The sequence below is a fragment of the Salvelinus fontinalis genome, chromosome 8 (assembly GCF_029448725.1).
Source record: "Salvelinus fontinalis isolate EN_2023a chromosome 8, ASM2944872v1, whole genome shotgun sequence".
Classification (NCBI taxonomy): domain Eukaryota; kingdom Metazoa; phylum Chordata; class Actinopteri; order Salmoniformes; family Salmonidae; genus Salvelinus; species Salvelinus fontinalis.
In genome coordinates this window covers 10379691-10516583 of record NC_074672.1, presented here as the reverse complement: position 1 = coordinate 10516583, position 136893 = coordinate 10379691, and the positions used below count along the sequence as shown (strand labels likewise).

At 42.5% G+C, this 136893-nt stretch overlaps 2 protein-coding genes across 4 annotated transcripts; both read right to left on the bottom strand.

The window, feature by feature from the left end:
• Nucleotides 1-21747: 21747 nt before the first annotated feature.
• galnt6 (UDP-N-acetyl-alpha-D-galactosamine:polypeptide N-acetylgalactosaminyltransferase 6 (GalNAc-T6)) lies at nucleotides 21748-48359 on the bottom strand. Its single transcript, XM_055930968.1, has 12 exons — nucleotides 43250-48359; nucleotides 39187-39421; nucleotides 37455-37738; nucleotides 36673-36845; nucleotides 31697-31846; nucleotides 30248-30482; nucleotides 29825-29942; nucleotides 28977-29177; nucleotides 26276-26407; nucleotides 25706-25807; nucleotides 25136-25294; nucleotides 21748-22601 (listed from the first exon to the last, which is right to left on the bottom strand). The coding sequence occupies exons 2-12, from the start codon at nucleotides 39391-39393 to the stop codon at nucleotides 22488-22490; spliced, it is 1875 nt and encodes a 624-aa protein (XP_055786943.1). The 5' UTR covers nucleotides 39394-39421; nucleotides 43250-48359; the 3' UTR covers nucleotides 21748-22487.
• Nucleotides 48360-48440: 81 nt separating this feature from the next.
• On the bottom strand, nucleotides 48441-132391 carry LOC129860518 (adenylate cyclase type 6-like). 3 transcript variants are annotated; one of them, XM_055930965.1, is made up of 23 exons: nucleotides 132158-132391; nucleotides 124364-124503; nucleotides 123056-124001; nucleotides 70075-70224; nucleotides 69646-69767; nucleotides 68535-68646; nucleotides 68156-68283; nucleotides 67834-67992; nucleotides 67332-67473; nucleotides 66887-67024; nucleotides 64827-64855; nucleotides 64054-64201; nucleotides 63702-63799; nucleotides 63323-63410; nucleotides 62954-63070; nucleotides 62528-62686; nucleotides 62243-62418; nucleotides 61843-61911; nucleotides 60220-60352; nucleotides 58611-58874; nucleotides 55217-55421; nucleotides 54720-54844; nucleotides 48441-51761 (listed from the first exon to the last, which is right to left on the bottom strand). In XM_055930965.1, the coding sequence occupies exons 3-23, from the start codon at nucleotides 123995-123997 to the stop codon at nucleotides 51624-51626; spliced, it is 3642 nt and encodes a 1213-aa protein (XP_055786940.1). In that variant the 5' UTR covers nucleotides 123998-124001; nucleotides 124364-124503; nucleotides 132158-132391; the 3' UTR covers nucleotides 48441-51623. The 3 variants fall into 3 exon arrangements, with proteins under 3 accessions (XP_055786940.1, XP_055786942.1, XP_055786941.1); XM_055930967.1 differs by having other exon boundaries at nucleotides 123056-123998; XM_055930966.1 differs by having other exon boundaries at nucleotides 124364-124500.
• Nucleotides 132392-136893: the final 4502 nt, after the last annotated feature.

Below are 136893 nucleotides of genomic sequence, written 5' to 3'. Positions count from 1 at the left end.
CCAGCCCGCTAGCAACCAGCTCATCAGCAGCCTGCAGGAGGAGAAATATGGATGAACATTTTTGGAGGGAAGACGTGTTTTTGGAGAGAGATGGAAGGAGATGGACCAAACTCATTTACATGCATACTTTGGGGTTCTTATCCTTGCTGGTGTTTTTAGATTCAATGGGGAATCCACAGAATCCCTGTGGGATTCGCCAGCGAACTTTTTGCATCCCACAGGGGTTCCCCATTGGATCTAAAAATTGGCAGAGAAATTTTCTGTGCTACAATGTCTCTGGAAAACGTACACATTCTTTCCAGGATTATCCGCTTCGATAACCGAGACACCAGACCAGCTCGGCGGCAGAGAGACAAGCTAGCTGCAATCAGGTCAGTGTGGGACAAGTGGTTGGACCGCCTGCCCCTGTTTTACAACCCAGGGCCCAACGTTGATGAGCAGCTTATGCCATTTGGGGGCCGCTGCTCCTTCAGGCAGTACATACCGTCTAAACCTGCAAAATATAGAATCAAGATCTGGGCTGCCTGTGGTGCTGCTTCATCATATGCGTGGAACTTGCAAGTGGGGAACTGGGGAAGCCAGATGAAGGAGCCCCTGAGAAGAACCAAGGGAGGCGGGTTGTCCTGGACGTGACACAGGGACTTCGTAGCCACAACATCACATGCAATAACTTTTTTACTTCGCACAAGCTGGGACAGGAGCTCCTCAAGAGAAGCTGACAATGGTAGGAACAGTACAAAAAAACAAGCCAGAGCTACCACTTCAGCTGTTTAATACACAGAACAAGCCTACCAATTCCTTTAAGTTTGTGTTCATGGCCGACATGTCTCTAGTGTCCTAAGTGCCAAAGAAAGGCAAAAATGTGGTACTCATGAGTATGCTGCATTGGGAAGGGAGAATCTGTGGCCAGGAACATCAAAAACCAGAAATCATAACGGATTAAAATGCCACAAAAAGAGTGGTGGACAATTTAGACAAGCTGGTGACTGGCTACAGCTGCAAAATAACCACCCTACGCTGGCCACTTGTGATATTCTTCAACATCTTGGACATCTCGGCGTACAAAGCGTTTGTCATCTGGATGGTGTTGAACCCAAATTGGAACAGAGGGTATCTCCAGAGGAGACGGCTATTTCTCGAGGAGCTGGGCAAGGCATTGGTAAGACCTCAAATCCAGAGGCAACAAATCCCAAGGAGCCCAGCTTCTGCAGCCATTGTGAGGAGGATTCAGAAGGAGGATGCTGGTGCCCCAACCGCCTGACCCACCGAACTAACTCCAATTCCGGAAGTGTGAGTGATGTTGTTGCATCTGTGTGTGTGTGACTCTCCTACCTTGGCCTGCTGTAACTATATATGTGAGTGAGTGAGATGTAAGTAAAATTGTAAGTGTTTTCGTCATTCTAGATTGCAGCCGGTAGCAACAAGAAGAAGCGCTGCGATGTGTGTGGACCCAAGAAGGACAGGAAGACACAGTACACATGCATGAAGTCCAAGAAATACATTTGCAACACACACACACACACAGTACAACTATGTCCCTCATGTGATGTGTAGACAAGCCTTAATATGTGTTCAATGGAGCACATTTATAATTTCAATAAAATACTGTATGTAAAATCTGTCCTTCCAATTTGTTCACTTCAAAGCAATAAACATCAATAGTGATAAAAACCTAGTTTCATTTATATTTGTTCAAGATTAAAATGATTTATTCCACCTATGTCTTGATTATTATTGATTTTTGTTTACACAAACAAATACCGCTTTTATTGATAAATGTGATCTAGCAGAGATAAATGGCAAATATTAACCATGTATGCTGTTTATATTGCTTGTAATTGATATAAGTCAAAATCTAAGTATGAAGTATTTTTACGTAAATTGTTATGGCTGTATTGTTTTAAAACCCCAATAATGTTGTGGGTCCATCAGACCAGCGAACATTGGGTGAATAACAGAAACATGACCATCACACAAGGGTTAACATTGTCCATCAAACAATTTGTACTTCAGATCTGTACTTTAACTCCTCTCTGTGTTCAATCACTGTCATGGCAAGCATGTATGATAATGATAGAATAGTTGGCTACAGCACAGCATGATATAATGCTTATGTGGTAGAGATGAGGGAATCAGTCAGGAGTGTGAGAAATGCATACTCCTGACTGTATAAATAACAGAAGGTACACAAAAGTAACACACATTTCAGATGATCACAGGTGTCTGTAATAATCTCTGGCCCTCTGTGTGGCCTTATCACATGTAAAATATATGAAATTATTGAATAAGATTATTTAAAAATAATAAAAAGAATGACAAAGTTGTAAAACATTGTCCTAAATATAAACAATCAACTTACTGAATACCATTGGTGTTTCATAGGAAGGTTTCATCATGAAATACAAACTTTTATTTATTTTACTATGTAGAGGGGCAGTTTACTATATCTAGGGGCAGTTGTGAAAAACGTCAATAGTTTGAAGAATGGCAGAGTTAATTGAAATTTATTAAAAAATTAAATGCTTTTTCATTGATTAGGCTGTTTTCTCTTGAAGTATATGGTCTATCTACTAGAAACTCATGGACAATATTGACACAGATATAATAAATTAATACTACAGTATATATAATTTTTAAGTTATTCAAGTATATATTACCAACGTTACCATAGATTATGTTACTGAAGATTCCGGTAACTTTGGTAAATTACCGGTAGCTTTGCAACCCTAGTAAGTATTACTTACCTTCCAAAGGTGTATGGTATAGGAGGTGTCTTCTCTCCCTCTATGTGATGGAGGAGGGGAGTGAGGATCCTCCAGGCTTCCCTCAGCGGGAAAGGAAGAGGACACAAAAATACAGTTCCCAAAGCTGATGGACCGAGAGACAGACAAATCAAATAAATGTTATTGGTCGCGTTATCGCAGGTGCAGTGAAATCCTTGTGTGTCTAGCTCCAACAATGAGTAGTACCCAGCAATACAAAACAATACACACAAATAAAAAAATAAAAAAATAAAGTAATATCAGAACGAGCAATGTCAGAGTCCGTAATATATGTGTCACGACTCCGACCGAAGGTGGCTCCCCTTCCCGTTCGGGTGGCGCTCGGCGGTCATCGTCGCCGGCCTACTAGCTGCCACGGTTTCTTTCTCCCCCTCCTTGTATGTTGATTGATTACACCTGTTATGAGTTGTGGTGATTGGTAGGGCTTTATTAGTCAGCCGGCCCGCCTGTTTCTTTGTGCGGGATTGTTTGGTGTAACATTTGTGTACGTTTGAGACGAACGTGTTTGTTCCTGTCCGTGGGCTTTTACTATACTGTTTTAGTCTCTGTGTTTTGGGCGTTTGTTTTGTTTGGCACCCAGTGGTTTTGTGAGGTGGTCTGTGTCCGCAGTTTGTGCAATAAAGAGCACTATTTTGAACTCTCTGTTTCCTGCACCTGACTTCAGACCCACGACACCCAGATTGTTACAATATGCAGTGCATTTGGAAAGTATTCAGACACCATTGACTTTTTCCACATTTTGTATCGTTACAGCCTTATTTTAAAATTGATTAAATATTTTATCCCCTCTTCAATCTACACACAATACCCATAATGACCAAGTAAAAACAGGTTTTTCGATTTTTTTTGTTCAAAATTACTACAAATAAAAAACAGAAATACCTTATTTTCATAAGTATTCAGACCCATTGCTATGTGACTCGAAATTGAGCTCAGGTGCATCCTATTTCCATTGATCATCCTTGAGATGTTTCTACAACTTGATTGGAGTCCACCTGCGGTAAATTCAATTGATTGGACATGATATGGAAAGGCACACACCTGTCTATATAAGGTTCCACGGTTGACAGTGCATGTCAAAGGAAAAACCAAGCCATGAGATTGAAGGAATTGTTTGGGGGCCCCGAGACAGAATTGTGTCGAGGCACAGATCGAGAGAAATCTCTGCAGCATTGAAGGTCTCCAAGAACACAGTGGCCTCCATCATTCTTAAATGGAATAAGTTTGGAACCTCCAAGACTCTTGCTAGAGCTGGCCGCCCGGGCCAAACTGAGCAATCAGGGGAGAAGGGCCTTGGTCAGGGAGGAGACCAATAATCCGATGGTCACTCTGACAGAACCTCAGAGTTCCTCTGTGGAGATGAGAGAAACTTCCAGAAGGACAACCATCACTGCAGCACTCCACCAATCAGGCCTTTATGGTAGAGTGGCCAGACGGAAGCCATTCCTCAGTAAAAGGCACATTACATCCAGACTGGAGTTTGCCAAAAGGCACCTAAAGACTCTCAGACCATGATAAACAAGATTCTCTGGTCTGATGAAACCAAGATTGAACTCTTTGGCCTGAATGCCAAGCGTCACGTCTGGAGGAAACCTGGCACCATACATACGGTGAAGAATGGTGGTGGCAGCATCATGCTGTGGGGATGTTTTCCAGCGGCAGGGACTAGAAGACTTGTCAGGATCGAGGGAAAGATGAACGGAGGAAAGCACATAGAGATCCTTGATGAAAACTTGCTCCAGAGCGGTCAGGACCGCAGACTTTTTTTTGCCACTGTGTGACTTGTCTTTTTGTTGTCACGGCCTTAATATATATCACGGTGGCGTATGAACGAATGGGTTACAGAGCAAACAACGCAATTATCACAACAGGTTTTAATATGGCTTTTTACTGGCTTGGCTTCCCAGTGATTTTACCCACGCACCACTACTGCAGGGTGGGGTTCATACCTGGTGTTGAAAGCTGAGCTGTAGCTGATGAACAGCATTCTTACACATGCATTCTTCTTGTCCAGGTGGGATAGAGCACAGGGCCAGTGCCAGAGCAAATCAATTGGACGGGCCTTTGATATCTATAGGCGATTAGGGGGCACGTTTTTTCACGGGATCTCCTATGTGTGCATATACATTTTTTTTAAAGACCATAGGCAGCTCATGAGTTTTAAGTTTGGGGAAGCTTACAATTTATCCTACCAATCTGCATGACAGTTTATATGAGTGACAGTTTATATCAGTTTATATGAGCATTTTTGTGAAACAGTTTCATTTCAATAATAATGTTTTAGTTTCTCAAAAGCATTGTCACGTGGTTAATCATAAAAATCTGAAGTAAAATGATACAAATCTTTGCTAAATTAAGGCGAGAACACCAGCCTCTGCCATATGGACACATGAATCCGATGGTGGCTAAAGAAAGGAGCGCAAAAAACTCAGAGATGGCCTATAGGCCAATGCAACAGAAAGATTATAACTTCCAACGTCAGCTAAGTAAAATACATAGGCCTAAAGCCAGCAAATAAAGACAGAAATTATCCTGATGAAACATTAATCTCTCTACTCCGCCTCCCTTTGACTTGACCTATTGCTAATGAAACATCAACTGGGTCGGCCAGAAGCTGATTGCCATCAATAAAATGCAATTGTTTTCATTGTCCATAGCTTATGCCTGCCCATACCATAACCCCACCATGGGGTACTCTGTTCACACGGTTGACATCAGAAAACCGCTCGCCCTCATGACGCCATACACGTGGTCTGAAGTTGTCACGTTCCTGACCTGTTGTCTGTTATTTTTGTATGTGTTTAGTTGGTCAGGGCGTGAGTTGGGGTGGGCATTCTATGTTTTGTGTTTCTATGTTTAGGCCATTGGTAATTAGCCTTATATGGTTCTCAATCAGAGACAGGTGTTTGTCGTTTCCTCTGATTGGGAACCATATAAAGGTAGGGTGTTCACACTGTTTGTTTGTGGGTGGTTGTCTTCCGTGTCTGTATTGTATGTTCGTACCACACGGGACTGTAGCGGTTTGTTTGTAGTCTATTCCTGTTCGTGAGTTCTTCGTGTTATATGTAAGTTCTCTATTTCAGGTCTGTCTTCGTTCGTTTTGTTATTTTGTAATTATTCCAAGTGTTGTTTCGTGTTCGTCTTCGTGGTTGAATAAATTCATTATGTTCTCAAAACCCGCTGCATTTTGGTCTGATCCCTGCTCGGACGAAGAGGAGGAGAACAAGCGTTGCAGAAGTTGTGAAACTGCACATTTTAGAATGGCCTTTTAGTGTCCCCAGCACACAACTCAATCAGAATGTTGACATATTTTTAGTCACACAAAATCGTGTGTTCTCTACTCCGACAATTAATCCAAAGATAAAAGTGGAAACCTAATTAGTTTCAAGTAATCTCTCCTCCTTCAGTCGTCTTCTTCTTCTTCAATGGGTTTCAACGGCGGTTGGCCGTACATTGCCTTCAGAAAGTATTCACACCACTTAACTTTTTCAACATTTTGTTGTGTTACAGCCTGAATTTACACAAAATACTCCATAATGTCAAAGTGGATTTAGTTTTTTTAACAAATCATTAAAAGCTAAAACTATTCAACATTTTTGTTATGGCAAGCCTAAATAAGTACAGGAGTAAGAATGTGCTTAACAAGTCACATAATAAGTTGCATGGACTCACTGTGTGCAAAAATAGTAGTTAACATGATTTTTGAATGACTACCCCATCTCTGTACCACACACACAATTATCTGTAAGGTCCATCAGTTGAGACCATGGACGTTTTCCAGTGCCATGCAAAGAGCACCTATTCGTAGATGGGTAAAAAAAAAAAAAAGCAGACACTTACTATTCAATTGAGCCTTGGATACAGTGCTGTAGAATTTGTGAATTTTGTTTCTCGTATAACACATTCTTTATAGCCTATACTGGATTAAGAGTGCCCCTTTCTAAAGGAATTTCCTCAGATAATGTATTATTTGTATATATTTTTGCTTTAGTACATTTATACAACATTTTCTAAAATGTATTATTTCAGACGGAAAGTTGAAAGCTCCCAAAGTTTTGAATATAAAAGGCCATTCAAAATGGTCGAAAGCAGCTATTATTAATAAATCTACAGTACCAGTCAAAAGTTTGTAAACTCCTACACATTAAAGGGTTTTTCTTTATTTTGACAATTTTCTACATTGTAGAATAATAGTGAAGACATCAAAACTATGAAATAACACATATGGAATCATGTAGTAACCAAAAGAGTGTAAAAAAAAATCGAAATGTATTTTATATTGGGCAGGGTTTCTCTCAACCAGCTTCATGAGTTAGTCACCTGGAAGGCATTTCAATTAACAGGTGTGCCTTGTTAAAAGTTAATTTGTGGAATTTCTTTCTTTCTTAATGCTTTTGAGCCAATCAGTTGTGTTGTGACAAGGTAGGGGTGGTATACAGAAGATAACCCTATTTGGTAAATGACAGAGTCCATATTATGGCAAGAACAGCTCAAATAAGCAAAGAGAAATGACAGACCATCATTACTTTAAGACATGAAGGTCAGTCAATCCAGAAAATTTCATGAGCTTTGAAAGTTTCTTCAAATGCAGTCGCAAAAACCATCAAGCGCTATGATGAAACTGGCTCTCATGAGCTCTCACCACAGGAAAGGAAGACCCAGAGTTACCTCTCCTGCAGAGGATAAGTTCATTAGAGTTACCAGCCTCAGAATTGCAGCCAAAATAAATGCTTCACAGAGTTCAAGTAACAGACACATGTCAACATCAACTGTTCAGAGGAGACTGTGTGAATCAGGCCTTCGTGGTCGATTTGATGCAAAGAAAACACTACTATAGGACACAAATAAGAAGAAGAGATGCACTTGGGCCAAGAAACACGGGCATTGGAGATTGGACTGGTGGAAATCTGTCCTTCAACCTAATTCAGATGGTTTGGGAAGAGTTGGACCGCAGAGTGAAAGAAAAGCAGCCAACAAGTGCCCAGCATATGTGGGAACTCCTTCAAGATGGTTGGAAAAGCATTCCAAGTCAAGCTGGTTGAGAGAATGGCAAGAGTGTGCAAAGCTGTTATCAAGGCAAAGGGTGGCTACTTTGAAGAATCTCAAATATAAATATATGTTTTGATTTGTTTAACACTTTTCTGGTCACTACATGATTCCTTATGTGTTATTTCATAGTTTTGATGTCTTCACTATCATTCTACGATGTAGAAAATAGTAAAAATAAAGAAAAACCCTTGAATGAGTAGGTGTCTAAACTTTTGACTGGTACTGCATGTCTTGTTATGTTCTTCCATTTATTTGTGAGGGTCTATTTTTTATAAAAACAATTTGATTGATATGCATCACGTCTGGTAAGACTTCTGCCATTATATTGCTTATAAGCATTGTTATTATTTTGTTGCAATTTATTACATTTCCGGGTCTTGTCAAGGCTGTTGGATGAACTGGACCAAGGTGCAGCGTTGTGAGCGTACATATTCTTTATTTAGACAAGACGCCGAACAAAACAATAAACAATACAAAACAAACCGTGAAGCTAAAGGCTATGTGCCCTAAACAAAGTCAACTTCCCACCAAGACAGTTGGAAAAAAGAGCTACCTAAGTATGGTTCTCAATCAGAGACAACGATAGACAGCTGCCTCTGATTGAGAACCACATCCGGCCAAAGACAAAGAAATAGAAAACATAGAACATAGAATACCCACCCCAACTCACGCCCTGACCAAACCAAAATAGAGACATAAAAAGGATCTCTAAGGTCAGGGCGTGACAGGTCTATAATCAGCAGGGGACTCTTCAGATTTTCCTTGTTTTAATATAATTTAAATATCTGTTTGACACGTGGAACTAGAAAGTACTGAATTGAGTGACATGTTGTCACGTTCCTGACCTTATTTCCTTTGTTTAGTCTTTGTTTAGTTGGTCAGGACGTGAGCTGGGTGGGTGTAGTCTATGTTATGTGTTTCTTTGTTTAGGTTTGTCTTATTGGCCTGATATGGTTCTCAATCAGAGGCAGGTGTTTTACGTTGTCTCTGATTGGGAACCATATTAAGGTAGCCTGTTTTTACTGTTGGTTTGTGGGTGATTGTTCCTGTTCTTGCGTTCATCTGTTTTTGTGTTCTCTAGTTCGGGACTGTAGCTTCGTTGGGTTTTTGTCTGTTTATTGTTTTGTTCATTATTGAAAAAGTATTCTAATTAATATGGTTACATACCACGCTGCGCTTTTGTCCTCCTCTCCTTCTACCGATGGAAGCCATTACACATGTATTGTCATTTCTGTAAATAGGGGGGCTATTTTGTCCAAAAATGTTGAATAGAATTATATGGGAAAGCTATCCATTCATGGTGCTTTTGTCGGTGCTAAGTTTAACTATCTAATATTTATTCTTGGGTGATCTCTGTTTTTAGTGATTCTTTTTTGGGTGCTGATAATTGCTTCAGTTCTTCAGTCTAAGAAGGCTATAAGATCTGTCCACTGTTGTTTAATTCTATTTATATACACTGCCCTTCATAAGTTTGGGGTCTCTTAGAAATGGCCTTGTTTTTTAAAGAAAAGCCAATTTTTTGTCCATTAAAATAACATCAAATTGATCAGAAATACAGTGTAGACATTGTTAATGTTGTTCGCAGCCTTTATCACAGCCGGCCGCGACTTGGAGACCCAACAGGCGGCGCACTATTGGCCCAGCATTGTCTGGGTTAGGGGAGGGTTTGGCCGGCTGAGATGTTCTTGTCCCATCACGCTCAAGCGACTCGTTGCGGCCGGGCATATGCACGCTGACTACGGTCGCCAGCCGTACGGTGTTTCCTCTAACACATTGGTGCGGCTGGCTTCTAGGTTAAGCATGTGTGTCAAGAAGCAGTGCGGCTTGGCGGGGTCGTGTTTCAGAGTACGCATTGATCTCGACCTTCGCCTCTTCCGAGTCTGTATGGGAGTTGTAGCGATGGGACAAGACTGTAACTACCAATTGGATATCATGAAATTGGGGAGTAAAAAGGGGTAATCATTCCCCCTCATCATTCTAAACACAATACACCGTAATGACAAAGCAAAAACAGGTTTGATTTTTTTGCTAATTTATAAAAAATAAAAAACAGAAATTTACATAAGTATTCAGACCCTTTACACAGTACTTTGTTGAAGCACCTTTGGCAGCAATTACAGCCTCAAGTCTTCTTGGGTATGACACTTGGCACACCTGTATTTGGGGGGGGTTTCTCCCATTCTTCTCTGCAGATCCTCTCAAGCTCTGTCAGGTTGGATGGGGAGCGTTGCTGCACCAATATTTTCTGGTCTTTCCAGAGATGTTCGATCAGGTTCAAGTCCGGGCGCTGGCTGGGCCACTCAAGGACATTCAGAGACTTTGTTCCCGAAGCCACTTCTGCATTATCTTGGCTGTGTGCTTAGGGTCATTGTCCTGTTGGAAGGAGAACCTTGCCCCAGTCTGAGGTCCTGGAGCAGGTTTTCATCAAAAATCTCTGCCAGTCCCTGCTGCTGAAAAGTGTCCCCACCGCATAATGCTGCCACCACCATTCTTCACAGTAGGCATGGTCCCAGGTTTCCTCCAGATGTGATGTTTGGCATTCAGGCAAAATAGTTAAATAATGTTTTCATCAGACCTGAGAATCTTGTTTCTCATGGTCTGAGAGTCTTTAGGTGCCTTTTGGCAAACTCTGAGCAGGTTGTCATGTACCTTTTACTGAGGAATGGTTTCCGTCTGGCCACTCTACCATAAAGGCCTGATTGGTGGAGTGCTGCAGAGATGGTTGTCCTTCTGGAAGGTTCTTCCATCTCCACAGAGGAATTCTGGAGCTCTTTCAGTGTGACCATTGGGTTCTTGGTCACCTCCCTGATCAAGGCCCTTCTCCCCCGATTGCTCAGTTTGGCCGGGCGGCCAGCTCTAGGAAGATTCTTGGTGGTTCCAAACTTATTCCATTTGAGGCCACTGTGCTCTTGGGGAGCTTCAATGCTGCAGAAATGTTTTGGTACCCTTCCCCAGATCTGTGCCTCGATGCAATCCTGTCTCGGAGCTCTGCGGACAATTCCTTCAACCTCATGGCTTGGTTTTTGCTCTGACATGCACTGTCAACTGTGGGACCTTATAAACAGGTGTGTGCCTTTCTAAATCATGTTAAATCAATTGAAATTACCACAGGTGGACTCCAATCAAGTTGTATAAACATTTCAAGGATGTAAAAAAATTTTTTTTTAGAATAAGGCTGTAACGTAACAAAATGTGGAAAAAGTTAAGGGGTCTGAATACTTTCCGAATGCACTGTAAATCAAAACTGGATCGTGTTCGGAGATAGATGGGAGGGGTTGAGGGGAGCTGAAAGGTGGGACTAAAAATAACCCCAAAAAACAAGATAACTATTGTAAAATATACTTTGTCCGTAAAATGTATATAGGTTCAGATCTTTTGTGAAACATCACAGCACAGTTGAAAAATAAATGAACACTGGTCAAAGAGCAGCCAACCCCTTACCTTTGAATTTCTACCATCATTAGAATAAACTGCCCACTGGGCACACCACGTCATTTCAACGTAGAGAAGTAGATACGTTGATGAACGAGATTCCAACCTATTTTCAACCACTCAAAAAGACAGCCAAAAGACTTTTGACATCCCATTGTGTTATCACACGCTTTCAACCGTTTAAAAAGCACAACATAGTTCAAATAGGAAAACAATGTCTATTATTTTGTTCATACAACAACTTAATGTGTTATCACTGTGCTTCATCTAATAGCACAACCAAATGACCTGGATTGCAGTTAATTGAGATTACATTAAAGTACATGGTGCAAGTGCTCTATCTTATTTTATTTATCCTTTATTTAACTAGGCAAGTCAGTTAAGAACAAATTCTTATTTACAATGACGGCCTACCCCGGCCAAACCCTAACGACGCTGCCTTAGACCACAGCGCTACTCGAGAGCCCTGTGGATATTACGTTGAAGATCTGACGTTTCAAAGGTACAAATTCAACATAGACAAACCTTGTATAAAATATGTTGACAATTTGTTGCCTAAATGACAAAATTGTACCCTTAAAACAACAGTTTACGTTGATTACTTTTTTCTAAATTAAAGGTATTTTCCACATAGATTCCACGGTAACACTTTACTTGACATCCATTGTCATAACCTGTCATAATATGGTCATAACACTGTCATGACCCATATAGTTACACTTGTTGTGATATACAGTGTATTGTGTTATTTTATGGCTGGTTATGACACCTACATAAGAGTGTCAAAACTTTTTTTTTCCTCTGACAAGAAGTTCACTTTCGTGTTATGATGCTGGGTGTCAAGTAAAGTGTTACCGGTTCCACATCACATTATGTTGACAAATTACGTTGAAACAACGCTGATTTAACCAGTATGTGCCCGGTGGGTTGAGAGGACAAACCTTGACCAGCATTTAGGGGCAGTCATAAATTAGAATGATGTTTCAGAGACTAGGGACATAGAGAAGCAGATTGCTAATATCTAACAGAACACATCAGACAACACAAAACCTCTCACCCACCATGGTGTGATAATAAATATTCTCATTGGCATGATCTCCCTGAATGGATAGAAGTTGAGACAAAAATGTGCTTATAATGTTATGTTTGAAAGTACTCATATTTTCTGTCTCCTATTGGTGCAGTGAAAAGCATGTACATGACACTGAGTCTGTCACGTGAGCTCAGTCCAATATCCAACCTACACACTACCTACCTACTGGAGTAAAACTATAAATTGACCTAGTCAACGTGGGGCATGTTGTGAGTAATGGATATGTGGGTCATTTAGACACAACATTGATGACAGTCAAGAAGACATACAGCATTGCAGCACAGGTATTTTGAAAATGAACCGTTTAATGCACTCAACTGTAATGAATGAGGATAATCATTTGTGATAGGCAGACACATAAGTGGACAGACATTTTAAGTCCTAAACTTCTCTCTTTTTCAGCACTGGATAAAGGTAGATGCAGCACATTTCAGTCAGTGTGTGCTCACTCCCCCTTCTCCTCTTTACCCTCTCCATCCCCCACTCGGCTTCCTGGCTGTCACCACACTGTGCGGTTATATGTATTCCCTGCCACCCACACACCCCCCAAGCAGAGTAGGTCATGCGGTTGCTCTTAAAATCTCAAAGAAACCCTCTCTTATCAGACAGTGGAATTAGTTCAACAAGTCACTAACTTCCTTTTACATACTGTGAAACCACAGTTATGTTCCAACATTAACACTAGCATACTAGCATACTAGCAATGAAGCAATATTCTGAGCATGCAATCTAAGATGTGGTATGTTAATATGGACATTGAATTGTACTTAATGTATCCTATGTATCTGCACTTGCAGAACAGAAGTGAACAGAACATACAGTTGAAGTCAGAAGTTTACATACACCTTAGCCAAATACATTTAAACTCAGTTTTTCACAATTCTTGACATTTAATCCAAGTAAAAATTCCCTGTTTTAGGTCAGTTAGGATCACCACTTTATTTTAAGAATGTGAAATGTCAGAATAATAGTACAGATAATGATTTATTTCAGCTTTATTTCCACATCCCAGTGGGTCAAAAGTTTACATACACTCAATTAGTATTTGGTAGCATTGCCTTTAAATTGTTGAACTTGGGTCAAACATTTCGGGTAGCCTTCCACAAGCTTCCCACAATAAGTTGCGTGAATTTTGGCCCATTTCTCCTGACAGAGCTGGTGTAACTGAGTCAGGTTTGCAGGCCTCCTTGCTCGCACACGCTTTTTCAGTTCTGCCCACAAATTTCCAACAGGATTGAGGTCAGGGCTTTGTGATGGCCGCTCCCAATACCTGGCCTTTGTTGTCCTTAAGCCATTTTGTCCATTTGGAAGACCCATTTGCGACCAAGCTTTAACTTCCTGACTGATGTCTTGAGATGTTGCTTCAATATATCCACATCATTTTCCGTCCTCATGATGCCATCTATTTTGTGAAGTGCACCAGTCCCTCTTGCAGCAAAGCACCCCACAACATGATGCTGCCACCCCCGTGCTTCACGGTTGGGATGGTGTTCTTCGGCTTGCAAGCCTCCCTCTTTTTCCTCCAAACATAACGATAGTCATTATGGCTAAACAGTTATATTTTTGTTTCATCAGACCAGAGGACATTTCTCCAAAAAGTACGATCTTTGTCCCCATGCGCAGTGGCAAACTGTAGTCTGTCTTTTTTATGGTGGTTTTGGAGCAGTGGCTTCTTCCTTGCTGAGCGGCCTTTCAGGTTATGTCGATATAGGAATCGTTTTACTGTGGATATAGATACTTTTGTACCCATATCCTCCAGCATCTTCAAAGTCCTTTGCTGTTGTTCTGGGATTGATTTGCACTTTTCGCACCAAAGTACATTCATCTCTAGGAGACAGAACGCGTCTCCTTCCTGAGCGGTATGACGGCTGCGTGCTCCCATGGTGTTTATACTTGCATACTATTGTTTGTACAGATGAACGTGGTACCTTCAGGCGTTTGGAAATGAACCAGACTTGTGGAGGTCAAATACATTTTTCTGAGGTCTTGGCTGATTTATTTTGATTTTGCCATGATGTCAAGCAAAGAGGCACTGAGTTTGAAGGTAGACCTTGAAATACATCCACAGGTACACCTCCAATTGACTTAAATTATGTCAATTAGCCTATCAGAAGCTTCTAAAGCCATGACATCATTTTCTGGAGTTTTCCAAGCTGTTTAAAGGCACAGTCAACTTAGTGTATGTAAACTTATGACCCACTGGAATTGTGATGCAGTGAATTATAAGTGAAATAATATGTCTGTAAACAATTGTTGGAGAAATTACTTGTGTCATGCACAAAGTAGATGTCCTAACTGACTTGCCAAAACTATAGTTTGTTAACAAGGAATGTGTGAAGTGGTTGAAAAACTAGTTACATTTTTTATTTATTTTATTTTATTTCACCTTTATTTAACCAGGTAGGCTAGTTGAGAACAAGTTCTCATTTGCAACTGCGACCTGGCCAAGATAAAGCATAGCAGTGTGAACAGACAACAACACAGAGTTACACATGGAGTAAACAATAAAATGGTAGAAAAAAAGAGAATCTATATACAATGTGTGCAAAAGGCATGAGGTAGGCAATAAATCGAGTAATTACAATTTAGCAGATTAACACTGGAGTGATAAATCATCAGATGATCATGTGCAAGAAGAGATACTGGTGTGCAAAAGAGCAGAAAAGTAAATAAATAAAAGCAGTATGGGGGGTGAGGTAGGTAAATTGGGTGGGTAGTTTACAGATGGACTGTGTACAGCTGCAGCGATCGGTTAGCTGCTCGGATAGCAGATTTTTAAAGTTGTTGAGGGAGATAAAAGTCTCCAACTTCAGAGATTTTTGCAATTCGTTCCAGTCGCAGGCAGCAGAGAACTGGAAGGAAAGGCGTCCAAATGAGGTTTTGGCTTTAGGGATGATCAGTGAGATACACCTGCTGGAGCGCGTGCTACGGGTGGGTGTAGCCATCGTGACCAGTGAACTGAGATAAGGCGGCACTTTACCTAGCATAGCCTTGTAGATGACCTGGAGCCAGTGGGTCTGACGACAAACATGTAGTGAGGGCCAGCCGACTAGGGCATACAGGTCGCAGTGGTGGGTCGTATAAGGTGCTTTAGTAACAAAACGGATGGCACTGTGATAAACTGCATCCAGTTTGCTGAGTAGAGTATTGGAAGCTATTTTGTAGATGACATCGCCGAAGTCGAGGATCGGTAGGATAGTCAGTTTTACTAGGGTAAGTTTGGCGGCGTGAGTGAAGGAGGCTTTGTTGCGGAATAGAAAGCCGACTTTGGATTGGAGATGTTTGATATGAGTCTGGAAGGAGAGTTTGCAGTCTAGCCAGACACCTAGGTACTTATAGATGTCCACATATTCTAGGTCGGAACCGTCCAGGGTGGTGATGCTAGTCGGGCGTGCGGGTGCAGGCAGCGAACGGTTGAAAAGCATGCATTTGGTTTTACTAGCGTTTAAGAGCAGTTGGAGGCCACGGAAGGAGTGTTGTATGGCATTGAAGCTCGTTTGGAGGTTAGATAGCACAGTGTCCAAGGAAGGGCCGGAAGTGTACAGAATGGTGTCGTCTGCATAGAGGTGGATCAGGGAATCGTCCGCAGCAAGAGCAACATCATTGATGTATACAGAGAAAAGAGTCGGCCCGAGAATTGAACCCTGTGGTACCCCCATAGAGACTGCCAGAGGACCGGACAACATGCCCTCCGATTTGACACACTGAACTCTGTCTGCAAAGTAGTTGGTGAACCAGGCAAGGCAGTCATTAGAAAAACCGAGGCTACTGAGTCTGCCGATAAGAATATGGTGATTGACAGAGTCGAAAGCCTTGGCCAGGTCGATGAAGACGGCTGCACAGTAATGTCTTTTATCGATGGCGGTTATGACATCGCTTAGTACCTTGAGCGTGGCTGAGGTGCACCCGTGACCGGCTCGGAAACCGGATTGCACAGCGGAGAAGGTACGGTGGGATTCGAGATGGTCAGTGATCTGTTTGTTGACTTGGCTTTCAAAGACCTTAGATAGGCAGGGCAGGATGGATATAGGTCTGTAACAGTTTGGGTCCAGGGTGTCTCCCCCTTTGAAGAGGGGGATGACCGCGGCAGCTTTCCAATCCTTGGGGATCTCAGATGATGACTCCAACCTATGTGTAAGTAAACTTCTGACTTCAACTATACCATAGGAAAAAGGTTCAACATAAACACATGACCAGACGGACTACTACTTCGCCTGAGTGGCAGTCTATTTGTACTATCATACCAACTCTGTCACGCCAATATTGTTGGGAAGAGCACAGATCTGGGACCAGGCTAACTTCAACATTACTCACTGAGGCTCCCAGGATGATGAAGATGTGCGAGTCAGATGGATGGGAGAGCTCTCTTCTCAGCTGTCCAAATACCTCAGAAAGGGTGAGACACTCAGGAACACCACTCATCTCTCTCTCTTGTGTTGTTTCTGCATGGCAAGCTTGGTTCCATCAAACAATAGCAAAAGGAAGACATTTGAGTATGTCTACTTTGTGTGTGAACTTACCCTCTTTTTCATTCCCGTCTCACTCTTTCCTCTGTGTTATCCCATTCACTCACAAAGGAGTGCAATTCTGTCATCCCTGCGCAGCAGAAATTGCAAAGTGAGGTTATGCAAAGAAAGAAGGTCTGACTTTCTCACTCAACACATTTCCTTATGGATGTGGTTTCCATACAGTTCCGACTGTGCCAAATGCATTACTGTCATTCAGAGCTCTGTTATAACCTATTGTTATAAATACAGGATATCTTTCTTCTTGTCACTCAACACCCACATTTCCCCTCAGACAAATGTTCAGGGTGTAGCGAATGGAATAGACAGCACTCCATTGAAGATTGCCTTCAATAATTGATCTACTTGATGCGTTTCAGCCTATGCTTTATTGTTTTGAAGTCGTCTGTGAGGGAGCATGCTGTCATTGTTTATTACTTATTGATTAAATGTTCAGATTGTGACAGGCAAGGCATGAAAGACAACTCCCAACATCTCCACATTTCAACAGGCCTGGTTTGGCAACTATTTTTTTATTTTTTTTAACCTTTATTTAACTAGGCAAGTCAGTTATTAAGAACAAATTCTTATTTTCAATGACGGCCTAGGAACTGCCATGTTCAGCGGCAGAATGACAGATTTTTACCTTGTCAGCTCTGGGATTCGATCTTGCAACCTTTCGGTTACTAGTCCAACGCTCTAACTAGGCTACCTGCCGGCCCTTTTCATTTCATCCCAGAAATACATAGGCCTACTCGGTCTTCATGTCACGTTCCTGACCTATTTATGTTAGTTTGTTATGTGTGTTAGTTGGTCAGGACGTGAGGTTGGGTGGGCATTCTATGTTTTCTGTTTCTGTGTTGGTTTTGGGTTGCCTGGTATGGCTCTTAATTAGAGGCAGGTGTTTGGCGTTCCTCTAATTAAGAGTCATATTTAGGTAGGCGTTGTCACAGTGTTCGTTGTGGGTGATTGTCTTCCGTGTCTGTGTAATTGTTTGCACCATACGGGACTGTTTACGGTTTGTTCGGTTTGTGTAGTCTAATTGTCCTATTCGTGCGTTCTTCTTGTTTTATGTGAGTTCGTCGTATAGGTCTGTCTACACCGTTTGTTATTTTTGTTAGTTTATTCAAGTTCGTGTTTTTTCGTTAATAAAATGTCATTTCACTACGCTGCGCCTTGGTTCCCTCAATACTCCTCCTCTTCCGAAGATGGAGAGGAGGAGGACCGCCGTTACAGAATCACCCACCAGGAATCCAGAACCAAGCAGCGTAATTTGGAGCAACGGGGAAGTATACAGGACTTATGGAGTTGGGAGCAAATATTTAACGGAGAAGGACCATGGGCTAAAGTGAATCACCGTCCATGGGAACAGCTGGAGGCACTGAGGAGAGCAGAGGCTACCGGAGAGAGGAACCGGAGTTATGAGGGAACTCGTCTGGCACGGAAGCCCAAAAAGCCTGTGAGTAACACCCAAAAATTTCTTGGGGGGGGGTTAAGAGGTAGTGGGCCAAGGGCAGGTAGGAGACCTGCGCCCACTTCCCAGGCTTACCGTGGAGAGCGGGAGTACGGGCAGGCGCCGTGTTACGCAGTAGAGCGCACGGTGTCTCCTGTACGAGTGCATAGCCCAGTGCGGGTTATTCCACCTCCCCGCACTGGTAGGGCTAGATTGGGTATTGAGCCAGGTGTCATGAGGCCGGCTCAATGCTCTGGTCTCCAGTGCGTCTCCTCGGGCCGGCATACATGGCACCTGCCTTACGCATGGTTTCCCCGGTTCGCCTACATAGGCCGGTGCGGGTTATTCCACCTCCCCGCACTGGTCGGGCGACCGGGAGCATTCAACCAGGTAAGGTTGGGCAGGCTCAATGCTCAAGAGTGCCAGTATGCCTCCACGGTCCGGTATTTCCGGCGCCACCACCCCGCCCCAGCCTAGTACCTACAGTGCCTACACTACGCACTAGGCTACCAGTGCGTCTCCTGAGCCCAGTTCCTCCTCCATGCACTCTCCCTGTAGTGCGTGTATCCAGTTCGGTGCCTCCAGTTCCGGCACCACGCACTAAGCCTCCTGTGCGTCTCCAGAGCCCTGTACACACTGTTTCTTCTCCCCCTACTAATCCTGATGTGCTTGTCCTCAGCCCGGTGTCACCAGTGCCGGTACCACGCACCAGGTATAGAGTGGGCTTTGAGAGTACAGTGTGCCCTGTCCCTGCTCTCCGCACTGGTATGAAGGTGCGTGTCCTTAGCCCGGTGCCTCCAGTTCCGGCACCACGCACCAGGTCTACAGTGCGCCCTATCCGGCCAGAGCCATCCGTCTCCCCAGCGCCATCTGAGCCATCCGTCTCCCCAGCGCCATCTGAGCCATCCGTCTCCCCAGCGCCATCTGAGCCATCCGTCTCCCCAGCGCCGTCTGAGCCATCCGTCTGCCATGAGCCTGCAAAGCCGCCCGTCTGCCATGAGCCTGCAAAGCCGCCCGTCTGCCATGAGCCTACAGAGCCGTCCGCCAGACAGGAGCCGCTAGAGCCGCCCGCCAGACAGGATCTGCCAGAGCCGCCAACCAGACAGGATCTGCCAGAGCCGCCAACCAGACAGGATCTGCCAGAGCCGCCAACCAGACAGGATCTGCCAGAGCCGCCAACCAGACAGGATCTGCCAGAGCCGCCAACCAGACAGGATCTGCCAGAGCCGCCAGCGAGCCATGAGCGTCCAGAGCCGCCAGCGAGCCATGAGCGTCCAGAGCCGCCAGCGAGCCATGAGCGTCCAGAGCCGCCAGCGAGCCATGAGCGTCCAGAGCCGCCAGCGAGCCATGAGCGTCCAGAGCCGTCAGAGAGCCATGAGCGTCGAGAGCCGTCAGCCTGCCATGAGCGTCGAGAGCCGTCAGCCTGCCATGAGCGTCGAGAGCCGTCAGCCTGCCATGAGCGTCGAGAGCCGTCAGCCTGCCATGAGCGTCGAGAGCCGTCAGCCTGCCATGAGCGTCGAGAGCCGTCAGCCTGCCATGAGCGTCGAGAGCCGTCAGCCTGCCATGAGCGTCGAGAGCCGTCAGCCTGCCATGAGTGTCGAGAGCCGTCAGCCTGCCATGAGCGTCCAGATTCGTCAGTCAGCCAGGAGCTGCCCTTCAGCCAGAAATGGCTATATACCCAGAATTGCCCCTCAGTCCAGAGCTGTCTCTCTGTCCGGAGCTGCCTTTCAGTCCGGAGTTGCCCCTCTATTATGATCTCCCTCTCTTTCTTGATCTACCTCTTTATTCTTATCTATCCCTCTGTCTTGATTTATTCCTCTGTCCCGGTGCTGTCCCTGTCATGGATGTTACAAAGAGGATTTTGTGGGATATGGGTGGACATTTTTAGGGGTAGATGGAGGTTGGGATTGACTATGGTGGGGTGGGGACCTCGCCAGGAGCCTGAGCCACCACCGTGGTTAGATGCCCACCCAGACCCTCCCCTAGACTTTGTGCTGGTGCGCCCGGAGTTCGCACCTTATGGGGGGGGGTTATGTCACGTTCCTGACCTATTTATGTTAGTTTGTTATGTGTGTTAGTTGGTCAGGACGTGAGGTTGGGTGGGCATTCTATGTTTTCTGTTTCTGTGTTGGTTTTGGGTTGCCTGGTATGGCTCTTAATTAGAGGCAGGTGTTTGGCGTTCCTCTAATTAAGAGTCATATTTAGGTAGGCGTTGTCACAGTGTTCATTGTGGGTGATTGTCTTCCGTGTCTGTGTAATTGTTTGCACCATACGGGACTGTTTACGGTTTGTTCGGTTTGTGTAGTCTAATTGTCCTATTCGTGCGTTCTTCTTGTTTTATGTGAGTTCGTCGTATAGGTCTGTCTACACCGTTTGTTATTTTTGTTAGTTTATTCAAGTTCGTGTTTTTTCGTTAATAAAATGTCATTTCACTACGCTGCGCCTTGGTTCCCTCAATACTCCTCCTCTTCCGAAGATGGAGAGGACCGCCGTTACACTTCAACTTCCTTTTTTCAAGCTTAGTTACAGTCGTGGTCTAACGCGTGTCATTTTTGTTGAGTTTACAATTACAGAAATAAATCCATAGCTTTTGTTGAACTTTTTCAAGATTAGTCAGTCTCTCATTTGTACTAAGTTTTCATTAATTATCTAAAGGAATGACCTTAACCAAACCACTCCTTGCATAAACATTAATATTGTGCAAAACAAATTGTGACCAAGATATTTATTGACTAGCCTATTCAACAGCTCACTCAGTCACACGGAGGAATGTTTATTATTCTCTTCACTATGCTGGGAATAGGGTGCCATTTGGGACGCCGACAGTCTCTTATCAGCATCTAGCTTCCGATATGAACCAGTGTCTTACCTCCAGAGTAATAAAGTTGGACCAATATCAAGCAGCACTAGCGTCATTGCTGGGGATACCTTAGGAGTGTGCACAACCACACATAATACATACCAGGCGGTGTCAGAGGACGACCCCAAAAAATGCCGAAGACTCCAGCCACAGACCGTTCTCTCTGCTATCGCACGGCAAGCGGCACCAGTGCACCAAGTCTGGAACCTGAACAGCTTCTACTCCCAAGCCATAAGACTGCTAAATTGCTAATCAAATGGTTACCAGGACTACCTGCATTGACCCTTTTTTGAGTGCATGATGTTAATAAAAAACAAGATCTCTAAAAAGTACTAATTCCTTTTCTATCATAAGTTTATAGTAATGCTTTTCATTATCTGAGAATATCTCTTAAAAGGTAAAAGCTGAGACAAACATTTATATTTTTGTCATTTAGCAGATGCTCTCCAGAGCAACTTACAGTAAGTGGTGAGTACATACATTTTTCTACTGGTCCCCCGTGGGAATAAAACCCACAACCCTTGGTGTTGCAAGAGCCATGCTCTACCAACTGAGACACACGGGACCAGTCATTTCACTCGTATGACAAATAAAACTTTATTTAAAAAAAATGGACACCTTTCCCTTTGGCAGACATATGCATTGTCACAGAAACAACATTCACTATATCTACATTCATTACCTGACAAGATAAGTTAAGACAAAAAAAAGAGAACGCACTTCTGGGCTGAGGTCCTAGTTGTCTGGAAGAGACCTCCCGCCTGCCACTCCAGGGTCGTGTCCAGTAGGGCACACAGTGGCAAAACGTTTTGCAACAGAAAACTAAGATATGTGTTCTTACTGGATAAGTTTGGGTAGTAGGCCTAAGTTCTCTCCGTTTCACTCCGTTTCACTCCATTCCAAAACATTTTCTCCCTACTGAACATGACCCAGGCTGCAGAGTCCACTGTCCACACACTCCACGAGAAGAAACCTTCATTCATGAGTCTCTATTATCATAAATATATAGTTAAAAGTGGTTATCCTGAGATCCTTCACTTAGGTGTGCACTGCCATAGCACAGCCAGCACTCTATATTCAACCTGTCCACTCCACTTAGGTCATCAATGGTCTCCAGTGCAGTATGACTCATGTCCTGTCAGGTTCAGCTAGTACTGGTGCTAGTACTGCCTGCTTGACCCAGAGTCTATAGGTAGATTGGTAGGGTCTATACATTTGTTAATAGCATCTATGGGTGGGTGGGCTGGCGGGGGGGGTCAACGTCTAGTGAAAGCTTCAGTTCTGCTTAAGGTCAGGGGTCGAAGGTTAGGGGTCAACTGAATGCCCAGTGCTGGTTGAGGTCAGCTGCTTCACAGTCGTTCATCACTATCTGGCCCCCTTTCAGGAGTAAGCACTTTCCACTTGGTGGGTTCTTGAGGAGATTCTCCTAGAGAGGGCAGAGGGTTAAAAGTACAGAGTAAGACCATGTACGGCAGTGGGATAACACTGGGTCAGCTATGGACAGATTCGATCTAGAGTGATAACGATCTTTCACAATGCACAAAAGAAGTTAACAGATAGTTACCTAAGCAGATTAAATGTACTTTGTTCCGTTTATTTCATCAGTCACACATGCTTTACAAAAGCACTCTTCAAGAATGAGGAGTCTAAAATATTTCTCCCAGCAGATCTAGAAATGTGTATGCGTGTGTGATATACAGTGCCTTCGGAAAGTATTCGGACCCCTTCACTTATCCCACATTTTGTTACGTTACAGCCTTATTCCAAAATTGATTAAATTGGAGAAAAAAAATCCTAATCTACCTACAATGACCATTAATGACAAAGCAAAAACAGGTTTTCTAGAAATAAAATACCTTATTTACATAAGTATTCAGACCATTTGCACTCACACATCTGAGCAATCCATTTTTGCAGGTGCATGGTAACAGTTGAACAAGATGAAGGAAAAAAGAAACCGCACACTGCTCTTGATAGTATCACTGATCTTTAATAAGCTTACGTATCGGCCTCACACGTCCTTCGTCAGAGCTTTTGTTGAGTTTTTAAAAAAGTGCACCCTTATGTAGACCTAGCCCCACCCACATCCGTTCCACGCATCGAAAGGGGTTGGAGGCGAAGGAAAAACAAATAAGTGCTACCAAATATAACAAAATGCATTAAATAAATATTTGAATAAAGTGTGTAAATAAGACGTATTAAACACGTCTGTAAAACCACAATGAGGACGTAGCAAGGTTTCATTAATCATTGGGTACATTGTACGAAAAACATCAGAGTAATCTTAAATAGGGACATAATTCATGTTCAAATTCACAACATAACATACATAGGCATTTCCTCATTAAGTCCTTTAGGAAATAATGTCTGTAGGATGAAAATCCAAAAACATTCTCCTTTACTCCCCTGTCTGATATCTTAACTTTCTCTATACCACAAAATCTAAAAAGGTAGAAATGTCATGCTTTAGGTCATTAAAATGTACTGCGACCCTTTCGATGCGTGGAGCGGATGTGGGTGGGGCTAGGTCTACATAAGGGTGCTCATTTTTTAAAACTCAAACACTTTGACGAAGGCCGTGAGGCCGATCGTAAGCTTATTAAAGATCAGTGATACTCTCAAGAGCATTGTGTGGTTTCCTTTTTCCTTCATTGGCCATCCTTAAAACGTTTCTACAACTTGGGAGTCCACCTGTGGTAAATTCAATTGATTGGACATGATTTGGAAAGGCACACACCTGTCTATATACTGTAAGGTCCCACAGTTGACAGTGCATGTCAGAGCAAAAACAAAGCCATGAGGTCGAAGGAATTGTCCGTAGAACTCCGAGACAGGATTGTGTCAAGGCACAGATCTGGGGAAGTGTATCAAAAAATGCCTGCAGCATTGAAGGTCACCAAGAACACAGTGGCCTCCATCATTCTTAAATGGAAGAAGTTTGGAACCACCAAGACTCTTCCTAGAGCAGGTCGCCCGGCCAAACTGAGCAATCGGAGTAGAAGGGCTTTGGTCAGGGAGGTGATAAAGAACCCGATTGTCACACTGACAGAGATCCAGAGTTCCTCTGTGGAGATAGGAGAACCATCCTTTATGGCCAAACGAAGCCACTCCTCAGTAAAAGGCACATGACAGCCCGCTTGGAGTTTGCCAAAAGGCACCTAAAGACTCTCAGGCCATGAGAAACAAGATTCTATGGTCTGATGAAACCAAGATTAAACTCTTTGGCCTGAATGCCAAGCGTCACATCTTGAGGAAACCTGGCACCATCCCTACAGTGAAGCATGGTGGTGGCAGCATCATGCTGCGAGGATGTTTTTCAGCAGCAGGGTCTGGGAGACTAGTCAGGATCGAGGGAAAGATGAACGGAGCAAAGTACTGAGAGATCCTTGATGAAAACCTGCTCCAGGGCGCTTAGGACTTCCGACTGGGGCAAAGGTTCACCTTCCAACAGGACAACGCAGGAGTGGCTTCGGGACAAGTCTCTGAATGTCCTTCAGTGGCCCAGCCAGAGCCCGGACTTGAACCCGATCGAACATCTCTGGAGAGACCTGAAAATAGCTGTGCAGCAACGTTCCCCATCCAACCTTACAGAGCTTGAGAGGATTTGCAGAGAAGAATGGGAGAAATTTCCCAAATTCAGGTGTGCCATGCTTGTAGTGTCATACCCAAGAAGACTCAAGGCTGTAATCACTGCCAAAGGTACTTCAACAAAGTACTGAATAAAGGGTCTGAATAATTACGTACATTTAATTTTAATACATTTGCAAAAAATACTAAAAAACAGTTTTTGCTTTTGTCATTATGGGTATTGTGTGTAGATTGATGAGGGAAAAAAACGATTTAATCCATTTTAGAATAAGGCAGTAACGTAACAAAATGTGGAAAGTGATGGGATCTGAATACTTTCTGAATGCACTATATATGCGTGCGTGCGTGCTTGTCCAGGTGATGCTTCCTTACCTCTGTAAAGAGCCACTCCTGTTGTGGTGCCACGCTAGTCCCTAGTCCCTTTAGTGTACAGAGCTCAATCTTAACCTGGTCTGGCTGGGGGTTGGCCTGTAGACACAGCTGCTTCCCTATGTTGTGACGCAGTTCCTTATGGGACGTATACTCAAAGTACTGGGGAAACAGCAGGAGAGACAAGCACATGTAGTCAAACATCACTTTCATATGGTGCTGGGGACTTATTATTGGAGATCGTCTACGTTCACTTGAAAAATAGATGTCAATCTCAATGTGATTTAAATAAAAGTTAAACAAAACTTTGCCTATAAACCGGAATATGAAATTCCAAAATTGACTGAACATACTGTTGTTGAATGCATATCAATATCAGAATATCCCTCCACACAACCATAGAGTGCAGAGGAGGCTGGTGAGAGGAGCTATAGGACAGCCCATTGTAAGTCAAACATGCGTTTTTCATATGTTTGATACCATTCCATTTATTCCATGCCATTACAAGTGAGACAGTCCTCCTACATATCCTCCCACCAGCCTCCTTTGACAGTGTGAGTGAATGTACAGTACCTGGTTACCCCCCATATTGTGGCACGTGTACATGATCAATGGCTTCCCTCCTTCATTTTTCTCTCCCACATCCAGACAGCTCTGGGCACCAGAGTTCTTAATCTGCGCGCACACACACTTAACAATGAACACTTATGCATCGCCATCATGTACAGTACTTTCCTAGTCACACTTTATGTAGATGCTCGACAGATGGTCATACTATCAACAAACCATCTGTCGATAAGCAACTGCTTGCTAAGCTTACGGTTAGGTTTAGAATAACGGGTTGGGTTAGGGTTAAGGTTAAGTTTAGGGTTAGTAGATATTTATTTGAAATGTTACTTATAGAGCATCTATCGATGGACTATCCAAAAAAGAAGTGTTACCTCAAATACTTGTAGCGTTTGTTTTGGACTGCCTGGCTAAACCCTGCATTTAGTGAGCAGGATTTGCACTTTTGAGACATTTCTATTATTTTCATGGCAACAGGCAAGCTCAATCATGCACAGCTAAAGAATTTCAAAATACTTTAAAAAGTATTTGAAACCAGGTCTGATAGTTTGTACACCTGAATGGAACAAAACGTACCGCTCCGAACTTGGTAGGGGTGAGGTCTGGCACAAACGCCTCGGGGTAAATAGTATTCAGATACCAGGTGAAGTTCTTACACTGCAGCCTCTCCCTCAGATTCACACGCTCCGAGATGTCACCAAATCCTTTCTGCAACACACACAGAGTAGTGGAAAGGAGTGAGACAGGAACAAGTGACTTGCTCATTCCTGTGCACTGATAGTTAACTTTAAAGTAACTGTCCAGTGAAAATCTGACATTTCTCTAACTCATACCCAAATAATGTTGTTAACTCATCCGATACTCGTATTTGTGGCCAAAGCATACGTTTGAGAAATATATATATAAAAAAATATTTATATATATATTTTTAAATACACTTTAAAAACCCCCACATCAAATTTGTATCTCAAACAGACCATTTAAAAAATGTTTGCAATTTCCTCAGAGTATGATGTCATAATCCTGAGGAGGATGAGCTGGCCAATCAGCGGTCTACTTGCGTGAATATTTAATGACCGGTATACACCTACACCATTCTGTCGTTGGGGTACGTCCACACAATTCCAACACAGAAAAGCTGCTTTTCAACATACTTAATTACCATTTCTTGGAAGGAAAACTATTATTTTCACTCATATTATAAGTAATTAAAAGGTCATATTTCATAGAAATCTGGAAAGACTGGACAGCTACTTTAACCCCATATAACGGTAGTGATATCAAATCAAAAAGTATTGGTCGTGTACATAGATTTGCAGATGTTATCACAGGTGCAGCGAAATGCCTGTGTTTCTAGCTCCAACAGTGCAATAATGTCAAAAAAAGAAACTAAAAAAACAATGCCACAGATGTCTGAACTTTTGAGGGAGTATGCAATAGGCATGCTGACTGCAGGAATGTCCACCAGAGCTGTTGCCAGAGCATTGAATGTTCATTTCTCTACCATAAGCCACCTCCAACGTTGTTTTAGAGAATTTGGCAGTACGTCCAACTGGTTTTACAACCGCAGACCACGTGCATGGGGTCGTGTGGGCGAGCGGTTTGCTGATGAACAGAGTGCCATATGGTGGCGGGGGGGTTATGGTATGGGCAGGCATAAGCTACGGACAATGAACACAATTGCATTTTATCCATGGTAATTTGAATACACAGAGATACTGTGACGAGATCCTGATGCCCATTATGAGGCCCGTTTTTTTAAAAAGGTGCATATCTGTATTCCCAGTCATGTGAAATCCATAGAAACCCATGACTGATTTCCTTATATAAACTGTAACTCAGTACAATGTTAGAAATTGTTGCAGGTTGTGTTTATATTTTTGTTCAGTATCCATGTAATTGATATACATATAATGGTGTGTAACGACATTATGGACAGTATATGAATAGAAAAAGGTGTGCACAACAGTAGTTACATAGAATGAGCCATGACAAGAATACAGTATATACATACAAAGTGGGTAAAACGTTATTTAAACATTATTAAAAGTGACCAGCGTTCAATGACTATGTACATAGGGCAGTAGTCTCTAAGGTGCAGGGTAGAGTACCAGGTGGTAGCCGGCTAGAACAATGACTAAGGCTAGTGGTGACGGTTTAACAGTTTGATGGCCTGGAGATAGAAGCTGTTTCTTAGTCTCTCGGTCCCAGCTTTGATGCAGCTGTACTGTCTCCGCCTTCTAGATAGTGGCGGGGTGAACAGGCCTTGGCTCGGGTGCTTGATGATCTTCTTGTCCTTCCTGTGACACCGGGTGCTGTAGATGTCCAGTGATGTGTTAGGCTGACCATACCACCCTCTGGAGAGCCCTATGCTTGCGGACGGTGCAATTGCTGTACCAGGCGGTGATACAGCCCAACAGGATGCTCTCAATGGTGCATCTGTAGAAGTTTGTGAGGGTCTTAGGGGCCAAGCCAAATTTATTCAGCCTCCTGAGGTTGAAGAGGTGCTGTTGCTCCTTCTTCACCACGCTGTCTGTGTGAAGGGACCATTTCAGGTAATCAGTGATTTGCACGCCAAGGAACTTCAAGCTTTTGATCCTCTCCACTGCGACCCGTCGATGTGGATGGGGGCGTGCTCTCTCTGCTGTCATCTGTAGTCCACAACCAGCATTTTGTTAAGGAAGAGGTTATTTTCCTGGCGCCACTCCGTCAGGGCTATCACTTCCTCCCTGTGGTCGGTCTCATCATTTTTGGTAATCAGGCCTACCACCGTTGTCATCAGTAAACTTGATGATTGAGTTGGAGACATGCATGGCAACGGAGGGGGCTGAGCACGCACCCATGTGGGGGGCCCTGTGTTAGGGATCAGCGTGGCACAAGTTTTGTTGCCTACAGTTTATAGGCACTCATAAAAACATATTTCTTGTAGTTTAGCCTATTCCAGATAAATAATAATATCTTATAATAAACAGATTGCAGTATGCGCAGGCCGACACATTTTGCACAGTAGTGTGTTGTCTAACAGTTAGCCTTCATTCAGCTCTTCCTTCTGTGTCGAATGAATGTGAGATTACCAAGTCTGGCAACACAAGATTATCTAAAATTATTATGGAACTTGGAGTGAACGAAAACATGCCATGGGCTTAACCCTCTTCTCTCACCACTTGTGACATTTTACCAGCGTTTTGGTTGCGTCGGTTGTAGATGTTTAATGCACAGCAATATATTGAACAGTACAGTATATGAAACTTTGAGTTGATTGAGAACATAAGCCTACCTCCTTGGCCATCTTGGCAGCGTTACTGTTGCGTCGGTAGTAGATGTGTTTGTAGTCATCCATCCAGACCTCTGCGAGTCGTACTTGGTTCCTTGTGATGACCTCAGTACCTTTAGGGAAGGTGTGGGGTGACTTGGTACGGAACACGTGACCCACCACGGAACACGGAATGATCTCCAGCTGGCCGCCACACTGCCACACCTGGGAGAAAGTTTATTGAAGTTAGCTGGCTAACTTAGTGACCTGCTTTGTCAATGGAGGCACAAGGACACCGATTATTCACTGTTGAATTGTATTGATGACATTCTGTGAACACTGTGCGATTCTGTAGCAGTTGACAAAGTTTGACAAAGTTGCTTTGACTTCCTACAAGCCTTTTTGGGCTGGTGTTTACAAAACATTTGTAGCTGTCTGATTAGGATATATAGGGTCTGTCTCCAAGAGGCCAGATAGACATTTGCTCTGCTTCTGTGCTGGGTGCTGTCTCCTTGTTGCAACTTGTAATAAACCAGATAGATTATTGATTAACTTTACCTACGGCTGTGTTTGTTTTTGTTCACCTGGAAATTCCTACTACAGATACACATGCTCACAAAAACAGGTGAACAGGATTCCTAAGACCTTTTCTGAGATGCTTTGTGGATACAGGCCCAGAGCCATATACAACGTCGAGGTCACATGACACCATTCAACCAATTGAATTTAGGTAATAATCAACTGAATGCCTTTGAGAGAAACCATAATCAGCAAACTCTCTATATATGGCTCTGTTTTAGACTAACTTTAGTATTTGATAGATATTCCTTTATAATAACATTGTTAGAGGAAAGGGAAGAGGGGAAACTAACCCTAAAGGACATCTCCACATTCTCACCCCCCCAGATCTCCATCTTGTCATCGTACGTCCCGATGTGTTCAAAGTACTTCTTGGAGATGGAGAAGAGACCACCGGCAAACGTTGGAGTTCTGAATGAACAGACATGCAGAGGTGAGTAACAGATACTAGATGTCCAATGCAACATTATGGAATATACATAGTCTGATTGCCGACTAGTGATCTGATACATATTTCAAGTGCAGAAATATAACATATGCTGAAATGTAAGATGAATGTATTGATGAATGTATTGCAAATAACTATATTATATATTATATTACTATATATTGCAAATAACTTCAGCAATCACAGCACTATATTCACTATGTACTCCACTAGCTGTCGGAAGGCAATGTACTCTATGAAACATGTTAGGTGGGTCCTTAGCCCTTACTTGACGGGGTAGGTCTCGTCTTTGCGTCTGTTGCTCTCATGCTCGGGGATGCCTTCCCAGCCAAAGCTGAGGCTCCAGTCAAAGTTCCCTCTGTTGCGGGCCTTAGCGGTGGCTACAGGCTTGTTGAAGCTAAAGTCATTCAGGCTGATGGTAGTGATCTCTGGGCTGACCACGGCTGTTGGCTCCTCTACGATACGAGCCAGCAGGGGCTCCAGCCAGCCATGGAAACACTCACCTGGGGACGGGGGAGGAGGGTAGAGTTCAGCAGGTGTAAAAATATTTCAAAGTACAAGAAGTCGGTAGTTGGCCAACATTGTGAAGCATTACAGATTGAGATACAATGAATGGAGCTTAGTTGGCCAACATTGTGAAGCGTTACAGATTGAGATACAATGAATGGCGCTTAGTTGGCCAACATTGCGGAGTTCAGTTGGCAAACATTTGTGGAGCTGACACCACTCCCAATTCTACACAACAGAAAATCCTGTCTATTCTACACAATACTTTTCTACGTGAACGTTGTGTAACGCTGCATCCTCCTGGCCTCAACAGACCCCCAGGATGAGTCCTGAGCATTCTGTCAATCATATGTAATCTGTGGTCACAATTGCCTGACAACATCACATTATGCAAACGCCCTTGTCGGGATGACCCTGGGAATTCACAGTATTTGTGTATGTTTTTGTATATGTTTTGTACATTACTGCAAAGCCTTTATCTCCAGTACATTAGTATCTATTGCCTTTCATCTTTATGTATAGCACTTCATCACTCCACTACTTTGCATATCTCTAAGCATACGTGGGTGGAATGTGGTCATACATCTAGCTCTAGCAGGGAAACCCGAAGAGCAGGTTTCAACTGTTCACTACTTTAAAAAAGAACCGCAGGTAGTAAATATGTTCTAAACATTTATACAAATAAAGTTGTAACACTATGGTTGTAAATGGAATGATCACTTGGGAAACATTTTACCCACTCCTATCCTTCCTTGTGGGATAGCAAAAAGGGATGAGGGGGTCAAAAAGGAGTTAGTTGTGTTGCTCTGGCCTTGTGCGCTAGCTATTCACAGTGCATCAATCCATCTCCTATCGTATTGTTTGTGCTTTTGAACAGAAAGTACAGTAAAGGTACAGTAGGAGATGGGAGAAGGTCGAGTCAAAGGGCAGAGGGCTGTATTCAAATACATATAGACTCTGGCATACATCTGTGCCATAGGCCACCATACATATATTCCTAGTTAGCTAGCTAGTCACATTGTGCATCCAGAAAGTTAGGTCTCTCCCTGGGCCCCCGAGTATTAATGAATGAATCCATCCATCCCTTGTGGGCTAGTTACTCAAAGTGTGCATTCAGGAAAGTGAGTATATTTCTGTGTCCCCCTGGCCTCTAAGAGCTTGGCTGTTATCAGGCACTCATTTATTCATCCATCGTGGGCTAGCTACTCACAGTGAGCATCCAGGAAGGTGAGTATCTCTCCCAGGGCTCCCCGGGCCCCCAGGAGCCTGGCAGTGATCAGGCCCTTCCTCTCCTGCTGTCTCACCACCTTCACTATCTTTAGCTGCTTCACGTACTCATCCAGCCGGGTGCCCAGGTGTTCTGGTAGAAAGGAGAAAACACATACCGGTTATGACATTCTCTTCTTAAGGTGAGCTGGAGCATCGGAGGGAATAACTTAAAGGGATAGTTCACCTAAATTACATTGGTTTCCTAACCCTATACGCAGTCTATGGACAAGGTATGATCCTTGCTTTTGGTTTTTGTTTACCTGGCCACTCTTTCAAATCAAAATTGTTTGTATTTGTGGCACAATCCAATGCAAGTCAATGGTGGCATTTTTGTTCTTCATGTACAAACCTATAAGTAACTTAATTCAGTTATACAACCCATTTTATTAAACCTAAGGATGATTTGGACATTAAGAGAGGAAATGCTAATATGGGTACCATTGACTTGCATTAGATTGTGTCACAAATTCTAAACAACATTTGAAACAGTGGTCAGGTAAACCACAACAAAGCATTGATTACAGTCATACCTTGTCCATAGACTGATTACAGGGTAATGAAACCAATATATGTCATTTTGTAATTTGGGTGAACTATGTAAAAACTAGACATCAATTAAACACAAACACGAAGCGTCATGTTTAGTTAGGAACTTGGCTGGCTCTTCAGGTAATACAACATTATTTCCATCAGGTGAGGGTGGAGCGGTTAATGACAGGAGGTCAAGACCAGCATCGCTAGGTAACTGACTAACAGAAAGCAGGGGTGTGTTCAGTGACATGTACATATGAATGTAATGAATAGAACTGACACAATTCCCAATACTGCCAGACAGTCATATCTGTTCTACATAATACATTGCTTTCTAAACGTGATGGGACAGGACGGTAACAAAAGTATTCTCTCTGGTATGCAATCTGGTTTCCGCTTAGGTTATGGATGTGTCACTGCAACCTTAAAGGTCCTCAATGATGTCACCATTGCCCCTGATTCTAAGCAATGTTGTGCTGCTATTTTTATTGACTTGGCCAAAGCTTTTGATACAGTAGACCATTCCATTCTTGTGGGCCGGCTAAGGAGTATTGGTGTCTCTGGCCTGGTTTGCTAACTACCTCTCTCAAATAGTGCAGTGTATAAAGTCAGAGAATCTGCTATCTCAGCCACTGCCTGTCACCAAGGGAGTACCCCAAGGCTCAACCCAAGGCCCCGCGGTCTTCTCAATTTACATCAACAACATAGATCAGGCAGTAGGAAGCTCTCATCCATTTATGTGCAGATGATACAGTTTTATACTCAGCTGGCCCCTCCCCGGATTTTGTGTTAACTGCTCTACAATAAAGCTTTCTTAGTGTTCAACAAGCTTTCTCTACCCTTAACCTTGTTCTGAACACCTCTAAAACAAAGGTCACATAATTTATAGATCGGCAGGTAAGGAAAATTCTGTTAAAGGTCCCCAAAGCACACACATCCCTGGGTCGCTCGTCTTTTCAGTTCGCTGCAGCTAGCGACTGGAACGACCTGCAACAGACACTCAAACTGGACAGTTTTATCTCAATAACTTCATTCAAAGACTCAATCATGGACACTCTTACTGACAGTTGGGGCTGCTTTGCATAATGTATTGTTGTCTCTACCTTCTTGCCCTTTGTGCTGTTGTCTGTGCCCAATAATGTTTGTACCATGTCTTGTGCTGCTGCCATGTTGTGTTGCTACCATGTTGTTGTCATGTTGTGTTGCTACCATGCTGTGTTGCTACCATGCTGTGTTGTCATGTGTTGCTGCCTTGTTGTGTTGTCATCTTAGGTCTCTCTTTATATAGTGTTGTGTTCTCTCTCTTGTTGTGATGTGTGTTTTGTCCTATATTTATATATATTTTTTGTTTTACATTTTTAATCCCAGCCCCTGTCCCCACAGGAGGTCTTTTGCCTTTTGGTAGGCCATCATTATAAATAACAATTTGTTCTTAACTGACTTGTCTAGGTAAATAAATGTTAAATAAAACCCCCAAAATACAAAAAACCCACATCCAGTTATATTTAGAACAGACAAGACCGTAGACGTCTGAAATTGTATCACAAGTTTCAGTTTAGTATTAATAACACACACTGTATGCAATGCACTGGCCACAACAGACATTACACTTCTTACACAGCATATTTTTTTTAAACCATGTGATAATGCAGCTAGCTAGTATACAGGCGATTGTTAGAACACAGCGAGAGATTAAACCAAACTATATGGCCAGGAGGTTCCAAGGTCCAGAAGTAGATTTTGAACTAGGTGTCAAAGCACATCCTCTTTTAGTCTTGATTAGTGAAGCAATGCAATTTCTTGTTTCTAAGAACAGTACCCTTAGTTTCAGAATGACTGACGAAATGTTTCGCTGTTGGTGTGCCCTAATGTACAGTTCCCCTTTGCTTTTCCCTTAGCGCATGGTTAGTATCAGGCTCCATTACCTAGACTGGTTGCGTCACCGCCTGGTATGGCAACTGCTAGGCATCTGACCGTAAGGAGCTACAGAAGGTAGTGCGTATGGCCCAGTACATCACCGGGGCCAAGCTTCCTGCCATCCAGGACCTATATAATAGGCAGAGTCAGAGGAAAGCCCATAAAATTGTCAGAGACTCCAGTCACCCAAGTCATAGACTGTTTTCTCAGCTAACGCATGACAAGCGGTACCGGAGTGCTTGTTTTGTACACCGCTGCTACTCGCTGTTTATTATCTATGCATAGTCCCTTTACCCCTACCTACATGTACACTGCTGCTACTCGCTGTTTATTATCTATGCATAGTCCCTTTACCCCTACCTACATGTACACTGCTGCTACTCGCTGTTTATTATCTATGCATAGTCCCTTTACCCCTACCTACATGTACACTGCTGCTACTCGCTGTTTATTATCTATGCATAGTCCCTTTACCCCTACCTACATGTACACTGCTGCTACTCGCTGTTTATTATCTATGCATAGTCCCTTTACCCCTACCTACATGTACACTGCTGCTACTCGCTGTTTATTATCTATGCATAGTCCCTTTACCCCTACCTACATGTACACTGCTGCTACTCGCTGTTTATTATCTATGCATAGTCCCTTTACCCCTACCTACATGTACACTGCTGCTACTCGCTGTTTATTATCTATGCATAGTCCCTTTACCCCTACCTACATGTACACTGCTGCTACTCGCTGTTTATTATCTATGCATAGTCCCTTTACCCCTACCTACATGTACACTGCTGCTACTCGCTGTTTATTATCTATGCATAGTCCCTTTACCCCTACCTACATGTACACTGCTGCTACTCGCTGTTTATTATCTATGCATAGTCCCTTTACCCCTACCTACATGTACACTGCTGCTACTCGCTGTTTATTATCTATGCATAGTCCCTTTACCCCTACCTACATGTACACTGCTGCTACTCGCTGTTTATTATCTATGCATAGTCCCTTTACCCCTACCTACATGTACACCGCTGCTACTCGCTGTTTATTATCTATGCATAGTCCCTTTACCCCTACCTACATGTACACTGCTGCTACTCGCTGTTTATTATCTATGCATAGTCACTTCACCCCTACCTACATGTACACTGCTGCTACTCGCTGTTTATTATCTATGCATAGTCCCTTTACCCCTACCTACATGTACACTGCTGCTACTCGCTGTTTATTATCTATGCATAGTCACTTCACCCCTACCTACATGTACACTGCTGCTACTCGCTGTTTATTATCTATGCATAGTCACTTCACCCCTACCTACATGTACACTGCTGCTACTCTCTGTTTATTATCTATGCATAGTCCCTTTACCCCTACCTACATGTACACTGCTGCTACTCGCTGTTTATTATCTATGCATAGTCACTTCACCCCTACCTACATGTACACTGCTGCTACTCGCTGTTTATTATCTATGCATAGTCCCTTTACCCCTACCTACATGTACACTGCTGCTACTCGCTGTTTATTATCTATGCATAGTCCCTTTACCCCTACCTACATGTACACTGCTGCTACTCGCTGTTTATTATCTATGCATAGTCACTTCACCCCTACCTACATGTACACTGCTGCTACTCGCTGTTTATTATCTATGCATAGTCCCTTTACCCCTACCTACATGTACACTGCTGCTACTCGCTGTTTATTATCTATGCATAGTCCCTTTACCCCTACCTACATGTACACTGCTGCTACTCGCTGTTTATTATCTATGCATAGTCCCTTTACCCCTACCTACATGTACACTGCTGCTACTCGCTGTTTATTATCTATGCATAGTCACTTCATCCCTACCTACATGTACACTGCTGCTACTCGCTGTTTATTATCTATGCATAGTCCCTTTACCCCTACCTACATGTACACTGCTGCTACTCGCTGTTTATTATCTATGCATAGTCACTTCATCCCTACCTACATGTACACTGCTGCTACTCGCTGTTTATTATCTATGCATAGTCACTTCACCGCTACCTACATGTACAAATTACCTCAACTAACCTATACCTCCGCACACTGACTAGGTACCGGTACCCCCTGTATATAGCCTCGTTATTGTGATTTTATTGTGTTACTGTTTATAATTTTTTACTTTAGTTTATTTGGTAAATATTTTCAACTCTTCTTGAACTGCACTGTTGGTTAAGGGCTTGTAAGTAAGCATTTCACGGTAAGGGTACACTTGTTGTATTCGGCGCATGTTTACCTCCCTAATCTTACTGCAAAAAAATAAAAAAAAATAAAAAAAAATGTGTCAAATAAAGTTTGATTTGACTTTATTTAGAGTCATCATGCCCACGGTACCCATAGAAATAGAATCCCCATTCAAGTCAATTATGCCACAATGGGTAGACTGGTGGCCATTTTGAGTGAACCCATAGAATTGATTTTCTCTGTGCCCACCTGCGGTGCTGGCGTCGTCCACCATGATGATCTCAGTGAGCAGGGCAGCAGGGGAGGTGTGGAGGACACTGTAGACGGTACGCAGCAGGGTGGACCAGGCCTCGTTGTGGAACACTATGATTACACTGGTGGTGGGGAGAGGAGGGCAGCGACGGAACTTACGCTCCACACACCTGGGAAGCAAAGGAAGAGCAAGGCACTGTTTGTCATAAAAAGGAAAAACTGTCAATATTATCTGCCCTGTGTTTGAGTTCACATGGGGGGGGGGGGGGGGGGTGTTTGTGTCTACGTATATGCCCTAGCCTTATAATATATAAAGAGCATCCCTTAGCAAACATTCGTACATAAACCAAACTGATTGTGCTTTTCATGGCTATCAAGGTTTTGAAATGTTGATTAAAAAAAGAAAAATAAACATCTGCAATAATACAGTAGTAAACAATAGAGAATCTTGCTAATCTAGGACAAGTCTATTGAAAATGCATCTTTGAACAAGATTAGGAAACCACCCCCAAGAACAATACGCTACCCACCCCTCAACCCACCTTTCATCACCATGGTTACAGTTAAGACCGAAATTTTAGGGTGCATCCCAATAATATTTTGTTTCCCCTAAAAATGTGCACTTATTCACTACTTCCCACAAATCTAAAAGCATTATATTAAAATGCTTTTTAAAAAGCATTAAATCCACAATGTTCATTACCAGTAATTTCCTTTTAAAAACAGTGAACAAGTGCACATTTTGGGATGAAGGAGAGATAATTGGGACATAGTCTTACTCTGGTGGCCGGGTGTCGTCTCCTAGGCTACGGCTGAGGGAGATCCTGTCGGAGGAGAACTGGTTGAAACAGTTAACGGTCATCCCCTTTTCCTTCTCTTTCTCCTCCTCTGGTGTCATGTTCTTTTTCTCGTAGCCCCTCCCGTCGGCCCCAGGCCCTTGGGGGTCCTGTGGGGGCCTCTCCAGGACCGGCTTCAGCTCTGCCTGACTGTAGTGACCTGGAGGACAGTGGCGGTCTGGGGTGGCCTGCTGCTCCTCTATCGAAGGGGGCTGGGGAGCTCCGATCTGGAATCCCAGGTTATTGTTTCTTTATTTTATATCGATTTCTTGTATACTTAACAAAAATATAAACGGAACATGTAAAGTGTTGGTCCCATGTTTCATGAGCTGAAATAAAAGATTCCAGAAATGTTCCATATGCACAAAAAGCTTATTTCTCTTATTTAATATCTACACATTTATTTACATCCCTGTTAGTGAGCATTTCTCCTTTGCCAAGATAATCCATCCACCTGACAGGTGTGGCATATCAAGAAGCTGATTAAACAGCATGATCATTACACAGGTGCACCTTGTGCTGGGGCCATTTTGTTTTTAAGTGCAGTTTTGTCACAATGCCACAGATGTCTCAAGTTGAGGGAGTGTGCAATTTGCATGCTGACTGCAGGAATGTCCACCAGAGCCGTTGGCAGAACATTTAAATGTTAATTTATCTACCATAAGCTGCCTCTAACGTCATTTTAGAGAATTTGGCAGTACGTCCAACCGGCCTCACAACTGCCGAACACGTGCAACCACGCCAGTCCAAACTCAGCTTCTTCACCTGCGAGATCGTCTGAGACCATCTACCCGGACAGCTCATGAAACTTTGGGTTTGAACAACCAAAGAATTTCTGCACAAATTGTCAGAAACGGTCTCAGGGAAGCTCATCTGCATGCTTGTCGTGCTCACCAGGGTCTTGACCTGACTGAAGTTCGGCATTGTAACCGACTTCAGTGGGCAAATGCTCACCTTCGATGGCCACTGGCACGCCGGAGAAGTGTGCTCTTCACGGATTAATCCCGGTTTCAGCTGTACTGGGCAGATGGCAGACAGCGTGTATGGCGTTGTGTGGGCGAGTGGTTTGCTGATGTCAACGTTGTGAACAGAGTGTCCCATGGTGGCGGTGGGGTTATGTTATGGGCAGGCATAAGCTACGGACAACGAGCACAATTGCATTTTATTGATGAAAATTTGAATGAGATCCTGAGGCCCATTGTCTTGCATGTTTGGGATGCTCTGGATCGACGTGTATGACAGCTTGTTCCAGTTCCCGACAATATCCACCAACTTCGCAAAGCCATTGAAGAATGAGACAACATTCCACAATCAACAGCCTGATCAAATCTATGCGAAGGAGATGTGTAGCGCTGCATGAGGCAAATGGTGGTTACACACCAGATACTGACTGGTTTTCTGATCCACCCCCCTTACTTATTCTTTTTTTGAAGGTATCTGAGACCAACAGATGCATATCTGTATTCCCAGTCATGTGAGATCCATAGATCAAGGCCTAATGAATTAATTTTAATTCACTGATTTCCTTATATGAACTGTAACTCAGTAAAATCTTGAATTTGGCATTTATTTTCTTGATCAGTGTATAATTATAAAACAAACAAAAACAATAAAGGCTGTTCATTTACCCCCCCCCCCCCCCCCCCCCCCCCCCACCAAAAGGACCCAGGGGTACCTGGAAGCCTAGGTTGTTGACTGCTCCTCGAACCATCACCAACACCCGATCCTTACGTTCCACCAGATCCTGGAACCAGGGGTCCTGGGCAGAGTTGGAGCCGGAGCCCACATCCTTCTGTAGGACCACCAGGACCACCATGAACAGAGTTCCCCCAGCCAGGGCCAGCTTCAGGGGGGACAAGCGCCGACGCAGGAACAGACGCATGGTGGGTCCCAATTCAAAATGGCCACCGCTGAGAGAGAGAGAGAGCGAGCGAAAAGAGAGTTCAGTGTTTCTCCTATATTAAATGTATGCAGCGGTACAACTCTCTATTGATAGGGTTAGCTACACTTCCAGGATTACAAGCTAGCTAGCTAGTTACCTTGGAGGATTTTTTTCTACATATCTTCCTTAGATTCTTATCAGGTACTGTAGTCTGAGAAAACTCCTAAAATGATTTTAAAGCTAGGGTAAAAACTATGGTGGAAAATGATTTAGGGGATATCAATGTTTTGACCCTTGTTGAAACACTCCTCCCAAAACCAATTAGCCTTTTCAATATGTAAACTGATATTTTTAAACTGCGGTGCTTTGTGTTTTATGTTGTAAATGTTTGAAACTGTACGCTGCTTTTTTTTGGCTAGGTCTCTCTTGCAAAAAAGGTTTTGAGACTAACCTGGTAAAATAAATTGTCATCCTGGAAATGTAGTCAACACTATTACTAGACGTATGTAATAATTGTTAGTTAAGATACAGTAACGTAATGCTAGCTAAATAACTTCTGGCTTGAATATAGAATTGGCCGGTGATGTCATTTAGATTAAGGGATCCTAGGGGAAACACTGAAGTTATAAATTAACTGGAGGCATTACATAGTAATAGCAGTGAAGAGTGGGAGTATTTCCGACTATCATTTTCTTAAATAGACACGGGACTCAAACCCTTTTCGGAATAGAACAAAACAAACAGAAAACAGAGTCAAATACTTTCTTTACCTGATGCAAATGTGAATCTATGGAGACTAAGGAGACATTTTAAAACACTGTTCTACCCAAAAACCAGATTACTATAATAACTACATGCCAAATGTCAAAAGATGTGATCCAGTCAGCTCTTCTAAACCAGCATGTACTGTCCCTGTGTACCTAGCCACTCCCATAACACTTCTCTGCTGTCATAGCTACTTTCCCTCCGTCTCCCTCCCGCTCTCCTGAGTCGAGGTGGAGCCCCAGAGGAATAGCCTCACACACACACACATACATACAGAGGGAGCAGAGTGAAAGAACAAACAGAACACACCTCTTGGTAAACAACCTGGAGTATTGCACCTGTATTCACCTTCTCTAGCCAAGAACACACCTGTCATATACCCACCTGTTCCACTCCTTCCCGGATGCACATGTCAACAGGTTGGCCTTCCCCTGTTGGCTGACTTAGCAGCACCCACATTCACATGAATGAATGCCACCTTACATAGACACAAACACCAGTAGAATGAGTATGACTGGATGGATGACAAACACACCGGACATATTTCCCAGTCCCAGATCTGTGTCCCACTCATTAGCGCACATTGAATCAAAATGTATCGAAACATTTCGCAATGGAAAAACGAAATTAAGCATTTCTCATTTCTTAAGTTCAGGTGGTCCCTCCCCGTGTCAGCCCATTCGCGTCCAGTTAGTTCTTTGTGAATACAACCCAGTTTGTGCTGTCATGTGAACTCCATTACGGTCATTCAATGGACCTGGACACACGTCACAAAACAGATCTGGGACTCAGGCTATTGAACAATGTCCTGCTTTATTAAGAGGGGTATATAATCACAATAAATGATACCCTTAGGTGAACACTGCTTAGGGCCTCAAACTCTTAGTTTGTCATCATTAATTTAAGCCAGTCCTCTCAAGGAAATCCTACCTCCTTCATAATTGATCAAAGACACTCTCATGCTTCCAGAGCCCAACAATGGGCACACAGTTCACTCTCCTTGACTCAAATGTCATCTTAAGTTGACAACCTGTTTGGCTTGTTCCTATACTGGTAACAGACATTGGTAATGTGAAGAAAGGAAGACAGGCAGCTGAGAGGCTTGCTGCCTCAACTCTTTGTAGTTCTACCATATGATATGAAAAATGTTTTCAGAAGAACTTTGAATTAAACGCCTGCCCTTCAATTAAAAATGTCATTAATGTGTAATAATGCCAACAACAAAAAAATGTCCAATGCAGCCCTTTTTATCTCAATATAAAATAATTTCTGGGTAACAACTAAGTATCTTCCTGCGATTGTTTTCAATTAAAATGGTCAAAAATAAACTTAATAGCTTCTTAGCAAAGATCAATTTCTGAAAGCTAGAATTTTACTAGGACAGCCTGGGAGTGGTCTGAGCAGGTAGGAAAAAACTGAAAACTAGCTGTTATTGGCAGAAAGGTTTGGAAGTCTATTTCTTATTGGTCTATTAACTAATTTACCAGGCAGGCCAAAACTCCGTCCCACCAAAACATGCTGAAATTTGAGGCGGTCTTTTCAAACAGCTCTTACACTAATTTGGGCATTATCATGTTTCACAATATTATTCTAACCTCACTGTTTACTTATTTATATAACACAGGAAAATAACATTTGACTGCACTGGGCCTTTAATATTTTGTTGAAAAGTTTATGGACAAACATTTCTATTAGCAAATAATGGATGGAATTTGTACCATAACAATACTCCACTTCAAAATATTCCTTTTATGGCTATCAGTGAATGCAATGCCAAATATAATCGCACTATGCAGTGAGAATAGGAGGTCCACCCATAAAACTGGTTTACCAGGTGGAGTGACTGATATTTGTGCATCGAACTTTCTCACTCATTTCACGATTAATTAAGGACTATACGTAATCACGGTAGCATCCACATTAATGTAGAAGTGTTAAGAAACATTCTATTCTTATTTACATTTTTTTTTAAGTGACTCAAATGACAAATACATTATTTACCATTAATTTCTATTGGGCACAAAATAATCTGAAACAATCAAAAGAAACAGCAAATGCAGCTAACACATTTCTAGAGTCACAAGCTTGATGTGGGCATTGCTTGTTATGAATATTGGACCAAATACTTAACTTTCTACTACTTTAATACACATACTGTATAATTGAATTTGTCCCAATAATTTTGGTCCCCTAAAATGGGGGGACAATGTACAAAAAGTGATGTACTTTCTAAGCGGATGAAAATCATTTAAAATCCAAAAGTGCTGTCCCAATACTTTTGGAGCTCACTGTATAAGGTCCTTGGACCTTAAAGAGTAATGGTAGGATATTACGTATGAGTACAATCTTGGGCTAGACAGAAACTACAGAGAGATACGAAGTGAACATCAAAACCGCAACAATGTAACACTACTATACTAAATAGGATTTTGAAAGTAACTAACTACCGATTAATGGAAGGCAATGTATGCCACGAACTCTACTCCAATGAATTCAATTACCGAAGAAAACGTTGTAGTTTTTAAACGGTCCGTGCCAAAGTGGATCCTTGGAACGTCCTTACCCAATTGAAGCTTAAATGTAAAATGGTTAAGGTTAGGGTATGGGTTAGGGTAGGGACGTCCCAAGGACGCGCATTCCTTGAAACTACTGGCCGTTTTAAAAAAGGTTGCCCCATCAACTAAGAAGATCTTTTTCAGCTAGAGCGTGTAACATGGTGCAATTTAACAGGAAACTGTTTGTCACAAAAATATCAGGAAGTATGAGAGTATGGCCGATTATAAATGACTAGAGTTAGTAAATATAAAAAGTGTTCAAATACAGCTGTCCCTTTGATTTACACAATGACAAAATAACTAATGTATGACAGATAGGATAAAATAGAATCATAACATGTCACGATCTTTATCGTGTATCACAATTTACTTATCTTGATATCCAGTGCCTCACAGGAAATTGCAGATAGTTATATGAAAACGTAAAGGCTACATTGTTGCAATATAAATTCACCCTATCTAGTGAAACAATAAATAACACAATTCCTGATAAGATACAAGAGGCACAATGATGCGTTGTCTCCCGAATTTCTTACCTGGGAACCTGTTCACAAATTTGAAGACTGCCTTGCTGTGTCTTTGCGACGCTCTTTATTTAGTAGCGCGAAGGCGATAGATGGACTTAAATATTAACTTCAAAAGCCTTTCACGCAGCGCAAAAAGGATACACTAACACCACCAATGATGTATATATATTTATATATACACCATAGCGCGCCACCATCGCGGCTTCCCCTTTGAACGTAACAGGTGACATTGCTTGAAAGTATTAACTGCAGTCTCCAGGGTCCTAAAGGAAACTGTTTTCGGTCCGACCATTTCAAACAAACATCCCGCTGGGCAGTTATACAGCAACGTCTGTTCCACGTTGGTTCAACATAATTTCATTGAAATGACGTGGAAACAACGTTGATTCAACTAGTGTTTTCCTAGTGGGATGGGTTACTCGTTTTTTGCCACCAAGAATATAATAATAACATTTGGAGCATAGATTCATTTAAATCCACATCAAAATCACTTTGATTTTCAAGACAATTTCATTTGCTTTTGTCAATGGGAAAAATAATTCACATTGTTTAATTAATGCTCAGAACAGAGTAGTGTAGCCTAAGTTAACACAACCGTTACCTCAACAGACTTACATTATTCATGTCAAGAAAGTAAATACTATCTCCACGACCGCTGTCTTGAAACCGTAGAGGGATTTATTCAGAGTGGCAACCTATTCCCTACATGGTGCAATACTTTTGACCAGGGCCCACAAGGCCAAAATAAGAGTCCATATAGGGAACAGGGGACCATTTGGGATGCAAACCTCAGACATTGAAAAGATACTCTCAAAAAGAGACATGCTGGGCTCCATCTATCAGATATTGTCAGAAATCTACATTTTGATTAGAGGCTATTGACTGTCAAGTTGCTTGTGGAAATATGACATCCCAGCAACAACACAATACCAAAACCATGCCCATGTCTCAAATAGCACCCGATTCAATATGAAGTGCATAACTTTCGACCAGAGCCCAATTGACACTGGTAAAAAATAGTGCACTATACAGGGAATAGAGTACAATTTCGGACACATCTAATGTGATATTTAATGTCTAAAATTCAATTGTTAAACAAATTGCTTATGTGGTCTGTCAAAATTATAAATAAATAAACATGGAAACAAATTGTTTTTTTGAAAAAAGAATAAGAGACAAAAGTGAAAGTGTGGTCTTTCACTTCCCTCCAGTGGTGCTAGCTAGGTACTTCCGTGTGGTGTGTTGAGAACAGAGGAATTGATAGAGATCATTAATTGGAGATAACTCGTTTTTGCTTTGAAATTACCATTGAGGACTTGCATACTTTTAAATTAGTCGACAGGGTTGGACTTCCTATGGGTTAAGGAAGGATCCAGGTCATCAGGAGGGATCAGCCGATGAATTATACTGATGCGCAAACATTCTATATGTCACGCCCTGACCTTAGACAGCTTTTTATGTCTTCATTTTAGTTTGTCAGGGTGTGATTTGGGTGAGCATTCTATGATTTGTATTTCTTTGTTTTTGGCCGGGTATGGTTCTCAATCAGGGACAGCTGACTATCGTTGTCTCTGATTGGGAACCATACTTAGATAGCTTTTCCCCACCGATGCTTTCTGGGTAGTTGTTTTCTGTTTAGTGTTCTTCACCTGACAGGACTGTTTTGGTTTCGTGTATTCTCTTTGTTATTTCTGTTTAAGTGTTCAGTTTCAATAAAAGTCATGAACACTCACCACGCTGCGCTTTGGTCCGATTCCTCCTCATCCGACGACGACACCCGTTACACCATAACATACAGTGCATTTGGAAAGTATTCAGACCTCTTGACTTTTTTCACATTTTGTTATGTTACAGGCTTATTCTAAAATTGATGAACTAGTTTGTTTTCCCCCTCATCAATCTACACATAATACCACATAATGACAAAGCACAAATAGGTTTTGACATTTTTGCTAATAAATAAATAAATAATAATAAATAAACGGAAATATTACATTTAAATAACTATTCAGACCCTTTACTCAGTACTTTATTGAAGCACCTTTGGCAGCAATTACAGCCTTGAGTGTTCTTGTGTATGACACTACAAGCTTGGCACACCAGTATTTGGGGAGTTTCTCCCATTCTTCTCTGCAGATCCTCTCAAGGTCTGTCAGTTTGGATGGGGAAAGTTGCTGCACAGCTATATTCAGGTCTCCCCAGTCGGGTTCAAGTCCGGGCTCTGGCTGGGCCACTCAAGGAAATTCAGAAACTTGTCCCGAAGCCACTCCTGCGTTGTCTTGGCTGTGTGCTTAGGGTTGTTGTGCTGTTGGAAGGTTAACCTTCTCCCCAGTCTGAAGTCATGAGCGCTCTGGAGCAGGTTTTCATCAAGGATCTCTCTGTACTTTGCTCTGTTCATCTCTCCCTCGATCTTGACGAGTCTCCCTGTCCCTGCCTCTGAAAAACATCCCCACAGTATGATGCTGCCACCACCATGCTTCACCATAGGGATGGTGCCAGGTTTCCTCAAAACGTGACGCTTGGCATTCAGGCCAAAGAGTTCAATCTTGATTTCATCAGACCATAGAATCTTGTTTCTCATGGTCATAGAGTCCTTTAGGTGCCTTTTGGCAAACTCCAAGCGGGCTGTCATGCTCCTTTTACAGAGGAGTGGCTTCCGTCTGGCCACTCTACCATAAAGGCCTGATTGGTGGAGAGCTGCAGAGATGGTTGTCCTCTGGAAGGCTGTCCCATCTCAACAGAGGAACTCTGGAGTTCTGTCAGATTGACTATCGGGTTCTTGGTCATCTCCCTGACCAAGGCCCTTCTCCCCCGATCGCTCAGTTTGGCCGGGTGGCTAGCTCTAGGAAGAGTTTTGGTGGTTCCAAACTTCTTCCATTTAAGAATGATGGAGGCCACTGTGTTCTTTTGGACCTTCATTGCTGCCGAAATATTTTGGTACCCTTCCCCAGATCTGTGCCTCGACACAATCATGTCTCGGAGTTCTATGGACAATTCCTTTGATCTCATGGCTTGGTTTTTTGCTCTGACATGCACTGTTAACTGTGGGACCTTACATAGACAGGTGTGTGCCTTTCCAAATCATGTCCAATCAATTGAATTTACCACAGGTGGACTCCAATCAAGTTGTAGAAATATCTCAAGGATGATCAATGGAAACAGGAAGAACCTTAGCTCAATTTCGAGTCTCATAGCAAAGGGTCTGAATACTTATGTAAATAAGGTATCTTTTTTAAATTTTTAATACATTTGCAAACATTTCTAAAAACTGTATTTTGGATGTATATGAAATGTTAAAGGGAAAGAAAATGGAAAGGTGAATACCTAGTCAGTTGTACAACTGAATGCAAAGAAATTGACTACTTCAAAATGGAGATAATCTCAATGGCGCTGCCCATGCCCTCAAAGACACAATAATGGGACAGATAGAAAGATGTGTCGTCTAACTAAGTCTATGGTTGAGAAATAAAAAACATACATTATATATACAAAAGTATGTGGACACCACTTCAAATGACTGGATTTGGCTACTTCAGCCACACCCATTGCTGGCAAGTGTATAAAATCGAGCACACAGCCATGCAATTCTCCATAGACAAACATTGGCAGTAGAATGGCCTTACTGAAGAGCACAGTGACTTTCAACATACAGCACCATCATAGGATGCCACCTTTCCACCAAGTCAGTTCGTCAAATTTCTACCCTGCTAGAGTTGACCCGGACAACTGTAAGTGCTGTTATTGTGAAGTGTAAACGTCTAGGAGCAAAAACGCTCAGCTGAAAAGTGGTAGGCCACACAAGCTCACAGAACAGGACCGCCGAGTGCTGAAGCGTTTAAAAAATAGTCTGTCCTCGGTTGCAACACTCACTACTGAGTCCCAAATTGCCTCTGGAAGCAACGTCAGCACAATAACTGTTTGTCAGGAGCTTCATGAAATGGGTTTCCATGGCCGAGCAGCTGCACACAAGCATAAGATCACAATGCGCAATGCCAAGAGTCGGCTGAAGTGGTGTAAAGCTCACCGCCATTGGACTCTAGAGCAGTGGAAATGCGTTCTCTGGAATGATGAATCACGCTTCACCATCTGGCAGTCCAACAGACTAATCTGGGTTTGGCGGATGCCAGGAGAACGCTTTGTGCCTAAATGCATATTGCCAATTCTAAAGTTTGGTGGAGGAGGAATAACGGTCTGAGGCTGTTCTTCATGGTTCGGGTTAGGCCCCTTAGTTCCAGGGAAGGGAAATCTTAACGCTACGAATGTTCCAACATCTGGTGGAAAGCCTTCCCAGATGAGTGGAGGCTGTTATAGCAGCAAAGGGGGACCAACTCCATATTAATGCCCATGATTTTGGAATGAGATGTCCGACAAGCACATGTCCACATACTTTTGGCCATGTAGTGTACCTAGGTCTACACTATACCTCTAGGCCTACTCATATCTAGTCTCCATTGTTGGGGTCAATTCCATTTATATTCCAGTGAATTTAGAAAGTAAACCTTAATTATAATTCCACATTTTCCTCATTGAAAAGTATTGAAGATAATGGGAATTGGATTTTCAGTATACTTCCTGAATTGACTGGAGTTGTAATGGAATTGACTCCCAACCCACCATCCTGACCACTGTGCTCTCGTTTAGTTTCACTTTAAGGGACAAGTTCACCTTTGTTTGACCAAATCTGTATTTTGGATGTATATGAAATGTTAAAGGGAAAGAAAAGGGAAAGGTGAATACCTAGTCAGTTGTACAACTGAATGCGTTCAACTGAAATGTGTCTTCCGCTTTTAACCCAACCCCTCTGAATCAGAGAGGTGCGGGGGGCTGCCATAATCGACATCGAAGTGTCCAGACACTTTCTTTTTTTGCAATTTTCACTTGGTTTTAAGAAACTTAGCCCACCAGCAATAGACTTCCCCATGCTTCTATAACATGCCATTTACATCCAAAACACAGATTGGTAAAAAAGAAAAGAAAAGTGAACTTGTCATTTAATCCATTTAGTGAAACGGAATGTTAGCTCATGGGATCAGGATCGTGGAACGAGGCTAACTCCCATCCTAAAACCCATCTATTTACATAAAAAATCCTATACAGCTATAGTCTTGTTATTGCAGGTATTATTACTGTATAGTTACATAGGTATAGGGGCGATTTAAGGCATGGTAGCCATTATTATGAACATGACATTACCAATAACTTATCCAACTAATTATTTTAATAAAATGTGCATTGCAATGAAACAGCAGAAAAACACACAGGCCTAGATTGCACATTGATTAGGGGAAGACACTGAATAGTAACATAATAATAAATAAATGATCATCAATAACACAAAACAGTAATGTATTGATGTAGTTTTAAGGGGAAATCAAACCATTTCATTTCTTCAATTCTGCTATATTGTTATTTTTGGAATGGAAAAACAAACAAACAGTATTTGTTGGCCTTTCAACTCAAATACAGTAAGAAACGAATGGGAAAAGGATGAAGAAAATGAAAAAAGCGGGAACAAAACAACTTCAATCAGAGAACCCTTCCTTCCTACACACAGGTTGATCAGCATCAGCAGGCTCGTGTTCATTGGGCTCGTGTTCACAGTAGGAGTCTGTTTTGCCACAAAAAAAACCTAAACAAGCCATTTCGTATTTGACAAGTTCAGGTACTGTAGTACCTCCCTGTTTCACTTATTTTCTTCCGTTCCTAATGAACATGACATAGGTCGAGGAAGAAGATAGATAGACAGAGACCACAAGTCACCACGGTAGGGCCTACATACTGTAACCTACTCCCTGGTACAGTACAGTGAGCCTCAGTATTGGGGGGGATAAGTGGGATCAAGGGACATAAACCTTCATTTCTATTCAATAGCAATAGTACTTTACATAATACGGAAGTAGCTCTTTCCACGTCCCTGTCCTGACCTGGGAGCCTGTATTGGCACTATTAAAACTAGTTTTCTGGTCATTTCTTTCAATAATAAGTAGTAGTTTCACCATAGACATACAGTATATTTTGTACATTCATAAGATGAGTTTCAACTACTCCTTTGGGGTGTAAAGAGCATCTATGTGCCAAATACCAATACTATTGGATGGTGTCAAATACTATGGAGTACAGATACTACCATTATATGTACCTCTTATTTCAAGTTAACAGCTAGTGTTCAACCAGATAACTTTTGTGTATTCTCCTGTACATGTAACATTGTACTGTAGGCTATAGGCCCACCGTGTGTAGATTACCACCTCCTTTAAACACAATCCAAAATCAATTTGTGGGTTTTTAGACATTAAGGGTTGGAATGGAATTGTGATCATAATCACAGTAAAATAAAAGGCATGAAGTAAAGGTGATTTAAATCAAATCAACAAACATAAAATCAGGAATGAACACACAACTCCAAAGTATAAGATATAAAAACTACACGCATAAGCCTTGCAGCATCAATTTGGCATGTGTGCGTCCAAAATGGCACCCTATTCCCTATGTAGTACACTACTTTGGACCAGGGGCCATAGGGCTCTGATCAAAAGTAGTGCACTATATAGGGAATATGGTGTCATTTGGGATGCACACCCACTTGTCATACAGAATCTTTAAAAACCTCACAGTGAAAAATTATGCCCCTTTAAAGATAAAGAACAGCATACACTTAGCCTCACACGCACACACTTATTTCATATAAAACATCTCACAGCAATGAAAACACTCACTCCGGTACCATGGTAGCAATGCAGTTGTTTGTTTGTCCGTCACTAAAGTTTCTGTTTTGGCTTGTACCAAAGAAATACATCTAGAGAGGGAATGTCATTGATGATACATAGAAAAGAGAACCCACAACCTTATGTGGGTTAGAATTACCCTGCGCACAATAGAGGCCCTGAAAGGAACACAGAAATCCAATCCAAGGCTGCTCTGCTTGTGTGTGGTCTCTCTTCGTTCACAGTGCACAATCAAAGACAAGATTTCTCAGCTCTCTTTTCATTTTAGCAAGCATATCAAAGTCAAAAACAATAATGTGTTCGCCGCTATCAAAGACAATGACGTTGTTTTCCGTGGCCCTTGTTGTCAAAAGCGACAAGAAAGAAAAAGCTGAAAAAACAACAGGTTTGCAGTTGTTCCTTCTGCAGTCATGTCAGTTGTTCCTTCTGCAGTCATGTCAGTTGTTCCATCCGCAGTCATGTCAGTTGTTCCTTCTGCAGTCATGTCAGTTGTTCCTTCTGCAGTCATGTCAGTTGTTCCATCCGCAGTCATGTCAGTTGTTCCATCCGCAGTCATGTCAGTTGTTCCTTCTGCAGTCATGTCAGTTGTTCCATCCGCAGTCATGTCAGTTGTTCCTTCTGCAGTCATGTCAGTTGTTCCATCCGCAGTCATGTCAGTTGTTCCTTCTGCAGTCATGTCAGTTGTTCCATCCGCAGTCATGTCAGTTGTTCCTTCTGCAGTCATGTCAGTTGTTCCATCCGCAGTCATGTCAGTTGTTCCATCCGCAGTCATGTCAGTTGTTCCATCCGCAGTCATGTCAGTTGTTCCATCCGCAGTCATGTCAGTTGTTCCATCCGCAGTCATGTCAGTTGTTCCTTCTGCAGTCATGTCAGTTGTTCCTTCTGCAGTCATGTCAGTTGTTCCATCCGCAGTCATGTCAAACAGAAATTGGTTGAGTCAGTCCCTCATAATAAAACATTTGTTCTTTGGTCATTGTCATCCTTCTCATCCTTGAATATTTCATATAATACATATGTAGTTTTTGTTACAAGGTCGTCATGACAACAAAAAAATCCTTCCATTTCAGTGAAAAATAAATAATAGCTCCGGATGTGAAGTATTTGTTGTGTAGCTCACAACAAAACAAATATAGCCTTTTGTTCAGTAATTTCCTTCTAAGGCAATAGGTCTTCACTATAATTTGCTAATTATATCTTTCAAGTAGCTTCGTGTCTAAAGCCTTGAAGTGAGAACCAAGTTCCTGGTTTGCGTCCCATATGTCACCGTATTCCCTATACAGTGCACTAATTTTAACCAGGGCCCTGGGCCTATACAGGGAGCCATTTGAGACCCAAACCTAAAGTAGTGTGCATAAGAATACATGATTACACACACACACACACACACACACACACACACACACACACACACACACACACACACACACACACACACACACACACACACACACACACACACACACACACACACACACACACACACACACACACACAAACATTTCCTTCAGGGCTTTGAACTGTTTCTTTTTTTCCTCATCTCTCTCCCTCCTCTCGCTCTCTTTTCTCACACCCTCACTCCCCCCTCGCCCGCTCTCGCTCCCTGTCCATCTCTCTCCTCTTCATGTATTAGCAGCCAGCGGTAGTCCCGTGACCGTCCGTTAACTGCCCTGGGTACCATTGGGACCGCTGGTCAGGAAGTAGGTGGTCATCTCCCCTTTCCCCTTCACCTTGACCAGGCCTCTGTGGTCCAGCTGGTAGCCTTTGTTTACCAGGACATGGTACAGGTCTGTGGTCACCTGGGAAAAGACAACACAAGGACACGGTAAGTGTGTGTGTGTGCGCGCGCGTGTCATTCGTCACAGAGACACTCCACCTCGTCTCCACAGACAATGTCAGCCACAGCTACACAGCAGCTATCCTATTGTTTTCTGTTCTATCTAGGATGACCAAGGCGCTACACGGTGGAAGGAAAAGTATATGATGACAATTGTAGCTTCAGTTGAAGTAGAGAACTTGGTATCTGGTTACAATTCTTGTTCCTTGTAATAAATCATAGTTGCAAAAAACTGAGCTGCAGTAGGGTTTTATATACAGCAGGTGGTAGCACTGATCATAGAGGACGGAGGAGACACAATCTATATTGCTATATTGATTTCATCATATACTATGTCATGACGTTGGCCTCTTTGGGTATAGCAAGCCCCGTCCCCCTCTCCCTGCCTCCCCCTTGCCTCCTTCAACTAGGCTGCTGTGGTCAGAGAGAGGTCGTAAATTCCTGAGGAGAAGACCCTGCCACATGGCCACACAGTATAAAAGGCAGTGTAAATTTTCAGAGAGAACAAAGGAATTTCTTCCACCTCACAGAACTTGAGGTACGAACAAATTTCATGTTCCGGAGAAAGTATAAAAGATCGGTGAAGAATCCAGCTACGAACTAGTCCGTTTGTTACAACTTGGGAAAGCTCATGGGAGACGGTGTGGCCACATTACCATAACGCTGTTTATATAATAGCCTCAGATATGAGGTTTACATCTAATTGTTGTATAAGATGAATGAGTGAGTATGATACTGTTTGTAAAATTGTGTAATATGATTTTGGACTGTTTAATAAAGGAAAATCTAATTCCCTTTTGATTTGAACTAAATCAGAGGACCGCCCCTGAGCCCAGTTAGGGTCAGGCATCCTGGGACAGCCCCTTTTCTGCAATTCCGAATAAAACCCAACTTTGAGAAATTATCAGGAGACCATGTTTTTCTCCATTAGGAGGGGACGAAAGTTGCAGACCATTGCTGAATGTTTAACCACCATACCACGTGGTTAAACTCTTAGACTATCGATACTGACAGAATAAGAACAAGTCTTTGATATTAATTACTAGTCTGCAGCTAGGAATTCGGTATCATTGAATGTGAAGAACGACAACCGCCGAAACATACATTCTACAACAACATGAATGAATGTCACTCTGAACTATCCACTATAACCACGACAGAGAGAGAGAGAGAGAGAGAGAGAGAGACGGACAATTCTACAAAAGAACCAACTTTTCAACAGCGATCAAGAAGACTCACTGAGCGTAAATATATATATTGATTGCAATTATTCCCGAATGAGTGAGCGTTCATGTGCAAAGGATTAGCATTTCAATTGTTATAATTACTCCCCGTTTTGTTCACCAAGCCGCGATGCCGGTTTAGCCCACTAGGGCACATTCCCTTATTATTTACTGTAACCATATTTACTTTGTTTGTTTGTTTATGCATTTCTGTGAATTACTTAGTTAGTAATAAATAAATGATTAAGACAATTGATGTATGGATGACTCATAGTGAAGACTGGGTTCGTGCAGATAACCAACAATTTACGACGTTTGGAATGAGACTAACGTGAGGTAAAGTAAATAATTCATTAATCAGAAGACTATGGATAAGATATAAAAATATCTGAAAAGTTATTTTAGGAAAATATAACTTTGTGATCTGAATATTTTCCTTGGTGCCCCAACTTCCTAGTTAATTACAGTTACATGATTATTCAGTTTAATCACGTAATACTAATTACAGGAATCTTTGATAAAAACGAGGTCTTCAATTTAATGATAGTAAAGACACGACAACTATATATACAAAAGTATGTGAACACCCATTCAAATTAGTGGATTCGGCTATTTCAGCCACACCCGTTGCTGACAGACAGGTGTATAAAATCGAGCACACAGCCATGCAGTCTCCATAGACAAACATTGGCAGTACAATGGCCTTATTGAAGATCTCAGTGACTTTCAACATAGCACCGTCATAGGATGCCACCTTTCCAACAAGTCAGTTTGTCCAATCTATGCCCTGCTAGCAACAACAGCAACAACAGCTCAGCTGCGAAGTGGTAGGCCCCAAGCTCACAGAACGGGACCACCAAGTGCTGAGGCGCGTAAAAAATGTTTTGCCTGTCCTCGGTTGCAACACTCACTACCGAGTTCCAAACTGCCTCTGGAAGCAACAACAGCACAAGAACTGTTTGTCGGGAGCTTTATGAAATGGGAATCCATGGCTGAGCAGCCGCACACAAGCCTAAGATCACCATGCGCAATGCCAAGCTTCAGCTGGAGTGGTGTAAAGCTAACCACCATTGGACTCTTGAGCAGTGGAAACACGTTCTCTGGAGTGATAAATCACGCCTTACCATCTGGCAGTCCGATGGACGAATCTGGGTTTGGCGGATGACAGGAGAACGCTACCTGCCGAATGCATAGTGCCAACTGTAAAGTTTGGTGGATAGTGGTTTGGGGCTGTTTCATGGTTCGGGCTAGGCCCCTTAGTTCCAGTGAAGGGAAATCTTAACGCTCTAGCATACAGTAGAAATGGTTTGTCGAGATCGGTGTGGAAGAACTTGATTGGCCTGCACAGAACCCTGACCTCAACCACATCGAACACCTTTGGGATGAATTGGAACGCAGACGGCGAGCCAGGCCTAATCGCCCAACATCAGTGCTCGACTAATGCTCTTGTGGCTGAATGGAAGCAGGTTCCCCAATGTTCCAACATCTAGTGGAAAGCCTTCCCAGAAGAGTGGAGGCTATTATAGCAGCAAAAGGGGAACCATCATCCAATGAATTTCATTGACAGATTAATATAGCATTTAAATAAGTTTTAAATAGGTGAACATTGTATGACTCTCAATGACATGTCTAACATACAGTGGATACCAAAGATATGTACAGTAATTCTTAATATCAGACAAAGTAGGTGTATCTACCTGTATGCAGTCTGGGACTCCTGTGCTGTCCATACGACTGGCCACGTTGACAGTGTTCCCCCAGATGTCATACTGGGGCTTCTTGGCCCCGATCACCCCTGCCACCACTGGACCCATGTTGAGACCTGCATGAGGAAACAAGACACATTCAACCTGCCTGCCTGCATTGCACCACTTCACTCATCTAGAAGTAAACCTGTAAATTTTGTCCTAGAGGGCTGCAACATGTCCCGGCTTTTGTTCCAGTACAACACATCTGATTCAAATAGTCAACTAATGATAGACTACTGCAGCCCTAACCAGAATTGAATCTTACTCTGTGTGTTGTCTTTACAAAGGGACACTTTGCCACACATGTAATACCACTTCATCTGGAAGTTCTTGAAGGAGTGTTTGTAGGTGTACTTTATCTGTTCCCTGAGTCTCATGGCTAGTCCTACTCCTAATACTACTACTACCATCCCACCCCCATCTCTACTATAGGTCCAGGGACTCACCTATCTTCATCTGGAAGTTATTGAAGGAGTGTTCGTTGATGTACTTCATCTGTTCCCTGAGTCTCATAGCATAGTCTGCCAGAGCTAGGATGTGTGATCGTCCCTCACGGTCGTAGGTGGAGTCGTTGAGGCCAGAGGCAGCCATGTAGGTACTACCGATGGTCTTTATCTTTTCCAGTTGACGGAAGTTGTCCTCACTGATGATCTGGGCAGTCGGGGGGTAGACAAAGGCGAGTCATTGGTGGAAAGGGAGGGAGTTACAAGGAGTGCCAAAACGCACACAATAACAAACCATACTATAATAGCTGGGTCGTTCCATAAATAGAGTACATTTTGCATCCCTTTGATACTTTAGGTAGAAATTGTGCACCAATATTGAACTTTAAAAGCCTGTTATATTAAATTAATTCCTGTTTAAAATAGACCACATGAAACATTCAATAAATTCAATTTTTTTATATGAATATAGCGGCATTTTGTCCCTCGTCATGTTTTTCCGACTTCGAAGAAGATTTGAATCCACTTTACTTTAAAATGTGAAACTATTCCTTTAAAAAATAATGTAAAACATTGAACATTTAATATTCAAATCATAGTGTAGGTGAGCTGGTTCTACTCTTTCTGGCAATTTTCTGGTGTTTTGAGGTGGAAAACTAAGCACGTCGGGCATAACATGTCAAACCATAGATAGATAGCCTTAGGGCTGACCCCAATTAGTTGACTGGTCGATTGTCTGCTTGTTAGGCTGTTGGTCAACCGACATTGTTTTAGTCGAGCAGTAACACATATATATACAGTACCAGTCAAAAGTTTGGACACACCTACTCATTCAAGGGTTTTTCTTAATTTTTACATTTTTTTACACTGTAGAATAATAGTGTAGACATCAAAACTATGAAATAACACATGAAATCATATAGTATTTTAGATTTGAGATTCTTCAAAGTAGCCACCCTTTGCCTTGATGACAGCTTTGCACACTCTTGGCATTCTCGCAACCAGCTTTTCCAAGTCTTGACGGAGTTCCCACATATGCTGAGCACTTGTTGGCTGCTTTTACTTCACGCTGCGGGCCAACTCATCCCAAACCATCTCAATTGGGTTGAGGTCGGGTGATTGTGGAGGCCTGGTCATCTGATGCAGCACTCCCTCACTCTCCTTCTTGGTCAAATAGCCCTTACACAGCCTGGAGGTGTGTTGGGTCATTGTCCTGTTGAAAAACAAATGATAGTCCCACTAAGCCCAAACCAGATGGGATGGCGTATCGCTGCAGAATGCTGTGGTAGCCATGCTGGTTAAGTGCGCCTTGAATTTTAAATAAATCACCCACAGTGTCACCAGCAAAGCACCCTCACACGATCACACCTCCTCCTCCATGCTTCACGGTGGGAACTACATATGCGGAAATCATCCGTTCACCTACTCTGCGTCTCACGAAGACACGGCGGTTGGAACCAAAAATCTCAAATTAGGACTCATCAGACCACAGGACAGATTTTCACCGGTCTAATATCCATTGCTCGTGTTTCTTGGCCCAAGAAAGTCTCTTCTTCTTATTGGTGACCTTTAGTAGTGTTTTTATTCCAGCAATTCGACCATGAAGGCCTGATTCACGCAGTCTCCTCTGAACAGTTGATGTTGAGATGTGTCTGTTACTTGAACTCTGTGAAGCATTTATTTGGGCTGCAAATTCTGAGGTGCAGTTAACTCTAATGAACTTATCTTCTGCAGCAGAGGTAACTCTGGGTCTTTCTTTCCTGTGGCGGTCCTCATGAGAGCTAGTTTCATCACAGTGCTTGATGGTTTTTGCGACTGTACTTGAAGAAAAGTAAAAATTTCCGGATTGACTGACCTTCATGTCTTAAAGTAATGATGGACTCCTCGTCTTTTACCAAATAGGGCTATTTTCTGTATACCACCCCTACCTTGTCACAGCACAACTGATTGGCTCAAACGCATTAACACCTGTTAATTGAAATGCACTCCAGGTGATTACCTCATGAAGCTGGTTGAGAGAATGCCAAGAGTGTGCAAGCAGTCATCAAGGCAAAGGGCGGCTACTTTGAAGAATCTCAAATATAAAATATACACTTTTTTGGTTACTGCATGATACCATATGTGTTATTTCATAGTTTTGATGTCTTCACTATTATTCTTCAATGTAGAAAATAGTGAAAATAAAGAAAAACCCTGGATTGAGTACGTGTGTCCAAACTTTGACTGGTACTGTATGTATATTTGCGTACATCTCAGTGATCTAATCCATTGCAGAGGCCAAGACTAAAAGCACATTTTAGCTTAATCCGAAAATGTGGTCGGAGCCTCTGGAGCCTCCAGAGGCATGCAGAGGCCAAATCGAGCTCTGTACCGCCTCCCAAATGTTGTAACAATGCCGAGGGTTCTGTATAACTCATCATTGACATGATTGGTTGACGGTAGGTGGGGGCGGTACATCCTGTAGAAAACACATCCACTTCCTACAACTGCTCCACACTGCTCCACGAAGCTCAAGAAGTATGTATGCCCTGACTTCTGCTGAGGCCGTATCACCGTAAATGCTTTATGGCCAATGCAGACGTCGGATTGACCATGTGCCCAGATGCACTTCTCTCTCCAGAATGCGCTCTTTCCCGCCAATTTGTGCTCATTCATTTGTTCACTTCATTAAACTGTTTAAACAAAAATGTGCATATGAAAACCATAACTGGCACATCGATTGGTATAAATGGTAAGATAAATTGGCATTCCACATGAGAAAGGTTGCCGACTCCTCGTGTAAACTATTACCGGCAACTTCAGGAGAGTAATGGCAGAATCTGCTAAAGCCAGCAGGAGCAGAAGAGTTGGGTCAGGTTACATTTTTTTATTCGATTGGTCGAAAGAACAGACAACTAGATAAGGCCAGATTTTTAAAATGTATTTAACATTTTTGGTGAAGCTTGCATACAATTGCCCCTTCCTGTTACACACAGCAAGTTTCCATTCCCCCAGTGACGGAGATTTATGGCTGATTTAAGATGAAAACCTCAACCCTGTCAACACTTACTAGTTTTTTAAAAATTATTAACCCCTTGAAATGGGTAAATATGTTTTTTTTTTATGACAAAATGTTCAAAATTAGGTGCAAGTTACACTACCCAAAATGTACTCTATTCATAGAACGACTCAGCTATATCAATCGCTATTCTTTCTTTCTCTTGGTGACTTTGTGGATTTTATTCAAGACCACCCCTTTCTCCCCTCCCACCTCCTCCTATCTGCCACCTCGTAAAAGTCTGCGACAATCTCGTTCGGTAATCTCAAAGACTCCATCCCCGCGTTGTCTCTCCGCTCTCCCCCATTCCCCCTCCCCGACCTTTCCCTTCCTTTATTTATACAGATTATTCTCTCTCACCTCGTCAAAGTCGGCGATGATCTCGTTGAGCAGCCTGAGACACTCCACTCCCTCATTGTTGGCCTCCAGCTCCACGTAGAACTCAGAGAAGTTGGAGATGGAGGCGAACATGACGGCCACACACTCACAGGACTGGTAGTAGAGCTCGTCGTTACGCCGCTCCCGCGCCAGGAAGTGGGCGGCCACGTCTTTAGGTAGGATGTTGTGGAGGAGGCGGCGGTTGTAGGCCTGAAGCTCCTCCATCTCCTCTTTCTCCTCTGTAGCCTGGAGGGGACAGACACCGGGGAATGGGGAAATGGTTTGTTAAAAGGGATGAGAAAGTGATTAATAGGGCAACCTCATTGCTGTCTGTCTATAGGTATTGAAAGGAACCGAAAATGCTGATTGGCGTTTAGTATTCCACTGAACGTAGACCAGAGTCGAGATTAAAAGTCACTCTGCTGCAACCACTATCTACAGAGAAAGGCTGAGGTCTGCTGAGTGATGTCACCAGATACAACAACCGAGGCATGTGGACTCTACCTGCTGGACGAGTGTGTGGGGGGGTGCCAGGTCCTACCTAGCTTCCAGAGGAAGTCGAGGCGTGTGTGTGTGTGAGGGATGTGAAAACATATTTTTTTCCTGCGTTTTTTCCAACTGTTAACGACGATGATGCAATGGTGGAGAGTCGACTCTCCAAAATAATTTATTCTTTGCACAGACCCCATTTCTGAGTGTCAAGATTCAGTATTTTTGAAACAGAGGAGACTGATTAGTTGCCGTACTTCAGAGAATTCAAACACTTGTGTCTTTCGTAGCAAGCTAGCGAGGGACGGAGAGAGAGATGGGCACAGGGGCACAGTATAGACAGGTCAGCCACCAGGCAGACAGTCAGAACCGTGCACTAGGCCTATCTATCAGTATAGACAGGTCGGCCACCAGGCAGACAGTCAGAACCGTGCACTAGGCCTATCTATCAGTATAGACAGGTCGGCCACCAGGCAGACAGAATCAGAACCGTGCACTAGGCCAATCTATCAGCAATCAAAAGCTGTATCTCGCAATGGAATGCTGTATCTCGTAATTTCTTGGCTTGCAATGTCTCGCAACTTCAGTAAAGCAGAGCCTATTATGAATGAATAAGTTAGGATATTTTACACGCAACAGACCGAAGACTGAACACACCCTCGCACCATTAGCATTAGTGGGAACCAAGACTGTTCTCACGGCAGGTCTGCCGGTTTTGACTAGCAGAAGTGACTTTTCGTAGCAGGTTAGGAGAATTTATAGAGCAGGTTAGGGAAATTAACGTGGCAAGTTAGGATAATTAACATGCCAGGTTAGGAAAGGGTTAGCTAAAATTTCCCCAGACGATGCGACAACCAGGACATCCCTGAGAACTGTCTTGGTTTCTACTAATGCAATGCTGCCAGCACGAGGGAGAGAGGAGGGGGCAGGCAGAAAGAACCATGGTGTGCATAGGTCTTGGTAATCTGTATCTCTTGTCTTTTTCCCCCACAAAAAAACATTTGTGGGAAAAAATAGAAAAAATAAGCTTAACGTTAAGGATCCCAATTTCTAAACGTTCACAATCTTAGTGAGTGTGTATGTGTGTGGTGCCAGGTCCTACCTGCAGCTTCCACAGGAAGTCGAGGCGTGCAGTGGACTCAACCTGCTGAGCGTGTAGGTAAAGAGCCAGGACGAACACCGTCAGGATGACAGGGGTCATGACCTTTAGAGACACCTTGGTCACACTCTCCTGGCTGAGGGGAGGAAGACAGGATGACAATCAATCAATCAAGCAATGAATCAAGTAATAAATCAGTGGAGGTTCCTTGGAGGAAGGGGAGGACCATTTTCAGCAAAATACAAATAGTGGAACATTAAAATAAGCAAATTTCCATCCTCCTCTGGGTACATTGACTTCAATACAAAATCTAGGAGGCTCATGGTTCTCACCCCCTTCCATAGACTTACACAGTAAGTATGACAACTTCTGGAGGACGTCCTCCAACCTATAAGATCTCTTGCAGTATGAACTAACATCTTGTCCATCCAATCAAAGGATCAGAGAATAAATCTAGTACTGAAAGCATACCGGTAAACTACAGCTAGCTAGCACTGCAGTGCATAAAATGTGGTGAGTACTTGACTCAAAAAAGAGAGAATGAAAATATTTGAAGTTTAACAACAATATAACAATGTTTAAATAAGAAGCAGCAGAGAGAGAGAGCTAGCTATATTTCATGTTTTTTTTCTTTTTAGTTTACCTTTAGTTTAGCTAATGCAGATGATTTAGCTTACTCAACAACCTGACTCAAACAAAGAGGAATGCTGTTTATGTTAGCTAGCTGGCTAAAGCTATCCAACACCGCAACTCTTCTAAGTCAAGGTAAGCTTTCAGTTTTAGAAATGTATTGCCACCGCCGGTTTAACTGCTAAACTGCTTGTGCTACATGTACTGCGTGATTTGACACATGGATTGGATTGTGGGTGTACTAACGCGTTAGTTCTAGTTTGTTGACTATGACGTTAATATGGTGACAATGATGTATGCTCTAGCAGTAACCGTATGGTGTAAAGGTTTGGTTGGAGAGGTTTTTTGATGGAAAAGTTAGAGGAGAGCGCGTAGATGCGATGATGCTGTATGTGGCTGCTATGAAAGTAAACTGTGTTTGCGGGTGTATTCATTCCGACGATTCTGTTGCAAAAAGTTTCTTAATTAAACAGACCTACCTGAATTTGTCCAATAGAATCTCTTGTTTTAGTTGAAAATTGAATGTTTTGCAACTGTTTGGACTAATAATTACACCTGCTAAATGCAGGCAAGAGTGTGCAAGGCGGTATTGTTTGTGTCACTGTATGTCGCCATGATTTCTCCAATTTGTCTATCGACCTGTTCACCTACGTTACAAATGTTCATTTGTAGGCTAGGTTGTAACAACCCCATGATTGGTAGGTATACTATAGGGGAACATTTAGTATCATGTACTGTAGTAGCCTAAACCTATCGCTGTTACACTGAGCTGGGTGAATGGAATATGAGGCCATGCTCATAAAATTAAAATTGGTCTCTCTAATCTTGATGGGCATGAACTGCCACTGTAATCAATCAATCACACTTCTGGCTGAGGGGGAGACAGAGGGAGGATGGACTCAGTCTAAGAGTAGACACGCACACTAACATGGACATGGTAACAGTACACTGACCAAAATACTAAAAGAGAAGACCAAAAGATAACAATGAACTTACCACGTCTCTGTAACTGTTTCATTGAAACTAGGAAACCAATCTAGAGAGTCATTCAAAGGTGTGAAAGAGCTACGGGCAAAAACATAACACAAATTGATTAAATACCTTCAACACTTGACAAGACATTTGTGCTTTGCACACCAGAAAGGTAGACACAAGTTCACATTGACTAGAATTGTATACTTGCGCTCTTAAGCTTGTAATGTGGACTGCAACGTGATTCAACCTGCCTCGAGTACCATATGGTCAGGGTTTGCACTTTCGGGACTATTCCATGCAACTTCATCAACTAGTGCAGCTTAAGTATTTGAACGAAAACAAGTACTACTTGAACAAATACTGTGAGGTGGGGAACAGTAGGCTTCAGTTAGTGACAGGGTGTGTGTGTGTGTTAACTCACAGGGTGTTGGCGGTGAGCAGCAGATCTGCGTTGTCGAACAGGGCCACCTGGGGCCACTCCACGAGCAACAGGAAGGTGACCTGGATCAGCACCATAAGGGCCAGCTTGCCTATACTGCTGATGTGGAGGAACACACTGCAGGCCAGCAGGGTCAGGAGAACACTGTAGCAGAAATACTGGAGGAGGGGGGGGGGGGGGGGGGGGTGTAGCAAGTTATAACAATGTTATTACATACAGTATTCACACCGCACTCACACCACCCACTAGCGTCCCTGCTGGGCTCACCTCAGGGAAGTGGCATGGCATGGGCTGGCTGGGGCACAGGGTCAGTCCGTCCTGTGCCGACTGTGTCAGGTTGTGTAGTAGACACAGAGTCACCAAACTGGAGGACAGGTTACGCTCACGCACCACACAGTCCACCAGGCCCTCTCTGTCACAGGTAAACTAAAGGGAGAGCTACACATGTCAACCAACAGAGAAACCCAAACACACGGATGTCAAACTGATCTACTACCGTTGCAGAGGCACTATTGGGAGAATTATTCACAATGTTCGCGCAACACGGCGCTCTATCATCTTCTACTGATAGCTTGTCACAAAAAACCTATGCCACAGTACTGTACAACGTTTTAAAAAGGACACGTTTAATTACCTGCAATTCTAACTACATTGTTATTGTACATGAACGGGAAAGCAAATATTGGTCCCTACCATGTTAACGAAGGCAGACATGAAGAGGAGTATGATGGTGAGGACTCCCACCAGGGTACTATTGGTACGAGACTGGACGATCTTCTTCGTCAGCGTCTGCAATGCAGCCGGGAAGAGCTGGGAGGAGGAGGGGGGTAGAGAGACAGAGAGCGAGAGAGAGAAAGAAAGAGAATAATTCATCCTAGTTCTCCTCTTAGATTAAAAGATACAGCCTGGGATCTGGGGAATATGTTTTCTGGTCATTTAAATTCTATTTCCACATGGATTCTTGAAGAATATAACGCATCATCACAACAAATGCCAACTTTTGGCTACATTGCTATGAAAGGGTGATAATACGATTAGAAAATGGTGGCCCTTGTCCCGTACCTTGATGCAGGAGTAGATGGCACAGATGAAGAGGATGTTGACGAGGAGGATGAAGATGCTGATGTAAAGACCCAGCATGAGGGGAGTGCTGCGGAGAAAAAGAAGAATACATCTTACCGGAAGTCCCATACTGCACCAAATTAAATGTACCATAGGCTACTATTCAGTACATTACTACATGAATTCAGTATATTGTCTTTGATAGGTTTAATACTGTTAAAAAGGCTGTCCTTTGAGCCGGCTACCCCGTAGCGGTTCAACCAGCAGCCTAGTTTAGTTCCATGCAGGTACAATTAGAAAGGTTAATAAATACAAAATAATATACATATTAAAAAACAATGAGAAGAGAGATTAGGTATAATTCAAGATATTGACTTACTGGGGGAAGATAATAATCTGGATGAAACAGATGAAGCAGAAGACTAACAGACCACAGGCCACGTAGCCTCCAAAACGATCATCCACCTTCTTAGAGTACTGAAAACATAATCGGGAGAAGGAATAATACAATTAGCAGTTGTGTAACTATTAGCTGCAGCAGCAAGCTGTTAACACAACAAGGAGAACCACAACGGGGGGATCCTTCAGGCTTTATTGTGCTTTCTTTATCATTTTGTAACGTATGTGATGTCTCCTGGTCTGGAGTGGGTTCATATGTATTTTAACAGTCCAATCAACAAATCACAACGCATCATATTGAACTTAAACAGTGTTAACATTTCTTCTCTGACCTTCTTCTCCAGGTCTTTAGTCTGGAAGGTGAGGAGGAACTTCTTGACGTGGTCTTTACGGAGTTGGTCTATGCTGCGGGCGTCGATGGCTCGGCCCAGAAACTCATCCACCTCATCCTCAGGGTTCAGGGCCTCTTGGGCACAGCGGCTACAAACAGGGAGACAGGACAATAGACGGGGTCATGGAGACAGACAGACAAGGACAACAGACAGGGTCACGGGGACAGACAGACAAGGACAACAGACAGGGTCATGGAGATAGAAGCACAAATCAAACAGTATTGGAATTCTTAGCCTGTTTACAGATGTGCAGACTTTACACTTTTGAGACTATTCCATTCCATCCCAGGCATTGCTCAATCAAGAGTTTTATTGAAAGAAAACAAATACTATTTGAACCCAGGTCTACCTCTGTAACAGGCAGTGATTAAGAGCCAATAGGGAATTAGTGCTGGACTCACTCTGACCCTCTAAAACCAACAGTCTGCTCTAAACTTAGCTCCAACAATAACTAACAGTGTGCCAATCAGTCCCCAATGGGCCAATGCCTACACTACTACATTAAACACACCACACACACACACACACACACACACACACACACACACACACACACACACACACACACACACACACACACACACACACACACACACACACACACACACACACACACATACACACACACACGCACAAACTGGCCAATGCCTACAACAACACAGAGTACACACACAGTAACCCGATAACAACTACTGGGCCAAAATAGGACTCACTTGTCTTGTCTGGATGTTTCATCGATACCCTGGGAAAAGTGAGAGGAAGACAAAGAGAGAGAGAGAGAGAGAGAAAGAGAGAGAGAGAGAGAGAAAGAGAGAGAGAGAGAGAGAAAGAGAGAGAGAGAGAGAGAGAAAAAGAGAGAGAGAATAATGGATAAGAGAGAGAGAGAGAGAAAGAAAGAGGAGAGAGAGAAGAATGGATGAGAGAGAGCGATGTTTTAGACACGTAGCCAGTGAAAACCACAGTGTAACCAAGCCAGTGAAAATCACATACCGCCAGACTCAGACATCTGCACAGTTAATCCCTGGGAGCCAGACTGATGTTTTAATTAATGCTGTAGGATTAAAGTTACACCCTCCTCCCCCTGGGCAATACCCCTCAGAAAAGTAGAGAGAGCGAGGGGAAGGGAGGTAATGAGAAGAGGAGAAAAGAGAAGAGAAGGAGAGGAACAAGATGACAGAAGTTGAGAAGGGGAAGGGAAGTGAGTTTGGAGAGAGGGTGAGAAGAAGAGGAGAGGAAAGAAGAGGAGAGAGAACAGGAGAAGACAGGTGAAGTGTAGGGTGTGAGGAAAGAGAGGGGAATGGAGAGAGGTTGAGAACAGGAAGAGAGGAGAAATGATAATGGAGATGCAGCCCTGCTAGACTGATCAGATCTGAAAAATTGTTGTTGTGAATCATATCAGAGTCAATAACAAGTGTTAGACTAGCTGTTTGCCACTGGCCACTAACTTCCATTGAGTGTTGGGTGTACATTAAAGGGGTAATCTGCGATTGAAACAATAACAAAGGGGACACACACCCTGCCTCTGTTTTGGTAAAAAGCTGAGAGATGGGCCTGGAGAAATGTAACCACATAAATTCGTAGATATTATGTTTTGATGCAAAGACTGAGCATCCAAGATATCGAAATGATAGTTTTATGCATATTCTGAGGCTATACACAATGTTTGTGTACATTTAATTTGTTTACAAACATTGTGGTAAAACAAGCTTATATTTTGGGTTATGATGAGTATGAGAGTTGAACTGAGCTCATGAGGCATTTATAAGTTATATTCTTCAAGAAGAAATGCGTATATATAATTCATTTATAATTCAAAAAATTTATATAGCAACTGTGGATTACCCCTTTAACCACAGCGGAGTAAATAACTCCCGCTTGTTGTGGTGGTGTTGGATCTATACTGATCGATACATGATTTCAGTTTTCCATTGGCTGTTTTAGAGGCTTGAGGCTTGTATTACGCCCATGATTAAAGCTTAGGTTGCTAGACAAAAACATGAACCATTTTATGTGAGTAAAGTCATACCGTATAATTTAAAAAAATCACAATCGCTGTGATGGAAACAGGAAGTTTTGGTACAATTTCATAAATGTCGACAGATAATTTGTTTGTTCGACATGGTGGGAACTTTTTGTGTCGATACAATTCATTAATTACGCAGAAAATGGTGGAGTCAAGTGATGTGGTCCTCCCACTAAAACTCGTGAAAGCATGCAGTTTATTAGGCTACAGGTGAAATAAATGATGAACTGCACAGGGTGGTGAAAGTGCACGGTGATGAGCTTGATGCTCCTTTCCAATAAATATTGAGGGTCTTGTTCTGGTTAGACAAATAAAAGCATTCACTCTCTTATCCATAAGAATCTCATCATGTAGACTAGCCTACCCGCACTATCTGCAAGCTGTTAGCTAGAGTGCACATACTAAAACCAGAGTAGGCACATTTGCTATTTAACGCAACAGTTTTTTGTGACAAAACTATCAGCGGAGTTGAAAATGCGATGGAAACACATTGAACTTTAGATTTCTTTTATTCGGTACATGTAAACTTAAGCCAAAAAGTACATTTTGTGTGCACCACGTAATCACGCACAGATTTTTTTATCCACAACAAGTCAGTTGGGTAGAAATACCTCTGGTGGGAAAATGCACATATTTTCTTGATGCAGATTTTAGAATATTCGCATGAAAATCTGTCGCCTATTGGATGGAATCCTAGCTATATAGAGTTATCCTTTGCTCTCAGACCATTTCAGGTCATCAGTTTCTCACCATCTGCCTGAAGACCTTGGAGTCCTTGGTCCTGGAGAACCTTGTGTCGGGTACCCAGCGTGGCATCAGGCCCTCAGTGGAGTTGGCACGTACCCGCTGCATCATGGCACTCTTGGCCATCGCTGCCTTCTCCTCTTTCTGCAGGGAGGGAAATGACCACACAAATGGACCTTATTCACGCTGGACATTTGAATGTTGTTACACAGTATTTCTTTATCCCCCCAAAATTCTATACTATTACCAACATAGATTCTGACAGAGATTTTGAACAATACACATTCTTTTTGATAATTCAATGAATAATTAACGATAAGTACCATCCAGGAGAAAAAGAGGAAACCAATGAATAAATGGATAACTAAAGGAAATGAAGAATTTCTGTGATCTGAAACTGACAATGGACAATAAAAAATGATTGATTTAACTCGTTAAATAAACAACAGACCCTTTTCTGGCTGCACCCCAGCACCAGGAACGTCTCGATGTTGTTCTCCTTCAGATAGGCGTTCCTGTCCCCTCCGAACCCCGGCTCCACCTCATAGTCCCCATTCAGGTACTGTAGGGTGGCCTTGGTGATGTGGATACGCCTAGTAACACACACATACACACAAGGACCAGGGGTCACATTGACACAGTACATCAGAGGACATTTTGAATCTCGAGGACTGCAATACAAGCAAGAGTGTAATCAATACTAACACTTTATTATGATGCCCCACATCTAGTTAGATGTATTGTATTATCAAGCGTGTGTTTTATCCTCTATTTGTTATTAATTGTGATGTGTCTGAGCCATATGCCTGTAAGCCAAAGACAAATGTTTACTTTTTAACCAAAAAATGGACAATAAAGGCTTGAACTTGCATGCTCAACTAAATGGTTAGCAGTAGATCAAGTGCAACCCTATAGGAGTTTTCTATGGTGTGTTGGTGGTGGGAGGGGCTTACCCTGCCGCACCCCCTGCCTCCATGTGATTGGCTAGAGTGACATCATTGGACCACACGTCAAACTGCCACTTCCTCAGTCCCAGCACCCCACAGTGGACCCGGCCGCTATGGATACCCACACGCATGTTCACATTGACCCCTGTGACCTCTCTCACCAGCCTGCAGGGAGACAAACACACACACACACACACACACACACACACACACACACACACACACACACACACACACCGAAAAAAACCTGTTACGATAGATTCCAGACAAGCCAAAGTGTGCTTCTTACTAATTCAAAGTAGGTTATTCATTAGTGTGTGTGACTCACGAGATGGCCTCTATCATGTCCACTCCCATCTCCACACAGCAGTGTGCATGGTCGGCCCTGGGTTCAGGCAGTCCAGACACACAGTAGTAGCAGTCTCCAAGGATCTTGATCCTCAGACAGTGGTTCTCCTATAGGACACACAAACATGTGCCGCAAACAACCACAGGTTCAGGGTTAGGGAGTAGTTTATACGTAAAATGTTAAATGTATTATGGAGCATTACACAACACAAATGTAAGTGGCCAGTAGCCAATGAATTACACGTCACTATGGGCGATGCAAAATCCACAATTTAAAAGTAAAGAGTACATCTTATAATATGTTTGAAATCTGACGAACGGGGTTGAAGTGACTGATTATATGATGTCTAAATGCTCACCGAAGCTAGTTTGTCGAAGCGAGCGAAAAGTTCATTCAGTGTCATGACCAACTCTTGTGCGGTGCATTGTGATGCCAGGCTGGTGAATCCTTCGATGTCTGCAAACAGTATACTGTTGGATGGCGAGAGACGGAGAGAGAAAGAGAGAGAGCGAGAGAGAGAAAGCGGGAGTAAGAAAGATTGTATGACAGAGGGAGGAAAAGAGAGGAGGAAAGAGGGAGAGAGAGAGGGTAGAGGGAGAGACAGATCAATAACCCATCATTAGCATGGTCATGCGCCTACCAGCCTGTCTGCTCCCTTCCTCCATCTCTTGTTGAGATAGAGACATTTATTCTGTTCAGCTTTTCGTCTGGACTCATATAGGTCACCTTCAGTCCTCCCTCCCTAGTGAAGACATCTCAGCACGATTCTCATTTTCTCATTTGTGTTAATAATTACAAGGAAGAGGAAAAACAACTGGAACGTTGACACTTCTAGGGGAGAGATGACAGATGGCGCTGTTGCCCTCTTGATCAATGTTCTAACTCAATAATAATAATAACATCAACAACAACATGATAGAAGACAGACCGATAGAGAGAGAACGTCTGGGGAGTTTCACAGTGTTAATTCAACACATCTTGATGGTGATTGAATAGAGTTTAGACTAATATCTGGGTCAAGAGGCTGGTGGTGTTAGATCAGGTAGTCCAGGGTCCACAAAACAACTCAGAGTAGGAGTGCTGACCTAGGATCAGTTTAGTGTTTTAGTTAATACCTAACAAGATAGCATGGACTGATCCTAGATCAGCATTCCTACCCAGACACTTTGTGGATATGGGCCCAAGGCAGTGTCTGAAAACGTTACTGGCTTTCATATGCTTGCTTCCTCCATCCTTGTTTCCTCAATTCCTCTCAAAGTTCATTGGAGGAAGCAGTCCCAGGGAGGGACCTTGGATCCTTTCCTTTAATGTGCTTTAAGAGGATTTGAGTAACTGCGGCAGTTTTGTCATTTGAGCCAATACAGATGTGTCACATTTTGACCTCAGCACCACTTGTTGCGGAAGAGAGTGAAATGGTCAGCGTGTGTCCATGGTTACGGCAGAGGGAAAGGGTGTGTGTCCATGGTTACCTGACGTTGTCATGTTTCTGGATGTAGATCTTGTGGAACATCATATCTTCCTTCTTGGCGTTGATATCTGCCTTCATCTCCATGGCAACGTGCCTCGGCAGCACCGACAGCAACAGGCGCTCCTGGAGAATGTGTATGATAGACAGAGAGAGAGACAGAGAGAGAGAGAGAGCAAGAGACAGAGAAGTGAGAGAAAAGCACTCAACCCATTCCCTTTCATGTGTTTCAACAGCTAGAAACCTCAATGAGTCACTGCCTTGAGTGCCAGTCATTTGTTGGAATACTGCGTGGGAACATGTTGGTAGAGTATAGAGGCATTCAGAAATACTCTATATTGATGACCCACAATAATTTGAAAATACAGTTAGGTCAACAAGTGTAATGGCTTGTGTAAATGTATGCCCGTGTGTGTGTGTGTGTGTAGCCTACCTGTTGCTGATTCTCTCTCTGTAGGTAGAGCCGGGCCTGGATGTACCCCCTGGTCTCCTGAAAGGCCTGTCTCTGCGATACCTCAGCAGGGTAGTGGGTACAGATACCTATCATGTTGGTGCACAGGAAGACCAACACGTTGGCACTCAGCTGGAGGGGAGGGAGAGAGAGCGAGCGACATGTAAGGTTACACATTTCATAATGTTATCACACGTTCCCACTGAGCTAGAGAAGAGAGGGAGAGAGATGTTGAATTATTATTGACACGTGGTGTGCTTTCTGGCACCACGTAACTGCCGTAGTCATCCAAGTGGGTGCCCCTTCATTTTGATAGTAGCGAAGGAGTAGCTAGCTAGCTACCTACTACGGAGTCCACGGACCGCAGTGGCTTAGCTCAAACTTAATCCGAGGTCTACAACAGATAAGCCAGAGACAGCGAGACACCTTGATGAGACCGCGCTTGCTGCCTGCCTGCCTCCAGACTTTTTCTTACCGCTTGAACACCTCCCTCAGATGACCACTCAAGCCATGAACTTTCTAATGACTGTCCATCTCATGATGTTATGTTGTTTTTTTGCTTTGAAGCACTTTGAGATTCTTTGAAAAGCGCTATATTTGAATTTGAATAAATGTATTATTATTGTTATATGTTAATTAGCTATTCTAGTTCAGATTAATGTTTCTACATGTCATCCATGTCGTCTTGTTGAATTGTTCAACATTGTTTTTCCTGACAACGCAAGTACTTTTCTTATGCCAATAAAGCATTTTAGAATTTGAAAGAGAGAAGAGCGATGGAGACAGAGCGAGAGAGAGGGAGAGACAAGAGAAAGGGAGGTTGGAAGAGAGAGAGAGAGAGAGAAAGAAAAGAGAAATGTAAGTATACACTCTGTTGTGACAGAGTGAACCTGGTGTGACCTGGGTGAGGTTGAATACGACATTCACCATCACCATGTCATAAGATTTACAGCACGAAATCTAGACATCTAATCCAGAAATGTCTGTATACACAAATTAGGTATGATATACAGTATATGGTTAGAGAAGATGAGAAAAACCTTGTGTCTTTCCAAAAGTGGACATTCTTGAGATGTCTTCGAGGCTATAATTGGGAAATCGGGATATCTACACATTTTTTTCAAAATCTATACATTTCCTGGAAAATCTATACATTCCCCTTCATACTGGTAAATGTACAGATTTACCGGGGAATCTATATATTTACAGGTGTTACTGGGAATTTATATTTCTGTAACTATACACAACCTGGAGTAGAGGGTTAAACCTACATTGACTGTAGGTTACAATACAACATTATAGACCAAGGGTGTGTACCAAATGGTGCCCTATCCCCTATATAGTCTCTGGTCTAGCTCTCCCTTCCTTTCTCATACTGTTAATAACCTTATTGTGACTGGCTCAGTGATTAAGTGGACATCAATAGGACAGCTGTCACGTTCCTGACCTGTTTTCCTTTGTTTTGTATTCATTTTAGTTGGTCAGGGCGTGAGTTGGGTGGGTTTGTCTATGTTTGTATTTCTATGTGGGGTTTTGTGTTCGGCCTGGTATGATTCTCAATTAGAGACAGGTGTGTATTGTTTGCCTCTAATTGAGAGTCATACAAAGGCAGCCAGGGTTTCACTGGTGTTTTGTGGGTGTTTGTTCCTGTGTCCTCACAGGACAGTTGAAGGTTAGTCACGTTTGTTGTTTTGTAGTTTGTAGTGTCTTGTTTGCTGTTTTTCATTAAAAGATGGCTTATTTCCCTCAATCCGCATCTTGGTCCTATCCATGCTCCTCCTCGTCTAAGGGGGAGAACAACAATGACTGCCTTTACAGAAACACCCACCACGACAGGACCAAGCGGATTGAGGAGAGAGAACAAGAACTAAAGCAATGGAGAGAAGAGGAATGGAGTTGGGAGCAAATTTTCAATGGAGAAGGACCCTGGGCTAAGGTGGGAGAGAATCGCCGCTCTCGGGAGGAGAAGAAGGCAGCCACAGCCCAGGAGCGCAGGTATGAGGGTACGCGGCTAGCACGGAAGCCCGAGAGGCTCACCCAAAAATTTCTTGGGGGGGGGGCTAAAGGGGAGTGTGGCGAAGCCGGGTTGGATACCTGAGCCAACTCCCCGGGCTTGCCGTGGAGTAAGAGGGCGTCGTACTGGTCAGACACCGTGTTATGCGGTAAAGCGCACGGTGTCCCCAGTACGCGTGCTTAGCCCAGTGCGGGCTATTCCACCTTGCCGCACTGGGAGGGCTAGGTTGGGCATCGAGCCGAGTGCCATGAAGCCGGCCCAACGTATCTGGTCTCCAGTACGTCTCCTCGGGCCGGTGTACATGGCACCAGCCTTACAGGTGGTGTCCCCGGTTCGCCTGCATAGCCCAGTGCGGGCTATTCCACCTCGCCGCACTGGCAGGGCTACGGGGTCCATTCAACCTGGTAAGGTTGGGGAGGCTCGGTGCTCAAGAGCACGTGTCCTCCTTCACGGTCCGGTATATCCGGCGCCACCTTCCCACCCCAGCTCAGTACCACCAGTGCCTACACCACGCACCAGGCTTCCTGTGCGTCTCCAGAGCCCTGGACGCACTGTTCCTTCTCCCCGCACTCGCCCTGAGGTGCGTGCCCTCAGCCCGGTACCTCCAGTTCCGGTACCACGCACCAGGCCTAGAGTGCGCCACGAGAGTCCAGTGTGCCCTGTTCCTGTTCCCCGCACTCGCCCTGAGGTGCGTGCCCTCAGCCCGGGACCTCCAGTTCCGGTACCACGCACCAGGCCTATAGTGCGTCTCAGCCGGCCAGAGTCTGCCGTCTGCCCAGCGGTGCCTGAACGGCCCGTCTGCCCAGCGCCGTCTGAGCCATCTGTCTGCCCAGCGCCGTCTGAGCCATCTGTCTGCCCAGCGCCGTCTGAGCCATCTGTCTGCCCAGCGCCGTCTGAGCCATCTGTCTGCCCAGCGCCGTCTGAGCCATCTGTCTGCCCAGCGCCGTCTGAGCCATCTGTCTGCCCAGCGCCGTCTGAGCCATCTGTCTGCCCAGCGCCGTCTGAGTCAGCCGTCTGCCACGAGCCATTAGAGCCGCCCGTCTGTCCCGAGCCAGTAGAGCCGTCCGTCAGTCAGGAGCTGCCAGAGACGCCCGTCAGTCAGGAGCTGCCAGAGACGCCCGCCAGTCAGGAGCTGCCAGAGACGCCCGCCAGTCAGGAGCTGCCAGAGACGCCCGCCAGTCAGGAGCTGCCAGAGACGCCCGCCAGTCAGGAGCTGCCAGAGACGCCCGCCAGTCAGGAGCTGCCAGAGACGCCCGCCAGTCAGGAGCTGCCAGAGACGCCCGCCAGTCAGGAGCTGCCAGAGACGCCCGCCAGTCAGGAGCTGCCCGCCAGTCAGGAGCTGCCACTCAGCCCGGACCTGCCGGAGTCCCTCAGCCCGGACCTGCCGGAGTCCCTCAGCCAGGACCTGCCGCCCCTTGTCCCGGTGCTGCCCCTTGTCCCGGTGCTGCCCCTTGTCCCGGTGCTGCCCCTTGTCCCGGTGCTGCCCCTTGTCCCGGTGCTGCCCCTTGTCCCGGTGCTGCCCCTTGTCCCGGTGCTGCCCCTTGTCCCGGTGCTGCCCCTTGTCCCGGTGCTGCCCCTTGTCCCGGTGCTGCCCCTTGTCCCGGTGCTGCCCCTTGTCCCGGTGCTGCCCCTTGTCCCGGTGCTGCCCCTTCATTTAGGTGGGGTTAGTGGGAGGGTGGTCATTGGGAGGGGGATAAAGAAGCGGGGATTGATTATGGTGGGGTGGGGACCTCGTCCACCGCCAGAGCCGCCACCGTGGACAGACGCCCACCCAGACCCTCCCCTAGACTTTGTGCTGGTGCGCCCGGAGTTCGCACCTTAAGGGGGGGGTTCTGTCACGTTCCTGACCTGTTTTCCTTTGTTTTGTATTCATTTTAGTTGGTCAGGGCGTGAGTTGGGTGGGTTTGTCTATGTTTGTATTTCTATGTGGGGTTTTGTGTTCGGCCTGGTATGATTCTCAATTAGAGACAGGTGTGTATTGTTTGTCTCTAATTGAGAGTCATACAAAGGCAGCCAGGGTTTCACTGGTGTTTTGTGGGTGTTTGTTCCTGTGTCCTCACAGGACAGTTGAAGGTTAGTCACGTTTGTTGTTTTGTAGTTTGTAGTGTCTTGTTTGCTGTTTTTCATTAAAAGATGGCTTATTTCCCTCAATCCGCATCTTGGTCCTATCCATGCTCCTCCTCGTCTAAGGGGGAGAACAACAATGACTGCCTTTACAACAGCATTATGTTGCCTGTCTGTCTGTCTGCTTCCCTTATTGGATCTGACAACGCATCAAAACACAACTCACAATCATAGACAATACAAAGAAATGGGGTCAGAGACAGAGAAGGCCCGCGCTTCTTCCTTACTCCGCTATTCCTCCGCACAGATAGACACCAGGAACTGACTGAGAGAGGAGACTCACTATTTCTCGCACTGTGCAGATAGGCAAATGCTAGTCTGATTTGCTTAAATTCACGAACGCTTGTGTTGTCAGACACAGCGGCAGTGGGGAAGAGACTAGGCGAATGTGAATTGTATATGAGCACACTGCAGCAAAACACAACCGCATTGTAGGCTTATATGCATGGGCTGGCTCAAATGAAGTTTAGAAGTTTAGCCTACAGTTAGACTAGACCAACACAACAGCATTAGGCTAGCTAAGTGAAGTTTAGATAGCCTGCAGTTAGCTTAGTGAGGTCGTTGACCTCGAGAACATTCCTCTGCTGCGCACACACACCCTCTACAGGCAACAAGCCAGTGTCTGTAAGTGATTTTCTCCACATCCAATGGTTTACACTGAACACACATGACTACAACCTCTCTCTCCCTCTCTCTCTCAGCCTGGGAAAATAGCTTGACCCCTGACCAGGGGACAGACTATTTCATCAGTAATGAGAAAAAGACAGACAGCCTCAGACCCTGGATAAAGCAGACTGTATAACAGCCAGATGGCCATGTTGTCTGATGGAGATTAATGAAGGAAATGACTTAGAGACTGACTGGTGTGTTCTGCTGTTCTCAGAACAACATTCTAGACCAGTTCCATAGAAGTTCTAAGGCCATTCCAATTATGGACTCTGCTCTCCTCAAAGTGAACAATAGGGTCTTTTTTGGGGAGCGTATCTACTGGACAATCAGAACAACCAGTTCCATAGAAGTTGTATAGAACTTCTGCAACTAAATCAAATCCCACATGGATGGCAAAGTGGTGTGCTCTGTTCTCCTCAGAACATTCTGGAACAGTTGGTCTTAACAGACAAGATTCTAAAACAGCCAGGCTTTAAGCTTAAACTATTTCCACTAAATCAATCAAATGGCATGACCAAACATGGCAAGTATGCAGAACTTAAAAGTGCAGCGCAGACTCTGCTCAAAGATCAGATTGTCAAGTGTAATACAATTCACTTCAACTTTTTTCAATTGTATATTATAGCTGGAGGAGAGTGCGCCTTTACTGCCAGACTTGACATTTAATTATCTCCAACATCAGTACCAGCATATGTAAGTCGAAGCTGGTATGTGGCCAAACATGTTTGTTTGTCTGTGCATTCGTCTTGCGTATCTGTGCATTCGTACACCCACTGCATACTTCCTTGCATGTGCGTGCTTTGAAAAGGGCCATTCGCTTCATTGGATTCTACTGATAGTGTCTAGTACGTCTTCATCTATGATTACGAGGTAAAACCAGACGTGTAGCTACTGTAGTGCGACTTTGCTCAAACATGACTTGTGAAGCACCCATGTCATCTTTATGAAGACTTAATAAATGTTTTATAAAGCCTGTAAATTGTAGTTTGTTTATAGTGGGACCAGCAGATGTGTAGGAGCCATTGAGACTAGACAAAGAATAGAGAAGTATTGGACGTTGATCCAAGAATACATGTTTTTAGTCATATGTACGGCTTACACATGGTGTACAGTATATATGAACATAAAGTAAATGGCTCAGTACAATAGAATAAACACTTGAGCATAAGTATAATACATGAAGGCACAATTTATTGTCCAATATTTACAGTTGAAGTCGGAAGTTTACATAAACGAGTTTTAATGACTCCAACCTCAGTGTATCAACCACTCCACAAATGTATTGTTAAAAAAACTATAGTTTTGGCAAGTCAGTTAGGACATCTACTTTGTGCATGACACAAGTAATTTTTCCAACAATTGATACACAACAAATGATTTCACTTATAATTCACTGTGTCACAATTCCAGTGGGTCAGAAGTTTACATACACTAAGTTGACTGTGCCGTTAAACAGCTTGGAAAATTCCAGAAAATGTCATGGCTTTAGAAGCTTCTGATAGGCTAATTGACATCATTTGAGTCAATTGGAGGTGTACCTGTGGATGTATTTCAAGGCCTACCTTCAAACTTAGTGCCTCTTTGCTTGACATCATGGGAAAATCAAAATAAATCAGCCAAGACCTCAGGAAAAAAATTGTAGACCTCCACAAGTCTGGTTCATCCTTGGGAGCAATTTCCAAACACCTGAAGGTACCACGTTCATCTGTATAAACAATAGTACGCAAGTATAAACACCATGGGACCACGCAGCCGTCATACCGCTCAGGAAGGAGACGCGTTCTATCTCTTAGAGATGAACGTACTTTGGTGCGAAAAGTGCAAATCAATCCCAGAACAACAGCAAAAGACCTTGTGAAGATGCTGGATGAAACAGGTACAAAGTATCTATATCCATAGTAAAACGAGTCCTATGTCGACATAACCTGAAAGGCCGCTCAGCAAGTAAGAAGCCACTGCTCCAATACCGTCATAAAAAAAACAGACTACAGTTTGTAACTGCACATGGGGACAAATATCGTACTTTTTGGAGAACTGTCTCTGGTCTGAGGAAACAAAAATAGAACTGTTTGGACATAATGACCATCATTATGTTTGGAGGAAAAAGGGACGCTTACAAGCCGAAGAACACCATCCCAACCGTGAAGGACGGGGGTGGCAGCATCGTGTTGTGGGGGTGCTTTGCTGCAGGAGGGACTGGTGCACTTCACAAAATAGATGGCCTCATGAGGAAGGACAATCATGTGGATATATTGAAGCAACACCTCAAGACATCAGTCAGGAAGTTAAAGCTTGGTCACAAATGGGTCTTCCAAATGGACAATGACCCAAGCATACTTCCAAAGTTGTGGCAAAATGGCTTAAGTACAACAAAGTCAAGGTATTGGAGTGGCCATTACAAAGCCCTGACCTCAATCCTATAGAAAATTTGTGGGCAGAATTGAAAAAGCGTGTGCGAGCATGGAGGCCTGCAAACCTGACTCAGTTACACCAGCTCTGTCAGGAGGAATGGGCCAAAATTCACCCAACTTATTGTGGGAAGCTTGTGGAAGGCTACCCGAAACGTTTGACCCAAGTTCAACAATTTAAAGGCAATGCTACCAAATACTAATTGAGTGTATGTAAACTTCTGACCCACTGGGAATGTGATTAAAGTAATAAAAGTTGAAATAAATCATTCTCTCTACTATTATTCTGACATTTCACATTCTTAAAATAAAGTGGTGATCCTAACTGACCTAAGACAGGACATTTTTACTAGAATTAAATGTCAGGAATTGTGAAAAACAGAGTTTAAATGTATTTGGCTAAGGTGTATGTGAACTTCCGACTTCAACTGTACATGTGTTTTGGAGAAGGGGAGATTGGGGGAAAGTGATTAAAATGTGCACTATTCAGCACTCATACTAAGAGTCTGATAGAAACAGATGTGTGTGTGTAGCATGAATGTATGTACAGTATGTGTGTGTGTGTGTGTGTGCGCTAAAGAGTGGAGAATCAGAACAGGTGGTCAGTCCAGTTCAAGTGTTCAGCAGTCTGATGGCTTGTAGATAGAAACTGTCTCTGAGACTGTTGGTACCAGACCTCATGCTCAGCTGCCTTAGGAAGTGTTGTGTCGTCTTGACAAGAGTGCTGGTGTTGTTGGTCTAAGTCAAGCCCTCGGTGATGTGGAACTTATAACTCTACTGCAGTCCTGTTCCCTCCTCTGCTTCCGAAAGGTCGACAATCAACTCCTTTGTTATGCTGACGTTGAGGGAGAGGTTGTTGTGGTGGCACCGCAATGCCAGTTCACTTACCTCCTATAGGCTGACTCATCGTTGTTGGTTATCAGGCCTTCTTGATGATGGAGTTTGTGTCGTGCAAAGCCACACAGTCATGGTTGAACATGGCTTATAAATTGAGTGGTTTGAATTCTGATTGGTTGAAAGCCGTGGTATATCAGACCACATACCTCGGGTATAACACAACTTTCAGTTTTACTGTTCTCATTACGTTGGTAACCAGTTTATAATAGTGCAGGGCGCCAAATTCAAACAACAGAAATCTCATAATTAAAATTCCTCAAACATACATGTGTCTTATATCATTTTAAATGTAATCTTGTTGTTAATTCCACCAAAGTGTCCGATTTCAAATAGTGCTTTCGCTGAAAAGCACTACAAACGATTATGTTAGGTCACCACCAAACCACAATAAGCACAGTCATTTTTTCCAGCGAAATATAGCAGTCACAAAAAGCAGAAATAGAGATAAAATTAATCACTAACCTTTGATTATCTTCATCAGATGACACTCATAGGACTTCATGTTACACAATACATGCATGTTTTGTTTGATAAAGTTCATATTTATATAAAAAAATCTGAGTTTACATTGGCGCGTTACATTCACTAGTTCCAAAAACATCAAGTGATTTTGCATAGCCACATTGTTTCAACAGAAATACTCATCATAAATGTAGATGATAATACAAGTTATACACATGGAATTATAGATATACCTCTCCTTAATGCAACCGCTGTGTCAGATTTCGAAAAAGCTTTAACGAAAAAGCAACCCATGCAATAATCTGAGACGGCGCTCAGAAATATAATAAAATTAGCCGCCATTTTGGACTCAACAGAAACCAGAAAATACATGATAAATGTTTCCTTACCTTTGATGAACTTCTTCAGAATGCAGTCCTAGGAATCGCAGGTCCACAATAAATGCTTGATTTGTTCGATAATGTCCGTTATATATGTCCAAATAGCTACTGTGGTTAGCGCGTTTGGTAAACAATTCCAAAGTCACAAAGCGCGTCCACTATAACGTGACGAAATGTCCAAAAGTTCCGTAAAAGTCAGTAGAAACATGTCAAATGATGTACTGAATCAATCTTTAGAATGTTGTTAATATACATCTTGAAATACGTTCCAACCCGAGAATTAGATTGACTTCAGATGAGCGGTGGAACGGAGGTCCTCCTCATGTGAACGCGCATGGTGAAAGCATGGTCAGCTCGTGGCAGTGGTGACTAATTCCTGTCTCCTTCGGCCCCCCTTCACATTAGAGTCATCAGACAAAGTTCTATTGACTGTTGACATCTAGTGGAAGCCGTAGGAAGTGAAAACTCATCAATATCTCGCTGTAATTTCAATGAGAGCTTGGTTGAAAATCTGCCACCTCAGAAAAAATCCAAACAGGATGTGGAACTTCTCAGGTTTTTGCCTGTCATATGAGTTCTGTTATACTCACAGACATAATTCAAACAGTTTTAGAAACTTCAGAGTGTTTTCTATCCAATATGAATAATAATATGCATATATTAGCAACTGGGACTGAGGAGCAGGCCGTTTACTACGGGCACCTCTGTGCACCTTTCATCCAAGCTACTCAATACTGCCCCTGCAGCCATAAGAAGTTAAGACTTAAAACATTAAATACATGACACAAAATCAACTACCTCCATCAAAACATACAACTTGTTATCTAATGAAAAGTAATTTCAATCAATCGTTACATAATGGCCCAATATATACTAACTACAACTATCAATATACCCTAAGATGGCTAACCTTTTATACAGTATGTCTGTGCCATTTGTTGGTACTATAATTATAGTATGACCATAAAAGGCAAGTAAACGTATTATCACATCATGGGCTGTATTATTGTTTCCTAAAATGATTTTACCAACGATGACCAAAGCATAGAGAATGTCACTCAAGAGCATGAATACCCAGAAACTAAAGGCTTCATTTCACCTTTTTCCATTTTGTACTTTACAGATTCACTGATGCTGTACAGTACACACGGAGAACAGAAATTAAATACACCGAGCCAACAAATCACTCCAAAAACAAAGCAACGTGAAAAAAGGCAACACAAACACAGATCATTCAATCCATTCTTTGTCGATCAGTCCACGTTTTCATCAACGTTACACTGGGTGTTTTCCCTCGCAAAGTAGCGAGGGGAAAAAATCTCCTTGTATGGCGCATTCATGCTTGGCAGTCCTCTGCAGTGATGCCCAGACAACCGGCAATCATTGCGTCTAAGAGGGACATCTGGTCATGTGGACGCGGTAATCATAAACTTTCCACCTGCACGCAGAGAAGAATTCCTCGGTTGGATTGAGGAAGGTAGAGAATGGAGGGAGAAATTGCATCATCATTCGTGGGTGGGCTGCAAACCATTCAGTAACAAGACCGGAGTAGTGGAAAGCAAAATTGTCCCATATGACGACGAAGCGGACATTCCCGGCCTTACTCTATGGTGCAATGCATCAAGAAATGTGAGGAGACGTTGTGTGTTGTATGGGCCAACTGAAGGTATGTGGCAAAGAACACCATTGCTGAAGATAGAGGCACACAGGGTGATGTTTGCATCCCTTTGCCCTGGCACGTTTACGGTGGCCCTCTTACCAATGAGGTTCCTCCCTCGTCTCCTTACTTTTGAAATGCTGAAGTCGGCTTCATCCACATAAATTAATGTATGGGGTGTTGCGTTTGGCTTCAAGCTACATTATTTTCTAAAATAAAAATACAATAAAAGGAACAATATTTATGTACAGTGCCTTCGGAAAGTATTCAAAGCCCTTGACATTTTCTTAAGCTACAGCCTTATTCTAAAATTGGTTTAAATAAATACAAATTCCTCAGCAATCTACACACAATACTATAATGACAAAGCAAAAACAGAAATACCTTATTTACATAAGTATTCAGACCCTATCCTATGAGGCTCGAAATTGAGCTCAGGTGCATCCTGTTTCCATTGATCATCCTTGAGATGTTTCTACAATTTGATCGAAGTCCACCTGTGGTAAATTAAATTGATTGGACATGATTTGGAAAAGCACACAGCTGTTTATAAAAGGTCCCATAGTTGACAGTGCATGTCAGAGCAAAAACCAAGCCATGAGGTCAAAGGAATTGTCCCTAGAACTCAGAGACAGGATTGTGTTGAGGCACAGATCTGGGGAAGGGTACCAAAACATTTCTGCAACATTGAATGTCCCCAAGAACACAGTGGCCTCCATCATTCTTAAATGGAAGAAGTTTGGAAGCACCAAGACTCTTCCTAGAGCTGGCTGGCCGGCTAAACTGAGCAATCGGGGGAGAAGGGCCTTGGTCAGGGAGATGACCAAGAACCCGATAGTCAATCTGACAGAACTCCAGAGTTCCGGTCAGTTTATTTTTATTTATATAAATTAGCAAACATTTTTACATTTGTAAATATATTGTAAAATATTCCAGCTGCATGCAATTGAATGTTTTACTGTAAGAAAAGGCATTACAGTTACAAACCCTTACCTGTACACACTGGAGTCTAGTCTCCTTCACGCTCCCACTGTTTCTTCGGAATTGGACCTTGCAAAGTTGTTTCATTCCCACTTTGTGTATTTTAAGGACCTGGTCAATAGTTGCCAAACTCATACTGTTAACATTTCTGAACTTTTTATGATCTTGACTGACTGCTGTCTGGGTCTCTGACAATTTGGTCACATGAATGGCATTGACAGAACTGTTTTACACACATTTGACTGGATAAAGTACAGTAATAGATTGTGGTTTAGCATTGCAACTTAAATAACATCATTCTTGAATATTCTCACTATTGATGACAAAATTGATCAACGGAGATTGGGCTAGACCCACTGCCCAGCCTCTCTCATAGAAAGGCCATGATTGACAACACTGTCAACAATTGTGGCATGAATTTCATCTAAAACATTAGCTCTTTGTGCAATGCCTTTGGAAAGTATTCAGACCCTTTGACTTTTATTAGGTTAAAGCCTTATTCTAAAATTGACTAAATCGTTTTTCCCCCTCATAAATCTATACACAACACCCCATAATGACAAAGCAGAAACAATTTCTTTAGAAATGTTTGCTAATTTATATGAATAAAAAAAACAGAAATATCACATTTACATAAGCATTCAGACACTTTACTCAGTACTTTGTTGAAGCACCTTTGGGAGTGATTACAGCTTTGAGTGTTCTTGGGTATGATGCTAAAAGCTTGGTACAACTGTATTTAGGAAGTTTATCCCATTCTTCTCTGCAGATCCTCTCAAGCTCTGTCAGGTTGGATGGGGAGCGTTGCTGCACAGCTATTTTCAGGTCTCTCCAGGGATGTTCGATCGGGTTCAAGTTTAGTCTCTGGCTAGTCCACTCAGGGACATTCAGAGACTTGTCTCGAAGCCACTCCTGCGTTGTCTTGGCAGTGTACTTAGGGTTGTTGTCCTGTTGGAAGGTGAACCTTCCCCCAAGTCTGAGGTTCTGAGCACCCTGGAGCAGGTTAACATCAAGGATCTCTCTGTACTTTGCTCCGTTCATCTTTCCCTCGATCCTGACTAGTCTCCCAGTCCCTGCCGCTGAAAAACATAGCCACAGCAGGATGCTGCCACCACCATGCTTCACCGTAGGGATGGTGCCAGGTTTCCTCCAGACGTGACGCTTGGCATTCAGGCCAAAGAGTTAAATCTGGATTTCATCAGACCATAGAATCTTGTTTCTCATGGTCTGAGAGTCTTTAGGTGCCTTTTGGCAAACTCCAAGTGGGCTGTCATGTGCCTTTTACAGAGGATTGGCTTCCATCTGGCCACTCTCCCATAAAAGCCTGCTGCAGAGATGGTTGTCCTTCTGGAAGGTTCTCCCATCTGTCAGAGTGACCATCGGGTTCTTGGTCACCTCTCTGACCAAGGTCCTTCTCCCCTGATTGCTCAGTTTGGCCGGGCAGCCAGCTCTAGAAAGAGTCTTGGTGCTTCCAAACTTCTTCCATTTAAGAATGATGTTGGCCACTGTGTTCTTGGGGACCTTCAATGCTGCAGAAATGTTTTGGTACTCTTCCCCAGATCTGTGCCGACACAATCCTGTCTCGGAACTCTACGGACAATTCCTTCGACCTCATGGCTTGGTTTATGCTCTGACATGCCCTGTCAACAGTGAGACCTTATATAGACAGGTGTGTGCCTTTCCAAATCATGCCCAATCAATTGAGTTTACTACAGGTGGACTCCAATCAAGTTGCAGAAACATCTCAAGGATGATCATTGGAAACAAGATGCACCTGAGCTCAATTTCGAGTCTCATAGCAAAGTGTCTGAATTCTTATGTAAATAAGGTCTGTTATTTGGTTTAATAAATTTGCTAAAATTAAAATAAAATAAACTGTTTTCACTTTCTCATTATGGGGTGTTGTGTGTAGATTGCTGAGGAAATTGTTTTATTTAATCAATTTTAGAAAAAGGCTGTAACATAACAAAATGTGAAAAAGGTCAAGGGGTCTGAATACTTTCCGAAGGCACTGTATTCCCCTTTGAGCTACTCTACCACCACACATTTGAATCCCAGTTCCTCTATGGGCCCCTCTACCTCGCCTTTGGCCTTGCCCTGGGCCTCTTCCTTGGTCCATTCTGGCAAACAGCAACTCAGAGAGGTGACATCATGTATGCATGAATAAGGACTGATTGCGGATTGATCCACAGCGCAAATAAGTCACATGCAGAAGAGGTTCACATTCATAGGAGTCATTTGTATCAGCCGTGACCAAATGTTTCAATTTTGTTTGCCATGATTTACTCAACTGAGTTTAGTGTCTTTTGTAGAGTTGCGTTTCCTGTTTTGCAAAAATGTGCTTAGGATTTGCATTGTGTGGGAAAGCAATGAGAAATGACTTACAGTTTTGCAAAAAAAAAATGTGTTGTACTCATTAGGTTATGATGGAGATCAAGTGGACCTCAGTTTCATTGATAGTGTCTTAGCATTTGAGAAAAACTTTATTCCCGCACCAAACGGAACATTTACTTAAAGGCCTCCTCCTTAATTCCATTTAGTCTGTTCAAAACACCCCACTAAACGTTTTTCATGGAACGTTTATTTATACACGTTAGTCTGATTGTGCTAAAATCTCTTGAGAAACACAGACCCTCTTTTGAAATGGAGTTAGCAGCTTTGTGGCAGACAGACTTGAACATAATCTAAACATTAGCTTATAAGGTGAGGACCTCCACAGGTTTAAGGAAAGAGAGACGGAGTGATTGTGAGAACACACCCAACAAAAAACACTTTCCCAGGCACATGCGCACACATACACACACACACACACACACACACGCACGCACCAGCTGCTAATAGACTTTATTATTGCTAAAAATACTGCACAATTTAAACACTTTGCTCTCCATATCCACCTTCCCCGACATGTGTAAATATTGTACTGTCAATTTGTTGAGTGCCTTCGTGTATTTATACCTATGCTACACTACATGACCAAAAGTATGTAGAAACCTGCTCGTCAAACATCTCATTCCAAAATCATGGTCTTTAATATGGAGTTGGTTCTCGCCTTTGCTGCTATAACAGCCTCCACTCTTCTGGGAAGGCTTTCAACTAGATGTTGGAACATTGCTGCGGGGATTTGCTTCCATCCAGCCACAAGAGCATTAGAGAGGTCGGGCACGGATGTTGGGCAATTAGGCCTGGCTCGCAGTTGGTGTTCTAATTCATCTCAAATATGTTCTAAAGGGTGGAGGTCAGGGCTCTGTACAGGCCAGTGAAGTTCTTCCACACCGATCTCGACAAACCATTTCTGTATGGACTAGAGGTCGACCGATTATGATTTTTCAACGCCGATACCGATTATTGGATGACCAAAAAGGCGATACCGATTAATCGGACGATTTTTATTTATTTATTTGTAATAATGACAATTACAACAATACTGAATGAACACTTATTTTAACTTAATATAATACATCAATAAAATCAATGTAGCCTCAAATAAATAATGAAACATGTTCAATTTGGTTTAAATAATGCAAAAACAATGTGTTGGAGAAGAAAGTAAAAGTGCAATATGTGCCATATTGAGAAAGCTAACGTTTAAGTTCCTTGCCCAGAACATGAGAACATATGAAAGCTGGTGGTTGCTTTTAACATGAGTCTTCAATATTCCCAGGTAAGAAGTTTTAGGTTGTAGTTATTATAAGAATTATAGGACTATTTCTCTCTATACGATTTGTATTTCATATACCTTTGACTATTGGATGTTCTTATAGGCACTTTAGTATTGCCAGTGTAACAGTATAGCTTCCATCCCTCTCCTCGCCGCTACCTGGGCACGAACCAGGAACACATCGACGACAGCCACCCTCGAAGCAGCGTTACCCATGCAGAGCAAGGGGAACAACTACTTCAAGTCTCAGAGCGAGTAACGTTTGAAACGCTATTAGCTCGCACCCCGCTAACTAGCTAGTCATTTCACATCGGTTACACCAGCCTAATCTCGGGAGTTGATAGGCTTGAAGTCATAAACAGCTCAATGCTTGAAGCATTGCGAAGAGCTGCTGGCAAAACGCACGAAAGTGCTGTTTGAATGAATGCTTACAAGCCTGCTGGTGCCTACCATCGCTCAGTCAGACTGCTCTATCAAATCATAGACTTAATTATAACATAATAACACACAGAAATACGAGCCTTAGGTCATTAATATGGTCGAATCCGAAAACTATCATCTCGAAAAAACAAAACATTTATTCTTTCAGTGAAATACAGAACCGTTACGTATTTTATCTAACGGGTGGCATCCCTAAGTCTAAATATTCCTGTTACATTGCACAACCTTCAATGTTATGTCATAATTACGTAAAATTCTGGCAAATTAGTTCGCAAAGAGCCAGGCGGCCCAAACTGTTGCATATACTCTGACTCTGCGTGCAATGAACGCACGAGAAGTGACACAATTTCACCTGGTAAATATTGCCTGCTATCCTGGATTATTTATTCTATATGAAATACAAATGGTATAGAGAGAAATAGTCCTATAATAACTACAACCTAAAAGGAACCACCAGCTTTCATATATTCTCATGTTCTGAGCAAGGAACTTAAACGTTAGCTTTTTTACATGGCAAATATTGCACTTTTACATTCTTCTCCAACACTTTGTTTTTGCATTATTTAAACCAAATTGAACCTGTTTCATTATTTATTTGAGACTAAATTAATTTTATTGATGTATTATATTAAGTTAAAATAAAAGTGTTAATTGTTCATTCAGTATTGTTGTAATTGTCATTATTACAAATATATATATTAAAAAAATCGTCCGATAAATACTTTTTTGGTCCTCCAATAACCGGTATTGGCGTTGAAAAATCATAAATCGGTCGACCTCTACTACAGAAAACATGTTTCCACTGCTCCAGAGTCCAATGGTGGCGAGGTTTACACCACTCCAACCGATGCGTGGCATTGCGCATGGTGATCTTCGGCTTGTGTGTGGCTGCTCGGCCATGGAAACCCATTTCATGAAGCTCCCGACAAACAATTATTGTGCTTAAGTTGCTTCCAGAGGCAGTTTAGAACTCGGTAGTGAGTGTTACAACCGAGGAAAGAATGGGTTTACGCGCTACGAGCTTCAGCGGTCCCGTGCTTCACAATAACAGCACTTACAGTTGACCATCCTCTTTCACCAGTTCAACAAATCTTTCCCAAACATCACTTTTCTGGCCTACCAGAAATGTAACTCTCCATTTTGAACTCTTACCTAATTAAATTCCGACATTGTCCTTTTTGTTTCCGTGGATCACAGTTAACTTTTTCTGCCCGTTCCCAAAAGCATTTGGCGATTGGCGTGTAGGCTATTTGGCGTGCATACATTTAGGCCCGAAAGCCGGGGTGTCAAACTCTTTCCACGGGCAGAGTATATGCAGGTTTTGGTTTTTCCTTTCAATTAAGACCTAGACAACCAGGTGAGGGGTGTTGCTTACTAATTAGTGACCTTAATTAATCAATCAAGTACATTTATGATGTGCTTCTAATGTTTCCCTTTTGTATCTCCCTTCCACACCACCACATCCTAATTGACACAGCCAATCCTTTCTCAAAGGCCTTACAAGCCCCAACATCCAACCTCATCCTAACCTCCATCCAAACCCTCCTCCGGATGTGCATCTCTGTTCGTGTTTCTGTGTGTAATAAATACCCCTAAACCTGGATTCCTCATCGCATACTCACCAATATGCCATGGTGGCAACAGATATCCTGAACAAGTCAGTCCTATAGAAAACATCCTCAAACAGTCCTTTCTTCGTTTTAGAATGAGAAATGGCTCATTATAAAGATGGAAAAGTTGCAATGTAGAGATGGGGAGTATATGGAGAGCGAGAGAGGGAACGAGAGACAGAGGGAGGATATAAAGAGAGACAAAGACCGAAAGAGGGCAGGAGGACGGAGGGAAAGGGAGCGAGGCCCATCCGTCTGTGCCAACTTGGACAGCTTCCATCTGGATGCTGGTCTCTGTTTGTGTAATGGCTTAAAACCAAAATTGGTTTTAAGCGATCTGCGAGCCCATGGAGTAATCTGGTGTGTGTGTGCGTGCACGTGTACATTCCACTAGACTCAGCAGATTTAGACTGGAGACATACATCTGTCAGAACTAAAATTAACGCAAAACATGAACGCAAATCTTCCCCAGCTATTCAGGGATTTAATAAGTAAAACAAACATACTAAACGTCCTCCTCCACCAGGACCCCTCCCCCCTCCTGTTTAATAGAATATACACAACTTTCAAATCAGAGGGATTACAGAGCTGTTTTCATATTGCTCTTTTCAGCGGGGGGGTTTTGTGCTCATGTCCAATATCACTCACCCTCACATTACCTCACTCTGCCTCTCACTGCAACTAAGTTGCTTCAAAGTTAAGCAAACCAATGTTTTGCCTGAACTTAACTAATCGCATTCATTTCCGCCCTTGAGGCAGAGCTGCCCTCAGAACAAGATGGAATAAGGTCATTTCCATGTAAATGGACCCATGAGCAGGAACATGTTGAGCATGTCAAATTGGGTATCAAATGAAAGCTAAGTCTATATAGCTAAGCTAAGTCTATGTGGAATAAGCAATGGCTTTGATTTTGTGTTAAACAGACAGAAAAGGAGTCTTAGAAAACATATACCAGAAAATGTTTTCAAAGGTAGATTAGATTAGAGAATTTAATAGTCATATGTGCAAATGTAGTTGCAGGGTACAGTGAAATTCTTGAGCTCCAACAATGCAGGACAAAGTGAAATAAACCAATAAAAATACATAATAAAAATAATATATACTGTACATATTAACAACTGTGGAAATTATAAATAATAAAATATCCATTGGGTTGGGGTGGGGTAGGGGGGATAGCAGACTAGTGGTGGCTATTCAGCAGCCTGATGGTCGGGGAGTTGGCCAGTCTTCCAGTTTTTGCCATGATGCTCCTATACTGCCCACATCTGAGTGATGGAAAAAGGGAGAACAGACCATGGCTCGGGTGGCTGGGGTTCCTGATATTCTTGGCCTTCCTGTGACACCTGGTGTTGTAGGTATCCTGTAGGGCAGACAGTGTGCCCCCAATGGTGCGTTTGGCTGAGCGTATCACCATCTGTAGTGCCTTGTGGTTTGTGGCAGTGGAGTTGCCGTACCAGGCTGTGATGCAGCCCGACAGTATGCTCTCGATGGTGCTCCTGAAGAACACAGAGGGCCCTCGGGGATAACTCAAATTTCTTCAGCATCCTGAGGATGAAGAGTCACTGTCATGCCTTCTTCACCACGGTGTCCGTGTGGTTTGACCATTTCAGCTCCTCGCAGATGTATACACCGAGGAATTTGAAGCTTTTGACAGTCTCCACGACAGCCTGGTTCCTCCTGAAGTCCACAATCAGCTCCTTTGTTTTCCTGATGTTGTAGGAGAGGTTGTTTACCTGAAACCTCGCCGTCAGAGTGCCTACCTCCTCCCTGTAGGCCGTCTCATCGTTGTTGGTAATCAGGCCTGCTACTGTTGTGTTGTCAGCAAACTTGATGGAGTTGGAAGTGTGTGGGGCCAAGCAGTCGTGGGTATAGAGGGAGATCAAGAGGGGACTGAGGATGCACCCTTGTGTGGCCCCCGTGTTGTGAATCAGTGTCTGGGGGTGGCTCGTCAGAAAGTCCAGGACCCAGTTGAATAGGGAAGAGTTCAGTCCCAGGGCCGTGAGCTTTGTTGTGAGCTTATAAGGCACTATTGTAATAAAGGCCGAAGCAGTAGTCGATGAACAGCATCCTCACATACAGTATGCATTCCTTTTGTCCAAGTGGGTGAGGGCAGTGTAATAGCGATTGCGTCGTCAGTGGATCTGTCAGGGTGGTAGGCGAATTGGAGAGGGTCAAGTACGTCATGAAGACAGAAGTGAGTGCTACGGGTCGGTAGTCATTCAGTTCAGTTACTTTCCCTTTATTGGGCACGGCGATGATAGAGGACATATTGAAGCAGGTGGGGATAGCGGCCTGAGCTAGAGAGAGTTTGAAAATATCCCAAAACACAACAGCCAGCTGCTCTGCACATGCTCTGAGGGCGCAGGTAGGGATGCAGTCTCGGCTGGCAGCCTTGCATGGGTTAACACATGTCCTCCGTGGAGACCATAAGTACATAGCCCTCGTTTTAGCCCTTGTCCTCAGGGGTTCTACTCGGCCGCTCAGAGTTGTTGCTGTGCTCTAAGAGTGAGAAAAGATGTTTAGCTCGTCCGGTAGGGCGTAGCTGGTGTCCGTGACGTGCCTGGCTTGCTTTTTGTAATCCGTGATTGTTAGGAGCCCCTGCCTCGTGTCCAACCTTGTCCTCCACTTTGTCCGCATACTTGTGCTTCGCCATCTTGATCGATCTGCGTAGGTTGTATTTGTACTGTTTAACCATACTACTGTCCCCGGTCAACTTGCCGTGCTTATAATCAGCATCTCTCTCTTTCAGTTTCCCTAAAAGGCTGCCATCAATCCACGGTTCTTGATTCAGGTAAGTTTTGAAAGACACTATCAGTATCACATCATCAATGTATTTTTTTATGAATCCAGTGACTGAGTCTGCGTATTTATTGATGTTACCCCAGAGGCGACCCGGAACATATACCAGTTCATGTGAGTCAAAATACTTTTGGAGCATTCATTCTGATTGGTTGGGCCAGCGTTGTACAGACCTGACCACCGGAACTTCCCTATTGAGTCTTTGTTTGTAGGTGGGGAGAAGCAAAATTGAGTCTCGGTCAGATGTGCGGAAAGGATGACGGGAGAGGGCCTCATCCCCGTGACGAAAAGGCATATACTGTAGCAGTGGTCAAGCGTCAAATTTCCATGAGATGGACAGTCAATGTGTTAATAATAATAATTCAGGAGCACAGTCCTCTCTATTACTTTTGTTAAAGTCCCCGCCGACGACAACGAACGCTGCCTCCGGGTATGTGGTCTCCAGTTTGTTCAGGGTCCAATGAAGACCTTTGAGAGCATTTTTGGTGACAGCTTGGGGCGGGATGTACAAAGCCATGACGATAATCCCTCAAAACACAATGCGAAGTAAGACCCCTACCAAATAATAGACACATATTAGTTAAGTGTTTTTTGTTTATTATACTGAACAAAAATATAATACGCAACATCCAACAATTTCAAATAATTTGCTGAGTTACAGTTCATATAAGGAAATCAGTCAATTTAAATAAATTCATTAGGCTCTAATCTATGGATTGCACATGACTGGACAGAGGTGCAGATAGCCTGACCGACCCACTGGGGAGCCAGGCCAGGCCAGGCCAATCAGAATTAGTTTTTCCCCACAAAAAGGCTTTATTACAGACAGAATTACTCCTCACAACCCCTCCCCCTCAAACAATCCCACAGGTGAAGAAGCCAGATGTGGAGGTCCTGGGCTGGTGTGTACATGTGGTCTGCGGTTGTGAGACCTGTTGGATGAACTGCCAAATTCTCTAAAATGATGTTGGAGGTGGCTTATGGTGGAGAAATTAACATTATATTCTCTGGCAACAGCTCTGGTGTACATTCCTGCAGTCAGCGTGCCAGTGCACACGCCCTCAAAACTTGAGACATCCGCGACATTGTGTTGTGGCCTTATTGTCCCCAACACAAGATGCACCTGTGTAATGATCATGCGGTTTAATCAGCTTCTTGATATGCCACACCTGTCAGGTGGATGGATTGTCTTGACAAAGGACAAAATGCTCACTAACAGGGATGTAAACAAATGTGTGCACAAACTTTGAGAGAAATTTTATTTTGGTGCGTATGGAACATTTCTGGAATCTTTCATTTTGGCTCATGAAACATGGGACTTTACATGTTTCATTTATATTTTTGTTCAGTGTAATTATGAAGTGATTTAATAAGTAACAGAATCCCCCCACCCCCACCAATTAGTTTTATCGGTAAAGGAATTTCTGCAATTGAATTGGCTACAATAGGGAATCATAGAAGTCACACACCACAGTTGGGTCACCTGCTACTGTCCTCCACTGGCATTCTTATATTCAGCTGATAACTGTTTTTCTTTCTCTTTCTGTCGTCTGGTACTCAAAGCAAGAGCGCAAAAAGTCTGGATAATCCCTCCCCACTGGGCACAGACATCAGTTCAACATCTAGTTTTGTTTTGCATTTGGTCGAGTTTTCAACTAACGTGAATTCAACAACAACAAAAATCACTATGACCACGTCATTGGATTTAGGTAAAAAGTTGTGCCAAAAATACGAAATGCCTTTCCGATGACGACTTTTTGCAAATCCAATCAGTTTTCCACATTGATTCAACGTCATCACAATGATTTTTGGGGGTTTAAATGACGTGGAAACAATGTTGATTTAACCAGTTTTTGCCCAGCGGGCTCCCCTTCACTCTCTCAGTACAGTAGAGTAGAATAAAGGAGTAGAGTTCAGTACAGTACACAGTAGAGCACACCAGAGTTGAGTACACTAATGTAGTACTGTACTGAATTATACTCTACTGTGCTGAACTCTACTGAGCTCTACTGTGCTGTACTTTGATGTCCAAATTTGATCTTGTTTAGTGGCAGAGCTCAATAAAATAATAGCCATTGTGTAGAACAGTGGTGTAAAGTACTTAAGTAAAAATACTTTAAAGTACTACTTAAGTCGTTTTATGGGGTATCTCTACTTTACTATTCATATTTGACAACTTTTATTGTTATTCACTACATTCCTAAAGAAAATGATGTACTTTTTACTCCTTACGTTTTTCCTGACACCTAAAAGGTGCTATTTACATTTTGAATGCTTAGCAGGACAGAACATTTTTCCTATTCAAACATTTATCAAGAGAACATCCCAGGTCATCCCTACTGCCTCTGATCTGGCTAAAGACATGCTTTGTTTGAAAATGATGTCTGAGTGTTGGTGTGACCATGTCTATACGTAAAAAAATAAAAAATAAATGATGCAGTCTGGTTTGCTTAATATAAGGAATTTTAAATTATTTATACTTTTACTTTTGATTCTTAAGTATATTTTAGCAATGACATTTACTTTTGATACATAAGTATATTTAAAACCAAATACTTTTAGACTTTTACTCAAGTAGTATTTTACTGGGTGACTTTCACTTGAGTCATTTTCTAATAAAGTATCTTTACTTTTACTCAAGTATGACAATTGGGTACTTTTTACACCACTGGTGTAGAATAAAAACCAAAAATGCAGGATATTGCATATTTCTACTTTTGTACACATATTTAGGATGCATAAACAAGTCCAAAAGACTTCTTCAAAGCTTCTACCCCCAAGCCATAAGACTCCTGAACAGCTAATCAAATTGCTACCCAGACTATTTGCATTGACCCCCACTTTTACACTGCTGCTACTCTATGTTTATTAACTATGCATAGTCACTTTAACAATACCTACATGTACATAGTACCTCAACTAACGGGTGCCCCCGCACATTGACTTTGTCCCGGAACCCCCTGTATATAGCCTTGCTATTGTTATTTTTACTGCTGCTCTTTAATTATTTGTTACTGTTATTTTTTACATAACACTTATTTTTTCTTAAAACTAAATTGTTGGTTAAGGGCTTGTAAGTAAGCATTTCACTTTGGTATTCAGCGCATGTGACAAATACAATTTGATTTGATTAGATTGACATTCATATCCATAATTATGCATTTCTGTGTAGTACAGATCTGGGACCTATGATTTAATTATCTTACCGCAATTCTGTTACTGGGTGTAAATACACTTGGATTTACTGTAGTTTCAATAACCAAAAGAGATTTTTTCAAACTCAAGTTGTCATTTCATAGCTAACACCCCATTATTTCAGCAGCCATCTTTGAATCTTAGTAGTCCTTGTACATGGAGTTGTATGGTTTGTTAAACTTTGAAATCAATGGGGGGTTTTTAGGCATACATTTTAAGTGAAAAATCTGAGTCTCAGCACAATTTCATTACTGTGGAATTGCCCATAAAGCAAAAACTCCAATCTGTGCAAGTTGCAACTCTTGCAGAACCTAAAGAGGGAAATATCTGATGTGTAATTTTCCCCTCACAGCTGTGGCATCATGCTGTGTGTGGACTCTTTATGTAGAAGTTAATTCCTAACCCTAACCCTACTGTGCTGAGCGATTAACCGAAATTACAGTAATTGACCGATGTCGGTTCAATTATTGGACTCCATTTTTTTCCTGTGAGCTCAATGCGCACATTGCACAGTTTATCTGAAGTCAAATCAGATCAAGCCCGAACTGTGCGATGTAGTAGGGAGTTGAAGTTTCCAATAGGCCAATATTCTACATAGTTTACCCAGAAAACTACAATGGCCATAATCCAATGGTAAATATAAACAATGGTAAATATAAACAACAGGCGTTAGCCCTATAGGTTCAGGAGTATTTCAGAAATGTTATTTTCACTATTATAATTATTGGCGCACTTGCTGCCATTGGCGTGAAAGGGATGGGTTTTGATGAAAAAACGAGTTATGGGTGTGTCGAGGCTTGACCCTCCCTTGTGTATTTACGGTCTTTTATGTATTACCTTGGAATCAACTTCAATGTTGGTCTGTTATAGTTTGTTAAATGGCTTACAGAAACTACATCTAATGTAGACATATCTTTGATAAATACGTTAACTTGAACCCATTTGCAATCCACATTGTTCTAAGTAATTGCATGGCTTCAATAGCTTTCACACTGATAAGAGAGGCTATGACTACAGTACATTGCATTATGACGGAGCAGGGACATGCCAAACATTGTCAATAAGCAAGATTAAATTCATTATTGAATTTACAGGCACCATCATTTCTGCCCGTGGGCATATAATATTAAAACAACGCAGACTATGGAGGGTTTTACGCACATGCAAACGTTTCACAGTAGCTGGACAAAGATCCAATGTAAAGAGAAAGGGAGAATGGCCACTCACCGTTAAACTGCTCCCTAACAGGCCTATGTTTTACGAAGATAATCGGAACCATTTTACAGATCAGATCCATTCACACGTCTACAGAAGTTACATTGCGTGTGCGCAACGGACGCTTTAATCATAAAACCAGGAAGGTGAATCATTCGAATAAGATTGCGTGTTTCCCTTAAATTGTATTACAACCAAATCAGTTTTTTGTTGTAATAAATAAATGTACAAAATGTAATGATATCATAAAATCGCCTGGATAAAAAAAAGACACGCATTGCAGTTGAACTAGCCTTCGTTACAGAAAGCCCAAGGGGGGGGGGGGGGGGCTTTGCTTTGGGTTTGGAACATATGAAACGGAATACAAGTAATTGTTACAGGTTATAGATAACTTCTAAATACGAGGTTTACCGGTATTCGACGAGGTTATCATCTCTAAATTCATGATGGGCATGGACACGTAGCCTACATCATGGTTTTACGCACGTCCAAAACGGGACCTGCATGGCTAAAATAATGTGGGTCCGCCTACAATACATAGATACATTAGGCTACTCTTGTTTCATGCGCATATGGGCAGTGTGCGTAACGGCTGGATAGGCAAAGTTTCAACTGTCACAATTCATGCCATTACCAACTGTGTTACCGCTAAAACCAGGTTTTGGTTGGTCTTAAATATCCCGACCAGCGCTACCTGAAATTAGCACTTTGGATCACGTTAAGGACACGCCTAAAATATTTCCAACCCATCCAATCTGAGCGCAAGTGTGCGGATGTTTGACAGGTACATTGCTGAACCTGGCATTAGGGCTGGAAATGCCAGTGACAAAAATGAAAACTACTGTGCGTGTGACACTACCGCCGCCTTAACGGCAGCCGAAAATGTTTTAGTCTGTGTTGTTACAGCATTCAACTCACATAATGCATAGTGCATTTAATTTAAAAAAAAATAATAGTCGAAACCGAAAACCGTGATTATTTTTAATAATCGAACCAAAACCGAACAGTCCTAAAAAAGCACTAGTTGCTCAGCATTAACACATGCACGAAAGCAATTACGTGCATGCACACGAGCGGACACACTGAGCTCAGGGTTCAGCTGCAATTGCAGTTCTGTACAGATGGCAGAAAACAAGCTTTCAATAATTATCCTGACAGACCTGATTAGTGATTAGATTCTCTGTTCTATTCACTGTCATAGGCGAGCTTGACCTTGAACCGTACAATGTCCCGGACCAGCCAGACCACAATGCTCCAAGGATTTGGCTTTTTCAATAGCAGTTGCCTACATTTTAAGTAGGGCTGTGCGATATTGCCAAAATATCATATCACGGTATTTAAAATATATATATATTGGACATTATGACGGTATTTTATGTTTTTGAATAATAAAAGTTCTAAATTTGCTTTATGAGTAGTGCTCACCCTAGGGTGGCAACACATACACTATATATACAAAAGTATGTGGACACTCCTTCAAATTAGTTGATTCAGTTATTTCAGCCACACCCATTGCATAAAATCGAGCACACAGCCATGCAATCTCCATAGACAATCATTGGCAGTAGAATGGCCTTACTGAAGAGCCCAATGACTTTCAACGTGACACCGTCATAGGATGCCACCTTTCCAACAAGTCAGTTTGTCAAAATTCTGCCCTGCTAGAGCTGCCCGAACAACTGTAAGTGCTGCTATTGTGAGAAGGTCTAAGAGCAGCAATGGTAGGCCACACAAGCTCACAGAACTGGGCCGTTGAGTGCTAAAAGTGCTAAATATCGTCTGTCATCGGTTGCAACACTCACTACCAAGTGTCAAACTGCCTCTGGAAGCAACGTCACCAAAATAACTGTTAGTCGGGAGCTTCATGAAAGGGGTTTCCATGGCTGAGCAGCCACACACAAGCCTAAGATCACCATGAGCAATAAGAAGCGTTGGCTGGAGTGGTGTAAAGCTCGCCGCCATTGGTCTCTGGAGCAGTGAAAACATGTTCTCTGGAGTGATGAATTACACTTCACAATCCTGCAGTTCGATGGACTAATTCTAGACGATTCTGGGATTCCAACTTTGTGGCAACAGTTTGGGGAAGGCCCTATCCTGTTTCAGCATGACGATGCCCCGGTGCACAAAGCGAGGTCCATACAGAAATGGTTTGTCGAGATCAATGTGGAAGAACTTGACTGGCCTGCACAGAGCCCTGGCCTCAACCCTATCGAACACCTTTGGGATGAATTGGAACGCTGACTGTGAGCCAAGCCTAATCGCCCAACATCCGTGCCTGACCTCACTAATGCTCGTGGCTGAATGGAAGCAAGTCCCAGCAGCAATGTTCCAACATCTAGTGGATAGCCTTCCCCAGAAGAGTGGAAGCTGTTATAGCAGCAAAGGGGTGACAAACTAAATATTAATGATCATGATTTTGGAATGAGATGTTCGACGAGCAGGTGTCCACATACTTTTGGTCATGTAGTGTATGTGGCTGAATTAATAAGGTGACGGGGCATCACATTGTGTTAGCTTTCTGCCATATTTGAGAAGTCAAAGCCCTTTGGATGAGTTATTAGTACAGCTGCCACTGCTTTCTTGATTTCCTTGCATTTTTTTCCCCCTCTCCGTTTTCAGCCCGTCAGCTCCTCCCCCCTCTTCTCCGAGCAGGCTGGCCCATTGCCCTAGCGACTCCAGACTCTACACAGACACAGCGTGTAGACCTGCTGCTGGAAAGCCCGTACTGCATGTGTCAAAACTTTGTTCATTTGCACAATGTCTCTCGTTCACATTAGCTTGTAAAATGTCCAAACTCACCAAAATGACATTCGGTAGCTCCAACATATATATGTATAACTTCATGAGCTGGACTGTCTGTCTTTGTAATTTGTTTATTTTCGTTTGCGCTCGTTAGCATATTTAGCTAGCAGCTTCCATAGAAATTCGCCATTACTTGTGCTAATTTTGTTAGCATTATGATAATAGACGTCCAATGGGCTTTTTTGCAGGTTTTTGTTTGCGCCCCCTTGTGTACTAAGCCGGTAATACCGTAAATCCCGGGGTGAGAGAAGGACGGAATGACGATATGAACATCTGGATACCGCCCAACCCTACTATAGATGCGTAAGCTGGAGCATTGGTACATTGTGGGAGGCAACCTGTCTGTCGAGAGAAAATACTTAATAAGCAGTCAATAAGCAGTTCTCTTTTCAATAAATTGTAAAATGACTTAGAAGTGCGGATAAAAACACAATTATTATGAATTAGGGGACGATTCCAACAATGGTCTGTTTGAGAGTGGAAGGCTCTGGGCTGGAGCGTTTTGAAAGGGGTAACAAGCAATGAAAGCCTGGCTAATCTGGATTAAACCAGAACAAGACCGATGATATCATGACACTAGTGTCGTTAAAGGACAACTGACCCTAACCCTAACGTCTGTTTGTCAACATAGACCAAGAGACTTGTTTGTTTTCGTCATGACAAAGATGACAGTTGTTGATGTTCCAAACCCAGGGGCCCAAGCAAGGCACGCAACACTATCAAGTGAGGTCATTATTGGGGATGGCTCCTGCCTGTAAGAGGATAGGGCTACATCCAAAAGTGTCACCCTCTTCCTTATTTTAGTGTCCTACTTTTGACCAGAGCCCTATAGGCCCCGGTCAAAGGTAATGCACTACATAGAGAATAGGGTGCCATTGCAGACTGGGTAGTTTAGCCACAGTCAGTCAGAGTGACATTTGACAAGAAGGTCAGTGCCATTGATTCACCCTCACTATAATCACCACAGACAGATCCGGATGGAACACAGCAGGAGACTAAAGTGAAAACTATCTTCAAAAGCCTTGGGACTTAGCATCTCAAATGGTACCCTTATCCTTATATAGTGCATTACTTTTTATCAGGGTCCATCCTGTTGGCCGACAGGCTCCGGCCAAAAGTAGAGCACTATATAGGGAATAGGTTGCCATTTGAAAAAGAGCCTTGGAGCTTGGCGTTCCATGATGGAGGATGTGGATCAACAGTTAACACAGCGCTAATGGAGCTCAGTCTCCCACTGCCATTCTCATCTAAATCCCTCTATTTACTTTAGTACAGGGGCCTGGACCGGTCTTTAGTGCAGTGTCCGTCAGACCTGGGTTCAAATACTATTCAAAATCGTTCAAATAAGTGGAGCATTGCTTTAGCTTGCCTGAAGTGCCAGATGGGACGGGTTTGCACTTAAGGGAGTGTTCTACTGGTTTCATTACACCAGCCAAGCTCAATCAAGACTATTGAAAGTATTTGAAAGAAAACAAATACTACTTTCTTTTCTTTACACTGCTGAATTTAGCTTCCAGGGAGGACTTGATTAATTATTGTGAAGATCTAGATTATAGACTACATTTCTTGCACATACCCTTTTCATATAAAATTGTTTACATAGTATAGAGCACATACAGTACATGCTTAATACAAATTGAGGGTACATTATGTTTAAAAGAAATTTAGACAATGTTGCTAATAATAATGAGGATAATGGATAATGGATCAAGCCTGTTTAGACTTGCATTTCTGTTATATTTAGCAAACTTTTTTCCCTTTTCCCCCACTCTAACTCATCAAGTCTGCAAAATTACATTTAAATGTCTGAAAGGGTAAAATGGTTACTGGTACTTATTTTATGTTTTGCTTTCTTTCTTTCTCAATACCTTAAGACCCCCTCCCAAAATATGCTGCTTAAGAGATTTTATATGTAAAGCTGCCACTCACCGTTACATGGGGGACCAATAGGGTGGGGAATGACCAATGGGGTGGGGAATGACCAATGGGGTGGGGGGTTTCCCTGTGGGTCCTGCTTTTTGTTTCACATCCATGGGCTTATTAACACTGAAGATAACAATTACATCAATAATAATACATTATTTTCAAAACAATGGCACCGCTAGGTATTTTCTCCTGGAATTTGAAAGACCTAAACTGTCCCATTAAACATTCCAGCTGTCTTGATAACCTAGCAAGAAACCATGTTGATATAGCAATTCTCCAAAACGACACACATAGAATAGAGAACCATTTGTACAAACGGACTGCTTTTTCATCAGCCCCGAACAAAACTAAATGCATAAGAAACTAAAAATCACCATCTTGGGTAAAGTTGAAAACCAAGAAGGCAGAATCACTTTGTTTAAATGCATCCATAATGAAAATCAAATCAAAGTTTATTTGTCACGTGCGCCGAATACAACAGGTGTAGACCTTACAGTGAAATGCTTACTTACAGGCTCTAACCAACGGTGCAATTTCTAAGTAAAAAAAAAGGTATTAGGTGAACAATAGACAAGTAAAGAAATAAAAACAACAGTAAAAAAACAGAAAAATAACAGTAGCGAGGCTATAACAGTAGAGAGGTTACAGTTGAAGTCGGAAGTTTACATATACTTCGTTTTGGCAAATCGGTGAGGACATCTACTTTATGCAAGACACAAGTAATTTTTCCAACAACTGTTTACAGACAGATTATTTCACTTATAATGCACTGTGCCACAACTCCAGTTGGTCAGAAGTTTACATACACTAAGTTGACTGTGGCTTTAAACAGCTTGGAAAATTCCAGAAAATGGTGTCATGGCTTTAGCTTCTGATAGGCTAATTGACATAATTTGAGTCAATTGGAGGTGTACCTGTGTATGTATATCAATGCCTACCTTCAAACTAAGTGCCTCTTTGCTTGACGTCATGGCAAAATCAAAGAAATCAGCCAAGACTTCAGAAAAAAAATTGTAGACCTCCACAAGTCTGGTTCATCCTTGGGAGCAATTTCCAAATGCCTGAAGGTACCACGTCCATCTGTACAAACAAAGGTACGCAAGTATAAACACCATCGGACCACGCAGCAGTCATACCGCTCAGGAAGGAGATGTGTTCTCTCTCCTAGAGATGAACGTACTTTGTTGCGAAAAGTGCAAATCAATCCCAGAACAACAGCAAAGGACCTTGTGAAGATGCTGGAGGAAACCGGTACAAAAGTATCTATATCCACAGTAAAACGAGTCCTATATCAACATAACCTGAAAGGCCGCTCAGCAAGGAAGAAGCCACTGCTCCAAAACCGCCATAAAAAAAGCCAGTCTACGGTTTGCAACTGCACATGGGGACAAAGATTGTACTTTTTGGAGAAATGTCCTCTGGTCTGATGAAACAAAAATAGAACTGTTTGGCCATAATGACCATCGTTATGTTTGAAGGAAAATGGGTGGTGCTTGCAAGCCGAAGAACACCAAGATTAAGTGGATATATTGAAGCAACATCAAGACATCAGTCAGGAAGCTAAAGCTTGGTCACAAATGGGTCTTCCAAATGGACAATGACCCCAAGCATACTTCCAAAGTTGTGGCAAATGGCTTAAAGACAACAAAGTCAAGGTATTGGAGTGGCCATCACAAAGCCCTGACCTCAATCCTATAGAAAATTTGTGGGCAGAACTGAAAAAGCATGTGAGAGCAAGGAGGCTTACAAACCTGACTCAGTTACACCAGCTCTGTCAGGAGGAATGGGCCAAAATTGACCCAACTTATTGTGGGAAGCTTGTGGAAGGCTACCCGAAACATTTGACCCAAGTTCAACAATTTGAAGGCAATGCTACCAAATACTAATTGAGTGTACGTAAACTTCTGACCCACTGGGAATGTGATAAAATAAATAAAAGCTGAAATAAATCATTCTCTCTACTATTATTCTGACATTTCACATTCTTGCAATAAGGTGGTGATCCCAACTGGCCTAAGATAGGGAATTTTTACTAGGCTTAAATGTCAGGAATTGTGAAAAACTGAGTTCAAATGTATTTGGCTCAGGTGTATGGTAACTTCCGACTTCAACTATATATTTGCAATGAGGTAAAAAAAAAACTATTTAATTCATTTTAGAATAAGGCTGTAACGTAACAAAATGTGGGAAAAGTCAAGGGGTCTGAATACTTTCCGAATGCACTGTATATCCTTCCTTAGATAAAACCATTGGCAGACATTAACAGAACGCTCAAATCAATTCAATCCGACCTCAGTAGATGGACTAACATACCAATTGCTGTAACAGGAAGAATATCTGTAGTCAAAATAAATATACTGCCACGGCTGAATTTCTGTAGTTCAATACTTCCCTGGGGTCCCCCTTCTGGCAGTAGGGATCAAATTCATGTATACGCTTTAAAATGTATATGGCAAGTAAGCAATCCCGGATAAAGTTACCAAACTTACAAAGAGGGAAAGACATAGCAATCAAATCAAAGTTTATTTGTCACGTGCACCGAATACAACAGTGCATTTTCCCCCTATCTTAAAATGACTGAAACATGATTCTTCCGCTCCCTGGCTGAGTATAGAGAAACATGGCATATTACTCTGGAAGAAGTGGTGACTGATATCTCCCTTAAACAATGCAAACTACTCTTTGGTCCTATTATTGCTCACACAATTACTATTTGGTACAATTTTGAAAAACAATGTAACTGGGAATCAAAATGGCATGCTCCAGTATTTCACAATAATGCCTTGCGATCTGGAGGGCGGCCTTTTGCATCCCCCCAATGGTCAAAATGTAGAATTTGTATCCTTTCTGATATCATGGACAGTAATTGTTTGAGAACATTTCAAGATTTGAAAGACACACACAGATTACCAGGCAACTCATTTTGTCTATATTAACAACAATTTTTGTCAGCTATGCTGGCCTATGGAATCCCTTGGTAAACCCAACTACCAAACCATACAATGATGTGACTTATAAATAAATTATCTGGGCTTCCGAAAGGACTGATTTCTATAATATATATAAAATAACAAAAATGAAAGCTCATATTCTGAGCTAGCCATTAAAAAAGTATGTTCCACAGATCTAATTGAATATGAACAACCCTTTAATTGGAACAGAATATTAAAAAATATGACCTTGGCATCCCGTAAACTCAACCATTAATTTATACATTTTAAGTTTGTTCACAGACTGTATTTAACACCAAGGAAACATTTTATGATGAAATTGGCTCCCAACTGTTCACCGTGTCCCATAAATCAGGTAGGCACATTCTTTCATATGATGTTGGATTGCCCTGCAGTTAAATGCTCCTGGGACAAAGCTACAAAATTAATTTAGAAGTGCATGAATGTAAATATTCAATGCTTTGCATCTACTATGTTACTTACCAACGTGAGCTCCTTGAATCTCTCAATCAGAGACGATAACTGTTGGCAGGCAGCACTGCCGCAAACAATTATGCTGGCTCTTAGATGGCAATCCCCTCACTCTCTCCCAAATCACCAATGGATACAGTTACTATTAGAAGTTAGAACATAACTATCGACAGTGAGAATGAATGGTGCTAGTAAAGGATCAATTGAAGCCTGGCCAAATATACAGTGATGTAAACGTTTTCCGAGTTGACAAGCAACCTGGATGTCTTAAAGGGGTTGGAAAATAGCTATTTCCTGTGTTTGGCCCTCTTTTGGCTCCCTATCCTCTGGATGTCTACCGAAATCATTAAAAGTGGCAGTAATAAAGCCTCTCCCGAAATAGTTTTGAAAAATCTGGGTCAAAGTTTGGCTATCAGCCTATAATCATATCTCCCATTCCTCTCAAATATTTTAGAAAAAGCAGTTGATCTGCAACTCACTGCCTTCCTGAAGACAAACAATGTATACGAAATGCTACAGTCTGGTTCTAGACCCCATCATAGTAATGAGACCACACGGGAAGGTGGTAAATTACCTTTTGATGGCATCAGACCAAGGCTCTACGTCTGTCCTCGTTCTCCTTAGTGCCGCTTTCGACACCATCGGTCACCACATTATTTTGGAGAGATTGGAAACCCTAATTGGTCTATGTGGACAAGTTCTTGCCTGGTATAGATCTTATCTGTCAGAAAGATATCAGTTAATCTCTGTGGATGGTTTGTCCTCTGACAAATCAATGGTAAGTGTCGGTGTTCCTCAAGGTTCGGTTCTAGGACCACTATTGTTTTCACTATGTATGCTACCTCTAGCTGATGTAATTCGGAAACACAATGTCAACTTTCACTGCTATGCAGACGACACACAGCTATACATTTCGATGAAACATAGTGAAGCCCCAAAATTACAGTCGTCTCAAATTAAACTGAAGGACCTAGGCGTTACTCTAGACCCTGATATCTCTTTTTAGGAACATAAAAAATATTTAAAGAACAGCTTTTTTCCATATTCATAACATTGCAAAAATCTGAAACTTTCTGTCTAAAAATGATCCACAAAAGCTAATCCATGTTTTACATTTACATTTAAGTCATTTAGCAGACGCTCTTTTCCAGAGCGACTTACAAATTGGTGCATTCACCTAATGACATCCAGTGGAACAGCCACTTTACAATAGTGCATCTAAATCTTTTAAGGGGGGGGGGGGGCAGAAGGATTGCTTTATCCTATCCTAGGTATTCCTTGAAGAGGTGGGGTTTCAGGTGTCTCCGGAAGGTGGTGATTGACTCCGCTGTCCTGGCGTCGTGAGGGAGTTTGTTCCACCATTGGGGTGCCAGAGCAGCGAACAGTTTTGACTGGGCTGAGCGGGAACTGTACTTCCTCAGTGGTAGGGAGGCGAGCAGGCCAGAGGTGGATGAACGCAGTGCCCTTGTTTGGGTGTAGGGCACTTCAAGATTAGACTACTGCAATGCTCTACTCTCCGGCTACCAAGATAAGGCACTAAATAAACTTCAGGTAGTGCTAAATAATGCTGCTAGAATCTTGACTAGAACCAAAAAAAAAAAGATCATATTAGTCCAGTGCTAGCCTCTTTACACTGGTTTCCTATTAAGGCTAGGGCTGATTTCAAGGTTTTACTGCTAATCTACTAAGAATTACATTGACTTGGTTCTACTGTACCAATCTCTGATTCGGTCCTAGAATGTCTAAGCAAACAGCTGGAGGCAAGGCTTTAACCTATAGAGCTCAATTTTTATGGAATGGTCTGCCGATCCACGTGAGCGAAGCAGACTCGGTCTCAACCTTTAACTCTTTACTGAAGACTCATCTCGTCAGTAGGTCCTATGATTGTAGTCTGGCCCAGGGATGCAAGGTCAACGGCACGGCACTGGAGTGACGAACCCCCCTTGCTGTCTCTGCCTGGCCAGCTCACCAAGACCAGGTCAACCCTGGCCTAAATTGTTTTGTATGTTTAAAAAAAAAAAATTAAACAGTGCCCCTTGTGTGCACTTCTGGTAATACCGTATACCCCGGTATGGTACAGAAACAGTACGACGGTATGAAAATGTGGATACCGCCCAACCTGGCTTTCGACTCCTGGCTATCCCTGTCCCCAGTCCACCTAGTCATGGTGCTGACCCAGTTTCTACTGTTCTTCAGGTCAGCACCTCAGGAGTAGATGTTAGTTGGCTTTTCATTGCCGAACATTCAGAGGTCGAGAGAGAGAGTCTAAACAGCAGGTCCGGGACAAGGTAGCACGACCGGTGAACAGGTTAGAGTTCCATAACCGCACAGCCAGTTAGCATGCTATGGAACCCGGACACGTTATCTTGTCCCGGGCCTGCTGTTTTGACCCTGGCCCCCCCGCAGAGCCTGGTTCCTTCATATGTTCCTGCCTTTTTAGGGAGTTTTTTCTAGCCACCTTCTAGCCATCTACATCTGCTCTGGATGGAGACATGTTGAGTGGGTAGGGTTGAGGGTGGAGTACCAATTTTTTGTTTATTTTCCTTTTAATACTGAATGTACTATTACTTAATATGTGACCCGTTTCAGGAAACTAGGCGTATGTCACGGGTTCACAGGAGAGCCATTTGAAGTGTTTAAAAAAAATCTAAATGCTGTTTTTTTTTGCAGAAATGCCTTCTGGAACATGTGAACTTTCATGTGCCTTAATAACAAACTTGTATGCCATCTGTAAATAGACATATTTTTATTTATTTATGAGCCTTGTTGGTTAAGCCACAGAAAAGAACAGCAACCTTCCCACTAGCCATGATTGGCTGAGATAATGAGTGGGATGGACATACCAAGAGAGGAGTTCGGTTTGGTCTGCCATATAGCAGGCTTCTGTCTATTTGAGCTGGTCAGTCTGTGTTGGTAATCCTGTCGAACGCAGCTTTAAAAAAAAAAAAATGTATCGTGTAGTGTTGCTCTCCACTTTCTGGAGGATCGAGTTTTGAAATCAGTGGAATTAGAGTATGATAGCTAAAGAGATGGAGAAAACACCTGTCTCCGGATTACATCTCCAAACTAAGGGCAACTGTGGCATGGTATCCGTGACAGGGAGACGCGTCCATCATGCATGATGATGTATACGGGTAAAATATTCTAGTTAGCTACATTTTCAGATATTATAATTTCAAATTTTTACAGAAAGTGTTTTAATTTCAAGCTAAAGTGTACTGTTAGCTAGCTAGCTAATGTTATCTGGGTGGCTACCTAGCTAACGTTACGTGTATGACGTTATTATTCATATCCCAGAACCGTTTGCCTTGCTCGTTAGAGCTAGCTAACATTGAACCTGGTTGGTTAGCACCCAGCAGATTCATGCAGAGTAGTAACGACATGATTTGGCACTATGTTCATTGTTGTTTAACTTGCCAACGTTAGCTAGCTGGCTCGTTAGCTAACGTGTGTGATCTTACATGTTGTTTACCTAGCTAGCTAGCTACATGTCTTAAGCTAAAGTGTACAACACTCGTTGAATATGGCCAGTGTCAGTAAACGTCGGCAAAAAAGCGTAATGAAATTGTTGCCAGCAGAGCTGGTTAGGCTGTTTATCCGTAGGTAAACAAATCATCGGCCAGAGGATCAAGTGTGCGGTCTGAATGCTCTGAGAGCGAAACGAGATGGGTGGAGCTAAAGCTTAAGAGGGTGTGAACGATGCTGAATGGGTGTAGACAAAGAAGAGCTCTTCACTAGATACCAAAACATTCAAAGGCCATTTCTCAAAAGTGAGTTTACAAGTTTATCAACTTTCGAAGCAGAATGACTTTCGCATTGTTCCTCAAATATGCAGTGTATGATATACAATTTTGTAGCTCTGAGTCTCTACTTTTAACCAATGTAAAGAACACAATTTAAAATTTTGCTACATAATACCAAATCCAGGTGGTGAGTCATATATGAGCAAAATGAGCATTACTTTGAATTATGTAAACAAATAAATAACATGTTGTCCAAAGGTAAAAGAAAAATATGGAAAAGAATCAATGAAAATGTTATATGAACTGAATATATGAATTTGAAGATTTTACCTATAACCTCAAATGTGGTCCACCCCAAAACTACAAAAATACTACTTGAACCCAGGTCTGGTGTCTGTTATTAGAAGTTTCAGCAGTGTTAGCCTATCCTCACTCAAATTACTATTCTTAAGTCTCATCAGTGGTGTTATTTTATGTGCAATATTTATGTTATCGCTTATCCTGTGGTATGTCCCAAGTGACACCCTATTCCCTACTTTTGACCAGATTCCCTATATGGTGCACTACTTTTGACCAGAGCACTAAATAGGGAATAGGGTGCTATTTGGAACTCCTCCCACCCACTAGTATGGTGTACTGTCGAGTTATCCAGTGTTGTATCACTGTAGTATCACCCTTCTAGGCTGTAACACAATGACAGGATGAGTCACACGTGTGTGTGTGCGTGCATCTCTCTCTCTCTCACACACACACAGCTGGGCTCCTGCGTTTCCATAATCTGAGCCAGTGTATTGTAGGCCTCCAGGGTTTGTCTTTCCCTATGGACTTGTTTGGCGCCCGTGAAATCTGACGAAGAATTCTCACCGCCATTAGCCAAGTCTGCTGTACTGTGTTAGGGACAGAGAGAGAGACAGATCACACAGTCCACTTTACTGAGCCAAACCAAGCTCTACTAAGCTGGCCTGGTTACGCATCCACCAGTTGCTGGAAAATACAATATCCAAGCCAACGCAGTTCGGTCTGGTTCAGTACGATAGTGTAAAATGGGTACCAGTTTGCTGGGTTAATCAATGATCCCATAGCACAAAGGGCCCAGTAGGACCCTGAAGACCAGAGGAGTGAGCAAAACAATATTGATCTGCATTTAATGGAAATTAAGCTCTCCTGTGCATGCTAACGGCTAACTCTGTGAGGCTGCCCTCATTCCCTCTGACTGGGGTAAATGTCAGTGGGCCATGCGTCACAGATCGGTCTCCCTCATACAATTAGAATGAATAAAAGTACCAGTCCACCCATTATGGCATAATTTACTTGAATGGGTCCCCGTTCTACTAATTCTATGGTCTACCTAACACTTACCTCACAGTGCGAGCAATACAAGCAGAAGTGAGGTATGTTCTGAGCAAAAAGTGTGGATAATCAGTCTAAGGTTAAGGTAGATAGTGTGGTGATGGCTGGTGGTTGGTTGTCAGGCCGTTTTCTTACGTAAGGAAAGAGTTCTGCCCCAAATGCATTATGTACACCTCTCAGACTGTGACAACTCATTGATTGGTATCTTGTTCACCACTGGTGTGCAGTACTGGGTGTACATACTATTCAAAATCTTTCAAATCCGTTAAGCATTTGCTTTAGACTGCCTGGAGTACCAGGTGGGCAGAGTTTGAACTGTTGGGACTTTTCTAGTGGGTTCCATTCAACAGGCAAGCTCAATAGAACACAGCTAAAGTATTTGAAATGTTTTGAACAGTATTTGAATCCAGGTGTGCTAATGTGCACCAGGAGGATCAGTATATTATCTTTCCACTGGGTTGACCTGCAGACAGCAAGTTGAGTGACTACACAACAAACTAATTCCACAGAAACAGGTTTTTCCACTAGCAGCAACTCCAGGTCTAAACAAACTGCAGACACAAATCCTGGTCTATATGTGCAGTCAAATATATTGGCACCCTTGCACAATATCTTCTAAAATAATTTGAAATTTAAATAAAAATGTAATAAAAAGGTGGATATTGGTTTGTTTTACAATTGCACAGGACCAACAACAACAAAAACTAAACTGAAATCGAGATTTTTCACAAAGTCAAAAAAATGGTCTGAACTAAAAAATCTGATTAATATGTCAAGAGGAAAGTGATCTTGTTTACTGTGTAATTTATCTACCTGTGAAAATGTTTAGGTGCCTACAGGGTAAAATGATAACAAATCAACCAGAACAGAACATCCTGCTCCGTTGCACTCCATTAAAAAAGGGCAAGGGTGCCAATATATTTCACTGTCTGTACTCTAGTACTACCACGGACTGCCATGTGAATTCTGTAGTTCCTCTTACTGTTCCTAAGTAGTGTCTAGCAACTGTTGCTACCATATGCACCTGCCAGTGCAACACATATGAGTAAGTGAGTTGAAGGAAAGGTCAGTACAGAATGAGGGTTGAGATTAATACATTTATATCTAAATATATATTCTATATAGACTACTCCATAGTGCTTAAAACGCTCTAGAGACTAAGCCCTGTCTAAGCCGGGGGGGGGGGGTTCTACTAAGCTATATGGAAAGGTTTTAAAGAAAGTCATACCAAGGATCATTTAGCTATTTGATTTTGAAATGTAAGACCCCTTGAACTATATAAAAAAAATGAAGAATGATTTGATAAAACATCGGGGGCCCATCAGACGAGTCTTGTGAGGTGGTCCTAGAGCAACATACATGTAGGTGTTCGTGAGAGTCTCACCTTTCCACAGAGGGGTCATATTAGTGTGTGGCCCAAACTGTTCGGATGCTACAGACAATTTTGTGAGAAGACCGATTTTCGGGATGGTCTGAAAAACACCACTCTAGCTCTGTCACCTTTCACTGTAGATGCAGAAGTGCAACATTGGCGGATGCATCAAATGCAAAAAAAAACAACTCAGATTTCTCATTGGGATGTTTTTATTATGCTAATTAGATTTCCATGGGGCGCGGACATAGACTCTAATTAAGTTCACGTTATTACTAATGTAGTAAACTGTGTCACCACAGCAACATGGAGAATAGCTACAGCTAAGCAATAACTGATGCAATATATCACAATAATCCATAAAACCTCAATATAAAACACCATCGTCAATATATCCAGTGTGTCCAACTGCCAGGATTTTTCTTTGAGAATCAAAACAAAAACGATCGGTCCACTTTCTAACTTTATAAAAGTTGGCCATATGTACTGTACTCCTGATTTGGATGTACTCCTGGTTTGGATATGTCTTGTTTTACCACTGTCACTAGGGACAATGACACAACAAACAGCCAAGGGGACAGGTGGTCCACTTCATGAGTTATTCCCTCAGAGCTGGTTGGTCTCTGCGGTGTCGGTCTGTCTGAGCGAGGAGTGTGCGTTCGTGCGCCTATCTGTCCCAGCCACAGTTTGAGCACACGGCGCCAGCCACCAGGCCAGGCAAGACCACAGCAGTCAATACTCAAAAATCCCCACATACACTCACAATGACCAGGCCACATCAGAGCCATATATATCTCTATCTATAACCACATTTCCATCCATAGTTTTTATGCAAGTAAAGTCATACCGTATTTTTTTAAATCACGACAGCTGACAGAAATAGGGCAAAATTGGTTACTGTTTCAGTCATGTCTTTGGTCACCTTTGCATGGGTCAAACAAAAACAGTCTAATGATTGGTTTACAATAGAGCCTCTCACAATGCAGGCGATGGCTGCAGGATGAAGTTGAAGAGCAACAGCAGAAACTTGCAGTCGAAACGTCATGACCTTTGATAACATGATTTTTGTACATTTCATGCAGTCGACATGTACTGTAGGCACAAGTCGGACTATTTTTATCTCCATAATGCAACACTCTTTGAAAAGTAAAATTGTATAAATGCCGACAGATCATTTGGTCATTCGACATGGTGGATCTTTTTGTGTCGGTAAAATGTATTATGCGAGAAATGGCAGTGGAAACACCTTGATGTGCAAATATTGATATAATAACCATCATATCGAAGTAAACTTGGAGTCACGCGATGACATGGTGTGTGGTCCTCCCACTACGACTCAGGAAACCATGCAGTTTATAGGCTACAGTTGAAATAAATTATGAACTTCAGAGCGTGGTGAAAGTGCACGGTGATGAGCTTGAAGCGCCTTTCCAATAAATATTGAGGGTCTTATTCTGGTGTCATGATGATCGATGCTTGACTTCCGTTTGACAAATACAAATATTGTCATTATGTAGGCTAGCCTGTTGGGGATGGGGGCGCTGTTTAGACTATTTATGCTAATTTGGCTAATTTTCTAAACGGCTTCCCACAAAATCCTTGATCGTACAATATGCATATTATTATTATTATTGGATAGAAAACAGTCTATAGTTTCTATAGGAGTTGAAATTTTGTCTCTAAGTGGAACAGAGCCCATTCTACAGCAATTTCCCTGACATGGAGTCAGATTTGAGAAATGTTGGCCACTCTTCTGAAGTCAGTTATAAGGGCACTGTCGTTGCTATGACTATACGGACACTTCTTACGTCTTCCCCTGGATGCCTTTACGTGATGACGATTCCAACGGGGTCGATTGCGCGTTCACAGGCCCTACAAATGAAAAAACCCTGAAGCTAGTCATTCTTTGGGAGCTGCGTCATGAGCCTAGAGGACACCGGCGCGCACCTGTTCCAAGCGTTAGTTTAGCCTGTTATATTTCTCCGGTCATCTTTTCACTCGTTATAGGAGTTAAAAACATCATAAGGTAGTTAATTTAAAGCGTTTTATAGCAATTTATATCCGTTTAGTGCGATTTTGGGACATTTATTTTTGCAACGATGTGAAAAGTTGGGCACGCTTTTCAGTTCATCCCGAACGCAGTTGACATTTCCACATGGCAAGAGGACAGCTTTCCACCAAAAGACGATTTCTCCCAAGAAAGGATCCTTTGCCCAAGATACTGATGGAAGAACAGCTCAAGGTAGGACATTTTTATTATGATAAATCGTGTTTCTGTCGAAACATTTTAGTGGCTTAGGACGCCATGTTTTTTGACGTAGCTTCGCTTGGCGCAAACTGTATTGAAAAGTAAGGATAAATTAAAAAATGTAATAACGCAATTGTATTAAGAATTAAATTGTCTATCAATCCCTGTCCACCCTATATTTTTTAGTCACGTTTATGAGTATTTATGTATAAGAGTAGATCACTGTCTAAGTGGCGCAAGGACTTTTTCTTTACCAGCTTGTCTACATTTCACATTGTCTAACCATGATTTTGGTGGCTAAATATAAACATTTTCGATCAAACTGTATATGCATGTTGTAATGTGATGTTACAGGAGTGTCATCGGAAGAATTCTGAGAAGGTTAGTGAAAAAATTAATATCTTTTGGCGATGTTGACTTTTATCGCTCACTTTGGCTAGAATCAATGCTGGGCTGCTAATTGCTATGTGCTAAGCTAATATAACGATTTATTGTGTTTTCGCTGTAAGACACTTAGAAAATCTGAAATATTGTCTGTATTCACAGGATCTGTGTCTTTCGATTCGTGTATGCTGTGTATTTTTACGAAATGTTTGATGATTAGTAGTTAGGTAAACACGTTGCTCATTGTAATTATTCTAGTCCATTTGTGATGGTGGGTGCAATTGTAAACTATGCCATCTACCTGAAATATGCACTTTTTTCTAACAAAACCTATCCCATACCATAAATATGTTATCAGACTGTCATCTAATGAGTTTTTTTGTTGGTTAGGGGCTATAAATATCTTAGTTTAGCCGAATTGGTGATGGCTACTGGTGTTGGTGGACAAATAAAAGATGGTGGATTATGCTAATGTGTTTTTAGGTAATAGATGTACATCTTTACATATTGTGTCTTCCCTGTAAAACATTTTAAAAATCGGAAATGTTGACTGGATTCACAAGATCTGTGTCTTTCATTAGCTGTATTGGACTTTAATGTGTGAAAGTTAAATATTTTAAAAAAATATTTTTTTGAATTTCGCGGCACTGGTTTTTCAGTGGGGGGGGGGGGGTGTGCCGCTAGCGCCACGCTGATCCTAGACAGGCTAGCCTAGCCATACAGTCTACCCACACTTTATCTGCGAGCTGTTGACTAGAGCGCACGTGCCAAGAATTCAACACAACAGTTTGAGAACAGTATCAGAACGGTTGAAAATGCAATAATGGAAACGCATTGAACTTTAGATTTTATTCAGTACATGAAAACGTAAGCGAAAAAGTTACTTTTGTGTGCACTATGTCATCACGCACTGATTTTTATACGCAACAATCTATTCTTGCTTGCAGATATTCCAAAGTTCTGTTAAGCTAGATGGGTAGCGGTGGTGAACAGCAATCTTCAAGTCTTTCTACAGATTTTCAAGTCTGGGCTTTGGCTGGGCCACTCAAGGACTTTCACATTCCTGTTCTGAAGCCATTCCAGCGTTGCTTTGGCTGTATGTATGTAAATCATCCCCATAGCATTGAGGCTGCAAACCCCATGCTTCGCAGTAGGGACAGTGTTAGACGGGTGATGAGCTGTGCCTGGTTTTCTCCGGACATATAACTTTGCATTCAGGCCAAAGAGTTACATTTATGTCTCTTTAGATCACATAGTCTTTTGCCTTATGATCTCAGTCTTTCATATGCTTTTTTACAAACTCCAGGCATGCGATCATGTGCCTTTTTGTCAGCTGTGGCTCCCATCGGTCCATTTTCACATAAAGCCCAGATTGGTGAAGTGCTGTAGAGACTGTTGTCCTTCTGGCAGGTTCTCCCATCTCAGCCAAGGAACACCTCCCTGACCAAGGTCCTTCTTGTCCAGTTGCTCAGTTTGGTCAGGCAGTCAGCTCTAGGCAGAATCCATAGTTCCATATTTTTTCAATTTCCCAATGATGGAGACCACTCTGCTCTTACAAATGTTCAACACGCTAAAAATTGTTTTATACCTTTCCACAGATACATGGCTAGTCGCAACTCTATGTCGGAAATTATGTCCAAACAATTGAATTGGATCAAAGGAAATTGGATGCACCTGAGCTCAATTTGTAGTGTAGAAGCAAAGGGGTGTGAATACTAATGTAAATTATATATTTCTGCATTTCATTTTCTAAAAACATATTTTCACTGTTGTTATGGGTATTGTGGGTAGATGGCGAGATAATGAATTATATTCAATCAATTTTTAATTCTTTCTGAAGGCGTATGTATATACTACCGTTCAAAAGTTTGGGGTCACTCAAACATTTCCTGGTTTTTAAAGAAAAGCACATTTTTTGTACATTAAATTAACATAAAATTGATCATAAATACAGTGTAGACATTGTTAATGTTGTAAATGACTATTGTAGCTGGAACTTTTTAAATTGAATATCTACATAGGCGTACAGAGGCCCATTATCAGCGATTTCTCGAATGGAATAGCCTTCATTTCTCAGAACAAGAATAGACTGACGAGTTTCAGAAGAAAGTGCTTAGTTTCTGGCCATTTTGAGGCTGTAATCGAACCCACAAATGCTGATTCTCCAGATACTCAACTAGTCTAAAGGCGGACAGTTTTATTGCTTCTTTAAATCAGAACAACAGTTTTCAGCTGTGCTAACATAATTGCAAAAGGGTTTTCTAATGATCAATTAGCCTTTTAAAATGATAAACTTGGATTAGCTAACAACGTGCCATTGGAACACAGGAGTGATGGTTGCTGATAATGGGCCTCTGTACGCCTATGTAGATATTCCATTCAAAATCAGCCGTTGCCAGCTACAATAGTCATTTACAACATTAACAATGTCTACACTGTATTTCTGATTAATTTGATGTTATTTTAAATGGGCAAAAAAACCTTGCTTTTCTTTCAAAAACAAGGACATTTCTAATTGACCCCAAACTTTTGAACGATAGTGTATATATTATATACATATATTTTTTTTGGGGGGGGGGGGGGGGGGCTCCTGTAGGTAGCGTTGGCTAGCGCTAGTCGGCAGTACCTGCGCAAATACTCCGGTATTTTCATTCTACAACTTGTTCCCCATCTTCTTTTTATATAGTGAGCAAACATGTTTTCAACAAATTTATTTCCCTGACTGATCAAAAAAACACTTCTCATGCTCTATTTTGTGTCTGCAGCAGACACATAGTGAGCAATATGTTTGGAACATAAAAATATAAAAACACAATACATATAGAATTGTGAGAATCGCAATACATATCGTATCGGCACCTAAGAATGGTGATAATATTGTATTGTAAGGTCCCTGGCAATTCCCAGCACTACTATTTAGTGCACTTGTTTTGACAACAGCCCCTGGGCTGCCATTTGGGACACGGCTTATGGTTCTGGGACACATGACGGGTGCAGGTGACCTAAAACAATAATAAATTAAATATCCATGACGTCATGTGCCATCTTTAATACTGACATGCATGTAGGGCTTAGGTGTGATGTAATGAGATTAAATCAGATGTAGGCCTATAGATGAGGAAGGATATGTGTAAGCAAAGGCTTTACCACAGTCACATGCCTCACATTCAGCTTCTTTTTCCCTCCATGCGTCCTCACTGGTCAGGTCAATATCATTTGGTGAGAAACGCACAGACAAATAGTAGCTACGTAGATATGATTAATATCCATTCAAGTTTTACACTTCAAACAATTGTTACCCACAACTATTCAGCGTGTAACCTTCATTTTGTGGTCTGCATTTGTTGAATGGCACTAAAGTGTCCCGTTTCTGATCTCTCCAATCTCTCTAAAGAGTCCGCCCCCTAGAGAATTGGTATGTCAATTATGATGAAATGTCCATGTATTAGTTTCAGCCAAAGCTTTTCAGCCCATGGCCTTGCTTCTGTGGTCTCCATTACTAGCAACCGTTGTTTTGCATGAGAGTAAAGTTTCCTGTTTCTGGTCCCTCCACTCTCTCTAAAAAATAGTTCTTTTCCAGAGCACCAGAACCTCTGAACCTCAGCTCTTATATGGCCCAAAGTGTGAATGAGGACCTTCTCATCCAGCTCTGTGACTGAGAGAAAACCAAGACTGACATCAAGGGACAGAATAAGTGTCTCGAGAGAGAGAGAGAGAGAGAGAGAGAGAGAGAGCCGGTTATCTATCAATCTTCATCGGTCTGCTTTCATCAGAGTGCCAGCCAGGCCAGAGCTCAGCCAGGGTGAATCAAGATGTAGCCCAGACCGAGCGAGGCAAGCCCAGAACAGAGAACGGGACACAGAGATCTATTGGAAATAATCATCAGAAGTTCCGTCAGCTCAATCTCATTCTCAGCCGAGCAAGAAATAAAAGGCCACTCTATGTTAAGGCAGTCTTTGTGGAGAATAGAATCGTGTGACACACACACACAGAATGAAAAGATATATGTGCTGTCGTTTTTCAGCTGGATGAGTCAGCCTGGTGCTATTTCACACACTCTCCATCTCTGTCACCACCCTCTCCGAGTCTCTTTTTTGTCCCTCCTATCAACAGTCTCTCTAAGTCCCTGATACATCATGTCCATTTCCAGAGGGAAAATTCAAGTAAGGGGAAAAGCGAAAAACATAGAAGGGGGAGAGAGGTTTGTGTGTGTGTGTGGAGAGAGAGAGAGGTCTCAGAAGAGGAGAAGAGTTTCCCAGATTAGGGATGTCTGGCCATGTGATGCCAAGGGCCTCCCAGCCTCCCTCCCTCCATCCCTCTGGGCTGGCTAAACTGAATGGGGCTCTACTGTACATTCACAAAATCACTGGTGGCAAATACAGACAGAGACTGACTGGCAGATTGTTCCCCAGAGAGGGTGAACAATTGTGCACACTACTATCATTCACCACTGAATCAAAGGGAGTACGTACAATCATCATCGCGCTCATTTTTTTCAATTTTAATAAAGTCACATAAAACCTTTTAGATATTATTTACTTTATGTAACTCAAGAATGTCAGAGAACTAGAGGAAGGAGCACTACAGCAGTGTCCTCCCTCCCTCCCACCACTAGAGCTTATGTCCCAGTCATTGATTGCTCATGGGACTGGAACTTATTCCCATGGATGGGATGGAGAAAGGGAGAGAAACCCTGTCCCTGCGCACCAAATGGCACACTATATAGGGACACAGGCAGAGTCCCTGCCAGAACATTCCCCCGGGCCTGTTAACACCCATGCATGACCAGTCCCTACAGCCCCAAGCCAGTTCACAGTCTATCAGGAGGCCATGATCACCAGACCAGGCTGGCCAGCCACCCTTCTCTGCCAAAACCAATCAGGCAGCGAGCCTCACACAGCCAACCACTGAGCCCACAGACACACACTCCTTGGATCCCAAATCGACCCCCAGCCCCTACCCCCATAGGCACGTGGAGATCTGACAGGATTGGATAGGTGTCTGCAATATGGCAGCAATCAGAAGGCAAATTGAAGCTTTATATTTCCAGAATACAGTACTTCATCTATCCAATCCTCCCAGATCTCCACAAGTACCTAGGGGGTAGGCGCTAGTGGTTGAATCAATGATGTACAGTGCCTTCAGAAAGTATTAATACCCTGACTTATTCCACATTTTGTTGTGTTACAGCCCGAATTCAAAATTAATGTAATATTTGTTTTCTTACCCATCTACACACTATACCCCATAATGATAAAGTGAAAACTAATTGAAAATGAAATACCTCATTTGCATAAGTATTCACACTTCTGAGTCAATACTTTGCAGAAGCACCTTTGGCAGCGATTACAGCTTTGAGTCGGCTTGGGTATGTCTATATCAGCATTGCACATTTGGATTTGGGGATTTTCTCCCATTCTTCCTTGCAGATTTTCTCAAGCTTTGTTAAGTTAGATGGGGAGCGGCGGTGAACAGCAATCTTCAAGTCTTTCCACATATTTTCAATGGGATTCAAGTCTGGGCTTTGGCTGGGCCACTCAAGGACTTTCACATTCTTGTCCTGAAGCCATTCCAGCACTGCTTTGGCTGTATGCTTGGGGTCATTGTCCTGTTGGAACATAAATCTTCACCCCAGTCTAAAATTGTTTGCACTCTGAAGCAGGTTCTCAACAAGAATTTGCCTGTATTTGGCTCCATTCAAAGTTCTCTATATCCTTACCAGTCTTCCAGTCCCTGCTGCTGAAAAGCATCCCCACAGCATGATGCTGCCACCACCATGCTTCACGGTAGGGATGGTGTTAGACGGGTGATGAGCTGTGCCTGGTTCTCCAGACATTGCGCTTTGCATTCAGGCCAATGAGTTAAACATTTTGTCTCTCCAAACCACAGAATCTTTTACTTTATGCTCTTAGTCTTTTACCTGCCTTTTTGCAGACTCCAGGGGTGCTGTCATGTGCCTTTTTCTCAGGAGTGGCTTCTGTCTAGCCACTATCCCATAAAGCCCAGATTGGTGTTGTAGAGACTATTGTCCTTCTGGCAGGTTCTTCCATCTCAGCCAAGGAACTCTGTAGTTCTGTCAGAGTGGTCATTGGGTTCTTGGTCACCTCCCTGACCAAGGTCCTTCTTGCCCGGTTGGCCAGCTCTAGGCAGAGTCTGGGTAGTTCCATATTTTTTCAATTTTCCAATGATGGAGACCACTGTGCTCTTGGGTCCAACACACTAGAAATTGTTTTATACCCTTCCCCAGATATATTCCTCATCACAATCTTGGAGATCTATGGACAGTTCCTTGAACTTAATGGTATAGTTTCTGCTCTGACATGCACAGTCAACTGTGGGACCTTATATTGACAGGTGTGTATCTTTCTAAATAATGTCCAGACAATTGAATTGGCCACAGGTGGACTCCAATCAAGTTGTAGTGAGATCTCAGGGAGAATGATAGGAAAATGGATGCAACCTGAGCTCAATTTGGAGTGTCATTTTTCCCCTTCTAAAAACATGTTTTCAGGTCATCAATATGGGGTACTATGTGTAGATGCGTGAGAAAATAACATATTTAATCAATTTTGAATTCAGGCTGTAACAACAAAATATGGAAAAAGTCAAGGGGTATGAATACTTTCTGAAGGCACTGTATATAAAACACTAGATTGCTGATGCTATTTATTGGCCATTGAGAACCGGTCAGACATATTGGCACTCCCCAGTAAAAGCAGTCCTCCATAGGAATGAACGGAATTCTACAGTGCTTCAAGGACAAAATCACGTCTTTTTTTGTTGTAGTGGGGACAGTAACACTAGTCATCAAAAAAATTATACTTTAAGGAAAATGTTTTTGAATGTTACTCTTTAACTCACATAATATAATTGAAAAGTATGCATTAAAGTGTCTGTAATAGAATAAACGTCACCCCCAAAATGTATGTAGACATTAATAAATACATTTCTATAGCTTCCAAAATATATTTTTAGCAATGGTGGCGGAGTGCCAACATGGAGACATAGTGGCTTCAACATAGCGCCCCCTATCGGTCAACCAGTGTACATATCAATAATTGAGTTGAACGCTAAAGGGTTGATTTGGGATTTGGTGTCTGTCTAGGGAGGGAGTGGGGAGTGGACAAGCAAAGCACCAGACCACTGAACCAGTAGTAAACTATACCATGTCAATACGTTCCCATTCAGAGTGGTTGTATCTACAGATGTAGGATCTTACATTTGAGACAATTTACTACAGCAGGAAAAGAATCCTGCAGCAACAGGAAATGTCAATTATTATGTGGATTATAATTAAATGTACATTTTTGTATGGGTTAATACATTTTTCATTAGGGCAAATCGAGTCGGACATTTCAAAGTGGAAATGACTAACTTCAGAAGCCTTTTTAAAACTCAAATACAATACCAGTTTGAATTTCCTGCTTTCCAGGAACATTCTCAGCAACAAAAGAGTGATCAAATTAGGATCTCACATCTGTATCATGTCATACCAAATAGTATCATAATTATAAATCGATATGTTTTGATAGACTCTGTGTACAGCAGAATCTACTGCTACTGGCAATTTGTCAAGAACTCTTGATCTGAAGTGTTTGCTTATAGACTGTTTATAAAGTAATGTCAACAATTTGACATGACGTGTTCATGTATTTATCAACATTAGTAAGTAAAGTTTAGCAAACTATGTAATAATGTTTATAGGCAGTTTATATGCAATAATCATTCATTATGATAAAATAATGCATAAATCTAGTAAGAAAAAAAAAAGTTTGGGTCAATCTCTTCCTCTATTTTCAAGCAATGGATATTCAGTTATGTTCCTTTGTCAAGTCCAGTGGACTATCAGAATCCTCCCCAACGCCACCATCCGCAAAATATTCCCCCACCCCTTACACAAAACCACAATGGCGTCCTTGTCTCAGTGAATTGAGGCTTGAATATGAATGCTACTGGATTATATTATCATGATATTCCTGCAAAACAGCTAAACATTCAACCCAAATGACCTTCTACAAACTCCAAAGGAGCTTCTGATCGTCGCCCTGAAGCTGAAAACACACACGCACGCACACAAAGCTTCATTAAAAATAACATTTTAAGGCGGCCAACACTTCACGGTCCCATCTACTTTTAGTAAGGCACCTTTGACACCACACCATGGGAGAATGGTGAAAGGAGTGTGGGTGTGTGTATGTGTGAAATATGGAGTCCGTACACAATTTATCCTATATTATATTCATGCAGAGGGAAGAAAAAGTAGGTTGCTTCAGGTCATGGATAGTCGTGTGTAGTGGGGCCTGATTGTAAAAGGATAAATAGGGGCTAAGAAGGAAGAGGTGGAGTGATTTTGTATCTTTCTTCTCATGCCAAAAGTGTGTTCCCTGAAACGTTCATTGACGTTTAGCTACACTCGATCTAGCAAGAATTTGGATTGAGCAAGACTCCATGCATGGTCATGCATTGTTTTTTTTAAAGTTAAACGTACAGTGGCAAGAAAAAGTATGCAGAGCTTTTGGAATGACGTGGATATATGCATAAATTGGTCCTCAAATGTGATCTGATCTTCATCTAAGTCACAACAATAGACAAGCATAGTGTGCGTAAACTAATAACACACAAGTTATTGTATTTTTCTTGTCTATATTGAATACATCATGTAAACATTCACAGTGTAGGTTGGAAGAAGTATGTGAACCTCTGGGTTAATTGGAGTCAGGAGTCAGCTAACATGGAGTCCAATCAATGAGACGAGATTGGAAACGTTGGTTAGAGCTACCCTGACCTATGCATTCTTTTTTTTTACTCACAAACTTTGAGTTTGCTATTCCCAAGAAGCACTGCCTGATGTGCATCCTTTGCCTCGAACAAAAGAGATCTCAGTAGACCTAAGATTAAGAATTGTTGACTTGCATAAAGCTGGAAAAGGTTACAAAGGTATCTCTAAAAGCCTTGATGTTCATCAGTCCATGGTAAGACAAAGTGTCTATAAATGGAGAAAGTTCAGCACTGTTGCTACTCTCCCTAGGAGTGTCCGTCCTGCAAAGATGACTGCAGAATGCTCAATGAGGTTAAGAAGAAGTGTCAGCTAAAGACTTACAGAAATCTCTGGAACACGATAACGTCTCTGTTGACGAGTCTACAATACGTAAAACACTAAACAAGAATGGTGTTCATGGGAGGACACCACGGAAGCCACTGCTGTCCAGAAAAAAACATTGCTGCACGTCTGAAGTTTGCAAAAGTGCACCTGGATGTTCTGCGCTACTGGCAAACTATTCTGTGGACAGATGAAACTACAGTTGAGTTGTTTGGAAGGAACACACAACACTATGTGTGGATAAAAAAGGCACAGCACACCAACATCAAAACCTCATCCCAACTGTAAAGTATGGTGGAGAGAGCATCATGGTTTGGGGCTGCTTTGCTGCCTCAGGGCCTGAACAGCTTGCTATCATCAATGGAAAAATGAATTCCCAAGTTTACCAAGACATTTTGCAGGAGAATGTTAGGCTACCTGTCTGCCAATTGAAGCTCAACAGAAGTTGGGTGATGCAACAGGACAACGACCCAAAACACAGAAGTAAATCAACAACAGAATGGTTTCAGCAGAAGAAAATACACCTTCTGAAGTGGCCCAGTCAGTCCTGACCTCAATCCGATTGAGATGCTGTGGCATGACCTCAAGACAGCAGTTCACCCCAGACATCCCAGGAATATTGCTGAAACAGTTTTGTAAAGAGGAATGGTCCAAAATTCCTCCTGACCGTTGTGCAGGTCTGATCCACAACTACAGAAAACGCTTGGTTGAGGTTATTGCTTCCAAAGGAGGGTCAACCAGTTATTAAATCGGAGGGTTCACATACTTTTCCCACCCTGCACTGTGAATGTTTACACGGTGTGTTCAATAAAGACATGAAAACGTATAATTGTTTGTGTGTTATTAGTTTAAGCAGACTGTGGTTGTCTATTGTTGTGACTAAGATGATCAGATCAAATTTTATGACCAATTTATGCAGAAACCCAGGTATTTCCAAAGAGTTCACATACTTTTTCTTGCCACTGTAATTTTTTTTTACATATAGTTACCACAGTGTCAGATACATGAGCCGAGCCATATTCTACTTACCTGGTTTGTGGAGTTAGCAAGGTAATTTTGGTCAACTGAGTTTAACTCGGGATAACTGGTACCACGAAAATGGCTCACCTTTTAGCCAGGTAAATTTCTATGGCACCGAATGCTTCAGAACTCCATTTATCCTGAATGAAGAGTCTGAGTCGCGAGTTGAGGCACAATGAAATCAGATTCCGTCCCTATCGCAAAGATCGCGCCATCATCCCCTTGATTTAAATAAAACGGACTAAATATTTTATCCATCAAATGGTTTTTTGTGTGGTAGAAAATAGTAGTTATTAAAATACCAATCACATTACACATTCAGTAATGACAGAATGCAATTGAAACTTCAAGCACAGTAAAACTTTTATATGACTTAATAAAATTATTCTAGTGATAAGAGTGGGGAAAAAGGTGTTTGGTGTGCTCATCAATGCACAAAGTCGGCATTAACGATAAGCAATCAAATAAATATGGCACTTCTAAAAGCCCATTTCACACCATAGCCTGTTGAATTTCAGTGGATGGATGGACGGATTGATGTTTCTCAATGAAGAGTTCGGCGTTCGACTAGCCATGTGCCACATGCACGCGCAGTTACAATCCTGCTAGAGTTAGCAGCAGGCGGACAAGCAATATCCACAGTCAGTTGACGATACAGTTGACGCCTGAGCAGGAATGTGAAGCTTACTGACGCTGGATAGCTCTAGAAAACCCTCAGTAGGTCTAGCTTGAATCGTAGTATACCCCTCCGGTCTTCAAGCTATTCTCAATAAAGCAATGCACAATTTCAACCAACGCACAGACAAAGTTGATTATTGTCATCAAAATCATACAGATACTGCTCAACAAAACTTGCTGAATAGAGTGTAAAGCCATGTAACGTCAACACTTTACTACATTACTGCAAGTGTGGAAATGGCAAGTGAATTTCCCCATGACGCATAATAAAGTTAGACTGTGTTTCAAGATGGCCACCAGCTGAATAAGATTAATTGCATTGTATTAAAAAGTGTTGATTGTATAATCCTACCCATTTCCAATAAAGTTGTATGGGATCATATCATGTTGACTGTAGAGCCCTACCTGTTTCCATAGGAAAACATCGTCCTGGTTGAGTTGCCATGCGGTGATGAGGTGTATGGTAGACAGTACCCCTCCACTCAGCACTGCAGCTCTCATCCTCACTGGCAACAGCGTATAGATTATGTATATAAAGAACACGGACCACCAGATCCCCTCAGAGGCGCTTCGGGGGGCAACCATCAACACCCCGAACACCTGGACCACCAGCAGCACCCCGATCACCAAGTAGCTGACGATCCACATGTAGTCCTGGTGGAAGCCGTTCCTGTTACACACCACCATCATGGACAGGAAGAGGGCCATGGCCACGGAGAGCACCGAGGCGTAGGCTACGTCGGGCGGAGCGTGGACACAGTGGAAGGCTAGCATGACGCCGCAGACTATGACAAGGACACCCATCAGCATAGTCAGAGAGCTCTGGTTGAGCCTGAAGAAGTAGCGCTGGTACAGACGTTCCAGTTTCGCCGACGTGAACTTTTTCGACTGGAAAACTCGTACGACGCGCATCCAGCACTCCGCGGCTGTGAAGGCTTTGCATGTTCCTCCGTCCTCCCCCGTTCCTTCCCCCAAATCCTCTTCCCCTGGACCTTTCCTCCCTGTCAGGTCTCCATCATCGAACCCCAGATCCACGGCCTTCAACCCCAGGTCTCCCGCCGCCCCAGTCCGTTTCCCATAGTGGTCCTCCTGCCAGCCACAGCGCATCCCAAAGTTACCCCCTCCGCTGGGGCCGGACCCCCCTCCTCCACGGTGGTAGTGCTGGGGGGTGGGAGGGGTGGGATCCAGGTCCTCACCGTCCCGCAGGCAGCTCATGCAGCGGGGCTTGCAGAGAGATGACCCTGAGCAACCGTTCTTCCGCTTGTTGGACTTTCTGCCATTGCGCTCCCCCCACGCGGTCTTTCGTTCGTCCACTTTGGCTACGAAGAAGCCTCGGACCCACGACATCCTACTGGGGGGAGATAGCAGGGACAGATAGACAGGGATTAGACCAAGAGACCTCAGTACACAGTCAGAGACAGACGGGGGTTAGCAGGACTACAATAACACACAGTTAGGGACGGACATGAAATAACACTGTTTTTTGATCATGGTTTCAATATGGTTGACAAACGATCAAATTATAAAGTAGAAACAAACACAGGGCTCAACTGTTTATCATTCAGTTCATTCCTAGCATCTTCATACACATCCATAGTACAGCTTCTGTGAAAATCACTTGATTTACTTGACTCCGTAAAAGAGCACAAGTCCTCCTATGCTTCTTACAAAGTAAAAAGGTTCATGCGAGGTCTGAGAGTCCGGTTCCCTCACCTGTGTAGGCTTTGTGGTGTGTGCCAACGCTGCGATCCTCAGCCAGGCCACTCATTTATCCCACTGGTCCCAGATCAGCTCACACAAGGACTGGACAAGGACACATAGGAGGAGTGTGTCTGCCTTGGAGTGGCCCACTACTGTCAAAGAATTACAGTGTCAAACACCACTCATTTATCACATTTAGGTCACAGGTCCCATCACAACACAGCGGGCTCAGAGTCAGACTGGTCAGGGAAATATAGGATTCAGGAGGTGTGTATGTCTGCCTTGGAGCCGCCCACCTCTGTCAAACAACCACAGTGTCTAACATGATTTCCTGAAACACAACCTCCATTACTATGCAATTCAAATGCATTTAATAAAGTAAAATGTAACATGGTAATCCATGTTGTTAGTGAAATTACAACACAGGTATAAGAGCTACTTATTACGAAAGGGTTTTCAGTTGTATGTTGTTCAGTTGTTGACTGTAGCCTAAATGTGAGGATAGCGTGTGCAGCCAGACAATACACAACTCTAACTCAAAAATGTGGCAGTGTGTTTGTTCTAATCAACAACAGATGAGCTAAATTGTCAACGTACATGTATAGTCCTGCATTCTCTTCTTTGTCACCACCACCCTTTTCTATTCCTCCCCCAATCCCCAACCCTACACTATGGCAGTTTCACCCAGAGAGAGGGCCTTCACATGTCCTTATGTTTTCTTTACTAATACTCAAGTGTGACTGCCCTATCACTGACGTCTTACACTTTCGGTGCACAATTTTGTATACAGATTAGGGTGGCCACCCTCTCTGCCCAGAGTGGGTGAAAACGCACTTTGGTGATGACATTTTACTTATAAAATACTTTTTACCAGACAAACATGATTATTCCTGTTCTGAATCGTTCAGTGGGGTCTTTCTCTAACACATAGTTAACATTATATCGCAAAAGTCAGACTTCGTAACCTAATACATCCGCTAAAAAGCACCGAGCTCTGTTGACATAGTGGTGCAGGTTTTTCAGGAACAACTTTGAGGATTTCACATTTTGTGGTGGTGGTAGTCTTCAAAAGATCGCAAAAAAGCTAAAGCATGACGAGCTTAATTAAATGTAAAAGGCCGACTTGAGTAAGAGATTTAAGCTTGTTAACCCTCCCAAGGCTGCTGGCCAAGCCGCATCCTCAGAGCATGCGCAGAGTATTTACAGGCATATTCAATCTCTCACTATCCCAATGTGTTGTCCCCACTTGCTTCAAGAAGTCCACCATTGTTCCTGTACCCAAGAAAGCGAAGGTAACTGAACTAAATGAATATTGTCCTGTAGCACTCATTTCTATAATCATGAAGTGCTGTGAGAGGCTAGCTAAGGACCATATCACCTCCATTTTACCTGACACCCTAGACCCATTACAGTTTGCCTGGACAACAGGAATAGCTATGTGAGAATGCTCGAACTACAGCTCAGCCTTCAACACCATAGTGCCCTCCAAGCTCATCACTAAGCTCAGGGCCCTGGGTCTGAATCCCTCTCTGTGCAACTGGGTCATTGACATCCTGACTGGCCGACCCCAAGTGGTGAAGGTAGGCAACAACACCTCCCCCACGCTGGTCCTCAACACGGGGGCCCCACAGGGGTGAGTGCTCAGCACCCTCTTATACTCCCGGTTCAGCCATGACTGCGTGGACACGCACGTCTCCAACTCAATCATCAAGTTACTGACGACACAACAGTGGTAGGCTTGATTACCAACAGCGATGAGACAGCCTACGGAGAGGAGGTGAGTGCCTTGGCGGAGTGGTGCCAGGACAATAAGCTCTCCCTCAATGTGGACTAGAGAAGACAGAGAGAGCACACCCCCAACCACATCGACGGAGCGGGAGTGGAGAGGGTCAAAAGCTTGAAGTTCCTCAGCGTGCACATCACTGACTACCTGAAATGGTCCCTTCACACAGACAGTGTGGTGAAGGTGCAATAGCCCCTCTTCAACCTCAGCAGGCTGAAGAAATTAATCTTGGCCCCTAAGACCCTCACAAACTTGTACAGATGCATTATTGAGAGCATCCTGTTGGGCTGTATCACCGCCTGGTACGGCAATTGCACCGTCCGCAACAACAGGACTCTCCAGACGGCGGTCAGCCCACCGCATAATCAGGGGCACACCGCCTGCCCTCCAGGACAGCTACAGCACCCTGTGTCACAGGAAGGCCAAGAAGATCAAAGGATCCCCAGCCACCTGGAGACAGTACAGCTGCAGCAAAGCTGGGACCGAGAGACTGATAAACAGCTTCTATCTCCAGGCCATCAGACTGTTAAACAGTCACCACTAGCCGGCCTCCGCCCAGTACCTAAACCTCAGACACTGTCACTAGCCGGATACCACCTGGTACTCTACCCTGCACCATAGAGTGGTCACTTTAATAATGTTTATACTGTTTTACCCACTTTATACGTATAAAGTGTATTCTAGTCATGGCTCATCCTATATAACTACAAGTATACACATTTTTGCAAATTGGATTTGTTCTGATATTTCTTAATTTCTTTCTTTTTACTTTTTGGATTATGTGTGTATTGTTTTGTATTGCTAAGGTATTACTGCACTGTTGGAGTTAAAAACACAAGCATTTCTCTGCACCTGAATGCAAATCTGTGTATGTGACCAATAAACTTTGATTTGATTTGTAATGAAAGCTTGGCATACGCTCAGTGCGCCATTGACATTTTACTGAGACACTTGTTTTTGTGAGAAATTGTTGAAAAATAACAGGAATTTTTAAACATACTACGTCACGTCTCATAATCGATTTCCATCTTACCTCTATATTGTTTTATGTCCTGCGGAATCGAGAAAAAAGATGACGAGTTCAACGGGAAAGTGAGCCTGTCTGGTACCCAGTAACCTTAATTTTTCACAGAATTCAGCCTAGCTGACAAGATGTTCCACATTTTGTACCACTTTTTTTCTCTGGCCATTGATTTAGTCACCCAAATTCTGGCCACCCTGCAAGGGTAAAAAACTCCATTAACTTATTAATGTATTACGATAGAGACATGAGGTAATTGGTTTTCATAGAGGATTATCTACTATTTTCCCATTTGGTCAAAAGATGTGTTCTGATTGGACACCTGATACAGATATACTGTATGTATATTTCTGGATTTCAATATGGTTCCTTGCATTCCAAATACACTTGGCCTATACAGTTATAGTGCTGTATGGATTACGTTAACATTTATATCATGCCTTATTTAGGTAAATAACAACAACAACAACTGGAAAACCCAGACAATTGTAAATTTGTATAATGTAATTCAACTCTCACCAGCTGCTATTGGTATAATGCCTCCAACTAACCTCCACTAGTCCCATAGACTTACAGAGACAGAGAGAGAGGTTAGCTAGCTAATTACATTATATCAATCTCCACATAACATCGGGGAAGAGTTGGGTTTGCCCTATTAGACAACAAAGCTCCTATGAGTGGGCAGTTAGCAGTCATCACAGATGAAACACACACACATGCCACACGCACACAGAGATGAAGAGCCCTCCAATCCAGATTAAATTGTGCATGTTTCCTCTCCCCCATTAGCCCTGATGACTGACTGCTTGTATCCCAAATGACACCCTATTCCCTATATAGTGCGCTACTTTTGACAAGGGCCTAGGCTGGCTTCCGGCTGCTTTCAGCACACGTCAAGGACATAGGTATATAACCTCTAAACTTAATAAAGACAAAATCTCTCAGTCAGGGAGAATCTGTAGAACAACAACATGGAGGAAAAATAATACAGAGATGCAGTGTTTCTGCGTGCGTGTGCCTCGACATTAGCGCTTGTCCAGGAGAACAACAAACAAAAAATGTTGGACAAAATTAATATATACTATACAAACAAAAGTATGTGGACACCCCTTCAAATTAGTGGATTTGGCTATTTCAGTCACATTCGTTGCTGACAGGTGTATGAAAATCGAGCACACAGCCATGTAATCTCCATATGGGTGGGGCAGGTAGGTAGCCTAGTGGTTAAAACGTTGGGCCAGTAACCGAAAGGATGCTGGATCGAATCCCCGAGCTGAAAAGGTAAAAATCTGTCTTTCTGCCCCTGAACAAGGCAGTTAACCCACTGTTCCCAGGTAGGCCGTCACTGCAAATATGAATTTGTTCTTAACTGACTTGCCAGGTTTTTACAAAACGGTATAAAAAAAAATTGGCAGTAGAATGGCCGTACTGAAGAGCTGTGTGACTTTAAGTGCTGTTATTGTGAATTACAAACATCTAGGAGCAACAAAGGCTCAGACGCAAAGTGGTAGGCCACACAAGCTCACAGAACAGGACTGCCAAGTGCTGAAGTGCGTAAAAATTGTCTGTCCTCAGTTGCAACACTCATTACCAAGTACCAAACTACCTCTGAAAGCAAAGTCAGCACAAGAACTGTTCGTTGGGAGCTTCATGAAATGGGTTTCCATGGTCGAGCAGCCGCACACAAGCCTAAGATCAACATGCGCAATGCCAAGCGTCGGCTGGAGTAATGGAAAGCTGGCACACATTGGACTCTGGGGCAGTGGAAACGCATTCTCTGGAGTGAGGAATCACGCTTCACCATCATTTTAAAGTCACTATTGGTATAATTAATAACTTCACCATAAAAAAAATGTACCAATACTTTCTTTGTGAGGCATTGGAAAACCTCCCTGGTCTTTTTAGTTGAATCTGACCATACAGATAATTGTATGTGTGGGGTAAAGAGATGAAGTAGTCATTCAAAAATCACGTGTGTAGGCCAGTGTGTATAGGCCAGTGTGTGTAGGCCAGTGTGTGTAGGCCAGTGTGTGTAGGCCAGTGTGTGTAGCTGACACAATCTCTCAATTTAATCCATTTTAAATTCAGGCTGTAACACAACAAAATGTGGAAAAAGTCAAGGGGTGTGAATACTTTCTGAAGGCACTGTATCTCGGTAGTTAACTTTTGTCATGTATTAAATCTAATTGTCATATCAAATTTCCTAAAAACTTTCCCCCGGCTTAAGCGCAAATTGTGACACACAGCTGATGAAAGGGTGCTTCCGGTAAACCGTCTCTCAGTGACCAATATTGGGAACTCAGAAAATAAATCTGAAGCTGTCGAACAGCTGGGATTCCCCTCTATTCAACATTGATCATGTCATTCTGACAACTTTAAATATATTCTTAGAATAGCCTAACCTGAATATTTTAGCCAAACAAGGTTATAGATAAACATGTCTTAGTTATTTATCTTGCTTTGAAGTAGTCTACTTTAGCCAATTGTTCTCTGACCCATTGAATGAGGAAATTATTTTATAAGGACAAAAAGTATTTGGTTGTAATTTTGCTACTTTTTATAGCCTATGAAGGGTAGCCAACCATCCTCCAGGACAGCCTTAAAGGGACAGTGTTGTATTTTTAGACAGGCTTGAATATGCAAAGAAGTCAATAGGCAGAGAGTAGCCTACATTTTTTGTCTGATTCTCTGTATGGTAATAGGCCTAATAATCATAATAATTTTGGGGGGTTTGTAAAGTGGTTCCTTGCCTCATATGACACACTTTTAAGTCACCTTTTTGGCCCATAGTGTTACATACCTTTTTGGGGGGGACAAGTGACTTGGCAAAAAAGTTAATGTCAAACCCTGGTGTGTGTGTGTGTGTGTGGGGGGGGGGGGGTTGTTGTGGCAGAAAACAAATGTACATTTATCAAAATAGACAAAATAATCGATTATATTATTTTTGAATCTATTCAATCTATTTGAATCTATTCAATGCCTGGCATGCCTTTTTTTCTAATCAAGAGCAGTAGCTATTGATAGAAGTTGCTTCATAAAATAAACCTTTGGAACTAACTGAGGGGCTGGCAAACAGAGAATCCTGTTCTGTGGTTTGTTATTTCAAATACAGTTAGTTAAAATCTGTACTGCCATTCTGCCAATACACAACATAGTCTTTCTTCTGTCTGACATACAGTAGCCTAGATTGTATTTAGTGTATTCTTTAATAATGTAATTTCCAAAACATGTAGCCTACCTTTACTTATTTTATCATTACTAAAATTTCACCTATAATAAGTGGTTTCTCTTTTTATTTTCCTTTCCCCCTATAACCATACCACAATATCTCTCCATTAATGTCAAAGCAGGTTTAAGGACAAATATTAACATTGAGTTGATGATTGGAACGTCGGATATTCTATTTTAAATACAAATATTAAAACAGCAAATAGCACGATATGCAAATGACATATATAGGTCTTGATTCGCAGATAAAAGCATCTGATCTATGCACTAATAGATTATTCAATGCTCCTCTAGGTCAGACTGGTAATCAAGCATGTATTCACCTCTGGTGCATGCACCGCCGGTCAGACACACAGCACGAGCACACAGCAGCATGCAGCGGTTATGTAACACAAACAGAACAGCGCATGCATGCATCCGCTCGAGATATCATAAAAATAAATACGTATTTCTATTCTTACTGACTCGGGATAAACCGGGAAAACAGTTGTCAACGTTGTAAATTAATATATATAGGGTATAAATTGAGTTTGAATGTATATTATCTATATGCAGGACTAAAGACCACATCATTCTCAGGATGTTTGCGATAAATAGGCCTCTATGATATGAGACAGGCAACCAACTATCTGCATATAGCCTATTTGGTTGCAAGAAGGCCAGCCGAACACACTGATTACATCGGACGCACCGTGTGTATGTGTAGCCTATGTTAACCAGCCTTTACCCTGCCAGACTGCTGACATTTCGTTGCAGTTACGGCAAGTATCCTATACTTCTCAAACATTGCTTAGGCCTATATAACGGGGTGTCTGTTTCCTTGCACTGACACGTTTGTTATCTATTTAAGACCCTATAGCCGTACCATTCGATGCCAGAATTTAGGTCAGAAGTAACGTTAATCGTTTAAAATCTCTCTACCAACTTCTCTGATAAACTCTAGACAAGTAATATAGCAGGGTTCCCTAACTGGCGGCCTGAGCAAAATAACAATATTTATATATATTTTTTTTTTTTACAATTTTCATTGTTGTACATCATACTTTAAAAAACACCAGAAAATCAGCTCCAAGTCATTTTAATTTAGGAAATCTGTTCCCAATTATTCCCACGCATTATAGAGAGACACCTGATCGTATACAAATGTAAACAAGGTTTGAAATTGTGATGTTTTAGCCAAATACATGTTTGTGCTTCCTGAGGTCAATTTGCAGTCTACAAATGATTTATAATTATGTTCCGGACCCCCGACCATCCACTCAAGAAAATCTTGTTAATGATCCCTGGCCTACAGTATTGGCAAAGTCATGATACCGTGATGCACCTTCAAGCATATTTTTATGGTGAGAGAACATGATACATGTCCTAAACCGGGTTCTTCTTGGTAAGTCCCTTCTTGTAAATGCACCTAGAATGTCTCCTTATTTAGTAAAGGCCTCAACAAATGTATGAAGCTTACACATAGCCTATAGGCATGTTACTAGCTACATGGTCGATAGTGCCAAGTAAAACAATGCAAATACTGTGCAAATTCATTGCAAATACCTGCATAACATAACATGCCACCTTGAGACTAGGCTACAGGCTACTGCAACACTTTGCCTTAAGAGGCCGACTCTCAACATTGTAACCTCGGATGTACTGTTGACATTTTGTAGCACTACTGTTTTCTATAACTACACTGATAATTGTCGACTTGCTACTATTGTAGCGTTGCTGTAGCCTACAAAACAGTTGGCCAGAAGCCTAGGACAGCGGGAGGGCTTGTACTTACCACATTGACTGACACCCTTCGAATAGCGCGCAATGTGGACTACTTTTCTCCCTCTGTGTTGGTAGACATACTTCGCTGTCTTCTCGTTTCAGATGAAAACGTTTATCAATCGACGTGTGTAGGCGACAATCGAAGGGAATGGCTACAAATGTACAAATCTCTCGTTCGCGCTTTGCTCTTCTCAACGCTCTCTCACCCTCATACATTCTCATGAACTCAGTAAGCCCCCTAGAGGTAGCTCCAGTGTGTGTGTGTGTGTGTAGGGAAGTACTTCTCATGAACTAATAATAGGACAACAAATGGCAACACAAATAGTGGTGAAAAAAGTACTTGGGAAAAATCAAAGATACCATAATAGAAAATAAAAGTGAAAGTCACCCAGTAAAATACTACTTAAATATACTTAAGTATCAAAAGTACATGTATTTTCTCAAATATACTTACGTAGGCCTATCAAAAGTAAGTAAAGGTATAAATAATTTCAAATGCCTTATATTAAGCAAACCAAGCATAGTTTATTTTTTTTTTCATTTTTTTTATAGATAGCCAGGGGCATGCTCCAACACTCAGACATAATTTACACGCATGTGTTTCGTGAGTCCACTAGATCAGAGGCAGTAGGGATGACCAGGGATGTTCTCTTGATAAGTGTGTGAATTAGACAATTTTCCTGTCCTGAAAAACATTCCAAATGTAACGAATAATTTTGGGTGTCAGGGAAAATGTATGGAGTAAAATGTACATAATTGTCTTTTGGAATGTAGTGAGGTAAAAGTACACGTTTTCAAACATTTAAATAGTAAAGTTCAGATACCCCCCAAAATGACTTAAGTAGTACTTTCAAGTTTTTACACTTGAGTACTTTACACCACTGCACAAATATGAGTGCTATTTTGAGTGGGACAAGCAATGAAGAATGTGATGGAGATTGAACTACTGAACTACTAAAAAGGTCCGTAAAAGTTAGTTAGGCCTACAAAGCCTTGTTTATACTTTGCGCTAACATGTTTTTTAATGATCTGATCAATATGATCCAATCAAAAGCTGATGTTGTGTCTGCACATTCTAATAAAATATGTCTATTATCCGTTCACTCTGTCCGCATTGGGAAAAGATTAGCTGGGGCCTCCCTCTATGCAAAATATTTGACAGATATTCTTTCAAAATAATATTTATTTAAAGACAATTTGATGCCTTAAGTCAATGGTACTACCTGTCAAGGATTTTAGAGGCCAGTATAATGATGATTTAAATGGTTTAACCATCGAGATCTGTTTACACTTGATTGATATCCAGACACAATGCACACCAGACTACCTCCAGAAATGGTCAGGAAGGTTTCATCACAATCAGATCGAAATGTGTCTTTGAATCATCTCTACACGCCTATTAAAAAAATGTGGCCACAATGTAGAATGTGGACAAGATCAGGACAAAGGGGGCTCAAGAGAGTGACAATGTTGACTGCAGCTAACCAAGATATACCATTAAGGAGTGCAGCCTACTACTTTAGCGTCCAAGGACTTTAGTAAGTAAGTCGCTTTGCACGAGCATTTCTCCTGTTTCTGTAGCATGAGGCAGTTTGATGTACAAGTACACCCACCAGACAGGACACTAGTATACTGCAGGGCCTTATCCCCAATCAATGCCCTTAATGCTGAGTGCCAAGCAGAGATGCATCGGGTCCCATTTTTACAGTCTTTGGTTCCAATCTCAGGGCAGACACTCTAACCACAAGGCCACTGAGTTGGTTATATATAGTCACAATCAGAATGTGGACAAGATCAGGACAAAGGGGGCTCAAGAGAGTGGCAATGTGGACTGCAGCTAGCCAAGATGTACTGTTAACCTTTCTGAACCACCCATCCCGGGTTCCGGGATAATTGTCATCAGCAACGCTGAATAGCATAGCGCCACAAGTAAATAATATTACTAGAAAATATACATATTCATGAAATCACAAGTGCAATATTGCAAAACACAGCTTAGCCTTTTGTTAATCCCTCTGTCGTCTCAGATTTTGAAATTATGCTTTACAGCGAAAGCAATACAAGCGTTTGTGTAAGTTTATGGATCGCTCGACAAAACAATAAGTACACTTAGCATCAGGTAACTTGGTCACGAAAATCAGAAAAGCAATAAAATGAATCGCTTACCTTTGATGATCTTCGGATGTTTTCACTCACGAGACTCCCAGTTAGACAACAAATGGTCCTTCTGTTCCGTAAAGATATTTTTTATATCCAAATACCTCCGTTAGTTTGGTGCGTTATGCCCAGGAATCCACCGGAAAGAGTGGTCACGACAACGCAGACAAAAATTCCAAATTATATCCATAATGTCCACAGACATAACCGGGACAGTTGGCTTTTCACTAGGACCGGGAGTAACAATGGACGCCTTTCTCTTTTGCGCACAACTCACTCTGAGAGCCCCCACCTATCCACTTACGCAATGTGGTCGTTCACGCTCATTCTTCAAAATAAAAGCCTGAAACTATGTCTAAAGGCTGTTGACACCTTAGGGAAGCCATAGAAAAAGGAGTCTGGTTGATATCCCTTTAAATGGGCATTAGGGATGCATAAGGAACAGAGAGATTTCAAAAACAGGGGCACTTCCTGATTGGATTTTCCTCAGGTTTTAGCCTGCAATATCAGTTCTGTTTAACTCACAGACAAAATTTTGACCGTTTTGGAAACTTCAGAGTGTTTTCTATCCTAATCTGACAATTATATGCATATTCTAGTTTCGGGGGCTGAGAAATAGGCAGTTTCAAATGGGTACGTTTTTTAGCCAAAAACTAAAATACTGCCCCCTAGCCTTAAGAAGTTTTTAAGGGCTGCAGGCTAGCCTACTACGTTAATGTATAGTTCTCTCACATCACCCCGCTCCTCCGCTCTCTCCACTGGCTTCCAGTTGAAGCTCGCATCCGCTACAAGACCATGGTGCTTGCCTACAGAGCTGTGAGGGGAACGGCACCTCCGTACCTTCAGGCTCTGATCAGGCCCTACACCCAAACAAGGGCACTGCGTTCATCCACCTCTGGCCTGCTCGCCTCCCTACCTCTGAGGAAGTACAGTTCCCGCTCAGCCCAGTCCAAACTGTTCGCTGCTCTGGCACCCCAATGGTGGAACAAACTCCCTCACGACGCCAGGTCAGCGGAGTCAATCACCACCTTCCGGAGACACCTGAAACCCCACCTCTTTAAGGAATACCTAGGATAGGATAATGTAATCCTTCTAACCCCCCCCCCCCCCTTAAAAGATTTAGATGCACTATTGTAAAGTGGTTGTTCCACTGGATATCATAAGGTGAATGCACCAATTTGTAAGTCGCTCTGGATAAGAGCGTCTGCTAAATGACTTAAATGTAAATGTAAATGTGGTCAGGGCGTGACATCGTGGATAAAAATGCCCAGTTGCTCATTATTTTGGCTACCGTGGCTAGAAGAAGAGATCTCAGTGACTTTGAAAGAAGGTCTCAAATGATCATAGGGGGTTTAAAGGGTGTGTGTGTGTGTGTGTTAGTGATGCGCGGGTCAGCTGTTTGTTCACCCGCACCCGCCCGCAATTGCCTGCACCCAACCCTAACCTGCAAATAGGCCGATAGGAAATGCGCTGTGCAGTCAGAGACGGCGGAACAATTTTTTGACAGGGGGTGCGGGATTTCTTTTTTTTTCTTTGTGTCTAATTTCGATATGTTTCTGCATGATAATTTCCTACATTTTTGTAGGCTATTTGTTAGACAACTTGTCTATAATTAGATACATGCAGCTTCTCTTCTGTCATTACTGCCCTAGAAGACTAAATAAACCCTTGCTCACTAGAATAATGTCATAAATCGATGAATGCTTCAATCTAGTTGACACCAGTAACGTTTTCTCTTTCATCAGTGCTTCTCTCACGCAGCAGATGTTTAGGGACGGGACAAAATGCTATGGAAATAAATCAACAGAAAGATTTTCAGAGCAGCATTTCCAAATGACATCAGTTTGACCGGTTTAATACGGAAATTAGAAGCAGTGGAAATGACCCAACATGTTCCCAGTTATCAATGAGCACTCGGGAGGTGGGCATCCCTCCAGAGTGGTCGAGCACTCAGGATGTGGGCGTCCCTCCAGAGTGGTCGAGGGCCTTTGAAAAAGATTTGTGGAAAAGTACTGTAAATTATTATGTGTGTGCAAAATATATCAGATATCGAGGGCCAGTCCTGGTCACCTGGATCCACTGGTGATGACAAATCCATTCCAGTCAAATCAAATGTTGTTTTCATGTACTTGCAGGCTTCTCACACAGTGCAATGGCGACAAAAGTAACATAGGAAAGTAATCAAATTAGTGACATTGCAAATATATAACATTTTAATAAACATACTAAATAAACCAAATCAAGTACAAGAGGCATGCGGATAAAATAAAATACGATTTTAGAAAAGCAGCCTACAGACGTAGGATCTTAATTTGAACCAGTTTGCTACAGCAGGAAAATAATCATGCAGCAACAGGAATTGTAAATTATTATGTCGATTATAATGAATAGACATTTTTGTAGGGGTTGATATACTGTATGTTTAGTAAGGACAAATCAAGTCTGAAATTTAAAAATTACAAACTTTAAAAAAAAGTATACTACAAGTTTTCATTTCCTGCTGTGCAGGAAAATTGCATTGGTCAGGTAGACAAAAGTGATTTCATTGTGTACAGAAAATGAATAAATGGTAAGTGTGTGGTAGGGTGC

Excerpts from the sequence above, each read along its gene's own strand:
- LOC129860518 (XM_055930965.1), bottom strand. The coding sequence starts at position 123,997 with ATGTCGTGGGTCCGAGGCTTCTTCGTAGCCAAAGTGGACGAACGAAAG. Across the intron at positions 67,474-67,833 it reads GAGGCAGGGGGTGCGGCAGG|GCGTATCCACATCACCAAGG; the intron begins GTAAGCCCCTCC and ends GTGTGTTACTAG. Across the intron at positions 64,202-64,826 it reads GAAACATCCAGACAAGACAA|CCGCTGTGCCCAAGAGGCCC; the intron begins GTGAGTCCTATT and ends CCCTGTTTGTAG.
- galnt6 (XM_055930968.1), bottom strand. The coding sequence starts at position 39,393 with ATGCGTCTGTTCCTGCGTCGGCGCTTGTCCCCCCTGAAGCTGGCCCTG. Across the intron at positions 30,483-31,696 it reads CACCTTCCTGGATGCTCACT|GTGAGTGTTTCCATGGCTGG; the intron begins GTGAGTAGCTAG and ends CCCCGTCCCCAG. Across the intron at positions 25,808-26,275 it reads CCCCTACCAAGTTCGGAGCG|ATTAAGAACTCTGGTGCCCA; the intron begins GTACGTTTTGTT and ends GTGTGCGCGCAG.